Source organism: Prinia subflava, chromosome 7 (assembly GCF_021018805.1).
Source record: "Prinia subflava isolate CZ2003 ecotype Zambia chromosome 7, Cam_Psub_1.2, whole genome shotgun sequence".
In the NCBI taxonomy this organism is placed as follows: domain Eukaryota; kingdom Metazoa; phylum Chordata; class Aves; order Passeriformes; family Cisticolidae; genus Prinia; species Prinia subflava.
Window position 1 is genome coordinate 36544467 of NC_086253.1, and position 108018 is coordinate 36652484.

General features: G+C 36.7%; 2 protein-coding genes across 4 annotated transcripts; one reads left to right on the forward strand and one right to left on the reverse strand.

Annotated features, from left to right (window-relative positions):
- Nucleotides 1-9560: 9560 nt before the first annotated feature.
- Nucleotides 9561-38167, forward strand: ASB5 (ankyrin repeat and SOCS box containing 5). 3 transcript variants are annotated; one of them, XM_063402177.1, is made up of 8 exons: nucleotides 22049-22120; nucleotides 27839-27906; nucleotides 30987-31066; nucleotides 32090-32197; nucleotides 33566-33716; nucleotides 33851-33985; nucleotides 36019-36210; nucleotides 37571-38165. In XM_063402177.1, the coding sequence occupies exons 2-8, from the start codon at nucleotides 27849-27851 to the stop codon at nucleotides 37696-37698; spliced, it is 852 nt and encodes a 283-aa protein (XP_063258247.1). In that variant the 5' UTR covers nucleotides 22049-22120; nucleotides 27839-27848; the 3' UTR covers nucleotides 37699-38165. The 3 variants fall into 3 exon arrangements, with proteins under 3 accessions (XP_063258245.1, XP_063258246.1, XP_063258247.1); XM_063402175.1 differs by lacking the exons at nucleotides 22049-22120; nucleotides 27839-27906 and adding an exon at nucleotides 9561-9860 and having other exon boundaries at nucleotides 37571-38167; XM_063402176.1 differs by lacking the exon at nucleotides 27839-27906 and having other exon boundaries at nucleotides 21662-22120; nucleotides 37571-38167.
- Nucleotides 38168-41927: 3760 nt separating this feature from the next.
- WDR17 (WD repeat domain 17) lies at nucleotides 41928-98354 on the reverse strand. Its single transcript, XM_063402174.1, has 29 exons — nucleotides 98226-98354; nucleotides 80550-80678; nucleotides 79353-79536; nucleotides 77035-77265; nucleotides 73821-74072; nucleotides 72964-73086; nucleotides 72445-72632; nucleotides 71028-71196; nucleotides 68977-69068; nucleotides 64095-64177; nucleotides 63099-63185; nucleotides 62226-62390; nucleotides 61143-61345; nucleotides 60862-61011; nucleotides 60629-60759; nucleotides 58649-58774; nucleotides 56305-56460; nucleotides 55943-56007; nucleotides 55427-55559; nucleotides 54335-54426; nucleotides 53105-53204; nucleotides 51866-52005; nucleotides 48408-48519; nucleotides 47545-47686; nucleotides 47354-47456; nucleotides 46400-46501; nucleotides 45265-45360; nucleotides 44930-45098; nucleotides 41928-43324 (listed from the first exon to the last, which is right to left on the reverse strand). The coding sequence occupies exons 2-29, from the start codon at nucleotides 80670-80672 to the stop codon at nucleotides 43205-43207; spliced, it is 3837 nt and encodes a 1278-aa protein (XP_063258244.1). The 5' UTR covers nucleotides 80673-80678; nucleotides 98226-98354; the 3' UTR covers nucleotides 41928-43204.
- Nucleotides 98355-108018: the final 9664 nt, after the last annotated feature.

Below are 108018 nucleotides of genomic sequence, written 5' to 3' on the forward strand. Positions count from 1 at the left end.
TTCTTGTCAGCAGCTGATGATTAGTAGTCTTTTGACAGAGAGTAGCTTGCTTACTTCGGTTGACATGTTTCTACTGTGATGTCTAAGTTATGTAGCAATTCCTTTCATCATCTGTAAACAAAATAGCAAGTGTTGACACTGACCATCAACAGGGATTTGAGTTCTGTGTTTTCCCCCTGAAGTAAAACTGGTTCTAACATGGCACACGTAGATAGAAGCTTTGGGGTGGCTGGCCGTTTAGGGTGTGTGGTTTGTGAATTGAAGAGAAAGGGAGGTATTAAGTTCCACCCAGCACCTTTGGCCTTCTTGGGGCTTAAGTTTCTGCCTAATTTTACAGGTGAAAGTTTACGTGCCTATGGCATCTTTGGCACCTAGACAACCTTTTTATTTTTGATCTAAGGACATGTATGTTCTTCCTGATTTCTTTTACCATAAATATCTAAATAGTTTCTTGAATTTGTCCTTTATTAATTGTTGAAGCATTAATTCTCTAAGAAACAGTAGAAACACACAGCCTCTTAGGTAGCTCTGGGTAGGAAGATGGAGATTAAAATAAATGTGGCCACGATCAGCTGTCTCTTGCAACAGCCCCCTTTCATTTAGCACCTCGTCTGTATGGCTCATTTTGACAGCTGATGTGGGAAGGCTGTGACTAAGAGAAGAAGGTTTTTGGACTGAATTTGATTATAATGTTCTTCTCATCCCCCTTTTTTTTTTTAGCTTTGGGTCTACCCAGTATGCAGAATATGAACATAAGCAAGGAGAAATTTTCACTTGCCTTTGTAATATTCTTGTGAGTCCTTCAGCAAGAAAATCTGAGGGAATTTTTAATTTCTGATTTCAGAATGAAGTTGATATTTTACAACATTGTCTCATTTCTGGCATTGTCTCATTAGTGGCAAAATTAAAGCTGCATCACAGATAGAACCAAATATTCTTGGCTCCAAAGTTAATATATTTTAGAGCATTAACACTGTTAATTTTTGGATTCTGTGAGGTTTACCCCTTCCATGGCCTGTGAAGCCAAGTTAGGTAAATTCATTCAAACATTACTGATTTAGCTTAACCTTTCTCAGTTCATTGTGCTTTGCATTCTGGGCAAGAAGCCCAAGTACTACTGATCCACCTCACCCCGGTTTTAACCTCAATCACTCAGCCAGTTGCAAGTCTTCATCACAATGTATTTTTAAGTCTTTTGTAAAAGCACCAAGCAGAGACTTGTCATGCCTCAGCTTGAAGAAAAAGGTGTTTTACTGTTTCCATGAGATTCTCCTAGCTAGCTGAGCATTTCATATTAAGTAGAAGGTTCGTACCTTCTCACACTCTTTTCATGTAAACACCAGCTATGTCCTATAAACATTGCCATTGTTTTCGCATTCCATGCTGGGACAAACAACACTGTGTGACAGTCCCCTGGACCAATGTGGTGAGAGGTGGGACTGTTAACAGTCCAATCCATGGTCACCTTGTTAGAAGTATATAATAGAAAAATAAACAAAGAGCAGGGTGCTTCTGTCCTGCTGCTCTGTTGAACACAGAACTCTGTCTCGGAGTGTCCTTCTGGCTAGGCTCGTGGCGATATTTTACCACCTCTGTCATGGTGATACCATTCAGCTGATACCAATTTTTGTGGATGCAAAAAGCATTTCTGTTATGAACACTAGCCATGGGAGTCAGCATATAATGACATAAGCTTGCAGAATAAACTTAACTCTCATCCCTACTATTGACTGTGTAATTTCCTTTTATTAACAACATTCCAAAATATGCTTTACACAGAAAGAAAGAAAATTAAACCACTTAACCACTTTTACTTAGTCAAGAAGAAAACTTGCCAGTTTGAAGAAAGGGGGAATAAAAATAAACTGACGATTTCACTGTTTTTAGAAACAGAAATTATTTTAAAAGAAAAAAGTTAAACGGTTAAAGAAAAAGAAGGCTGTTGAAGACAGCCTATAACGTAGAATAAAATTAACAATTTTGGAAGGAATTCAAATTGATGACAAAAGATTTACAGCTTAAGTATTGTTTTTATTTAGAGGCATCTATTTAATAAGAACCTTTGACTTTTTCATAAAGGACAAGATTAACTATAAAAACTGCAAAAATACCGGGTTTAGTTACATGAATTTAAATTAATTAGGTGGTGGCAGTGCCTACTAGAGAGATAGCAAAGTCAGTTTGTAAAGGTACCTGAAATACTAAAAGCATGGCGCCTGTGGCACCACAGCCCTAACAAAGAGGTTGAGTTTATTGCCAAAGAGGGAATATGTGTTCTGTAGACATGGTTGGCAATGAAATAAATTGCTTGGACCTGAGAAAGGAACTCTACAAAGGGAAAGAGGTGCAAAATGAGGAGATTCTTCCCAAGATCCACTTGGCCTTATGTACTGATACACCATCAAAAATTACACCTAAATATCCTTATGAAAAGACAGGGAATATGTGCATTTTGATGTTGCTTTCCCCTCATAGTTTGCTAGGACTTTTTTCAGGGTGTCATTTGCCCTGTTGTAGAATGGGTTGTAAAGGGTTGGTGTGGGTGGATTTTTCAGTGTAAAGTCCAGCAGGTTAGTTTTAACTTATCAACAGTTTAAATTGCCTGATTTTGTACTGAGGAGTGTACCAATTCCTTCCTGTTGATTTCCAAGGAGGGAAAAAGGGGCAGGAACCTTTAGCTGAGGAATGGAATGGGCAGCTGGAGACGGTAACTTTTTAAGCTTCTGGGGAACAAGATTTGCTAGAGTTTGTCTGTCACCAGGCTGTGTATGCCTGCTGTCTGACACGTTTCTGGGTTTAGTAATGTCCCTAAGTACACACACGACTTATTTTGGAATCTTCTGTAATGCTCTTAATAGTTGAGTTATGTTAGGTATCCAAAGAGGACTGCAACAAATACTGTAAATAAACTTACTGTGTTTCTAGCAGAACTCAGATTGAATTTACTTGTAAGCTTGTTGGTCATACCTACTTCCCTTCTGGGCAGAACTTTGCTGTCAGTGATTAGATGGACTGGTTAAGCAGATCAAGCATATTCATGTGATAATGTGACAGCAGACTTTTAGCTGAAGGGGTGTCTCTCCTCATTACGAGAAGCAGCTATCCAGTGGTGCATCACAAAGAGATACATATCTAATGGTACTATGTTATTTTTTCAAGAACTGAGATAGTTAGAAAACTAGAATTTCATAATCACTTAAATATCTGAGTTACTTTTTACGCTTTTAAATACACATTATATAGAGAATGTCAGTTATGTGCAGAGATACTGATTGATATTTAATCACTGACCATTAATACCATTTGCTGGAAATCCAGACATAGGAGTCTGTATACTAGAATCATTTTCTAAGATAGGAGTAGTATTTTCAACTACTAGGAAAGGCAAAACACCTCAGTTAAATAATTTTGAACTCACTAAGAGTTAGCAGTGGAATAAACAATTTTTTATGATGTTAGAAACAGAATGTTGCATTACTCATGTACACAAATAACTTGATTTGTATAGCTCCTAAACTGTGTCAGACCAATGATTTTAATACACTGGAGAAAAAAAGTACCCCCATACCGTTCAGAGGCATAAATATGAACTTTCTAGAGCACTTCAAGAACGGATGGAAATAATGTGCTATACCAAAATACCAAATTAAATTATATATGTAACAAAACTTTCATAAAGTTTTTGTGCATTAAAGCTCTTTTAAAGGAGCTGTGTTTCATTATTAGAGAAGACAAATGAAGTCTGAATATGTAATCCAGAGCTCAACTGTGAGGAGTACTTTAAGACACTCTTATTTTTCCCTGTTGTGCCACTAAAGATGTCATTGCATTGCATTTTGAAACAGACTTTTGGTTAAAATCTTCAGTTGGGTTATTAGCCTATTAGCAGGAATTATGAGAACTGCAGAAATCTGAATGAAACATAACTTTGGTTATGAGTTGTAACTTCATGCTCCATGGTTCGTGTAGAACCTGGATAGACATGGCGTTCAGGAAGAAAAGCTGTAAAAAGGAGATAGATATGAGCCTTTCATTTGTTTGGTTTACAGTGTTGTGTCTTGCAATTGGCAGCACAACTCTCAGGTTTTTGTGCTGATAGGCTTTGTCATGATGCTTAAGTAATTCTGTAGAATTCTTAAGGATAGCAATAGGCTGCAGTAAAAAAGCAGTTCAGATCTAAACCAAGTTTCATCTTTTCTGGATGAAAAAGTTTGTGTTGTCTCATTTTTCGTCTTTTCATTCCCACACAGCAGTAGCACAAAGTCTGTACTTCATCTGCCTCTTCTCTTCATATTTTACGAAGAGTAGTATTTGGATTTTACTAATGGGCTTGGGTTCCTGTTTAGAAAAGGACGCAGCAGCTGCCTGATGTTTTCCAGTCACTCCAGCTTCTGAATTTCTTGTAGCTCTCAGGTAAATATCACTTTTTTGGGTTTATTTTCTGTGCCTAAGCATAAATGCATAATATCCTTAACTTAAGAATGATATTAATGGAAAGAACATTTAATGCTTTCTGAAGATTGTTTTATGGTGTATATATACCTTTTTTTGTCTTCAGTCTGATGTTAAGGTAACACTTTGCATAACGAGGAAATAAATTGCAAAATAGTTCCTCTGAGTCTAGATTTCTTCAGTTCAAGTGCTTTGAATATAAAATAGTGGAAAATATTGCTGAACATAGATCACAGAGGAAATGACATAACATTCAATAGCTTTAGATAAGCAGGTAAAATTTTGAGGATTAGCATCTCATACACTTATTAAAATACAAGTCAGCTGGTCACTAAGCAGGTGATTTTTCATGCTGAGTTAGACATTTCTTTTTCTGTAGCTCATGCTTTTTTTCTTCTGAGTCCTTCATGAATCATTGTATTCTTAATCAGAAACGCAATACTAAAACTTGATTTCTTACTGCTTTTATTTTAAACTCTTTGTTTCAAGGGCATTACTTCACAAATATCTCCTGGTTGGTTGCCTATAATGTAAAAAATAATAAATTCTTCAAAGCACCTAATAGTTCCTGTTCCTCTACCTGGTATCTTAAAATCTTCTAGTATACCTGAAATTAGACAGAAGTTTCAGAACCAGGATGGCTATCAACTTCTTGTGTATGTTTAGCTGTCTCTTGCTAAGACATGCAGAGGTGAGGGGCCATACAAATAATTCCTTGTACTGTATTTAATCTTTATCACATTTTTCAAATAAACATTTTCACTTTCAGACATTTGTATGCATCTCCAAAATATGAAGAAAAGTGTAAACACTAACTGTACTGGAATTCGTGCTGTGAATATAATTAGTCTTTTACATCTTTGTAAAAACATTATCATTTTGTTTAAATATATTACTTTAAAAATATACGTAGAAGGAAGTGTGTTTTTAAAAGTAACAACACAGCATGTGCTACAAAGAAATCATATATCTAATGGTTTTATAGTCCTTGGTGTTAAAAAATGCCTTCAAAGAGTAAATATTCCATCAGCTGTGTTAATTGTCTTGTGTATCTTACCTTACTGAAAATTAAACACACTAGTCTTCTGAAGCATAGAAGAAAAATTGCCAGATTGAAACAGTTTATGAATGTGATTATGTAATTAATCATAGATGATAGAGCATAGTTGTTGGGGTTTTGTTGTTGTTGTTGTGTGTGTGGTTTGTTGGTTTGTTTGGGGATTTTTTTCCTAAAAAATACTTTGTTAGGTTGAGGGTAAATAATACACTAGATTTTGGACAGTTTGAATTAGCAGAAACAGGTGCCACTGCTAAATAATTTCTTTCTGCATTTGGCTGCTACACAGTAAAGCATTAAAGGCCATGCTACTTTGTCTGAGCTCTGGAGTTTGTAACAAATCACTTTATAGTCATTATAAACAGCAGTACTGCTATCTTGATAATACAGATTATGTTCTTGAGAAATGATAGCTGACCAAGCTACATTAAAAGGGAACTCTAAGACCATAAATTCCAGCATTTGAGATTTCTTTAGTGGTTTTAGAATTAAAATAGTTAGTTGCCAGAAATGGGGAGGCATATCAGAGGAATCATTACATTATTCTTGTTTTATTTGCTGGGAATGTGCTAGTGTGTCAAGTTAGAGGGTATCCTTGTCTGCCACAGTATTACTATCTTCTTAAACAAAATAAAAATCCAAATATTGTTAATCTGCAATGTCGCTTATTGACATTTTCTTGTGTGCTATGATAAAACCCTGAATGCCATAATAATTTTACAGCCTATCTCTTCTGTTGCCATTAAGTGAATGAAAAGTCAAGATTTACTTTTATTTAGGTTTGTAATCTGAATTTTATATAAAAATAAAAATTTTTAAATGCCTAATTGGTTGTTCTTTTCACCAGGAGATTTGAGTGGTTTTTTAATGAAGTTATCTTCAGAATACTCCCCATTTTACCACGGAGGAAATGAGGCCAGGAAATATAATTCCCAAAAGTCAAAATATGCAAATATCCAGATTAAGCTGCTGCTCTTTTCCAGTGTTTTGATATCTTTGTAATGTTGTACATTTGTTACATATGGTGCATTTCCATTTGGAAGCTCTCATTATTCTGCATTGCTGCAAGATCTGACTCCAGTTATTCACATTGCCCTGAAATAGAAAACGTGGGACACTTACATCTGATTTTTTTTCCACTACTTCATGGCATCACATTGACCATCAGAGCCTTTATTTATTTACCTATGCTTCCATTGTCTGGTTTCCATTCCAAAAGCTGTAGCTTTCTGTTTCTGATTTTCCCAGTCTGCATGGGTTTCCTCTCAGTTATTCTGCATTCAGATCTCAGCATTCACGTTGCTGGCTCTCCCAAAATGCCGTGTGGGCGTTAACTTCTAAGCAGTTGCTCAGTTTTCATGACTGGGTGCCTCATAGCATGGCTTTGCCAACAAGCTGTAATGGTAATTTCTGTAGCAGTTTAGAACCCTTAGATTAGGATAGACTTGGTTCTATGCAGTTGGGAGAGTTTCCAGCTAAGCTGACACATAAGAGTTATGCAGCTCTAAAAAAAGAGGAAATACTGTGAGAATAATTTTGACAGCTTGTGATGGGAATGTGTGAACTGGAATTCTCAAAATTCATTATTTCATGTAGTTTTTCATCCTTAAGTAGCTTATTACTGATGAAGGAAATTTTTGAAAGGACACAAGGCATGTTTTCACACAGGAACAACCTTCTTGTTTAATTTTCATGTTGTTCCTAAAAGTGGTTTTACAAAACTGTGAGGTTATTTGAAACATCACTTACAAAATACTAAATGCATACATAGCCTTATTACTGTACTTTCAAATTTACTTTTTTGAACCTTAACAAAAGAATTGTACTTAAAGAGAACCATCCAACAACTGAGAAATTTATTTTGTGATATATCTACTGCAGTTGTGAGAAGCAGGAAATGGTATTCATAGGGGAAGATGAATTGTGAGTGCTGCTAACTCCTGCTGTTATTTATGGTAATTGCTATTTGGAGTTTTGCTTCTACAAAGAAAGATTATTTTGTTTGTTAGCAATATGTGGAAGAAGTCTAGATGAGAAAGCAGGTACTGGATGGCACAATATAAAAAAAAAGGAAAAAGGGTCAGGTGAAACACTGTATGGAAGAAAAAACTTTCCATAACATAATTATGTTTTTCCTTGTTCAGCATGATAAATTTTTAAAAGAGGTCCACAAGATTACTGGGGAATTCTGTGGACTGGTCAAGTTAAGCTTAACAATACTAGTACAATATGGAAGAAGTCAGAAATTCCAATATTGGGTGTGTTACTTAGGAAAATACCATTTCTATTAATGACTGAAACAGAAATTGGCAGTCGAGCTCAGAACATAATGCCTTTTATACTTGTGGAAAACATGACACCTCAATTCAGTGTCAGATAACAATGTGCCAAATATAAAAAGGGATTTTCATCTGGCATTTTAAGTGCTCGTTCCCGCTTCTAATAATGGTATGAAGAAAGCTGTTCCTATTCTGGCTGGATGAGAAGATGTCTATAAATGAAATTTAGTAAAAAAATTGCATATTTTTTCACTAACTAATATAGTTTACAGAATAATTTTCTGAATTGTCTTTTCTAGTTATGGTTGACTTTTAAGTGGATTAAATTTTTTCAAAGAAAAACACCTAATGCGTGTTTCTCTCAAGATAAACACAATTCACTTCCTGTCTGTTAAAAATCTTGATACTTGTTTCCAAGATCATTCCATTTATCATTGTATTTTCTTCATTTATATAGGTCTGTTTGAATTTAGTTTCCAGAAAACATAGCTTCCTACTCTGATAAATTGCACCAAGAGTCAGATGATAAGAGGAGTCTTACTGTTTCCTCTTTCCTTTCAGAAATACGATTTTGTATTATAGTATTTAATATCTGCTATTCTGCTCATTGAAGTCCGGGTAGTCTGTCAATGCAGTGACATTTGGATCATACCCTTTTATCCTGATGGACAACTGCCAAAATTCTAAAATGTGGGGGTTTTTTATCGCTAAACAAGAGAATCCAGGGTGGATTAGAAAGGTTTAGGATTACTTTGGGTAGAGTATTTTAAGTTATAATTCAAGACACTGTTTTCTAATTTAGAAGGAAGTACAAAAGTTTAGAGCAGGACCCTTTCTTGTGCTGCCATGATTCTTTACTTTAGGATTATAGTTCACTTAGAAATCTGGTTCTGTCATGCAGCTTCTCAGTTTGTATCATGTTACAACTCAGCAATTTACTAAGCAATTACTCACACTAATGGAACAACTTGTGAGTGACTGCTGATGACTGTGAGTATTAGCTGTATGGTATAAAAGCAAATTAATTCTTAAAAAATCAGAGGAATTTAGAGTCCCCTCTCTAAAACTGGCCAACAAATAAAGCCTGTCATTCATAGGTTTAAAATAATATGATGCAGCACAATGAAATACATATCCGAACTATTAGAAATTTTCTATGTTGCATATTTACCATTGCATTTCAATTAATTTAATTTTAGGTGCTCCAGGTATTATGCATAGAAGTATCTAGATGCTTGATTTGTATCACCTGCTCTGAATACCTTTTTTTTGTATAGTGCAAAAGTCTTTGTATACTAGACACTTTCATTCAGCCTGAGCAAAATAATGAGAGACTGTCAAAGCTGGTATATATTAAATCTCTATTTATTAATGTGTACTTCAATCATTTACAGGTATGATTCTAGTTTTTTAAGGAAAGGATATTAGTCTGACATAAAATGAAATATCAGAAACAAGCAATTGTACTTAAGCAGCAGAATATATTTTAGCAAAAACAGATTATCTGAGTTACGTGGTTATATGAATTTTAGGGGTTTATAATTATACTTTTGAAAATGTATTTTAAACATGTAAATAAAGAATTACAAATGCACAATGTGGAATGCAACAGACCTTTTAAGTGGAACAAGTACAATCCAGGATCTTGGAACCCGCTGTCCCACATGAATATCACCAGGCTACCAAGAGCAGTAGTGAACTCAGTACTATGTACAGTATAAATAATCGCCATATTTTGAGCAGCAGGCATCATGACCAGCTGATATTTTCTTTCCTCAGGACCAGTTGTTCCCAGGAGTGCATGGCTGGAGCCATATGATCTTATCAACACATTTGAGAGCCTGACCCAAACACTGACAGAGATTTTGCTGCAGCAATGACTGTCATAGAGGAAAGTCGCCCTTTTGCACAGCAGTTATCCAATGTCTACTTTACTATACTTTCACTTTTTTGTTTTAAACTTTTTGTGAAGATCAGCCTTGCTATACTTAGTCATTTCTACATCGTGAAAGGAAACCGTAAGGAAGCAGCAAGGATAGCTGCTGAATTTTATGGAGTTCCTCAAGGACAAGGTATATTTGTGCATTCTGTGTTATCACTACTGTTTGGGGATTTTGTTGTTCAGGCAATTACTTATCTGCTAGCCTCATTTACATTTAGTTTTTCGAATGTTATGTGTCAGTGGGGGTTTCTTTCTGTAGGTGTTGCTGTGTTTTGTATAACAAAAAATATCTGTAGGAGTGTTAGATTATGTGAGCTTGTTTCTTTTTTTTTAAATTTTTTTTTTAGATTAATATAAAGTTCAGAATAAAGCTGAAATATCACAGCTAGTTTTCTGTCAGGAGGGAGGCCTATATTTAAGATGGCTGTATATAAATAAGAGTGCTGAATAGTTCCCAATCTGGGACTATTTTCCCAGTTATTCCTAATGTTTCACAGCTTACCATGCTTAGGTGAAATTTTCCATGTTTGGCATATGATTTTTTTGCACCACTCTAGTGAAATTAGTCCACATATTTTGAAAATTATGTCTTGAGTAAGGTAAAATTTTCTTATAGTAATTTTTTTGAGAAGATGTGGTCCTCATGTACTTTGAATAAGTTGTCTCTTGGCAGATATCAGGAACTTTAGTAACACTCTGTCAGGGCCAGCTTTTGGGCATGTGTGTGGAAATGCTTCAGATTTTACTGGGTTGAATGCTCTTGTGAAAATTCCTTTTTCTGTTCATACATGAACTTTAGCAGAACTGCTGCCCCAATCTCATCTGTAGTAAGATACTATTTTCATTCAATTCTTTTGCATTACAGAACATGTTTCTAAATTGTAGCATGCTGGTAAATGACTGAGACCTGATTTTGCTCAACTTGGGATCCCTGCTACCTCATTTGTCTTTATTGTTGTTCCTTGTATTCTGGCATGGCATCAAGCTGAGTTAGGCAATGGAACAGGAAGACTTGTCTTGCCTCTTGCTGCCTTTACTACTCATCTCTAGGTACCAGCAATTTGACAACATAGCCCAAGTTAAACATAAAGGGAGAAACTATAGAAATGAGCTTCAAACAGTTTCAAACTCAAAAGATTTTTTCAGTCTTAAATGTTGGGACTAAAGCTAGACATTTTGTGTGAAGGTGTTAATATTTGTAATCCAGAAAGAAAGGCTTAAATCCTAAAGCAGCAATTAGCTTAACTTTGCAGAAGATTTACCTGAGATGGATTTATATCATGTGTTTTCTGCACGAGCTATGAAACCCAGGGTTTTTACATCTGAGTCTGTGAACGACACCATTTGAACTGCTATGCAGGTGTGTGTTTGTGTATGTGTATGTGTATGTGTAGATAGATATGTGTGGGAGGGTGTGGGTATGTATGTGTATATTCACTACAGTATGACAGGAAGAGCACAGGCAGGAATACTTGCAGAGAATGGGGAAATCAAGAAGTTTTTGCCAGAAACTGCTGGCTAGCTCTAAGGCAGCTCTTTATGGGAAGACACACACGAGATGGGCGCAGAAGGAAAGAGTCTTAGGGAGAACTGGAGAGAAAGGAATAACATGCATCAGGCTGGAGAGTAAAATAATGTCTGTGGTGTTACCTGTTGCTGAACCCCGGAATCTGTAATTCAGTCATTTGTCAAAAGTCTTAACTATTATACCTAAAGTAGTGTATTATTAAGCATTCTAGTAGCTGGCCAATGCAAAAGATGAAAATCTGTCCCTCTTGCAGATTACTGTTTAGGTCAGGTAGCAGAGGTTTTTTATTGATTTAAAGGATGAAACATATGATAGATTTTCTAGTTTTCTGCTTGTTTTATTAAAAGAAAATAGTTAATGCAACTATTTTGTGCTTGAATTGTACTTTTTACAGTTCAATATCAGTGCGCCTTCATTTTTCACTGTCCAGCTTGCAGTGGTTGGTTCTGGATGTGTAACAATTGTAAGCATATGTTCAGCTACTGTTACATAATCTGCTATTCATCCATCTGTTGTGACTAACAGCAACAATCCTTGCTCTTTGGCATGCAAATAATTCTCCTCAAAATTATTATTTTATCTTATCTTTTCTGTACTTTATTTCTATGTCTGTGGAAGGAGGCATGCTAGTGTCTGAACTCACATGTTGTGGGATTTGATTTGTTGGTGTTGGTGAAACACAGGGATGCTGCAGTAGTGTTTATATAATACATGTAACAAAATATCCTGTTAAAAGTTATATCTAAAAGAGGTACAATAAGTAACATGAAGCATGAAACAGCTTAAAAAATTAAATACTGAGTATCCTCCTAATTAGTGGTCCATTCTATGTTTTTTCTCAAGTACCAGAAAACCTCAGCAGAAAAAAACAACACAAAGAACCACCAAAACAGATAATTAGCCTAGCATCTATCATTAGCTAATTAAAGTTTATAATGTTTCAATAAGTAATTCAAATTAGAGGAAATGTTTCTTTTCACATTCTAGCTTTAACCTGATTACCTACTCTCAAAATTATGTTAGCACTAGTATTTTAGATGTGCTTCTAATAACAAAAATTACTTACTGCTATTACAATGGCTTGGCTAGGACAGAGCGCTATAATTTTGAAGAAAAAAGGAACCTTTGGAAATAATGTGCTACTAGGCACAGCCATAATTTCACACTTTGTTAATTGACCCCTTGAGTTAAAATAAGTCTTCCTTTTGTGCAGACTGTTTTACTGAGAGTGTTTCAGGTACAGAGTAGTAGTTTTTGGTGGAACTTGTTTTGTCAAACTGAAGGTATAGAGGTCAGTTCAGGAATTGAGACCTAGGAATCATACATTTCAAGGGTGGCTTGCTTTGTTTTGTCACTTTTTCTTGATTAAATATAAGGAAACATCTTTGTCTGTGTTATCAGCTTTGCGTGGTCTTGTCGCTAAATGTTAGTAGTGAACGTGTCATACTTTGTTCCTTAATATTTCTGGAATCTCTTCAGTTTCAATAGTCAGCAATCTACACTCCATCTATGCTTTGCATCTCAAGTGTATATGAATGGCTGGATAATGTCACAATAATAAATCAGTAATTATGATACTGTCTATTTGGTATTGAAATGCAGATCTAGATCAGTGTTCAGCATCAGCTAAGACCAAAAAAGTGCATGTAAAAGTCCTACTAATTATAAGGCACATTAATTTGTTTATGGAAATGATGTCTGAGTAAAACTTTTCTGGTGTATAGCTGAAAGGTACCTTTAGATGTAAATTGATTGCTGTAGGATCAAATATACATGAGTTACCTGGCAAGTGTTTGGCTAACCTGTTTTCAAAATGCTTAGTAATAGTGATTTCTGCAGCATCCTTATGCAACCAATTGCAGTTTTTACTGTTCTCATCACTAGACTGCTTCCCACTTTCCCCAAGACTGACCTACATCTTTATTTCTGCAAACTAAATACATTTTCATGTATTGTGATTGTTTCTCTCTGTGTATAAGAAGTAATGAATTGAAGGACTATTATCATGCATTTTCCTATTTCTGCTGGGTTTTTTTTCTTTTCTAGAATAAAGTAAAAAAGATTTAACTTGACCTGTCCTCCTAAGTCTTATTTTCTAGCACCTGGAGTTACTGCAGTTGCTCTGCAGTTACTGCCAGCTCATATATAGCTTACAGACATCTTTACTGATGTCTAATTTCCCATGTTAAACAGAGTACTCCAGCTGAGACTTTATGAGTGTAACTGAGGGAACTATTAGTTGTCTACAAGTGGAACACTTATGTCATGTGCCATGTATATGGCACCCTATGTAATACCTCCTGGAATGATACTGCCCCCTCAGCAGTAAAGTATTTTGGATAGAGTCTGTAGCTTGTAAATCACATGTTAAAACAAAGTCACTGTATTGTGCATTTGCTCTTTCCTCTCTAAGTATAGAACTTTGTACTGACCTTCAGCTAATTTCATGCTCTCCTGGTATCAGACAATTTCTCCATTTTACTTGCCTGTTTTGAATTGTTTCCCTTTGAGCAATTGTAGCATCTACAGTTTAGTATCATCTACTGCTTGCATAAAAATAAATACATTATTCTATGATTCACAGTGTTAACAGCCTAAATAGCTCCAAATGCAGGACAGAACTCTGCAGTCTTTTACATTTGCTTAAAGTGAATTGAAAACCTGTGTCCCGATAGAGTTGAATTTTTTTTTTTTTTTTTTTTTTTTTTTTTTTTTTTTTTTTTTTTTTTTGGTGAACTCAGTGGTATTAGTACTGTAAAAAAAATAAATGAAATAGGGATCCATTCTATTATAAAGGTGCTGTTTGCTGGGTTATTTTTAACTTTGGCACTAATTTTGTAAACACTTACTCATATACACTTGCCCCATTGATTTGAAAGGGACTGACTAGTTGTTTGGAGCCAAGTGCTTTGCAATAAGGGAAAAGAGCTGTGCTGGAAATAGGTTTTGGTGCCTAGTGTTTCTTTATTTATTGTGTTGAAGTGAACATTTGCATATTCCTTGCATTTGAAACTTTGCAAAAGTCAAAATTTTATTAATTTCTTTCTTAATGGATAAAGTCATAGTAAATATATATTTTTTCTGTTTTAAAATTCTGTGCCCTATGAACTGATACACAAGAATAAACTAACCTGAAAATTAACTCCTATATATATTTAGCTCCTTAGCAAACTATGTGTAATGACAGTGATCTTCTCAGTAACATTTCTTCTCTCATGATATTTCCAGATCTGTGAAGAGTTAATAACTCAGCTTTTTGTACACCTGTTGCTGGATGAACACTGGAGGGTCAAGAGCAGCTTTTAGACTCTTCCTACTATACTGACCAACTGGTCACATCATGAAAGTGCTCTGTCTATAGGAGCACTGGCTTGGAGCTTCAGATGAGTTTTATAGTTTAGTTGCTTTAGGATGAGGTAGTAGTGCTGTGATATGAGGTGATTTCAAAGTTTCTATATCAAATCAAAAGAATTAATCAATTACCGTATGTTTTGGGTCTGTAAGATATAAACTGTGCCAACAAATAGTGGTAAGATCTTGGTTTGTATGAAAGAGCCCATACTTTGTTACTGCAGATAACTTCATAGAAGGAGGCATAGTTCTCACTCATAAATGTTTTTATAAGGCAGACGGTATCTATTTTATCAAAAGTAAACCTGATACTCAGTAATTGTCGAAATGTATTTAGCTACAAGAAGAAAGTGACAGAGGGGAACCTTCTCATGAAAAAAGTAAATTTGCAGAGGCAAACGTAACATAAACAACAAACATACATGTCATGTACATATACAGATATCTGGGGTCTGATAGACAAGCTAAGTAATTCTGAGAATGTAAAATTATTTGTCCTAAATATTTTATAATGATGTCACCTCTCTTCACAAAAATTTGTATAAAATTTCACTTTATCCATAAGTCTATAAGTTAAAGTTATTTGAAAGCAGAAATTGTGTTTATAGTATGGTTCTTAAAATATGTACTGGTTTTGCAGAACAGGAAAGGTGAATATGCCCTGGTTTCTACTCTCAGATGACTGTAGCAAATTGTAAGCTACCCATCTTTGCTGTACCTGTCTTGGTCAGGCACAGTAGGAAAGCTCAGTATACTAGTTAGGCTAAATTAAGCTATCGACAGGATTGTGGTAGTTCAGTCTACTGGAGTATCCATCTTCTTCCAAAGACTGATAAATACTATGAAGTTTCCTGTTTCTGGTTTGGTTTTTTTTTTTTTTTTTTTTGTACACTGGGAACTACTCGGGTAGTCCCAAGAAACCAGTCCTTAAAATACAGCTCACAAATAGGCAATAATGCCATGTTTCACTGTCAGAGATCTACTATTTGGAAGGCTTGTAGTGAATGATTAGAGCAAAGTTTTCATATTTATTATATCCTAACAAATTGCAATTGATAAAGCCACTCAGCAACAGTTGTTAGGTAGGGAGGAGAGGCATGAGGCATTTTCTCAACTTACATTCCACAGAGATCACAGTTCTATTAATAAAAGCCACACAAGACCTCTCTTAGCTTCCTGGATACAATAGAGATTCATTTAGCAATGACAGGAATATTGTATGGCATACCTATTCACCATACCACTTGCTGTAAGGCACCACATTTAGCATTTGTTTTTCATTTGCAGCATGTAAACTAATGGTGTAAAAATGCTTAAGATAGTGTGAATATTCTTTTTTGAAAGTTTAGAACAGGAGGCTCATTTGATGGACTTCATCACTTTCTGTTGAATGCCAAATAACTTTGCCTAGTATGACAAACGACTGCCAAAAAAGAGTCATACTTCAAAGTAAAGCCAATAAGGCACTTTCTTTGAAGGAAGAAAATGACACCACATATTAGACAAGTACCAGAACATTCTTTTTCGAAGAACATATTCTACCTTAAAGGAGTTTTGCTCAGAGTTATATGATGCAACTAAATTGGCGTGGCCAGAGACCTGACTTATATACAGCAACAAAAAGCAATATCTGTTGGCAAGCATATTGCTTTTAATTCACATTTTTCATTTTTTACATCTCTCATCTTAAAGAAAATTTCTGAGGCCACAGAAACATCTAGTGAATGGGTATGTTGGAGCCTGTTTGCTTGCTTGCCTCCCTGAAAGAAACTGATGTAGCCTATGTAGATTTGTTTGTGGGGTTTTTTACTCTTCTGTGTATGTCAGAACCTCCTTGAGGTCCACCAGCTGCATTTTTTTGGTTGGTTTCATTCAGGTGTACCTCCTTGAAATGTATTTTTTTTCTGAATATGGACCTTAACTTGTCATGAACCTAAGTCCTATTCTCTTGCTTGGAATGTGCAATCTAAACTCACATGGAAATGCTCTTCATCAATTAATTTTTGTATTTTTCTCTGTGAAATGAATAGTAATCTTATGCAATAATATAAGTACAAAATGAACATTGTGAACTCTGATGTAGCTTTAAACCTGGCGTTTTAAAGGTGCATAGCAATAAGACTGAAAGGCAATCCTGGAGCAATCTGTCTGCAAGGCTTTAGAGAGAACTGGTGTTGGAGAAAATATGCAGGAAACTGCAGTATTGACTTGGGGCAATCTCAGTTGTACCATCTGCACTGGTCTTCTTGCACTGGTGGGGCATAAGGCAAGAGAGGAAGACCAAAATAGCATAGCTCTCTGAAGGTGATGTTCCTTCCTTCAGCCACTGGATTCTTATGGCCAGGGTTTTGCTATTCACATTCCTCTCTTGTAGGGGATGTTCTCAAACATTCACAACATAGGCAAACAGTGAGTGAACTTCTGCCAGTTAGATGAGGATGGCTTTGGGGGGGAATTGCATAGCATGCCTAAGTACAGAGCTCTACTCATGACTGCAGCAATGCTGGCTGCCTGGCCATAAATCCTTTGTGGCATGCTGCATCTGTTGCACTAGGGGATGCTACTCTCTGCCATGTCTGGAGTCTTTCTGGCAATAGATATTCTCTCTCTCTTTATGGTTGTTTTTTCACTATAGTTGACTGAAGATTCTCTCTGGAGTGCCCTTTACCTCTCCTGTTCTGACTACTGGTTTCATGCCTGTGTCTGTCTTTGTGTCAGTATCTGAAGCTCAGGTCTGTTTGGTAACTGATTTGCTTTGGTTCTGCCTCATGACTTCTGTGATTTAGTTTAGTTTACATATTAGCAAGTATTCTGTATTATTGCTGCCCTGTCTGCATGAAGAGTCTGAGAGGTAAACATTGCAAACAAGCTGAGAAATGTAATAAATGTGTCATTGTTCTGTATTTGACTTCTTGGAGGCCTGAGACAAAGCCTTTGTCATATCAGAAATTTAAATCTTTTTTTCAACCTTCAGTTGTGATTCCCAGCATCCAAAAACACAAGGTGTAGCAGCTGTAGAAATCTCAGGAGAAGAGGTAGGAAAATTACTAGCTAGCCACCCATGCTGTTGCAAACATCATCATCATCATCATCATCATCATCATCATCATCATCATCATCATCATCAATCATCATCATCAATCATCATCTTCTTCTATTACTACTACTACTTACTACTATTACAACTGATTTAGACTTCCAGCCAAGAGACAGTGATGCGATTGTATTGAGTATGTAACAAACTTTTTTAGTGCTTATAACAGTGTAAAGAAATGTCATTTTATGCTTAAGGAACTAGTGACCATTCAAGCATTATCTACCTACTTGCTGGTATTTGTCAAGAGGACTGGTTGGTGACCTGGATAATGCCTAAGCTTCTGGTTGCCTGCTAATGAATTGTGTCACCATCATACTTGCCATGAGGTATGGCTTGATCCAAAAGTCTGTTTGACAAACAAATAAGTTGTTCCAGGCCTTTCTTTCCCTGTTCTGCTCCTAGAGCTTTATCCCTGTACTTTTATGGTGCACTTATGATCCTTGGCATTGAGCTGGCACTGCAGAATGTAACAGGGGCACCACTGTGGCCTTGTAGGATGCTGTTTTTGTCAGTAAACACAGTTCCACAATCCTTCCTAAAATTTGCTTCATCTTGGCATCTCCTACAGGGAGGAATGTTCAGGATTTCTTCTGGTTCATTTTTGGCAATGTCAAATGACAGGCCCCTCCTGGGGTACTGGCACTGAGCCACATGGGGCCTGTCTGTCATTTCAGCTTCATGGTTGCAGGGTGTGGATCACAGTAACAGGAAGAGTCAGTTTCTAGTCCTGTTCCAGAATTTAGTGTGGCAGGTTCCACACAGTCACTGTGACCCCATAATAATCCTGGTCATGAAAACAGAGTAAACTGGAAGTACAGAACAGTTTGGGAACAAGGTGGGTCATCCATTTGCTGGTTTGAGATGATTTCACACAAAACACTGATCTATGACATTTGAAAATGGTGCAATTTTTCCTTAAGATAAATTATTGTTATAGGAGTTTGGACTGTATTGTGTTGGACTGCATCATGTGTTGAAAGGTCAAGGGAGTTTTGGGTTTTGTTGGTTTTAACACATTTTTTGTGTGTTACCACAATTGCATCTCCATTGCCTTAAAAATAGTCTTGAAAATAGAATGAGTTCCCTTCTGAAAGGGATGAGCAAAAATTTACTTCTATTTTCATTTGCACCTGTTAAGAACTGCTGCCCCTTTAAACTCAGAGCTATGTGCTGACATGGAAATGTTGAAACTTTACTGATGTTTCCTTTTACAAAAATCTGGAATAAAAAGATTTTGAAAGTTTCCTTTAACATTTCTTTGTCTGGGTTATAAATTTGAACAGAACTAATTGTTAATGAAATGTAACTTAGTGCTTTATTTAAAACTTGTATGCTAAATTCGCTCAGATTCAAACCCATCAGTAAAGTCCTCTGGTTCACTAACTCTCTGACTGTAATATCTGCCCCTTCTCGTGGCTGCTTTTTTGAAGGTAACAGCAATGCTTCCATGAGTAACTTTGATCTAAATGCTGTCCCTAATTGCTTGTTTACCAACTCAGGAAAAATAATGGTCAGCCGTGTCTTTTACATGCTTGGACACCTACTTAGACTTCTGTTAAAGGTTTTCTGGCAGATTTTGGAAGTATTTGAACATCTTCTATAGAGAAAAATCTGAAGAACAGAATCTCAGGACTAAGTTGTTTGGTAGTTTTGAATGTTAATAGTTTTATTACCTAATGAAGTTGAAGGATAGTGAGGGGTTTTTTGTAGCTAATGTAGTCCAGGGCATAGATGGTTGCTGTGAGAAAGATCACATAGCAATTCCATGTCAGAGGAGGAAATAGCATGGTCTTCAGCCTTATTCTATGTTTTTAACCATGTTCATTCCCTTATCTCAAGTATATTTTTTACATAATTTCAGATGATTTTTGATACTGTTTTAGCTTTTTTTAAAATCTTGTATTTGTGAACTCTTTTAATAGGACTTTTTAATGGTTTTTGCTTAAAAGTTGAATAGTTTGGGCAAGCAGAATTTATTGAAAAGTTCCTTCTAGAGCCCTGAAGGGCTTTGCTTTCTTTAAAGCACAAAACTGTGTATTTTCTAATGTCCTCTAGAGTATTCAAAGTAACTCAGAGAGTGGCAAGCATCTATGGAATATCTCTGTGTAATAGAGATATACTTTTCCTATAAGCTGTGCTTTGAAGTGGAGGGTTTTGGGGGTGGTTTTGGGGTTTTGCAGTACCTAAGTGCATTGGTAGCTCGTTGCTTCCTGTGCAGTTGTCTGTACAAGAGAGCAGGTGATGCTGACTCTGGTGGGGCTCTGCCTCTTTGAAGCCATGGCAGCTGTCTGTGTGCCTGCTGGTTGCCTTGCCCCTGCCAGTCAAACCTCTCAGATTAGTCAGAGAGAGCAGGGGCTGGAATAAATGTGGGAAGCATTTGTATGAAGCACTTCCAGGTTTGTACCACTCCTACAGAGAGACACAGATTCATTCTCAGCTGATAACCTCACCCACAAAACTCCTACAAAAAAATGTAGATTTTTTTTTCTTGTCAATTCCTGCTCTGCAGTCCCAGATGCTTTGCTTGATCCTGATCCTCACCACCTTCTCACAAGAGTCCTGGAATTCCATTCCAAATGGAAATTTAAAACTGAGATGAACCTCAGAGCCATGGCAAGTACAAAACTGTCAGTGTTTATTTCTCACGGGAGAATAATGCTGCTGTCTTCCTGCACAGGCACATGTCTACACATCCTTATATGCTCTCCTGTTAATTCCTCTTTCAGTATTTATTTACCTGGAAGAAAGCACTACAAAGTAACACATAAGTCTAGTATTAAGGTGATATATTTATAATGTACCTTTTATAATGAGCCCTTTTGTGAAGGAACTTTTGTGAAGGCTTGGTTTCAGATTTACATGCAGCATTTGATTGCTGGATATGTTGAAATGTTTATTTCAGTCAGGGAGATATTCTGATTCATTCAGCTAGATAAAACCTGAGGAAAACAGTTGTCTGAAATCAGCCTAATGTCTGTGAGATTGCTGTTTTGTTCAGTCTGGTGAGAAGAGCAGTAGCCCACCTTCTCTGTTCCGTAAAGGGTGTAGCACTGTTCCAAGTAAGACAGTTCTCATGTGCTGGAATTTAAAGGTGAAATTTGCAGCTGCTTCTTCTTCCCCTCACCCTGTTTAACTATAATCTTGCCTCTGATTTTCTCCTGAAGAAAACCAAGAGGGATATAGAAAATTTCATTAAATATGTGAGCATTATTTCAGAATTTTAGGGGTGAAGTTTAATCATGTATCTAAAAAGAGTAGTATTACTGAAACTCAGTAATGTTGATTTGCTTGTTAAAAATTTACAAGTGGCTAGTTTATATATCTGTAGAAGAGCGTAATGAGGAAATACTGCAAGGAAATGCCAGGGAGGTAAAGGAGACATTTTAACATGTTATTAACACAGAGAAGTCACTGTCTTTTACCATGATGGAATTTTATCATGGATTGCTTCTCTCTGCAGGTTTCTGTTGTATAGTATCAGCCTGATACATAGTAATGAACAAAAAATTCTAGCACTCTTTTTCGTTGGTTTTGTTACTATTTTTAAAAAATATTGATCTGTGCTTCTGACAAGACTACAGCCTTATTTTCATAACAGGATCAGGCTTTAAAAATAATTTTTTTTTTTAGTCAAAACATGCTTTTACTCAAGACTTAGTTTCTGTTGATATTTGCAGGATAACTTACCCCCTATTAAAAAAAAAAAAAAAAAAAAAAAAAAAAAGAAGAAGGAAAAAAACTACAGAAAACCAGGAGTGTTTCATAGCTTTGTGGATTCTCCTGAATTCTAAAATCACTCTTAACTGCACATTACATATGAGTAAAACCTGATGCAGTAATAATTGCTGTTACTATTATTAAAGGAATTTCCATTCTGATAAAATAATTTTGGTTTTCTGTTTTAGACTGCTTGGTATTCAAACAGCAAAACATTTGAATACTTATGCTTTAAGAATCTGTTTCTTTTTTGTGTTAAATGATTAAAAAATCAACACCTTCTTTCCATTTAAATCATGTAAATAGTTAAGACTCATGCTGTAGCTAAGCTGATTCTTTCTCCGTTTTAAAAATAGAAAATGCTGGAGCAGTCCTTCCCTTCCCCCACCCTATAGTCACTAGTCCAAGCTAGTAAATGTTACTGAATGGATTTCAGTGTTGTAGCCATTCTACAGTAAGTACAGCAAGATCCTTTGTGAAAAAGAGAAAGGAGGAAAAAAGGTTGTAGAAATCATTTGTGGATGTTCGTCAGACCAGAGTACCTGCACCAATGACAGACAGGCTTTCCTCGAGAAACAAATCATGACAACAAACACTGCTGCTCAGAGGAGCCAGAATCTCTCCAAAAGACGCCTAGAAAGTGTAGGGGAGTGTCCTGCAAAACGGAAAGCTAGCTGGGGTATTCTGACCAGCCAAGGTTAGTATAGCAGCCATTTCAGAAACCGGGTGCTTAAATATGCTGAGCTGACCCAATTTGTGATGGTCTAGCTATAAAACTGTTTTTTGGTTTCTGTTTCTGCTTGTTTTTTTGTTTTGTTTTTTTTTTTTTTTTTTTCTTCTAGTTGTGATGTAAATGCATGCTTTGGTTAGTGGCACTTTATTGTCTTGCATGGGTTAACAGAAGGGTACTGAGGCTATTTTTGTTCTTTCTGCTCTTATCAGCTGACCTAAAATACCATTTCTTGTTTATCTGCCCTATTTGTTTTATGCAAGTGGTTAAGGCTTGACTTACCATGACTTTTGCTGTCCTGTCACAAGGTAACTGGATACTGAAGGTTAATTGTTTACTACGGGGAACCAGGGAATGAAAGGAGGGGGAGGAGTAAACTTTACATAGAACTTTATGTGTAAGGAGTCTACAGATAGCTGAGATAGGAGGCAAAAAGGAACACAAGTGACAAAATCATTGTCCTGTACTAAGATACTCAGGACAAAGATATAATTGTAAGGCTTTGCATAGAGAAGTACTTAGGAGGTATTTAAGTTGCTGAACATTTTCAGCAATGAGAAATAAACTCTGTTAGAAGTGTTTAGGACTCTCATTGCCTGTGCCATGTTTTCCTGTATTATTTTTTACAGTCCAAGTGTGTAAAATTGAACTTTGAATAATTTCAAGAGTCTTAAGAGGATTTTTTTTTTTATGGCGTGATCATAATTCCATTTAATATTGATGATATCATAAGGTCTAGAATGAAACAAAAAAAGAAATTAAGAAAGTCAAACTTGGAATTTACAATAACATGATATTAAAAAAAACCAAACTGGAAATGTTAAAATAGTCAATGAGAGGATTAGAGAGTGAGTTCATATGTTGTGCATAAGGGACTGTGAGTTTACCAAAATATAGCTATATGTTATAGAAATCAAAGTTATTCTTAAAATAGCTTTGATGTTTTCCAGTATTGACAGTTTTAGAACTAAACAATATTCAAGGATTTAAGCAGCAGTTTCCTTATCTTCCAAGTAACCCTTTGAATGCAATGTTTGGCTGTATGGTTTTATTTATTCACCAGTTTTGATGAGCAGAGCATCTTTTGCCCTCACGTTTTTCACTGTTTGGCCTAAGATTTCCTGACCTAAAGAAACTTTTATTTATGGTCATTTTAGCTTGTTAGGTCAGTAGTTTCCAAAAATACTTGGACAATATCCCTCAGCTGAAAATAAATTTATCAAGAGTTTATCAGTGTTAGTGCTAGCCACTCCATTATATGGAGTGTTGAAGGTTAGGCTCTCTTGCTACTCTTACAAAGAAATAGCCACAATTAGTTTAGTTTTGAAATTCTCAGAATTGAAGTAAAATATGGAAACTAAAATTTTCTGAAGAATCCATCTGAACAGGGTCTAGCTACTCAGAGCCTCTTTGTGATTGCCATACTGGGAATATACATTTATTGATAGACATCCTGAAGTACTGAGAGACTTCTGTTGCACTTAAGGCTTCTGATTTTTGCAGTTCACTTGAATAACAAGTATGTCTTTTATCAAGTCTGAAGGATGGTTTTTTTCTTTCCTCTCCATTTCATCCAGAGAGGTATCCAAACCTGACTTGGCTCTACAGGCAGCCTTGTAGAGCAAAGGAAGAGAAACTCATACTGCAATGCAGTCTGTAATTAAATAGGCAGATTGGAAAATCTGCTGAAAGTGATGCAGAGGGTAGAATATATCATAAGATTGGCTAGAAGGGTGAAAGGATAGAGTCAAAATGGGAAAAGGCCTTCAGCCTGCTGGCTTGAGGGGCCACAACTCCAAAATCTTGTGGATGGGACAAAAATCACACACTGGGCCCAGCTTTGCCACACAATTTCTTGCCGTTTATAAGGCTTGGGCCCTGTACTTCATTCACTTTCAGGTAGTCTGGGAAAATACAGGGAATTCTGTACAGTTTGGGAAACATTTTTTCTGCTCTGGATTATAAGGCTGACACTGTGTTTGAGGAACAAAATTATTCCAGACTTAACTCTCTGGAGTCTGAACCCAGCTCAGACTGTCCATATGACTTTTCTGTCACCTTCTGGTTGGGAAAGGGACTGAAAAACCCTTACTTTGTTTCAGTGACTTGTCCAAGGAAATAATAGCAGCCAAAGAATATTACCAGCTGCTCCCCCTACTCAAGTCAAATCTGATGAGGATCAAATAGACTACTGAGTTTGGAGATTTATGTGATTTTACATCTTGGCATTCTAGCTAGGGCACACAGACTTTGCAAGCTACTTTGAGTTGGAAAAATATCTGGACAGTTGTTGATGCCTCCAGAAGATGTAAAAAACAACCTGTGCATGAGCAATGGCCGTGGAGCTGTGGCTGTGGTTTCATGTGACATGAGAAGGGGGCTGACACTCCTTCCCACATGTGCAAGGCCAAGCACAGAGCTGGCAGTGACTGCCACTGCTCCTACCACTGTCATTGCCATCATCTTCACACAGCATAATGTTGCTTCTGTTGGGAACCAAGCAAGCTGTGTTTGGAAATTGCTGTTGTGTTATTCTAGGCTTTTTTAACAGCGGGTCGTGTTTTGGTGTGAAAAGTATGCTAAAGCGCAATGCCAAACACCCAAAATGTTGCCTGTGCCACACTGGTTTGACCATTCAGTGCATTATACCCCAATGTTGGACAGCACAGTCATATGCTGTGCTCTCCCACAAAGCCCCAGCCTCCTTAGCTGTGCAGCATGAATGATGTTCTGAGAATGCTTTAGGTTTATGCTCAGAAAAAACATACCCTTTGTTTTTCTGTTTGATGCAAAGGTTAGGAGGCATACGGTGAATGGTAGGGAGAAAGGGTTAACATTTTTAATGTCTCTAAAAGTAAATTCAGCTCTTGTCTTTGATTTGGCACCTATGTGTTTTAACACCAGACATCTAATGTAAAAGCTTTTTGGCTGATCGTGGCTATTATTATCTAAAGCTGAAATTTCAGAAGCTCAGAGCTCTCATAACCATAATTAAACTGTGCTTTTAGTGTACACTCTAATGTTTAAGAACTCAGAAGAAAAATAAGCTGTTAGAATGATTTTATAATTCAAGCATCAAAAATCACTCTTTCACGGTCTTAGTTATAAAATAGTATAAATAGATGATGTTCTGATACTGGTTCAGCAGAGGAGTTGAAGTATTCTTTTGTTATTGGGACAATACTGTGAAAAAGGCAGTAAAAATGAACAGTGTTACAGTGAGTTTAAAGTTTGGATGACATGTCTTAAAGAGATCCCGCTGGATATGGAGATAGAAAAAATTTTGAATATTAACTTATTCACTAAATGCAACACTGGAATAGCAAAACTAATGTGTAGTCGTATGCTGCAGGTGCATTAGAGACAGAGCTGTGTGGGAAAGCAGATTTTCTTTGTATAGTTTTTAGGAGTAGGAATTTGTTAGCATTTACACTTGGAATAAAGCCCCCAAACTGTGAAAATCTACATTATGATAAACATTGTAAAGTATACTGGTTTGAAGCAATCAAGTTTTCATTGTTTGTATACATACACATATATAGATATATATACATTTAGTTATATACTTATACAATTAGAGAATTTTCAGATTATCTGAAATATTGAAATGGCATATGCAAATGCAACTTGAACTACATCTTCTTTTTCAGACTTATTTTAATAATCTCTAGCTTAAATTCTGATTCTCTTGAAGTTCTTCAATGTTGACTATTTAAATTTCATTTATTAAAGAAAAAGTGGCTTCTGTTTTTCTGGTCATATCTAATCATGGTAGTTAAGCATCACAGATGTATTTCTTAAAATTTAAATCCTTCATTGAGGATTTTTTTTCCAATAATTTTCAACATCACATATCAGTTATGTAGTTGACATGCTTCTTTATCCTACACGGTATCACCACGAGCCAAGCTAGATAAGGACACTCAGGAGACAGGTCTGGGTTCCACAGAGCAAGCAGGGCAGGAGCACTACCCTTGGTTTATTCTTCCTATTAAATACTGCTGGCAAGATGACCATGGATTGGAGAGTGGTTATTCCCACCTCTCACCCACATTGGTTAAGGAGGCTGTCATTCAACCTCCCCTTCTCTTCAGAAAGAATTCATAGCAATGGCAATATTTACAAAACACGATCTTCTGTTTACATTAAGGAGTGTGAGAAGCTGCACACTTCTACTTTAGTATGAATGCTCAGCAAACTAGGAGATCTCAGGGCAACAACACGGGATTTAGACAAATGAGTAATTTTATAGTGCCACAGTAAAAATCTGTTAGAACCTAATTAGATATACAAAATACCAGACACTTTCAACAACTGGAGTGAAGTGATTCGGTTGATCTTGGGACTCTAATGTGGCAGAGTTTTTATCTTTAGTTATGGATCCTCTCTGTTGCTTCAGTTGCCAAAAGCTGAAGTACTCAGAATGCATCTTAAGAAATAAAAGGTAACAGTGTTTGTCTTAATGCATAAAATTTGTTTGTTTTGCAGAAATAAATATTAGCAACAATGCTCCCCAAATACTCTGTGTTTCTCATCTCCCAGTAATGAGCTGTGTCAGGCTTCTATTTTCAGTTCTTTTTTGATGATAGTGCTTTTTGTGACAACTGGGACTTGATCTATCTAGTCGTAGAGCAGTAATTTTTAAAGTGCTGAGCTCTGATATAAATACTCTCCCAGTGAAGTCAGTGAGAAGAGCTTCATTCATTACAGTTCTCCTTTTGAAAATCTAAATGTATTTTTTAGAAATCTAAATCTTTAATGTACTTTTTATATTGAGTTGGAAGTTGTTGTTTTGGTTTTTTGGAGGGGTGGGGTTTGGAGACTTCACAAATTTTTAGAAATAAAAAAAGAATGACATGACTGGAAGTAAAGACTGTTGTGAAAATATTTTTATTTAGTATTTTACAACTGTGATTTTAATTGAAGGAATGACTTATAGATAATTGCAGGTGGATGTAAAGGAGGGAAGTCTGTAGGGAAATGGGAAAATAACATTAATGACTTGGAAATGAATCAAAGTCAGAACTGCAAACCCCTATTTTTGGACATTTTCACTGCTGAGAATAGCTACCAACGCCCCAAATTCACAACCAAAGAATATTTTTGAACATAAGTGAAGGAATAGTGAACTACTAAAAGAAAAACACAGTTCAGGTGCAGCTCAAACAGCATTTGAACGATGTTCAGATTATCTTTGCTTCCTTTTCTAGATGTATTATGAGTAAGTATTAAATTAACACCAGGACATTTGGCAGTACTTGCCTTATAATCTTTGTACTAATACCAATTTTTGAGGATACAAAACTATCTCTTTCCATGAGGTTTAAAAAGAAGCAGTTTATCCTGCAATTTATTCATGTCAAGGTTCTCTTGATTTCTCTGTGACTTTCTCTTGTGTTGAAATTCCAGTTAATCTGTCTTGTAAAGCCAATGCACAGATAATGGACCTTTGAGAAGTTGTTATGTTAAAGAAAGAAATGTGAAAAAAAGGACAGCAGTCCTTTACCATAAGAAACTGACAACTTGTAGACACTCATATATTCAAACTTGTGTTTGCTGAAGACTGAAAGTTCATATTAGAGGGAGCTGATCTTCCAAACATAGCCAGAGTGTTTTAACAACAGGCCCAACTAGTAAGAGCAGATTTTTTTATTGTTATTATTTTTTTTTTTTTTTATTTTCCAGATTGAAAGAAATGAGTAGGATTTATAATTGCAATTGGCTGGAAGTGCCATGGGGAGATGGAGATTTAGGTATTGTATAATAATTTGTAAATCTTTTTTTAACTTCACCCATTAATGCAGTGAATATATTTATTCTTTCTTGTTAATGCTTACAAAGCAATGATGCTTTGTAATAGTTTGCCCTTCTGGTAAACAATACACATCAGAGAACTTGAAACTAATGTGGCTTCTGTATATAGTTAGAGATACTCCATATCCAGCACCATCAGAGACAGTACCAGAAGGAAATTAATGCATTCTCAGTTTTGGAAAAGACTATATTTGCACATACTGCTGTTACAAACACAATGAATGGATGTGTTTATATTTTTGCTAATGACTTCTAAGTGAGAAACATTGTAATTTGTAGATTAGCAGAAGGCAATAATCCAGACAAAGAATTTAAGAACACTTTTGATGTCTATTTATGGTAAATATTTATGTTGAACATATTCTTGTCCCTGTGGTATTTAATGATGAATTACTATGTATATCAACAAATCAGTTGGAATGTGAATTTTCCTTTTCCAAACTTGGTCATCACAAAATAGTTCTGCAACATTTTGTTTTTAGATTTTATTTGTTAGTAGAGATGACACAACTATTTTGCACTTTATGGATTTATCAGAAACAGCTGGCTGCTGAATGTCTCTGCCTGAAGATAGGGATATAAGGTGGGTCTAGGTGCAAACCACAGCTTAGGATCTGGCATCATTTTATTATCAACTGTCACTGGAGTAATTAATAGACATTCTTCTGGTGAATCCAAGATGGTAACAGGTGAATGAAATAAAGGTGAAAAATTGTTGCTTTCAGATCCTACCTGCATCTTTGTTGTATTTATACATGGCTACAAAAAGTCTGAAATGTAAGTGTTTTTAATGGGCATAAAAGATTCAGAACTTTTATGATTTTATAAGATTTTTTCTGTATAGTCAGCTAAGTGCCTTTTTTTCTGGTTTGTTTTCCTTTTCATTTGGTAGGATAAACTGTCAAGAGAGAGACATTCTCATCTATAGAGACAGGGGGACAAAAGACCAAAAGCAACCTCTAAATACAGATTTAAATTTGAGGAATTTATGTGTGGTGTTTTTAAAGTATTTTGGTTGGTTGGTTGGTTTTTGGGTTTTGTTTTTTGTTTGTTTGGTTTGGTTTTTAATTTTGTTTTGTGGGGGTTTTGTTTGTTTTGTTGGTTTGGTGTGGGGTTTGTTGTTTGTTGTTTTTTTTTTATTCAGAATATCAATAAGAATTTCAAAGCCTTACATTAAATTAACCTGAAGTGAAAAGTATGGGGAATAATGTGTGTTCATGTGTACATACATGCACACACAGATGACCAGAGCTTAGTGCAAATAATTCTGAGGGAGTATTGGAAGCTAAATCTTGCCAGTGGTCCATTTACTGCCATAGATGAAAGAGTTCAAGGAGCTTTCCATATACAGGATACTCTGACATAATAGTAATCCCACTGCTCATTTTTAAAATTAGGTTTATTAAACCTTACTCTCATATTTTTAAACTTCTGTGATCAGCTTTACGTAGTCTTATGATAATTTATATAATCACCTTTGCTTTTGTTTTGCCAAGTTTTTGATCTCAGTAGTATTCAGCAGTGATGAGTCACAAAGTGCACTATGTTCTCCAAGACGCAGTCATATGTCTGTGGAAGTTTTAGTCTCATTCACTAACCCCAGTAGGAAAATGGAGGTTTTATGTACATTTTCTTATTGTGCACTATTTCATATGTTTTCAACTAGGCCCTGATTTCTTTTCGGGTTGAGCAGCCTTAATCTTTTCATCATTCTTGGTGTGATTTGAGGGGGCTGTTTATAGTAAACAAAAGTGTTCTTGCTGAAACAGCCTAGTGGACAGAAGGAGTCCAATAGGAAACAGAAGCAAGGTCTATTTCTGGGCTGTAGTTGCCTTAGAGCTCAGGCTGAAGACTGCCAGTGATTGAGCAACATCTCGGCGTTTCAGATTGATTGCGCTGTCAGTAAACGCAGTGGCTGGCTCTGCAGGCAGTCCCTGGCCGCGCCAGAGTCAGACCTGCACGCACAGAAGAGTCGTCTGTCCAAGTTACCAACCCATCATTCCGGGCTAAATCTCTCTACATTTCTTCAGGAATTTTGGGTAGCTTGATATAACTCACACAAATGATTGTATCGGTATTTTACAATTCTAGTGGTTTTGTTATTAGAGGAATAAATACTGATAATTCACAATGCATTTTGAAGGTGTTTCTTCCTTGCAAAGCCTCTCAAAACTGAATTTTCAAAATTCCTGACATAAATCAGTATCAGCTCTGCCTGCAGCCTTGGCTGGCTGGAAGGAACCTTTCAGTGTGCAGCCTTCTAGAGGAAGGGGCAGGTCCTTCAGCAAGAGCTTCAGGATGTCTCCGGAAGCTGGGTTGGGAGTTATGGAGGGTTATGTTTGTGAATACAGGGTTGTTGTTTGGTTTCTATTTTTTTCACTTGTCTCTTTTGGGGGCGATAAATAAATGAGAATAAAGGCCAGATATGTTTACAGTAAACATATCTAATTATTTTTAGGCCTAATAGTTTATGGAATGAGAACTTAGACTTTATATCTTATTTCTGCTATAGTAATATTTTTACTGTGATACTCATTGTGTTTCTCTCCTTTACTTGTGTAGTAGCTTCAAATTAATCTCACTATACATAAAGATTCCCACATTGCTTTTCATAAACACCAGCTTCTTTGTGACTTCTTCAGGCAGTCTTACGTCTGGTTAAAGTTCAAAAAATGCCTATATTCCAGCTACAAAGTTTTATCATGTGTATTAAAAATTAACAACACTAAAATAGAAGTGAAATATGGTAATTAGTGAACTTCTTAAATCAGATTAATGATATAAATATCTCAATATTTTGTTTTGTGGACCACATAATTATTTATTACAGATGTTTACACTTAATAATGGAGCACATTTTTATTGTTCAGAAACCGATCATTTGAGTCCCTAAAGAGGAAAAACTAATTTAATAGGACATTTTACTTCATTCTGTGCATCGTATTTTCTAGTTTGCTCTGTACATTCTAACCCCTCCCTAATTCACATGACTTATTCAATAAATGTTGTTATTATCTAGGTTCTTGGGCAGATCGCTCACCTCTGCATGAAGCAGCCAGTCAAGGACGTCTCCTTTCTCTAAAGACTTTATTGTCACAGGTGAAGGCTCTGTTTTTAGAATTGCTTTCATTTTTAATGTTCTTTAATTTCTCATCATAGATTATTGATGCAGATTTAGTGTGCTTTCTATTGCTTTTTTCACTTGAATTTTTCAGAGCAATATATATTTAGGAATTTTCTCATATTTAAGATATAAACTAGTATTTAAAAATTTTCCTCTGTATCTTTTAACTCTCTCCTCCTCCCCAAATAAAAAAAACCCACCAAAGTTGTCCCTAAATTTATGTCAGTCTTCCCCTCTTGCATAGTATAAATCAATACAGTTTCACTGCTTTAAGCCTTTGGGTAAATAGAGCTAGTCAGGAAGATCTAGTTAACAGGAAGAATCACTGAAAGATTACGGTTTTGCATTGTTTTTATTACAAAAAAAATTGCTAATATCAAAGGGAGAGACTGTAAATGCTATATTTTAATATTACAATATTGTCCTATTAGCTATTTCAATATTGAAAAATTATACTATAGAATACATTTGATGAAAGCAGGTAGATAAAATTTTTAGTTAAGAATCAAACACCATCTACTGCAAAAAATTTAGAGAGGTGATTTTATCAATCCAGTAAGTGTTTTCTTTGCTAAAATTTATGGTTTTGGAAATTTCAGACCCTAAGTCATAGGAGGATAGAATCACAGGAGAGTTAGACTCAGGTCTTTGTGGGGTTTTAAAGATCCCCCAGAATGGAGATGCACCACCCTATCCCTCATCTGTTTCAGGGTTTCACTGTCCCACAGTTAATTTTTTTTCCACATAGCTACTTGGAATTTGCCATGTTCTGACTTGGGTCTGTTGCCTTTTGTCCTGTCACTGTACATCTAAACTGTCTGCATATTTTATACCCATTTCTGATTAAATATAAATGCTCATGAGGATGAACTTACTGCAAGTTGGGTTTTAAGCCTGTTTAGAGGCTTACTGTAAACTATTCATTTGAACAGTAGTGTGAGGAAATGACTCTTCATAGGTTTTGCATGATCTTTAAATACCATTCACATCTATTTTAGGGGTACAATGTGGACACACTAACAATTGACCAAGTAACTCCACTCCATGAAGCCTGCCTGGGAGATCATGTAGGATGTGCAAGAATCCTCCTTGAAGCAGGAGCAAATGTAAAGCTTTGGTTTTGTTTTCTTTTAGATGAAGTCCAATTCTAATCTTAACTGAGAAGGATATATGCCTTTATTTTAATGTAATTAATTACCCTGTGGCTGTGTTCATTCCATGTAATTACAGCTGCCATCTGAATGCTAGCAAATGAAAGTGATGGACAGCCACTAAGACAGTAATGAGTTGGAGCGAAACTGTTAGCAGTATTCATTATGATATTTCTCTTCTAAAATATGGAATGCATTCCTCTACTGGGTTCCTCTTGCTTTGAGTGGCTTTCAGGAGACTGTTCTTTTAATCTTCATAATGTCTGCTGTCACGCTGCACCTATGTGCTCTTAAAATTCTTTGGTCTGAGTAGAAAAAAGCCCCGTCTCTGTTCTGTACTCTTGACATGGACTGTCTTATCTTTTATCCTAAAATGAAAATGGGACTTTACAGATCACTTTCAGTGCAATGTCTTCTGACATCAGAGTTCAAGTGCATAGCTTCCTAGGTCTCTGATCTTTGTAATGGAAATATTTGTTCTTAAAATTCAGTCTTTAAACCATGTGGAATATCTCTGTGTTATTATAAAAAAAAGACAAAAAGATACAGAGATATTTCCAAAACCAATTTTTCCCCACTTCAGCTAGCACAAGGATTCTAAAAATACAAAACTATAGGGGAAAAAAAAATTCACCTGGCTTGTTTTTAGTATTTTTAATTATTTTGGTGGATTTGGGGTTGCATGAAAGATATGCTAGTCCTGGAAGGAGCCTTCTCCTCCTAACTGTGTTCCTTCCCTTAGTATTATTCACCCTCACAAAGTTGCCTACTTTGTCTCCTTACTCTCTCACACTGAAAGTATTCAGTTGGAGAGTGAGGGGGTGAGGTTGGTATTAAAATAGTGAGCTTATCCTATTAGCTTTTTCTCCATCCCGTGAAGTACCCCTTGAACCTGGAGACTAAAACTACAGAAGAAAATGGCAATTAATCCTCAATACTTGCCAGCGCTGTGAAGAGAAGATCCCTTTATCCCATTAAGTACGCAAAGTGTAAATTTCCTGTATGGGTGGAACAAGCTCAGTGAAAGGGCTTCTGAAAATTATTTACTGCCTAGATGCCAATGTATGCTCTTTAGTATTCCAGGAGTATTTATCCAACATAGTTTAACAAGATAACAGTAAACTAATCCCAACTGAGAAGCATGGTAAGAGGAAGACAATTTCACAGGGACTGGTCAGCTAACTTGTTATTTTAACTAGTTTTTGGTTTTGGTTTTGGTTTTTTTTTGTTTTTTTTTTAATCTTATGCAATTTCTAACTATTTCCTGTTTACAAATCTACCTTTCCTTCAATTCTTTTTGTAAATAGATTTTATATGTCCTAGGTAAATGCTACAACAATTGATGGAGTGACACCGTTATTTAATGCCTGTTCGAGGGGCAGTGCAGCATGTGCTGAGCTCCTGTTACAGTACGGTGCCAAAGCTCAGTGGGAGTCCTGTCTGCCATCACCAACACATGAAGCAGCCAGCAGAGGTAAGAAATTGCCTCCTCAAAAAAACATGGAGCAGCTGAGCAATGTCTGAGCGAGAGCGTTAAGAAATGTGTGTGGTTTTGTCCATGAGACAGCGTACTGAAGTGGAGCCAACTGTCATGCTTTGTACTGACAGGTCACAGTGATTGTCTGGAGGTACTGATATCCTGGGGTATAGACGTTGACCAAGATCTTCCTCATTTAGGAACACCTCTGTATGTAGCTTGTGTTTCACAGCAGATCCATTGCATTCGGAAGCTTCTTTATGCAGGTATGTCATGATTAAAATAAAAATATTACTGGTCTGTAAAATAAGCATATTGTACTTGCCTTTGAAATCAGCTGTGCTCAGCCAATTGAACAGGAACCTGTGCAGGGTTCTACCTCAAAGTTTATGCTGAGTCATGTTTTCTTATAACTTACTGTATCTTTTATTTTTCGGTGCCATAGTAAGCGTAAGAGGAAAAAAGGAAGCAAGACCAGTAAGAATGAATGTTCAAAATTCTCAGTACACACAGCAGCTTTATAGATATTAATTTTCTGTAGGAAAAACAAGGGTAAAACATGAGCTTTGAGAAATTTTATGTAGTAATCACTGAGATTTCAATCAAAAATATTTTAGCAATGAAGTCCCACTCACTTTGATTCTTCAGCAAATTCTATTCAATCTTTTCATGAGGCATAGCGGCTGAGTTGTAGAGGGAAGAGGTGAGGTAAAGGGCATCTGATTCTAAATTTGAGATTATTTATTGAATCAATGGGTAGGAGATGTTGAAGGCTCACTGTGTTTCAGCACAAGTCCAGGGACACAGCTGGCAGGGCTGAAAGAAAATTTACTGTGTTTCAGGTATTTACATACAGGGCTTTTGCATCCTTCAGAACAAGGAATTAAAATGTATATATGAATAATTCAGCATTGCTATCATTGCACCAGAATATTTTTCTAGTTGATTGCATGCTATATTTAGAACTTAAACAAGCAGTTAAAGTGGTTCTCATTGAGTCCCTCTCCTCGGATGATTAATTATCCTATGTCATGATTTTTTATGTTTAAGAACAGTGAAAGTATAATTAGCACATCTTGGGATTCAAATACTACCACACAGAAAAAACAGTAACAGAAGTGTATAGTCTACATTTGTTGGTGCCCCGAAGTAGAAAAGCTTATGTAAATTGAGAATATAAGTAACCACTTATGTAAATTAAATTCTTTTCATATTTTATCACTTTGTGACAATGTATTAGAAGTTGAAAAGCAGATAGACAATGAAATAAGCAAGAGAATGGTACTGCAGAATCATGCTCAAATTGTTAGTATTAAGAACAGTGAATTATTCAGATTTCGGATCCAATTGCTAGACCTGTGACATTATTAACTTATTTTACTCAAATGGACATTTAAAATGCAAAAGAATGTTGATTCAGGGAGTAAAGTTGGTACAGGTACAGAAGGCAATTTTTGCTCTCACAAGGTCAGTAAGAAGTCTGAAGAAGGCTGGGTTTTAGATGAACCAACAGCTTCCCTGTAACAGAAATTCTTCCATAGTAACTAGTTTAGTTTAACTCTTGCATGGATTTTTTTTCTTGAATATGAATGCATTATCACAAATTATTTAATCCATTTTAATTTAAAACATGTTAACAATCACCTATTAATATAAAAGTGTAATAATTAGAACCCACGGATTGGGAGAATTAATGGTTTGGAGTTTCTTTCCCTATTAACTTTCTTGAATGTGTATATCACCTTATTTAAATTAAAAAAAATATATAGTTTAATAAATAAGGTTGGATAGGATAGGATAGGATAGGAGTCTATTTCAAAGCCTTTGCCAGCTTCATGTGAAAAATTATAAGGCATCCAAGATTCCTTCTTGAGTTAGTGTACTCACAAAAACACACATTCAAAACTTCAGTTTAGTGATTTTTTTTTTTTTTACGACTAAGTAAGAAAAGTATTTTTTATGTATTGCAAATTTTCTGAAATGTTTACAGATATGCTTTTTCATGATTAGGCAACAGTGATGCTTATGTTACCTGATTGGTACTGATACCTTTTCATCTGGTTGTACTTAGGTTACACTTAGGTAATAAAACCCGGGATAAAAAAAAAACCAAAATCCGAAGAAAACACTGATGTGATTAGTTCTAGTTCTATGCAATAAAATTAATAAAGTTGCTAAATGCACTGTGGCATTCCAGGCCAGTGGTGGGTTTTGTTTGTTTTGTAGCCTCGTCTTTCTTACTCAATGACAAATTTAATTAATCTCTTCTTATGTCTCTTTACGTGCATCTACCCACCAGGTGCCAACGTGCAGAAAGGAAAGCATTTGCAAACTCCACTCCATGCTGCTGCCCAGCATTCTAGTACAGAGATTGTAAACTTACTCCTTGAATTTGGGGCAGACATAAATGCCAAAAATTCAGATTTTGAGAGGCCTGTTGATTTAGCTGCCCCAAGCAGTTTAGTGGAGAGACTGCTGCTCTTCCACGAAGGTAAGTTTTACATGTTTATATTTGAAGCTGCAAATAACTTGTATTATTAAAAAAAACAATCCCACCTAGAAAAACCCCAACTTAACAGTCCAAACAGCCCGTTGTGGAAGGTATCTCTGTGCTGTATGAAATGAATATATGAGCATTCAGGTAATTTCTTTTCTAATTCTAAACATACTCAGCAATATTTAGCCTCAGGCCAGAGCCCATTGACCAAGCAGCATCAGAATTTATAAACACTGAAAAAGTATCATCATATGTTTATTGGGTGTTTACACAAGTAGACATATTTATTGGTTTTTACAGACCTTTTTAAAAAGAAACAGAGTATTTGAATTTCAGGTTAAAATATATATTTCATTTTTGTCAGCTGTCATAATATTTTTAAATATATATTTTATGTGCATATAAAGCAAATTATTTTGATTGTGGGCAAAAAGCATAAGAACTTTAATTTTTAGAATTTTCTTTACAAAATTATAAAAACCTGAGAAACAGGAGACTAAAGAGTTTATAGTCCCTCAAACTTCTTAAAGGTCTGTCTGCTTTGGAGAGAGAGAATATTCCAAAGGGAACTGGACTTGTTCAGACTGAACTATATAATGTAAAAATTAGCCACAAGAGAATGAAACAATTTCAATAACCATGGGCATCTTTTTAGAGGTGAACTGACAAGTAACACTGATTCATGTTTTCCTCCAAAAAACCACTCTGTAGTCTGATTGTTATTAACAAAACCCCTCTAAAACCTGTATGTTTTCACAAATTTATCAAGACTAGTAGTGTTTTTAAAAGTTAGAACAAAAACAAAAAAATGCCATGAAACAGATATAGGTTTATTGTCCAGAGAAAATAGCAATATTCATTTTGAGGCAGTTCTGGGCAGAGTGATAAAGACATTATGTTTAACTAGTAAGACCACTTAAATATGGTCCAGGATCTCGAGCTATTTTGCATGCATCTTGTTGCAGTGATGCATTGGCAATGCAGCTGGTAGTGGTGTAGCAGGCATGTAATCTGTACTTTGAGTAAAAATCCCCAAAACAACAAGCCTGCAGTTTTTAAAGTTATTGACATCAGATATTTTCCAGGAGTTGGTTTTTACTTAAAAAACCTGAACTTGTCTTGCTTTCTATAGTATTTCCCTATCTATTATTAAGGTTTAAGCAGCCCCAGTCTTTATCTTTGAGGGCAGAAAGGCAATGAAGGAAAGGGAATGAAAAAAAAGGTCAAATTTGCAAAATGGGAACTCTTTTTTTGTGTTTTTTTTTAGAAATTCCATTATTGTGCAAGCCTGTTGTAAAACAAAGTGTTGGCTTTTATAGTTGTACAATTAAACTCCTTTCTTTATTATTTGCAGCCACACCATCTTCTCTTTGTCAGCTCTGCCGACTATGTATCCGAAATTACATAGGAAGAGCTAGACTGCATCTTGTTCCACAACTCCAGTTGCCGACAATACTTAAGAATTTCTTACAGTACAGATAACATAGTAAAAATTGTTAGAAACTTAAATATAGCGAGTACATTTTCTTCTGTTTATTGTACATTTTATCTAAAGAACTGCTGGGCGGAAAAAAAGCCTTTTGCATATTGCTTAAAAAACCTGTATCTTTGACACCTGGTGTTGGTCATGTAATAGCAATTGGGAGCCATTCAGCAACTAGTGCCAAGGTGCTAATCCAGCTGAATTGAATAAGTGTGCTGATACTCGGGACATGATTGTATAACTTTATCTTAACTCTTAATAGCTTTAGTGCTGTTACCTTTAATTGTGTTTTTGTTTTAAAATCTGTTCTACACACCGGAACCACAAAGAGTTTCTTCATTATTATTTGTTAAGTTTGTCCATTCTGAGTCAATATTTTATGTATTTTTAAATTTCTGTTTTTCGTGTACCTAAAAACACTTGGTAATTGGTGCACTATATGCATTGATAAAAATAAAACAATTAGACATTAATTATTTTCCTTTTTCTTTTTCTTTATATAGACAATTCATTAATCACAGTGAGAAACTTCCTTTACTCTTCCTCATTGCCTGTGCTGTGAATTGTAATTGATGTGAACATAACCTCAGTTTTTTACATAATTCTGTTTATTGGTACAATTAGTAACTTATTTCTCAAAAGCCTTAATGCGGAGATAGTTTTGACATCCTCTTGTAAAACAGAATTATATGGGCACTTCCCTTATCTTTTTGTAACAATGCTGTGCCCCAACCATTTAATGGGTATATTAAATAATTATTTGCCTCAGAGAAAAGGCATATTTTAATGTGTAGTATCTGTGAGGTTTCTGAAGGCATGTACTGGAGATGGGAATACTGAATCCTCAAGCTTGAGTTCAGGAGGTAAATACAAAGTTTGAAAAATGTCAGTTTTTAAGAGGGGTACAGCTCATCAAAGGATATTACTTCTCTTACTACCTGTTTTGTAAACTTTTACCCAGCTCCAAAAATCCTTGCAAATTCCCAGAATACTCCAGCTTGCATTTCTGTGAAAATGTTCAGCTTTCCTTGAATATAGTTGAACTATTGTTCAACTCTAGCCAGAGGTGGAATGGTAAGACCCCCCCAAGAGACATTAGAAAACTCTAAGTCTTTGCTCATGTCCTTGAATTTTTAATTATTGTGATCTGAATATATGAAAATGCAGCATTCCTCCTTTCCCTCTTCTCATTTGGTGTTCCTTTGATGACAGATTAGTTTCTCAGGGACTGATAGTTCCTGCAAGCCAAAGCACGGGACACCTGAAAACTTGCCATTTGCCCTTGGTGATTCACCCTCTTCCATTCCTTTTCTGTGACTCCTTTCAGTATTTATATTTCTACTGGAAAGATGCTAAGTGAGGAACTAACTATAGAGGAAGCTTTCACAAAGAGGAATGCTTACTCAGTTGCTAAATTACATACACCTAATAAAAATCTAGGTGTCTTGACACCATTTTAAATAAAATTAATTTGATTCTGTTCCCTGCAAAAACTCTAGTTAGGGGTCTTTTCTGGAGTCCTTTCAAAGGAAAGTCAAATGCAAATATGAGGAGCTACTTAGGAGTCCATCATATTCTGAGTCTCTAGTGGGGTGGGTGTAGTGGTTTTTGTTTTTACTCAGAAAGTAGAAATTTGTGTTTTTAGGTACAACACCATTACTGTGTATTACATTGACAAACAAGCCAACTTTGAACTGCCAAGCCAACCACAGCACTGTTGAACTTCTCCATGTAGAATGAGCTCATTTAGAACCTCATCTTCAAGAGTACACATCGCTTTTTAAGTATGACTCAGACAAAGTGGCAAAAAAGCACTCATGTTCTATACACCTATATCAGTTTGGAACAAACATAGTTATTCTGCAAAACACCTGTTCAGAACACAACTAGATAATGTTCAAAGTTTTGCTAAGAGTCACACCAGAGTCCAAGCCATCTCATTGTGTATAGGTGTGTTCATGCTTTTGTGGCATTTGCAGTATCTATTCCCTCCATTCCCCCTATCCCTGCCACCATCCAAAGAGCAAACAAGACCATCTTTGTAGTTTACAGGTATTTGATACTACTTTTTCTGTAATTATACAGAATAGGAGACTAGTGAGAAGAAACTGGCTTGTGTAAAACCATTACTTTGATATTAGGCAAGAGGCACTTTTCAACATAAACTTCCATCTTTTGCTAACAGATGTTAAAATTCAGTTCATTTTGGCAGGCTGAGCTGAGCTGGATCGGGCATTGCTTCTGTTACTATGTGACAAGGACAAACAAAATAGAGAATGGATGTGGTTGGCCTGGCAGGACTATGCACTGGAACAGGTCTCTGGCAGATCAGCGCATGCTACTGCCACATCCCAAAAACAGAGCAATGAAATAAATACCTGGTGCTAGTGCTTGGGAAAATCCTTTCCAAAAAATGATCTCTTGTTCAGCCAGAAATGAAAGGAAACAGGTTTGTTACTGTTCTCATGCTGTGAGGGCCCTATTCCAATGTGGCTCTGATGGGCTGAATTCTTAGTATGAAATAAATGTTAAGTAATATATTAAAATACTAGGAACCAGGATCTGAAGAAAACATTGACCCAGGTCAGAGAACTGTTAAAGACTATTACAAAAAAGTAGTTTTTAAATGAATTGTTATACCAGTCAAAAAAATTTCTAAGGTATTTTGAGAAAAAAAAAAAAAGTAGTGTAACATGTCAATGAAATCCAATAGTGAAATCCTGTAGTGTGGCTGAAAGTCCTCCAGAGACCCACAGGAGGTACCACTCTGGTGGGTGAGGAAGCTTGTGGAATACAAGGCTCTCCTTGTGATTCTCCTGGGCCTGTCCTGGGGCTGCGGGGCCGCTCGGCTCTGCCCACGGCCAGTGCAGCATTACCGGCCCAGCCATGGGAGCCCCGTGCAGGGTGGAACAGACAGGGCAGCATTCCAGTCCACAACACGGCTTTGAAGTGCCAGATCTCCCATCTCACACTGCAGCTGCCAGTGAAGCTGTCCCTGAAGCTTATGAACATGTCAGTGCTGGTGGACAGATTATTATTCTCATCCATAGAACAATGGATTTGGTTTCGCAGGGATGTTGAACATAACTGAGATTTAATAGAAATTGGAAAGCACTAGCTGTGTAGCATCATATGATTTTTCATTTACATGGAAATATGACTTGTACAGAGGAGTCAAACAGTCTTTTGAAGACAAAGTATTCTTTAATATTAAGGGGGAGATATGTGTATTTGATTTGCTATACTAGACAATGAAGCTACATATTAGCAAAAAATCTGAAAGTAATTTTGAAAATGCTGAACCAGTTCACAGTTGTAACCACAGCTGTAACAGCAGACACAATTACAACCTTTTCTGCATATTCCCCTCACTCACCACTGTACAAACAACTTTAAGGAAAATGCAGCCTCATGTTATTCACAATGACTGTTACCTGATGTATCCCCAATACAAAAAAGGTCCTTTGACCTAATTTTTTGTGAGGAAAGAATCCTTAACCCTCATTCTGTAATTTAGAGGGAGTAGATTTGCCCAAGATTCCACGTTAAGGCACAATTTAAGTGTAACATATTGATGCAGTTATACATATTTAAGATAGTTTAACTGTGAAATATTAGTAACAATCATTATGATACAACAAAAGATTTTAAACATAGTTAAATAGGAGTTGAGTCAATGCTGCAGATCCCAATCATCAGTCATGGGGCTGCATGTTCAGTTCTCACCTTTGCTCTCCACCTCTGTATCAACGACTTTTACATACCAGGTTGTACAATTTATGTGCAGACAGTCTTTCATTTGACAGAAGCAAGATCTGATACTGACAGATGGAAAATTCTTTCAGAAATTGTGAATTTTAACTTCCGCAACTAAATTCTTTTTCTGCAAGCTCCACGGAGTAAACAAATGAAAAACATTTTCAAAGAATACTTGCAGAAAGTAAAAGATTTGGTTCCAGCACCCAAGTACATACAAAAATGAGGGGTTTAGGGTACAAAACAACTGTGTTCCCTCTGCCCAATATATTCTTATACCAGAAACCCTGTAATGATACTTTACAACACTGCCAAAGTGAAATTTTACCATTTTAAAAAGGGAGGGAAAAAAACAACTTGAGATTTTCTTTTATTTCTAATCTCCATCCCACCTTTCCAGCATGGTGGCATTGCTATTTCTATAGCTAAATAAGGGCAAAATTTACCTCTATATTGAGGACTGTTTGATAGGATCTGCTAAACAGAGATCTGATACTATTTCCAGTTTTATAATAGTTGCTATAGAACTAGTTCTGCCGATTTTTAATTGCAACCTCTTTCCATTTCATGTAACTATCAGGAATTTAAATAGATTTTAAATTTTATTTTAAAGCAGCAGCAAAAAATGTAAGAAGCGATAAAGTAGATTTCTGCTTATGTGCCATCAATTAAGCTAATAAAGACTATTGTAGCCAAGGATCTTTTCTACTGGTGAGAAATTCTGATTATAAGAATTTTTAATAAGACTAATAAGTATAATATTTGCCTTATAATTAAATTCCATACTATACACAGCTTTAAAGTTTAAATATTTTTAGTATTCTATTGCCATAACTGTTTTTCCATTTGAGCGCAGATTTAGTAAATAAAAATATATATGCATGAGTATTTACTTCTCATCTGTCATACTATATGCATGCTTGTAACTAATACAAAATGTTGAAAGAAAACTAGAAATTTAATGTATATAGCATAGTTAAATAACTTCAATAAATATGCTGTTTGTTCCTTACAAAGCCTTTGTTAAAAAAAAAGTTTATAAAGAGTTTTAGCCTCTGGTGAAAGTGTAACAGGGAATGTTGCCAAATATGATCCTATTAGAAAATAGAATTTTGTAATCTAGATAATATAAATAAATAGATAATAGATAATCTAAACAAAACATATGTGATCATCTATTTGTGCTGCTATAAAAGCACAGTAACAAGTGGATGAAAAAAAATTTACTCTTTAAATTTTACTTTTGCTATAAAACTGTGTAAAAATTAGTTCAAATTAAAAAGAGGGACAGTGTGAAACAGTCCAAATATTTCAGTCATTCTAAAACCAGGTTGCAGTTGCTGTCAATAAAGTAATTCCATTTTTATAAATTTAGGAGAGTATTTATGGGTTTCACAGTTTGTTATCAACATTTTGGTAATGTGTAGATAGTTGCTTACTTTACAAAGCATCTTTTCACACAGAGTTGACAAAAATAATTGTCTGACGACAATATTCTTACTAAAAAAATGACATGGCTATATATGAAATTAAGACCTTTTTCTTTGGATAAATAAATAACTTTTTTCTTTGGATTCTCAACAAACATTTATATAGAAATCCATTCTTGTTTCAGAATTTTTCAAGTTCTAGTAATTGGCCTTCAGGAGGAATCAACTACCATATTTCTGTCCTTTGACAATCAAGGTTAAATAAGTATTTATCCCCAGACTGTAATTTTAAGCACTATAAAGTAGAGGAAACACCTCATCAAAATGGGTTAAGTCGCATTCCTGTCCCTAATGGTGAAAAAGGATTCACTTTGGCCCACATCAAAGCATCATTCATTGAAATAGCAGATTTTCCATCTTCAAGGAAGAACACGGGACCCTGTGAAGCAAAAATGTTTGGGAAGGGAAAGAAAAAGAAATTATAGTGTATTGTATAAAGGCCACAACAGAAAGCACATTTTATCGCAGAAGAACATAAAAATCTTGTTTAGACCTATCTACTATGTTTATAAAGAAATGTTTCCCTATTCACTTAAAACTCTGATAACAGCTACACACTGTTAATTGGGGACAGTTATGTTCCCAAATCTGTCAACCTAAACCTTCGCAATATTTAAATTTTTAGTTTTATGAGTTTTATTGTTATTTTATATACGCTTGTCAATAATTCCAGAGTTAAATTTAGCTTGAACTAGAAACAGAGATAACAAGATTTTTTTTTCATAATACTGTCCATATTTCATCAGATCTGTCATTATTTCTGCTGATTTGCGCTTTTTCCTATCCATTAAAAAACCCTGATATAATGTCTCCATGAATTGTTTGAAAACAGAATCTACATGCAGTCTACAGAATGATTTGAAATAGTCACTATGCAAAGGACAAAGTACTCATTCATGTGATGGAAAAAAAGCTATTTGCTGATTTATTAATTTGAAAAAATCTGCTCTCAAAGCTGCAGTTCAGTTTTCAGTGCTTTCTTAAAGAGTTATGCTTTCCAAACTTGCAACGTAAAACTTGTAAACACATACAAGTAGGCTGCTCTACTTTAATATTAGGTGATTTTGATTGTTGAGCTGATCTGCAAGTCTAAAGCCATGACTCTTAATGTATGCTAATCCAGAAACAAGGATCCTGTAGATGACAAGCTGGCAACACCACATTTGCTATTTTTGTTGAATGCATTATAACAGTGGCAGATTTACATGGCTGTTAGCAAATGTTCAGCCATAGACAGAGACACTGGTCTAATCTGGAAGTGTTGAGAGCAAGTTTTTTTAGATTAATGGTGAGCAGTTCAGAATTTTGTTTACATCAAAAATCCCACAAGCATTTTGTAAACTCCAGTTTTTGTCACAAAACTATCCATCCTTCTAAGTCCCTAAACCACCCTGTTACTCTTTGGGCTGACAACTTGCACTGGACAGGGAAAACAGACTCAGCATCACCTAGGAAAGTAAATTCACACCGAGGCATTGTCTGGAGTCAGGAGTAGTGCTATCAGGATCTTTCAATTTTCTCTTTATTTTTCTTTATGCGATAAAATATGCTAAAGAGGTGTTATAAGGACTAAAGTGTATTAATCATAAACTCAATGTGAGTGATGAATATATTTGAATATTTAGTCTTCTAATATCTGGATTTAATTAGTCCTAAATTCCAAGTTTTATAGTATGCATTTCCATAATGGTAAAAAACCAAAACCAGAAAAAATGTTACTATGTGGCTGAAGACAAATATTTTCCTGGCTTTTATTCAAGCTATGGAGAGGGAGTACCCAATAAGAGATATGCACTTATTGGACAATTCTCCAGCCTTTCTTATATAGCAGATGTTACTGCCTGTCACCTTTAATTCTGCTCCTGTGATAACAGGGTAAACCTTTTACCAGCCAAATGGTGGGAGAGACCTTTGATTTATGGCAACCTCGCAAGTAGTCAATGCTATCAGCAAGAAAGAACATTTCAGCTCTCTGAAACTGTACCTGGATCTTCAGCCCTGTCAAACAGGAGGTATGAACATCTGAATGACTAGGAAGATTTGATCCAGTGACACAGTCTGGCCCAACCATTCCTTTCAGAGGCTCCTCCTGAATTCGTGATTCAAGTACTGAATACAGTGCTCTCTGTGATTCAGAGGGCGGGGTGCACGGCCTAGGAACATAAAAGAAATTTGGTTTTCAACTTTGCTTTCTAATTGTGTCACAAGTTCAGACCCGCAAAGCAGTGACATTCAGACTTTACAAAGGGAATAAATGTACAACTAAACAGTCAAATACTACTAGTTTCACTCATGGTAATTTTACATTTTTTCGCATACTTGTTTGGTTGTGTGCAAGCTCTCCATGCATCCAGTTCTTCAGAAAGCTGTTCAATTTTCAAAGGTACAGATACTTCCCGTCTTTTTAAAAGCTGACTGAAAAAGAATACAAGTAGTTAAAGTCCAAACTAGTCCTACTAATGACTAGTCCTAGAAGCAAAACATGATAGACAGTAATAAAGAAAAACTATTTCTGATTGGATATGGAATAACTATGGAAATAATCCATCACAATAAACAATATATTAAACTTTAGTAATACTGATACAAGTTATAAAAGTATAGCTTTAGATTTAAATTTTATCTTAATTATCTCTATTTAACTTTATTGAATTTGCTGTATTTTTTTGATTTGAGGCCACTCTATATTTCAAAGTCATATGTGTTTTTATCTTTTAATATTGTCAACTTTACTAAAATTAAGGATACCTTTTGCCTACATATACCACATATGGTAAAATGCAGTTAGAGAAACGTGGTTCAACACATACTTTGGGACAGCCTTGTTTCACTTGCAGAAAACAGTTTCAAAGCCTTTGCAGTGGATGCATTTTTTATTTATCAAAATTTAATATAGGGGCAGTTACTACCTGACCTAATTCAGCCATCTTTCATTTGTGTTAGGATATAATGAAATTGTCCTGCTTAAGCATGGAAATTGTCCACCTTAAGCAGGTAAGTGTCCAGTTTAAGATGTGCTAGAAATAAAAAATCTGTGAATCCTGAAGGTATTGGGCAATCCAAGAAGAAAACTTTGAGCTGTATTGTTCTGTAGTTCTTTGTATCCAAGGAAAATTGAAAGCTTTACAGCCAGAAGTATCACAAACTGAGTCTCAAAGACTGCTTGTTACTAGTCTAATAAAATCCATATCAGAATGGCCTTTCTGTAAAAGCTTGTATATCATCTTGTTATTTTTTTAGGTTCAGAAAAGAACAACAAAAAACCCCCAACAACAAACAAGTGTTCCTTTTCCCTTTTCCCAATCCTCTCACCAAGTTTCAGACATGAGGATAGCGAAGAGGAAAGACATGTTTTAATTTTTTGGGGATAGGATGTGAAGAAGTGGGGTCAAGGTATGGAATGTGTCATGATAAGGACTGAGATTACTCGGGGAAAATGAAAACACAGTATTACCTTGTATACTCATACAGTGCAGGTACAATGCTATTGTACTGTCTTCTGATAGCAAGTAAAGCACCAACGTAACCACACAAGATCAGCAATTCATTCCGAAATCTATAAATGAACAAGTATCAATCATGAAAAACAACAAGCATTTGGAAAACATTAAACAAACTCATATTCATGTTAAAATTTTAAAACCTAATTTATCCATCCATCTTTTGTGGTGAATATATGCTTGCTGATTATGTTTACTTTCTGTGTCATGGACTTGTTAAAACAGACTCCATCTGCTTCATATTGATCTCCATTATTAAATTTTAAATGGCACGTATAACACAATTTTAAGAACAAATATGTAGTTAAAAAAACAACATCACTCAGACTTTTTAATGTGACAGAACTCTAAATGTAAATGAAACTGCCCCAAATACTAATGTTGATTTCACCAAGTTTCCCCAACTTTTATCTCTTTTTCGTTCTTCACATGTGTACTACTAGGTGTAGGCACCTATGCCTAGCTTCAACTATCCATCATAAAGGTGATTTGGAGCTATCCAGCTATTTTAGAGTTAATTCTGAATGGCAGCCCAACGTTCCTTAACATTTTGACATAAAAACCCACATGATTTGTGATAACACTTCAAGAAACTGAAACTGGAGCTGATCAAAGGGAAGCTTTTCACGTAACACCAACATTGATTCACACGTTGCAAATACTCCACAGAGAAAGAAGGAGTAAAATATCTTTTTTTTTTTCTTGCTAAACATTCAAAATTTGGGTGAGTCCACATTCTATTCTCCAGACCAGAAACGAGCATGCTTGCTGGATTTTTTTTTTTTGTGCCCCTCTTCTGTTAAACAACAACAGCAACAAAGTACTAACAGTTTGCACCTATGTATAGACAATCTGAAAGATTCCTTTAAGGAAAATTCCACTTATCTAAGTCAGGAAAATATACTCACTCACTACACTTAGGCAACATTAACTGTTCAGTCCGTATGTAACTCAGAAGATCAAGATATGGAAAGACCGATTCTAAAGTCCAATCTGAGCCACAAAGTTTTTCTGTTGAAAAACAAAAAGAAAACTATCTCATGAGGCAAGTCATAGGAATGACTTCTATTTAAAAATTGTTCTTCATCCAAGTACATACCTTTCACATAGTGAATGCCAACAGGGAGAGCCTTTTCAGGTTCTGTGCTTAACAGATAGTACTTTACTGTTTCAAACACATCCCCATCTGCCTGAATTGTCTCTGCCAGTCGCATACATTCTTCCACATCAGGAAGATTACACTGGAAAACAAAAATTTTGCTAGAAAATTATTGAAATGTTCAAACACTCCTCTAAGATGCACAGAAATACTGATGTTTCCACATAGCAATAAGAAAAAAATCTCTCTGAAGGAGTCATTGAAAGAGATACCTGCATATAATGGACATTTAAAAAGTTATCTAGACCAGACCAACACTGGAAAAGGTTCTGTAACTAAGTTAAGCAGTACCAGTTTTCATTGCTAATGTTTTTGTGAAGTTTTTACTACTGTTTAATAAATGTGTAGTCTGAGTTGCACCCTAAGGGAGTACAACCAAAGCAGAGCCTTCTGCAACTGAAGAGAAAAGGGGACATTTATGGACATTACAGGCATAAGGTGTAAAACAATTCAGACTGTAGAAAGCTGATCTGCAAAAACACGATTAGGCTGCACATCTAGTAGGTTATAAATCATTACTGGCAGGTAATTCTGAAGATCATAAGCGACTTCAGAAAGTAAGATGTGTCAAGGAAAGAGTTCAAAAGGATAGAAATAAAAACTAAATTTATTGTATGATACTGAAAATAAAGTCAACAAAGATATTTAAAGTCAACAAAGACTAATAGAGACAAAAATGATATGTTACATATAAGACTGTAGAGACAAAATTAATCCTGTGGTTTTATATATTTGTTTTTGAAATTAGTAAATAAGTCAATACAAAACCTTATTAGATTCAGGTAAATTCTTTTATGTTGTACCTTTTCATGCAGGTCATTTATTTCTGCTATGCATCCAGGATAAAAAGCACACAGTTTTACTAACTGCAGTTTATTATCAGGAACCATCATAAGAAGATCAACTGCTAAATCCCTGCACAAACAAAAGATGACATGTAGTTACTCTTGATGATTTGTAATAGAAGGAAACTATTTTCTCTTTTACATTCCTTTTATAAAGAAGAATTTACTGAAAAAATGCTATTTCCAGAGAAGTGCAGAAGCAACCTCAGTCTCTAAGATTATTTTTGTGCACTAACTGAGGCTTAATTATTCAGCTTATTAGAAAAGTCATTCATTAATTTTCTGTTGCTTTAGTTGGTTGAATTAAACAGCTTTGTAATTCTTAAGCATCAGAACCATCTCAAAGTGAAATGGAAGAATATGTGAGCAGGGAAGAAAAAGGAGAGTAAGATCTCTCAAATTTGAGAGAAGAAAAGACGATAATGTGGTTCTGTGTCATGAAACCATCCTCAAAATTCCAGGCTTCTAAAGCTTCATGACATCAACACAGGACATCTCTTGGCCATCCAGAATAGATTGATGCTCATGTGACATTGAAATAGAGAGATTAAATGGGAAAAGAATGTGATACCTATTTTCATCATTCTCAAAAGAAAAATGTTTTAGCAAACTGACTTACATTTTCCTAAACTTTTTTACCACTTGTTACCCTATCCTTAGCACATCAAACAGTGAAGGGAACATGTAATATTAGGAAATTATTTGGAGATTGTTCTAGTTAAGTTTTAATAACTTGTTATTCTGTGACTCTTCTATTCATCCAGACATCATTTCTCCTGTGAACCTCATGAATTACTTGCCCCTACGTATGGCAAAAAATCCTATTAATTTCTTCTAGATTTTCAGAATGTGGTCCTTAACTTAAAAATGTTCAAGTAAGCTATTATCCAATATTTGCAACTGCTTTCTCACTTTCAAATATTAATCACAATTAAAATTTAGGACACTTAGAGAAATTTGAAAAGCTTGTGACTTTATTAAGGGAAAAATAAGCTTAAACTTTCTCCAGAAAAGCAAAATACCTGTATCCAAGCGATGGGAAGCTAAAAGGAAGACATTGAAACAGTATTGAACAAAATTTTGCATTATTTTACAGAGAAAATATCTGATAGAAAATAATTAAACTACAGCAGCAAATCTAAGGGTCAAGGCAACTGACTTCAACAACAACAACAAAAAATAGCTTTTATTTGGTCTTTTGACAACCTAAAGCAGCTCATGCCAAAAAGTCTTTAGAAAATCTGTGATATTATTACTGTGCATCAGCCACTTTTCCAAGTTACAGAAGTATTCTTTCAGAGTCTAGGATGTTTCACAAGTTCTTCAGCTATTATGAAGATCACTTACTCAATACGTACTAATCTTCTTAAGCAATTTAACCATTTTTTAAGTGAAATTGTCTTATCAAAAAAGTGAAATCCAATATTCATTTGAAAAAAATTAATTCCAAGAAGCCCTCATATAATGGCCTACAAACTGTGCTACCTGGAATGATTTTTAAGAATGATTTTTAAGAAACTGAAAACACTGTTGAATATAAAAGTCAAAATGAGGTGGCTGAGTTTGCATATGCAGAATTCAGTATCTCACGTAAAATATGACTAACTTTTTGAATAGTAGAAAGTTGATTTTTACTGTATTTATGTGTTAAATACAAATAGTGTGTCCTTAAACACTCACACGTTTTCTCAAGATCTGAGAAAGTGCATGAGTGTTTACTTTTTTGGCTTGATTTTATATTTTAGAGCATTTTATATTTTAAGCATTTCTAAAAACAACTAACCAAAACCCAAGAAACATTCCACCAGTAACTGATTTCTCTATTAACCTATCAGGGTACTTTTGGTACCTGGCATCTACAATTAAGTGCTTCACTATAGTGAAACATTTCCAACTTATAGATATCCCTAAGTATAACAACCAGTAAAAAAAAAAAAAAAGGGGAGTCCTTCAAATATCAGAGACCCATGAACTCCAGCTTCCCTACACATGATCTCATGAATGCAGTTAACCAAGGGGATTATGCTGTGTGAAAAATCTCTTAATTACAAAACAAAGAGATTCACAAAATCTCTGATCTTTTCTTACAGAATATTAAAATATGCTGTAATTTCTGAAAATCAGAATCCAGGATGGTAGGATGTTCATTATAGTGTGTGAAACCCATTGACAAATCCAGACGTATACTTGGGCAATATGCAGTACACCACTTCAAAATTTTATCATGTATACCCATGTGCACTTCAGTGTATGCATGCTGTAAGTTTACAGAAGCTTTATGGACATAAACATTATAAGTACTAATTACAGCCCTGAGATCAGAAAAAGGTTTTGTTATGGAACTGGAAAAAATATACACTGTTTCTCTTAACTCCACATCCAGTGCTTCCTATTGGAGGCTACATAAAAATCACTCTTCACAATGAAAACAGGGAGATCAAAGAAGGAGCTTCAGACACTTTAGAGGGTGCAGATGGAGTTGCCAAAACAGCACTGTTAAGACTGGTGCAATGCAGACATGTTAAACCATTGCAAAATGAAAGCAGCAAGTCACCAGTTTCTTATTTTATCTTTTCCTACAATGCTCCATTGTCTAATGAAAGCTGAATGTTCTATAGAGAGGAGTTCCACTGTGCTTCTCTCAGACTACCTCTAGATAAATTAGCAAATACTAACTGTAGAAGAAAAACTGATCCTTAACTGTTTAAGTACACATTTTCTATGAAATGTTAATTACAAACCAGTTATACAGCTGCCAAATACACCTTAGGAAGATTTTCTGCTTTTTCATTGTTAGATAAAAAACAAGATGTTCTATTCTTCAAAGTAAAACCACTACAATGAGGAAAAGAAAATTTACCACAGAAGGCATCCCCTATATGCAAGAGAGAAGTTACTTCTGCAGAATTAAATACTAATCCTGTTTTATCCTTAAATCTTTGCAGGAATCTTGTGTTCCTAACACCAATAGAAAATAATTCCTCAGACTCAGAGTTTTATATTTTTCAATCAAGTACTTAAAAATCTTTTCACACATCCTACCTGAGCTATTCTTTTTGACTTTTTAATTCAATTCCAGCCTTACTTTTTTGAAATAGTTCATTTTACTCAGTACAAACTAGGACTTCATAAGCTACCTATTGCCCAAGTAGCTAGGGTTTTTTTTTCAGTGGGTTTCATACTCTGACAATGACTCCTCTCTCATTTACAATGCATACGGAATGTATTTTGAGATTAAAGCAGAACATTTGCATGCCCTGTACTTCAAAGGTCTAATACAGCAATTCTTATTCAAGTAGAAATTTTTGCTGTCCCTCCCATGGTGGTTTGATCTCTACAGAAGTTTCACAATGACACACCTTGATTATTTCCTCAGGGAGAAAATTAAAAAAACCTTTGGATTAAGAAATTCTTACCATGTTATTACTGCCATACATTTTCTTGCTAGTAATTCTAGGGCATAATGGGTTGCTTGTGCTGCACTTTCTCCCAAGACAGTACCCACACTGATGGCCAACTCCAGTTCATTTCCACGAATCAGGTTTGCCATCGCAAGCTTGCTCAATGAAAAAATTATATCATTAAGGGACATGAGCAGTTTTGGGCATTCATCATGTTGAGCATATGACATTCGCTTATGAAGCTTTTTACAGAAGGACAATATATGCAAAAATTAAACTCAATTACATATATTTTGGGCCTCTTGAATAAGTAAATAATTATTCACCATGTGTTAATGTATTTTTAAAGAACCAAATAGATTTCCTTTAGCAGAATCTTCCTTTATTCAACTGAAGAGCTCACATAATAATGATTCCTAAGATGCATCTAATCTTAAGGACACAAGCATTCAGTGTGTATTTCTCCCTCTCTTTCAATGAAAGGAGACTCAAAACCCCAAGAAAACAGGAAGGATTGTTCTTACTCTCTGAGCAATCATAGTTACCAACAGGCATAGCAGAATGTCAAACTCTATGAGACTACACAACAATTTGAAATATGTCTATTTAGTAATATAAGCATTAACTGATTCTTAGTTTCTCTGAGAACAGCTCATTAGGATGGAATTATATTTATTTGGGGGGATAGAGGTAGAAAAACATGTTAAGTCAGCAACCACAAAATCCCGATAAAATGAGGAAGAAAAACCAATTCGTAAAACTTCAAGCAAATAAAAAAAATGTAACAAAACATTTCCTATATGTCTATTCTATTTTTGTATTGAGGGGTGAGGGGTTTTTTTTCCTATTTACTTCTTCATTTAGACTGTAAATTCTTCAAGGTGGATGACTGCATCTTCTTTAGCACAATAACTTCCAGTTGTGAACGGGTATTTTGAGTCATCATAAACAGTAATACTAATATATCTAAGGATCTTAAGTATCTTATCTTATATTGTCTAAAATAACAAAATATTGTAAATAAAATTCAACAGCAAAATGCTACCTTCTGTGCATGAGAGAAACTTTGAATTTAACAGAATCAAGGGAGTTTTGCTACTAACTTTAATACTATAACTATCTAACTCTGCATAAATATAAAAGAACTCAAATACCAAATACCATTTCAGAATGTGATACATAAATTTTAAAACGTGTGGAGATGTAAAAAGCAAGTCAATGTTGGCTTTTTTATCATTAAAGAAAAAAAAATACCTCTATATTTTCAACAGCCAGATGACAACATGCTGCAAGCACTGCACGGCCATCCTGGAAATACCAATCTGCCAGTTCTTTACTGACCTTCTGCAGCAGACTGCAAGAACAAAAAATGAATTCTGCAAAGTCACTTTAAGGGTGGAGTGCCTTGCATCTTAATTTGTGTAAAATTCACCACATTTGCTTCTGTTCCTTAAAAGTTGCTGTATTTGGCTCACAGATAATGACACTACTAGGTTGAAAAAGGCAATCTGTTGGAGCTTCATCCACTACTTATGTTGGTGCTTACTGAGGTGGGTCAGTTTCCCAAAGTTTGTATCAGTAGGGAATGTCTCTTCAGATTGACAGAAGAAAAATCAAATATCTGCATATCCAATCTGTACCTGTACACTCTGACCACTATTTCTCAAGTTGCTCAAAAACTGCTCACATAAATGAAGTAACTACAAAGCCTCCAAACTGTTTTTGTTACTACATCTATAACTTGATAATGTAATTCAGGTTTTTGAATGCTGTTCTAGATAAGAAGTGCATATTTGGAGTTTTTTTATGGGTATGGACAATGAGAATCATAGAATCATAAAATTGCTTGTGTTGGAAGGGACTTTAAAGATCATTCTGTTCCCCGACCCCTGCCATGGGCAGGGACTTCTCCCTCTCCATTGGGTTACTCAGAGCCCCATCCAACCTGACCTTGAACAGTTCCAGGGTTGGAGCATCCTCAACTTCTCTGGGCAACCTGTTCCAGTACCTCACCACTCTCACAGTAAAGACTTCTTTCCTAATATCTAATCTAAACCTAATCTCTCAGTTTGATTTTTATTTTACATTATCAGAACCTTCATTGATGACAAAGAGCAAAGACTCAGATAATGTGTAGTAACAGGGGATCATAGATACTTTTTAATGCTAAATCTTACCAAAAGTTTTCAGTTAATATGTTATATATTTTAGTACACAGGAATGCATCTGAAATAGCAAGCAAGTGAAAAGGACATTTATAATTATAATACATACATAAGAAAAATCCATTTTGTGCTAGGAAGCACAATAGGGAAATTAGTGTAGCATCAGGTAGTTACTAATTCTACTAAGTACGAGAAGATGCAGTATTTTGTTGAACTCTATATTGCTGATGCCAAGTTAAACCACTATGCTTTATCTCCCTTGATGACTTTACACTCTGCAGTAAGATGAGGTTTATAGTTGTAAACTAGAACAGCTTACTCATTATAATCATCTGTATTGTTTCCACCAGAATTTGAAGTTCCGCTTGTTGTGGAGAGTGGTAACATCTGTATATTTCCTTCACAAGCTGCCTGAATGTGAATAAAGTATAGATTAATTAATGCAGAACTCAAATGGAAGATGCAATGAAACTATTCAATAATAATAAAAATAATCTAAGATCTATAAAAAACTTTCTAAAGCCCAGTTATAACAAAGAAAATGTTTGAATGTATAAACAAATGAACTTATTCACAGCTAGATGTTAGCCTAGTTTTATCTAGCCATACAAGAATTCTACTGAAGCAAGCAACTTCTTCCTTCCTATGCATTTGTGCAAGATTTTTTAGCATTTTGATATAATGGATGGTGAAGGCTACAATCTTGATTTTTATACCCCAAGGAGAAAGCAGTTCTGAGAGAAGGATGAAGTCCATAGATACTTCTCAGCAACTATACCAACAAATCTGGAAAGCAGCATATAGTGGCATATAGTGGCTTAAGGTGAACTTTTCTTTGTATATGGCAATAATTTATTTCTAACATTAAATACAAAGAGATCAATGTAAGTTAAAATGAAATCAGTTGACAAAGTGGTGGCTGGTCTTACATGAAAAATTAAGATCTTTCTGAAGCTTTAACTGGCTTTAAAGTTCAAACATTACAGGTTGTTAAATTTAAGTATGTGTCCAAGTCACATTCTGCACATTATTCAGCTATTTAGCTAAAGCATAGAGATGATTTCTCAGTACAAATTCAAGAGAAATCAAATCCTACATGCATTTGATTAAGGGCAATACTGGCTGTTGAAAATCAGCCATTTCAATGAAATTGAACACATCAGTTTTCATTATGGTCATTTCATTGCAGTTTAGAAGAATCAGGATTTAAATCTGTAAACATGAGGTACTTCATTCTTATGATTTCTGTATAAAATCTGGTCAATACCACATGGAAGTAAAGACTAGTGCATCACTATTGAGCTGTTTTGCTAAAGTGAAAAGATCTAGCCTTTTAAATATGCACACTATATTCTGAGTTACAATCTAAGAGCTAAATACATCTCCCACACTGGTATATATGTAGTAATACCTGTGCAACAAGTAGAGCCTCTTTAAGCTGACCTCTTGAAGTAAAGAAAGAAACCAATTTCTTCACATCACCAATAGCTATACAGTATGGGATGACATCATCATTTTCTTCCTGAATTAACTGATCAGCTCTCCTAATAAAACAAATTAATAAATAAACAAGAAAGATCTACATATATGAACAATCATCAAACTTATCTATATCGTGGAGGCATTAGATGAAGTTGAATAAAGTTCACTGAGACCCATCTGCCTTTCCAGACTTACAGACTGAATACTGCACTAAAGGGTTTATAAAGTTGCAATTTATGTTCAACCCTTTGATTCTTGTACACAAAGTTATTGTTGAAGTCTTCCACAGTTCCATCCTAAAGCTTACTGAACAAAAGGTAACATTACCAGAATGCTGTAACAAAAGACTAATATATCATGTAACAGTATCTATCCTTCCTACTTGTTTGTGTCTTTTCATGGACTGAAGCTACAATTCATTATCACCATATTTAAATTAACTTACCTTTGCATTAACTTCCTCCAATATTTCATTGATACCCCAGGTGCAACTGAGAGAGCTTTGTCCCACTAGAAGAAAGCAGCAATACATTTAACTTGATAATTTCTATTTGAAAAATAGCCATATTTTAAACTAGTGTAACTTTTCTTCCATTAAAAATAATTTTTTATTGAGTCAAGAGTTAAACAGAGAATGAGTTATGCTTTAGACTGCATATGTTAAAAATAAATGGGACAAGATTACTCTTTCGGGTCTTGTGACCCATGATTTCCACCTCATCTTTGCTAGAGCAGCTGGTTTACAGAAACCTTCATATTTTTTTATTCTTCAATAAAATCAACTTTATCAGCATTCTGATGTCTTACCTCTCCAAGTTCTACCATTAGCTCACAATATCGCTGAATTTGTCCTAATCTTAAATGTATTTCGGCAGCTTCTTTGAGTCTTTCCTCTTTGCTTGGTGCACCAATACCACCTCCAAACTTGGACATCTTTACTGTTGTCAGTTCTTCTGCCTTGGACTGAGGGAGAAAAAAAAAATTAAGATTTCTGTGATGAAAACAAGTTTTTTTTAAGAATGGACTATCGCCATATATTACAGCTGAATATAAAGGTTATAATTTAAGAAAAAAATTTTTTAGAGAAAAGGCTAATTGAAAGAGATTTCAATGAGATTACAGTGAACTATGTTGATGTTGTTAAAGTAAATGTGTGTTTTATTGCACATATACATTTTCCTTGATTATCTTCCTGTAATAACTTTTTTTTATTCTCATATATAACAGTAATTCACCCAGATATCCCTCATAAAAATCTTGATATTTTGAAACTTAAAAAAAAAATATTTGTGAACATAAACCATACAGAGCTGAAAATTGCACATACACATATTATCATTATACTGATGTCCACATAAAGAAATAACAAAGACAGTAGTCTTATCTTAGTCTTAGACAACAAGCTCTGTCGTCTGATCTGTCATGTCCCATTAACCTTATGGCCAAGAAAATATTTATATTCCCAACTACTGCAATTTTTATATTAGTTGGGAAGATAAGACTAAATTTCTTCATCTGACAGAGTCTGAGAAACAAGCTGCAACAGAATTAAATGTACAGGGGAATAAAAAGCAAAGAGAGATTCCCATTTCAAGTATTCTCAGTTGAATTCTATCATCAGTGCACAATGAGGGCATTTGGCTATTCATTACTTTGCAGTACTCTATATCGAAGACAGAGAACAAATTTTGAACATTTTTCACTAAAATCAACTGCCATGTTGACCAATGGCAGCTCCCAAGGATCTGGGATTTTTTAGAAAGACCCTACATGAATTTTTTCCTCAGTACCTCTATTTTTTTTATTATTTTCATGCTAAAGTCTCCAATGCATCCTCTCTGTTTCCTAAAAACAGAAAAAACAGATTTGCTCTACACCCTTACTTCATCCTGAAATGTGTAGGTTGTGCAGTGCCATTATTTAGCTTCCTAAAAAAAAGAGAGCATTAGCAGTTCTTAAGATGTGAGCATTGCCCTACCCCATACTTTCTCTTAAAGCTTTCAAACAAGATTTTGAGTTCACAAAAAGGGGAAAAAACGTTTTTAATTGATGTGAACCCTTAATCCAGGTCCACAGATTACTGTAGTTACTCTAGGTCAACGAAGTTATAAATGGATAAAATAATGTTGCAGGGATAAACAGACTGCTGGCACTGCACAAGTCAAGATTTAATGTCTTCTTAGGCTAACTGGCTGAGAAAACTGGGGGATTTTGACACATGGACACACAAATAAAGCTTCATAGGATTAGCAGAACAGCTGCTATTATTGCTGTTAACAACACTAATAAACTTCAATCACTTGAGAGTCATAAGGTATGTAGGAAACTCTTAAAGAGCCTGTGATTTTTACAAAAGAGACAGCACATAACAGCAAACAACAGGTGATACCTGGCAAATATTAGCCCTGGGACTGGAAAGTACATTACCTGATCCATACTGTAGATCATCTTTCCTCTATTTACAATCAAGTCATTAGAGTATGGGATTCTTTAGTAGTCCTAAAAACTTCCTGAAAGAACAGTGGATCTGCATATTCTACACAAACTGTGTATCTGGTTGCATATTCATAAATGCAGCTGCTAATAAATTTATGGTCTAGCACTTGAATTTCCTATTCTAATCCAAATCACTCTTAATCTGCATATCTGTATTAATCACAGGTTCTTCCTTCTGCCACAGGCCATTCCTTCTTCCAGAGAGCTACAGAACATATTTATGCAGACTCTCCTGCATTTTCAGACATGAATTTCCATCTGTACATCTGAACATAGCTACACACTTCATGTCTGCAAACAAATAATTTTACTTCAGTGAACATAAAAGTACAGTGTATATAATAGGCAAGACAAACTCACTTCATAGCTGAAACTGTAGTATGATTGCTTTGTAATTTCTTTTAATTGTTTTGAAAAATGCTTTTCTAGTTAATAACTGTAACCTAATATTTTAACACTGAGTATGCATGAAGTCACATAGACTCAGCTAGATACTACTGTAGCAGACTAGTATTACAGTGAAGAACTGGCATTGCATAAATACCACAAAATTGGACATGAAGTGACCTTTTGTAAAGAATTCAATGTTATTTTTAAATAATGCAACACTACATGGATTAACAATCATTTCACGTATTGTTTGTGCTTCACTTACCAGTCTAAATCTAATGAGGTGTTTCATATGCATAATTCCTTTGCAGTAGTTTTGTGGAAGCAAACTGTCATCCTGTCCTTTTATTACAGCAACCAAATCCCATAAATTTTTGCTGCCTCCTGGAGGCTAAAATTGTAAGGGAAGAAGAGTTTTATTACAGTTATGTTCAAGAGAGAAACTTGAACATATAAAGACACTGGAAAACATTTTTCAGTCAACTGCAAGAAATACAATTTCAGATAATTTCAATATCAGAACCTTTATTATGAAAACATGTTATGTTAAAACATTATGAATTAGTTCATAATGATACTACAAGTCCTTCAGTGTTCTTAAAGGCTGTAAAGATACAGTGAGATCCATGAACCTGTTTCGTTGTATGTGGACATTGAGGAGGACTCAGAGTTTTCCCTTTCTGTTCTCAAAGCTATCTTGTGTCTACTGCTGGCACCAACCAGCAGTCAGCTCCTGGCATGCAGGAGCTGACCCAGGACTTGTTTACCACTTTCTCTAAAGCAAAGGCATGGGACAGGTAGAAAAGAGCTTCAAGGCTTAACTGCCACAACTTGGCTTACTATCTTCATATTAAATTTTAAAATAGACACATATAGTGTAATGGTATATGCACAAATTATTTTTTTTTAATAAATTTTAAGTGTTTCTATTGGTCTAGCCTTTGAACCAATCGTTCTGTAGAAACAGGACAACAGTTTAACACTGAATGAGTCTAGAAGAGAGTGAGTATTCAAAAGCTTAAAAAAATCATTAAACCTTTGATCTAAAGAAGCTTTTCTAAGAATAACAGGGTCACAAGTTTAGAAATCCAATTATTTCTGAGCTGGTAAAAAGTATAAAATCCTACTAGGGAAACTTCTCCCCCTCATCACCAAAAAAACCACAAACAAACAAAAAAACAAACAAACAGACGAAAAACCCTACTCTCTCTTTTCTGTCCACTAAAACTACTAGACTCTTATAGTTTAGCATAAAACCTCATTTTCTGGACTCGGAAAGCCTTGAGCATACCTGATCAAAAAAGCTTTTGTTCTTGGAAAATTCTAATATTCTTAAAACAATTTCACTCTCAAATCAACACAGGAAATCAAAATTTGTAACTTCTGTAGCACAAGGAACTCCATAAATATATTTTTAACAAAAGAGAAAATGTATTAGTTTGAAATTGAGAAAGATTGTTTCATCATTTCTATATTATACACTTTGATTTACCTAGAACTCAAATCAAATATTTTGGATGGACTAGGTCTTTTTTGATCAGTGTTTTGACTTAAATTACAACAGTGTTTGACACAAGCTCCAGCAGTAGTAGAACCTGTAGTTCCAAGTAATTTCGTCCTTATTTTACCTCAAGTAAAGCTCCTATGCAGGTAAGGAAACACAGGAACCCATATTTTTAACTCATTTGCACTGAGAGGCTGCAGCAATTTATAGAAAATATTACTGTGCAATGTAGAAAAGGCAATAGATGGATACTGAGGCACAAGTCATCTGGATCTACAGTTCCTAAAACATAAAGAGCAGTTTGGGCACAGACAGCTGGGCAGTTCAAAACTGATCAGTAATGAGAGCATTCTCTTGATTAATTAAATGATTAAAAATTTAAAAACTCTAAAGCAGTTTTATTAATCACATAATTTCATTTTCTTCAATAGAAAATTGATGTCAAATTAACCTTTCCTATGGAAAATTACATTATTTCACTAATTAACCTTTGCAAAAGCTGTTTGGTTTTTTACAAAGCCAAATGAGTGAAATTTGTTTTTCACAGCTGGCAAACAGTTCAGTCACAGACATTTTTTTTTGCCAACCTGTTAAGAAATGAACTAGTTTCTCCTATTTTCTAATCTCCCTTAGGAAAGAGGAAAAAATGGTAGAGAAAAAAGAAATCTCTAATTTGGAGATTGACTTTAGAAAAGAAAGTCATGCACACTGACAACATCCCTACGTTTGCAGAATACTTACTGAAAAAAATTCTGAAAACCACCTTAGTTTTTTTCCTCGAGGATTTCCTGGCAATTTTTCCAATTCTTGTTTAATATCCCTGGAAACTTTACCACACAGCAAAGGAGGAGCTCCAGACTCTACAGCGCGATCTAACACACACAAAGATGTATACATGAAATTAAAAAAACCCCAAAGGAATAGAAATATAAACATAAAGAGAATTAAAACATTGCTTTATACAAATCAGTTACCTGTATTGCCGATAATATCATCCCAACATCTGTCTGTAATGATATTTATTTGTAGAGGGTTTATAAGAGGTGTCAATGACCAGAGTCTCACAGTGGAATCACGAGAGCAGGATGCCATGGTAAATGGACGACTAGGATGACACGTTAATCCTAGTAGAGGGGATATTTAAAAATGTAGTCGAATAAGTTTATCTAATAACCTGTTTCATTAAATTACTTTATAAATTTCAAAACAGAATGCATTTCAGTACAGAAATAAAACAAAACTTAACAGGTATTACCATATACATCTGCGCCATGATCAAAAACTGTGTCCAAGCATGTCCCATCTCTTGTGTCCCAGACTCGAATTGTATAGTCCCAACTGCCAGATATTAGAAGGTAAGGAATTTCAGGGTTCCACATCAGTCCCCGTACTGGGGCTGTATGTCCACTTAGAACATTTATACAAGCATCTTGTGTATAATCCCATATCCGAACAGTACTGAAACAGGATAGAAGAGAACAATCTGCATCAGATCCCCTACTGAAATATAATTATCTCTGTACTTCAGCAAAATTTTAAGCTTCAAATTTATCAGAATATTTATTTGCATCACGTCAGGGCTTAAAGAGTTGTAGTGAGAGGGGCTAAATCTGGCTGGTGACTGGTCACCAGCAATGCTCCTCGGAGTTCAATTCTAGGGCCAGTGCTTTTCAATGTATTTTATTGTCAAGAAGTTTGCTATCAAGTTGTCTGCTGTCGTGAATCACTACGCTATGAACAAATAGATTTTGCTTCAAGCACAAACCTCTAATGAATGATAATGCGAAAGCAATTACTCCAAAGAACGAAGCCAATACTCCAAACTTTACAAAAATATTTTGTATACTCTTCAGGGAAGTGGCTTAGAATCATAGAAAAATTCTTCCTCCTGCTTACCACGGACTGATGTGCTCTCCCTCCAAAGTGATGGCATCAAACCAAAAACCAGAAGTATCCAATATTCATTTAAATTCATTGCCAATTCTACTCAAGTATATGTTTGAAAAATATCAAATAAGAGCAGGTCTTGCACCTTTTCTTCTGAGGTAATGTAAACATGTGGTATCCTCCTTGTGCTTTTCCTTGCAATAGCAGTATCAGGCACTGATCCTACTCTTGGGAAAGCATTTGGAAACTTGCACTACTACAGCAGTTGTAACAATTTTAGATAAAGATCCTGCTGCCCAAGTACTACACAAAGCTAAGAGCAGAGCTAAAACCTGGATCTGAACAAGGCAGAGATTTAAATTATTAAGTACTGACAACACCATTACAAGTATAAGTTTCTCCAACAGTCCTGCTTGAGGTTTAAGTTTTCTAATAGTTCAGAAATACTCACCCATCATCAGAGCCACTGCAGAGGATCCCTTCTCTGAGAGGAGACCACCGTACGTGAAACACCTTTGCAGTATGTCCAGTAAAAACTTTCAGTGGTTGATCAGAGCTGGTTGCCAAGTAGTAAACACGAACATTTTTATCCTCACAACCAGTTGCTATCATATCTCTGCAAAATAAAAACAGCAAAATCCTTGGTCACAGAGATAATAGATTTTTAAAATTTTTTTTTAAGAACAGGATGTGCAATTTGCAATTATTTTTCTTTAAGTAGCAATTTTTTGCTTCTCCTTCGTCTCTTCAAGACGTAACTATCAATAATCCAATTAAAAAACACTAAATCAGAAAAAAACCTGATAAAGATCCATTAGTTGCAAGGGGCAATATATTTGCGCTTGTCTGACTATGCATCCAATACACAACTATTATTAAATTGAATTATTACATAATTCTTTTTCTACAAAAAACTCTTGTGTCATTATTAGGAATTATCTAAAACATTTACATATAATCACAATGTATTTAGATGTTTACTACATCTTCACCTTAATAGTCATTATAAGGACACCAATCTAAACCCCTCTTTCCTGATACTGAATGTCTGCTTTTCTCTCTCCTTTATATATCAGCTAGATAATTTTTTTTCTCTCATCAATATGAAACTATCCTCCTTTGAAAACTAAGAAAGTTCATGGTGGTCAATGAAATATACTACTGAGAAGACAGAGCTGCTATAGATATATCCTACTTTGGAACAGATCATTTCACTGTTTTACGATCACAGTGAATATCACATTCTAGATAACTTTGTATTACTTTACAGGTAATCAATTTAAACAGTAAATATTGTCAATTCTTTGCGTTAATTTTTACTTACTTGTTGTTTTGACTCCAATCACAGCCAAACACTGCAGCTGGATGTTTGTACTTGTGAAGAACGTTGCCATCAATGGTTCGAATAATACTGAAACCAATTACAATGTGATATTATAAGAAAAAATACATTCTGGATTGGCTATCCAAAACTGAGTTTTATTCTGTGCAAATAACCAGACAGCAAAAAGGTATACACAAAGGATAGAAGAAACAGCCACAAACAACATCTGCCCCTCAATTACAACATTTAATTGGATACAACAACATCTAACTTGACTTCAGTATCTGTTTCTTCAGAGGGGCTTTAAAGATGTCCACTGTGGAACATCTTTCTGGGAAGGATCCTCATAGCCGAAAATCAAAATTGTAGTCATGGCTTTAGGGCACAAATAGATATTTATAAATAAAAAAGAAAGGGGATTGTTTTCTAAAATTTCTGCCCATTATGTTTGAGCTGGAAAGACACAGGTTGCAGAGGAAACAAATGAAGAAGGAGTTTTAAAATGTACTGCAACACAATATATGCAAAATTGGTTTCAATGGACATTCATGCATTTTTAGAAATTAAGTATTATACTCCTGTGATAGTGCACTTGTAATTATTTTATTTTAAAACAGTATTTTTAGTCCTTGAAACAACAAACTAAAAAAAGAATTAAAAACTAAGACAAGTAAAGTCGGATGACTTTTGAAAAGTGTCCTCTACAGCTAAGAAACCTAGAAGGATATTCTTGTCCAAATAAAAACCAGTATTTAGTTTCACTATTAGTGAAACTAGACATTATTAGACACTATTCCTTAGACATTATTACTATTGAACACATTTTGTTTCTTTTTTCTTAAAATCATGAAAAAATACCCTAAAGAGTACAGAAGACTAATATAATTTAAGTTTTTACAGTAAGAAAAGTTTTTAAATTAATTACTGAGAGTACTTTCAAAATTTATGGACTTGAGAAGTGCACTTAGCATTTTTTTTTCTTCCAATAACACTCACCAAAATCCATCACTGCTGCAGGTTGCTATTCTTTTGGAATCTTTATGACTCCAGGCAATGCAGAAGATTCCATTCTTTCCATGCTTCAAAAAATGCAAAATACCTATCAATAAGAAATAATTCACCCCTTTTTCTCTCATCTATTGACTCATCTTTTTTATTTTATTATCCTATGAGTGTCAGCCCTTTTGTCCCACTGTACAAAACTACATTATAATGAGTACCCAATATAAGCTGGATGTTTGTGAATCCAAGTCCAAAACATTGTGACTATGGAGATAGGTAGTAAAATGTCTATAGCTTCCAGAATCCAAGAAGAAAAGCTGGGTCAAGCTGAAGAATGAGCAATCCATAACTATATAAATTTAAAGCTTAAATAAAGAACACTGTAGACAATCAAGAGGGATGTTTGGGCCTCAGGATGGCTCCTCAGGGGATGCGAAGGACAAGTTGTGTTCCCTTCTGTCCTGCCAGTTGCAGGGAATGATGTGGCAAGAAAGAGGAAGGTCATGCAGATGAACAACTGGATTTGATATTGCTGTTACCAGCTCAGTTTTGGGGGTTTTGATCACGGATCAATTTATACAACACCAAGCCTGCTGGCAACAAATGGGGTCCAGCTGTCTCAAAGGAGAAAATGGATCTTAGTTCAGGAGTACGTAGGGCTCATTTTGAGAGCTTTAAATTAGTTTGGAAAGAGGCCAGGGCCAGGCTTACCAGAGAGAGTGTAGGGAAGGAGAGAACAATAGAAACCACTCTAGTAACATAAGGAGGCTTAAGAGGCAATGCCTGGAGCAAGCACAAGCAGCCAAAGACATAATCACTAGACAGCTTGCACATCCACTGGGATGTGGACACAATCAAATACTTCTGTAAGGTGCCTGTACCCCAGCACACACATAGTATGGAGAACGAACTGGATGAACTAGAGATCTGTGTGCAGTCACAAGCCTTTGATTTTGTTGTAATTACAGAGACACAGGGGGCTAGCTCTCATGACTGGAATGTTGCCACAAAAGACTACACACTGTTTAGGAAAGATAGGCCATGAAGTCACATTGGTGGAATTTCCCCCTGGTGTGGCAACATCTAGGATGTATCAAGCTCTTTCTTGGAATGCATGATGGGCAAGTTGAGGGCTTATGGTTTGGATAAAAGACATTGTTGGTGTTTGCTATAGGCTGCCTGATAGATAAAAAGAAGTGGATGAAGCCTTCTATTGCCAGCTAGAATAGCCCTAATGTCACAGGCACTGGCTCTTGTGGGGCACTTTAACTACCCTGACATCTGCTGGAGAAGCAATACAGTGAAGCCTAAACAGTCCAAGATGTTCCTGAAAAGTGTTAATGACAACTTGCTGTCACAGATAGTGGAGGATCCTGAAAGGAATGTTATGCAGCTTGAACCTCATGCTAACATGCAGGGAAAGCCTTGTGGGAGATGTGAAGGCTGGAGGCAACCTTGGCTGTTGTGGCCATGAGACTGTGGAGTTCAGTATGAGGCAAGGTGGAAGCAGGGCAGCAAGTAAGATACAATTATGGACTTCAGCAGAGCTACCTTTAGTCTCTTTAGTCTCAGGGATTTTTTCTAACAGTTCCACAGGAACACACTCTGCAGATAAAAAGGATCCAACAGAATCAGTTGATATTCAAGGATCAACTCCTCCAGGCTCAAGAACAATGCACCTTGATGAGCAAGAAATTGGGTAAAGGGGGAAAGAGATCTTCATGGATGACCAAAGAACTTCTGTCATTACTTAAGCACACGTAGGAAATGCACAGGAGATAGAAGCAGAGTCAGGCCACTTGGAATTAATATAGAGAGGTTGTCAGAATTAGTAGAAAGGAGTTAAGGAAAACAAAGGCTCATCTGGAATTAAATCTGGCCACGGATGTCAAGGACAACAAGTAGTGCTTCTTCAACTCCATTACTAACAAAAGGAAAAGAAAGGATAATAAATGGAGGGAGGACCCTGGTAATAGAGGTTGCAAACAAGGTAGTTACTGAATATGTTCTTTACAACAGTCTTCACTGACAAGAGCAGCTCTCAGTAATCTCTGACTCAAGGGACCAGCACAGAAGAATGATGGAAGGAAGAGTTTCCCTTGATCAAAAAGAACTGGGTTAGAGAACACCCCGATAAACTTGACATCTACAGGTCCACAGGCCTTTGCAGGATGCATCCAAAAATGCTGAAAGAGTTCTGGTTATCACCACAGTGTCGCTGCTCATAGACATCTTTGAAAGGTTATAGCAATCAAGATAGGTGTCTGAGAGAGGACTGTAAGAAGACAAATGTCACTCCAGTCTTCAAAAAGAAAGAGGATCCAGGGAACTACTAGCCAATTAGCCTTACATCAATTCCTGTAAAGGTGATGGAATGTCACAGCGGACACAGAAAGAACCACACGAGGACACGCTGGTGAACGAAGCAGGAAAAGGGGACGAGTTTATTTACAAAACTCAGTTTTATACATTTCCTATGGGGCCTGTGGATTGGAAGATGGAATTCCACCTCTCAATCCACATTGGTCAAGCTAACTGTCAATCAACTTTTTCCTCCCACCTAGAAATATGTAAACAATGAAAGCCATGTTAGCAAAGTATGTAAACAATGAAAGCCATGTTAGCAAAACATGGCTATTGTTTATAGTAGAAGGTGTGATAAGGTAAAATTTCTGACTCCAATATGAAGAACATTACAGAAGGCTTAGAAAAGTCTTCAAAACCAGGGTGACAATGGAGTGCTTCATTCTGGAGTTCAGCTCTATCCACATGGACGACAAGAATGTGATCAGGTGTAGTCAGCATTCGTTCACTAAAGGTGAGTCACATTTGACCAACCTGATTGTCTTCTACGATGACACAACTACCTGGATGAATGAGGGGAGAGCAGTGGATATTGCCCACCTTGACTTCAGCAAGAATTTCAACACTGTTTCTCACAAAGTCCTCATACTCAAACTCAGGAAGTGTGGACTGTATGAGTGGACAGTGAGGTGGATTGAGAACTGGCTGAACAGCAGAGCCCAGAGGTTGTAATCAGTGGCACAGTGTCTAGTTAAAGGCCCATAATAGTGATGGCCCCCAAGGTTCAACACTGGGTCCAGAATTGTTTAGCTTGTTGATCAATGACTTGGAGAAGGGGCAGATGCCTGCTCAGCCAGTTCACTGATGACACAAAGCTGGGAGGGGTGGCCGATACCCCAGAGCGCTGTGCAGCCCTTCAGAGGGACCCTGGCAGGTTGGAGAGATGGACAGAGAGTAACTAACTGAAGTTCAGCAAAGATGAAGGCATGGTCCTGCACCTGGAGAGGAATAACCCCAGATATCAGACATGCTGAGGCCAGCCTGCTGGGAAGCAGCTCTGTGAAGGTCCTGAGGGTTCTGGTGGACACCAAACTGTCCATGAGCCAGCAGTGTGATCTTGTGGCCAAGAAAGCCAATGATGTCCTGGAGTGCATGAGGAAAACCATTCCAGCAGGTGGAGGAATGTGATCCTGCTCTTCTACTCTGCCCTGGTGAGGCCACATCTGGAGTGCTGTGTCCAGTTCTGGTCTCCTCAGGACAAGAGAAACATGGAGCTTGTGGAGCGGGTCCAATAGGGGGCAACAAAAATGATTTCTCTTACAAGAAAACGAGGAGAGAGATGGGCCTATTCAGTCTTGACAAGTCACAACTGAGAGGTGATCATCAGTGTCTGTCAGTATCTGATAGGAGGGTGCCAAGAGGATGAATCCAGGCTCTGCTTGGTGGTGCTGAGCAAAACGACAAGAAGCAATGGGCAGAAATTGATGCAGAGGAAGTTCCACCTGAACATGAGGAAGAACAACTCTATTGTGTAAGTGACCAAGCACTGGAAGAGATTATCCTGAGAGGCTGGAGAGTCTCCCTCTCTGAAGATATTCTAGAACCTGGATGCAATCCTTTGAAAAGTTTTCTAGGATGACCCTGCTTGAGCAGGGAGGTTGGACCAGATGATTCCCTGTGGTCTCTTCCAACCTTAATCATACAGTGATCCTGAATAAAGTTTAGTTACTTGCTGGAATAATGAAATTAGTGGGCATGAAAAATTGTGATACGAGAAAACTTAATAGGGACATACATCAGGACCAGTACTACAGAAGTGTTATTTAGTAACACAAAGGCAAATATCAGTATTAGCATGCCAGAACTCCTGAAGGTAGGCATATTTGTCTGCTCATGTCTCTCTCCACACCCTCAGCTCTCATTTTAAAGAGCATTCCTTGTACATTGATGCAGATCCTATATTTAAATAATTATGTCTGTATAATCTGAAGATCACAGCTTTATACTAGGAATATACAAAATAGTGTAAAATACTATAGCATGTTATTACACAGCTCCTTCTGCCAATAAAAATTATGCTACTATTTCAGGACTTAAAAATGCCTGGATAAATTTTAGTAACACAAGCAAGCTGCTAAATGAGTCATACTGCTTAGTGTGCTGCAAAATGGAGCTTTATTGATCTAGACTTCAGGTACTGAGAATTTTTTCTGGCCCTTATGTTTGAAAATACAGAATACAGTTTTGATTTTGCTGCTGAGTCTGTATGTCCATATATGTTTACACAGTTAAGAAGGATTCAGCTATGCTTTTGCCATGTATACCCCTAGGACCAATTTTAAGATAATGGAGTCCATCTGGGGCTTCACTACTCTTACATCACAAATCCAGTCTGAGGAAGTAAAAATACTTCTGCCACACATGTAAACTGGCACTCACATAACTCCATAGATTTTTTATACTACAGCACCTTTCAAAAACATATGTACTTTGGCCATCCCTATTTATGGACACTACAGGGAATGACTAACAAATTTCATATAGACAAAAAAAAGTAGTAGTCTCAGCTTACCTCGTTGAATCTGGTTATCATTTTGCCTTTTCGAACATCCCAGATAAAGGCACCATTTCTGGATGTTCCACCCGCTATGCAGTTCAGATTTCCTTTAAAGAAAGATGTTTGTAAAATATTACAATAATTATAAAACCAGAATATTGTTTGACAGTGGTTCTACTTTAAATTGAGGAAATGTAATAGGAACAGAAGACATCAATGATACATGAACATGAGTTTTCCATAGTTTAAGGCCAGCATTCTCTACTAAGTCACAAACATCAATTCCCATGAAAGCCTGACCTGTTTTTCTGCATTCCTGTTTTGAGGAATGGTCAAATAAAAATTGTCTTGCTGTAAAAGGTATATTAATGCCTGCTTAAAGTCTTGCATGCAAAAAAATTAATGATCAATATCTATATGACTCAAACTGAAAAAAAGGTAACCTCAATATTTCAAGATTAAAGCTGTAGCAACTAGAGCATTTTCCTTTAAAATTCCCTACGTATAAAGACAAATCATAGAAATGAGAGAGAATATCTAACAGTATACTGTTTTCTTAATCTTGCACCACTGCTGCAACTAAGACCATCAAGAATGTACTTGAATCTCTAACCCCACTCTATAGGGTGGAAAATCTGAGTACAAAACATCACACTGAGAACCTAAAAATTCAATTCAGGTCTAATCCAAAAGCCACCAAATTCTCCTCCCCACAGTGACTCTATCCCAACACAGCTACGCTTTTCATAAATAGCAAATTTATAGGAAAGTTTTGACTCTTGTCTTACTCCAAGCTTCAGAGGCAGAAAAGACAATCTATGCAGGAGGAGTCTAGGAATGTAAACATATAAACTGGGAATAAACTCAAGTAGGATAATGAAAGGGGAGAAAAAAGAAAAAGGAGTAATATCTTTTTTCAAAGATCTTCTGAGACCAAACAAATGGTGACATGCCTTAGATTATATATTAGGAGCAAAGTACAAGGCAGATAGGAACTGTCTGGGAGTAAGGTGAAAGAAACACTGGGTGAACGAGTAAGGTGAAAGAAAAAGTTCTGGCTGGGAGTGATGGGAGGTTTTGGACAGGGTGGTAAGGAACAAAGTTGAAGCATGTGCTTCCAATTTACTTAGAAAAAAACACAAAAACCAACCAAAACAACAAAAACAAAAGCAACAACTCCACACCTCTGCAGCAGCAAACAAACTATCCATTCAGTGTGAGATACAACAACAAATTGAATTTAAAGTTGAAAACTAAATAACCAAGCACTTTATTTTATATTGCTGTGATTTCTATATAGCAAGACAAATTATTTGTGAAGATTTATAAGGTGCAAGAGACTCTCTGAAATGAAAAAGTGCAAATTTATTTCACATATGCAGACTACATTAAGCTTCCACCACAATATTTCTCCTCCTGTCAGAGTTTAAAAGTGCAGATGAGAATAGAGAGATGAATTATTTAGATTTTTTAAAAACACATCTGCTGTCCAAAGAAATAAAACACAAGGAAGTCAACCTATTGTCAACTATTGACAAGTATCAGAAGTGTATTTTCAGGTACACCAAAGAGGGTTACCAAAGAACAGTTTTAAAAAGAAAATTTCTCAGAGACTCCAGTGATTTGTCTAAGAAAAAGTAGATGTTTTGCAGAAAAGACACTTCCTATTCTAATAAGGTTAAAGCAGAATTCTTCAGTGATTAGACTCCTACACAAAGAAGGAAGAAAAAGCAATAAATACATATGTTCCTCTACTTCAGCACAAACTATAATCTGAATTCCTTTAAGTAGCTGCTTCTCATGCAAAGCAAGACATTTTGTCATCTGCATAATGCCATGTTAGAAATGTTCCAAATGTTCACCTCTCTCCGTTCAGAGTACGAAATACTCAGCATTTCTCAGAAAGGTAAGCTTCAGCAAGGTCGGAAGCATTGACCTCTGCTGGTTTCACAGATAATTAAGTTTTGTTTAAGCCTTATAAGATGCCTTTCTATATAAAACTAATTATTTTATATGACAAATTCTGCAGTCAAAGAACATCTAGACATACAGCAAAATATTCTTACCTGGAGCCCAAGAAATGGAATAAATAACCCCCTCATTACCAGGAGATGTATAAACCGCTGATAAAGTATTTATGTCCCAAACTTTTATTGTGCCATCAAATGAAGCTGTAGCAAGAAGATCAGGGTTATCAGGTTTGAATTTGCAATCAAAGATGGTCTCAACATGTCCCTTAAATGAAACAAATATTTAATCCATTTTTATTACATTTGATTTTTCATAAATCCAACTCTAGATCAAACTCTAAAAGATATTTTATTTAATTTATTTGTCAGGTCAATTAAGAGTTCCAAAACCCCTTTATATTTAGGCTTATCAGTCAAAATTAAAAGTCATAAAATAACTTAAAGTATAACATGCTTTTTCATAGATATTACTAAAACCAGAAAAATTCTTTCCTGAAACCACAGTGTATACAATGCCAGGAACTTGTTAGCATTTCTGTTGGAACTATGTTGCTAAAAATTGAATTTAAAAAAATAAGAAAAAAAATTAAAACAGGATCAGTTTTTCCCTTTTAGCAAAAAGAACCTGAATGGAAAAACAAAGCTCTGTATGTCAAACCTGTTCTACAAGTTGTCTAGAACCCCACTGATTATTCTGTGTTACTAGATACCATCTATGCCCTACTGCAGTTTAAACTTCAATCCATCAGCGATTTCATGTTTCAATTGGTTGTGTTCCAAGACATGAATTGTAGAATTTAAGTGAGTAAATATACAAAACAGAGGTATTATGTAAGATTTTTTTAAGCCTCAGTTTTGTTACAGGACCAAATCCAATAGAAATGGAAAGAGAAAACCAACCAGCAGCCTCTATACAAATGCTTATAGGAGTACAGCTGAAAATTATTTGGGTTTTGTTTGTTTGGAGCTTTTTTCAGTGAAAAGGGAATTTGGAAAGAGGAAAAAAGAAATATCCTCAAGCACCTCAACAACCAAAAGCCTGGTGAAGAAGAGGGTTATCTAATATGTGTTAAAACCATTTCTGAATTTCAGCTTCAAAGAAAATTTAATAATTCAGTCTTTGTAATGTTAAACTGAGTGCATCAACCATATAGCTCTCTGATGAAAAGACTCAAACTTTTATTCTGAATTACAGAAAACCCACAAGAGAAAATTTCTAAGAAGGCCATCAAACTAAAATTTGAGTTAAAAAACTAAACAAACAAAAAACCAAGTCCTTAAATCTTTATTTCTGGTTTAAAACAAATCGTTAGAATACTTTCAACAGAATTCAGTAATTTCCAATAAAAGGATACTTTGAACTTCAGAACTGTCATTTTGTTTCCTGGGCTCTTTTTAACAATAGAAACTGCATTACAGTACTGCAAAGACTTCATTCTCCAGGTTTTTTTCTGTTAGAAGAAAGTGCATAAACCAAATAAACTCTCTATTCAAAGACAGAGATGAACCATACCAAATCTCTAAGGAAATCCCACTTCTTGGCTCCCATGTCATAAAGCCCCACTCCACCATCCATGAAGCAACAGACGGTATGACCAGGAGGAAGAGAAAATGCTTGGTTTTGGGTTAAAGTTGGAGGTGGAACAGCCTCACTTGTTGAAGATGTATGGTGATTTTTAGTAGGATACTGTGATGAACATGCTTAACAAAATAAAGCAAAAGACAAAGAGAGAAGATTATTTCTTAATTCAATAAGTAAAATTATAAAGAGCAAAATGCTTGTATTCTAATGAGATTTAAAACAAAAGAAATGGAGAATTCCTGTATGAAGCCTGTCCTACTAAAAAAGGGACTTATAAAATACTTGATCCTTTATGCATGTGTCTAATCCACTAGCAGCAAAAGGTACTTTAACTAAGAACTAAATAGCTGACCAACCCTACAGGGATTGAGCTGAACATAACAGGACTAATAAATACAATTTTCTTAAGCTGCAGTCATTACAATTAATAACAATCAAAATTACACTTACACTTTTTCTTTGGAGGAGAACTTAACACATGCAAGCCATGGAAACCAGTTTGCTTCAATTTAAAATTATCTATAGGTGTTGTACGTGAAACATTCCACACACGTAACACACCAACCTGAGAATCTGAGGTTCAAAAAAAACAAACAAAACACAGAGGTATGTGGTTTGAGGACTGATTTATACAAAAATACAGCAGTGAATTAAACACCAAGTCCTAAGAACAATTTTATAAACAGGCACTGTCAACTCCACAGAATCACAGAATAGTTAGGGTTGGAGGAGACCTCTGGAGATCATCTAGTGTAACAGCCATGACATTTATCCTCCATTTACCACTATGGCCATATTACTACTAACAACAATCATTATTGACATTAGCTATTTAAACACATATAAATTCTCTCATTATAAAATATTCTGCCAGCCTTAGTTTCCTTTATTCATTAGTTCAACCTGAACAATAATGTCTATGGTGTAGAAAAGAGGCAGCAAATAGATTCTTTTCTTCTTTTAATTTTTTAAATCTTTGAAGTGACATGAACTAGTCACTAGTTTACTCCTATTGCCAAAGGAATTCATATATTTTTTGCTAAAGGGTGCATGAAGAAAATATTACTTAGCATAAAAAGTTGTAGGAGGTCACATATTTATGCAGCTAAAATTTTTAAAACATGTAAAAAACTCCTCAGTGTAGTTTTATTTTTTCCAGTTTTGTGTTATGGTCTTTTTTGTTTTTACAATTCATGTACGCTTCTACTTTTAAAAATATGAAACAGAAAAATCAAACTTAGGGTATCAATTTTGAAGGCTCAGTATTACTTGTTATCTTTGTATAAATCAGGAAATAAAAGCCTTACCTCCAGTTATAAACATTCCAGGTGCACTAGAAACCCAGGCTAAACACTGAACAGATGCTGCTGCACTGGGCAAACTAAAAGTTGTGATACAGGACAGAGATTCAGAATCAACTAGTCGAATACCATTATGTAAATTAGCAACAAGAAGGTAATCCGTTGACAAAGGGTCCCACTCCAGAGCTGTAACTGGATCCTCTTCATCAGTTCCTTCAAGAGACTCAGGTCTTAAGACATGTTTCTGATTTTTAGAACCTTTAAAGTGCACAAGAAAACAGGTTATTTAAAAATTAAATCAAATACATCAATAGCTACAAGGTTGGCAAACATGATTTTTGCCTCTCTCCTGAAATTTTCACTAGCCTGCTCTATTGTCTGCACCAGTGAAATTAATGAAGCTATCTTTGCAATATTTGACTTACAGTATTTCTTTTTCTATCAGATTCAATTTTATGTTTAATAAAGCAGAAAACAGAAAAAGCTGTCAGGTTTAGAAAAATAATTTTCTAGAAAAGGAATAGAACAATATATACGTTAAATCATATACATTGTTCTAAGAACTTCTGTGAGTAAAGGTCTGCAGCACAGCATAAAATACAATCCATTAGAGTGTAGGTAAGCCTACACACCACAACAAATACAGGCAAAATAAAGCAGTATTGTGACAGTAAAGGCTTTTTCTGAACAACTGCCTTTAGACTTTTTTTTCCTCTTTAAAACTGTATGTGCAGCTATGAAGTGTTTACAGATTCTGTAGCCAAAACAGACCATTAAGTATCTAGTCTGACACCTACAAAAAAGACACCATATTTCACTTTATCTGTATTATCAAAACCCACATTTTTTAATATCATATTTATCTCCCAGTTTTAATTTTACAGAGAGATTAATCTTAGTTTTATAAAACAGTGTACAGTCCAGATGAAATAATATGTATTTCTGAAGTTGTGATCTTGTACTAAAAAAAAAAAAAATTATTACTGCTTTTCTAGAAATAAGGAATTGACACCTTCTATTATTCAGCTTCAATCTAATTTTCAGTTTTGATACTGTCTCATACACATTACATCTAGTGCAATTTTATAAAATCAGGTATGAGAAATGGGAAAAATAATTTAAGACTGCACAACAATTAACAGTATAAACCAATTTCTTGATTCCATTTTTTTTCCACTCTGGAAACATTGGGAGTAACAGAAGTATGATAATTGCTTTAATTTGCCAAAAACTTGAGAACTCCTACATTTTTAAACAATGTCCCCTGCTTACATTACCACTCACCTTTTTGTTTTACTGCAAATCAACATTGAAATGAAAAACAAAAACAAACAGCAAAGCAGAATTATCATTTTTCAGTTAGCTATACAAGAACCAAAAGCAAAAAGTGCTCAAGCGACTGAAGCCATCCAGATTTAAACATTTCAGCCCCAAGAAAGCACAACCACATGGTGGGAGAGTATAAAACAGTAAGTATCTAGGAGCCATTCCATTTTACCTGTGTTGCAAAAAAAAGTCTAAAAGCAAACCTCATGAAAACTCTAACTGTTACATTTTGTTTTCCATTAAAAGAAGGCATGAACAGGATGAATCATGCAACTGTGTCACAGTTCATCTAGGTAAACTTAAGTGAGAACAATTGAAAGGGAGAATGTTTGGTTCAATATGGATACATTTAATTTCCCTAAAAACTGGGTATTAATCTTGTATTCTTGCATATATTTTATTTATGCTAAATGTTCTGATACATAAACGCATAGTCTAGAGTTAATAAAAAAGAAAATACAGCCATGGGAGAGAAAACTAAGTAGACAACAATAGTGAAAAAAACATTGTGTAGTCTGCTACTTATGCAGAAAATTTTCACCCAGCTGCATATAAACTTTCAAATTTTATTTCTCTGTTGGAAATGTATAATCTTATGTATGCTGAGAACAGGAAACAACTTCTATGTTTTTTAATTGTAAACTTATTTGAATAAAGATGTGTAATATTACAATAATAAAGAAAACTATCCCAAATACAGAGAAAGGCAGCATTCCTGTGATAATGTAATCTAAATTTTGAGTTGATGCAAATAGTTTTATCCTCAACAGTAATGGATAATTTTCCTTAAACAAATTTTTTACAGCAACTTGAATTGTGGTACATACAAAACTGTCACTGCCTAGATTTTTTTCAGCCTATATTATACTTTCATTTGCAGAACATAATTTTGATAGTTTAAATATTTTTCTTATTATTTCTGTTTTCATATTCAAATCATTCTAGACAGACCTCAGGAAAAGTCTCAGTCTGATAAATACTTAGATGTTATCATATTAAATTGATTTCCTTTTCCCAATGTCAGTGCTTACTCAGTCAGCACTACAGAAGCAGGGGAATCTATTCTCTGTGACATCCTGTATGACAACTTAGTAGAGTGAACTGAAGAAAAATAAATTTTGCATGGCTGTTGGACAACAACTCTACGTAAAATTACCACATTTTTTAAAGGATAGTTCTTCTCATGAGTTGAAAACCAATTTTTATTCAGAGAAGAAGCAGTCAGGAAAAAAATGAAATAGTCAACCAATACAGATATCTGCCTTTGAAGAAAAATATGAAAACAAATGAAATTTTACCTTCAAATGAGCTTATCAACATGACATCTTCTTAGCAGAGAACTGGACTATTTATAAACTATGAACAAATGTGTGTAGTGGATTTCAGACAAAAAAATATAAACATTTTTCCGTCTATCCTTTGGAAGAACAGAACCACTAAGATAATATTAAATGTGATGTGAGAGTCTACCTATAAAATTGCAGAGGATTCTAGAATATGAAACAGAGGACTCCAGGACAAATGGAGAAGTAGGAAAGTAAACAAAAGATACAAGTCTTTCCATTCAGAAGAATTAACTTGCAGGAAAATATAGTTCAGTAGAAGACTATGGCTGTTATTTTTCTCAAAAACAGTGTTTACTGCAGTTGTCAAAAAATTGCAGTCCTATCTTAATTACAAACAGAAGGAGCCGTAAAGAAAATGCTCTGAATTCTTTACCTAAGAAAACATACTTTTGTGATATGGAGGGAATAGGAATATTATGAATCAAGAACAAATTTTATGTACATACCTACATTATAGAATCTAATTTTTAGAAGTGCAGAATTGCATGCATATGGAGAAACAAGAGATACATATATAAAACTACATATTTTGCCAATTGAGTTTTTACCTGGTTGAAAAATAGAGAGGCTTCCATCAGTATGCCCAAATATCACCTTTCCTTTTTTCTTTGGATGCCATCTAAACAGACTGATATCTGACAAGAAACTATGTGCTTCTCTATGCACAGTTACCCCGCTGTCAGCTCCTGAGATAGTCCAAATATACAGTGGACCTCTGTGAGACACAAATGCAACTGCATCACCTTCATTCCAGCACCAGCCAAGGGATGCAGGAATTCCTGAAACATACAAAAACCTTATAAGAACCAGGATACAAAATTCAGTGTAGTATTCCTTGACCCAATATCAGCAATTGTCTTGAAAAACAGTAGAAATAATTATTCTACATAAAAATTACTAGATTGAAATTCAGAGAATTGTGTGAACATCTTATGGTGTAAAAATAAACCAAAGATTTCCATAGGCAGGAAGGAAAAGTATTTCACAAATTACTTTTATGCTACTTTGATGGGCTGTATTTCATCATATCTGTACTTCATCAGTGCCAAAGACAATCAGACATCTGAAAAAGGATAAGCCCAATTCTGCAAACAATACTTTCATTCATTCAGAATTTCATTCCCTACTATGTTTCACTGTAATGTTATTTGCTACTAAGACAGTAAAATACTGAGACTTTCAAAATGCCTATTTTAGCAAAATACAATGAAATTTATTGGTAAATCTAACAGAGGCAGATATGTGTCACAAAATTTGAAAGCTAGCTCTGTAATAAAAGGGAACTCTTGAGACCTTCCTTTTGGATACATCGAAGTTTTAATTCAGTTGTCTAATATCTAACTGTAGGCAGACCCATTTAAGAATTTTGATCTTAACATCTCCAACCCTCATCATCCTCATAGCCTAATAATGTATGCCTGAAGGAATAAATTACAACAAAACAAATTCCTCAAGATGAAAACTTAAAACCTAGACAATTTTATATGGCAGTGTAAAAGGGACTAAAAGAGAAAGCAACAGAAGGTTTTAACATATAAATCTATCTTAAATTTGAACATATTTATCACTGTAGAGGCTTAGCCAGAAAACAGACTGGGGACACAGATCTGGGTGCAACAGAGTAGCAGGGCAGAAGACCTGCCCCTTAGTTTATTTTGCCATTATATACCTGTGGCAAGGTGACCATGGATTGGAGAAGGGTATCGCCACCTCTCCTGCCACATTGGTCCAGGAGGCTGTCATTCAACCTCCCCTTCTCTTGGAGAAGGAATTCATAACATTGCTAATATTTACAAAAAATGGTCCTTTGTTTACAATTCACTAGCGTGAGAAACTGCACATTTCTCCTTTAATATGAACGCTCAGCAAACTAGGAAAATTCATGGCAACACATATTACCATAAGATTATCTCAAAATATTAAAATACTAATAATAACATTTCTTTCATGTTTAGTCATTGGCTGAGGTAGTTTTTTAAACAAGCAACGTATTGGAAAATAGGTATCAGCATTTATATTCATGCATAAAGTCATACAAATACTTCTTTTAGAATAGATTAAATCACTGTGAAGTTTTCTTTTCCTTGATACGCAAGATGTAAAAGGTTTCCAGAGGTATCCCTAAATGGTCTGGAAATAACAGAGTAGAGCGTTCAAAAATAGCTTATTAGAACCTGAGATTCTGACTGTTCTTGGGTTGCACTCACTTTCCAAGAATGAAAATGTAGGAGTCAAGGAAACCTGATGAGATTGACTGTAAGAATACTTGTTTTGACAAAATGGCATTAATCAGAACTGGGCATGAAAATGTAACTGTAACATGGCTGCTTAACCCCCTAGAGTTTTAAGACAATCTCCAGCAGTTTCAAGGCCTGAGGCAAGATTCAGGTAGACAAGCATTAGGATATTTAAATAAAAGCTGTTCAAACTCACTGATGATTTATATCTGTATCTGTTAAGGCTACCTTTTATTTTCTTTCACTTGGCTAAAGTCATCATGAGATTTGTTATTTAAAAATTTAATTATTTTATCCTTTTATACAGTAATGAAAATAATGTTCATTTGGGCTTTTATTTTCTCCCTTGCTCAACAAGAAATCACTAGAAAAGTTAATTCTTGAACTGGTCAACTTCTTTGGAGAAAAAGAATAATGTCTTTCTTTACCAAAAATGAGATGGTTGACAATTTATTCAAACACACTATCATCATTTTCTAGAATGAACTGCAGAAAATCTGACAAGAATATTGTGTCAGGCAATTGTTAAAACTCCAGCCTACCAACTACAGAGTTTACACTTTATCAAGTATTTCTCATACCCGTGGATCAAGCTGTATAGACAGAACAGATCTCCATGTCTAAAATACCTTTAGTATTTTCCAGCTTGGCCACAGTTTTCTGTTCATTCACGTTCCAAATGATCACTAAACTATCTGCACTGGCACTTGCAAACACGTCAGGGTCGTGGGGACACCAAGATATGGCTGTGATTGTCTTCTTATGCTCAGACATAATTGCATGGAGCTTGAATTCATTGTATCGGTGATCCAGCTAAACAAATAGTAAAATTCATTTTAGAAATACATTTTTTGCAAACTTACTTTAAATACCTCTGGGTTGGAGAGTACTTCTTATACCAGTATTAGACTTAAAGATGAATTTGTAGTGCATTTAACTATTGCCAGTACCTCATATTTCAATAAAATAAATTCTCATATATTTGACTTGGAAAGAAAGGTTGCCTGATATCCAACTATTGAAAAAACAGTTTTGTGTCTATCTTCCTGCCACATATAAATTAGTATATTTCATTTAGAAGTGTACTCAAGCAATCCTTGAATGTTTTATTTATAGGCATGGTAACAATCATTTAGTAGTCTCCAAGGGGTAAACAGGACAGAATATAAAAATGAGTTTGAAATCCTTCTCATTTTTAAAATTACTTAGTACAGTTAAAAATAGATTTTTTAAAAAATGCCCAAACAAAAAATGCCCAAACACAACACAGTAAATTTTGTTGATTTGATTCCTACTACCAGTATAATCCTTAAAATTAAAGTAACTTCATCCTTTATTTCCTCACATATTTCTCAATCTGAAAATTCTATGTCACAGCATATCTATTTTTTAGTTAGGTGTTGATGTACAGCAATTGCAAACTCCAGAAGACCACAGTGCTGAGGACTCCAAATTTAATAAAGGTGAGTCACTGAAACCATGACTTTGAACCACTTTCATCCACTGTGCATAAGACTATTTTATACTACAGCTTCAAATGGAATTGTGGAATTGCTTCATTTCTCCCTCAGAATCCAGTCTTCTATCACTGAACTTCACTCATCTCAAATGTTTCCTGCACTGTAAGGCTGTTTTCTAAAAATAATTCTCAACACATACAACTTCAGGGGTATCTTGAATGGAAGGAACATTGAGCTTTACATAGACATCTTCTCAACAGCAACCATACTTACAAAAGCATTGCAAAAATTTTATTGAAAGGGTTTAAAGTGAGATCAACAACAATGTAAAAGTGTAACTAATATGATAAACAAGAATAACCTTACCTGATAAATATAAACAGCAAGGGTAGCACAGTAGGCAAATCTATCCCCACTAGCAGCACATATATCCTTGTTCCATGGCTGACATCCAGCAGCTAAAAGTCCCACTTGTTTCACATGTGACATTTTTGCCTTTAAAACAAAAATTCATTAGGCTTCAAGTTGACAGATTATTAAAGAATAGAATACATTTTTTTTGTATTTATCCACGAATAATTTATCCATGTCTAGGTTAAAAATATTGCTCGCCTGAGGTACAAATGAAATAAAATTTATCTGAAATAAAGACAAGTAGATGTTCAGAAGCTTCAGTGCCATACAAGAAAGGGTGACTAATACCATTCGCAACAATCCATTTGGAAGAAAAGGAAGGGGGGGTGGTGTGCAGTCCATAAAAACTTGAATAGTTCTTGATTTGTACTAGCTGAAACTGTTCATCATGTTTATTTTCTTCTGTAGTCTGGTTCAATACTTTCTCTACTACAGTTTAATGCCTTCTCTGCTCTCCTACTCATCTCTCACTGACAGCCAGACAAAATAAACCATATACTAAGAGTTTTAAGTAAAACCAATATGTAGAAAGGTCTTCAAACCACTTGCATAGAACAACTCTTTATCATATTATCATCTTTATTATCATCTGTTCTGGAGAAGCTTTCTAAATTTTCTTTAAAATTACTGTTTAATAAAAAAAGTTTAAATGAATAATGAAAAAACAAAAGCAAAGCTTAGGGTAACACCACTGTATAGCAAACTATGCTTTCTATGTTCAAAACAAGTCTCACAGTACCAGCTGTGCTCGGAGTGAGAAAATTTAGGACTTCAACATATAAATACAAGAAATGCTTTGCTGGGCCACACCAATTATTTAGCTACTCCCATTTCATACAGGATAATGTCAACACGTTACCTAGTAACAAAATTTCTCAGCGTCATATTTAGGCTGTGGATAGATTAATGGACAGAGGGACATTAGGTGGAAAAATGTTACATGGAATATGGAGGATGACATCTTTATTTCAAAGAGCTAAGACTATAATCCTGCAAGAGAAGGAGAGCAATGTCAAATTTACCAAGTGTTAGGTACCATTTCACGCTCCACAAAAGAAAGGGAATTAACAAGAAATGAGACTTCAAAAGTAATCAAGTATTTTGAGGGAGCAACCATTGATGAAGTACAAGGGTTGGTTACTCAATGCATTGCTGTGTAACAGTTTAGCACAGATACACTGCTGTAGGTCAGTCTTGACCTACGTGATATTAAATGTATAGAGGGGGAAATATTTCTGCATGACAGTAGCATTAAGGCACATACAGAACAAACTATATACAGGTGTTTCCGTAGTGATCTACAGTACCCAAAGGAACCTATTGGTCACTATCAACTAAAAACTGGTTGCCTATATATTATCAAAATTTTATTTTAATGCATTTATACAAGGGATAGAAATAAAGTTGAATGATTAGTATTATTTTTAATTTTTCTCCTTTACTTGGTGTATCTGCTTGGCAGATAAACAGTAATGAGTAATTATAGGTAGAAAATTCGATAAAATGATGTTTCTCTCACTTTGGAAAGTGTGAAAGAAAAAGAAATAATTGAGAGCAACTTATTTTGGGGACTTCTTTAGCAGAAGATCAGGATCAGTTGAATATTTGAGACTGATCATCTCCAAGATATCACTGACCCTAGTTAAAGTGCTTAAACATTCTGAGTGAGTTCTAAATGACTGAAGGATTAAATGCTCACATGCACCTTTGAAAATTTTGCTACAAGATACTGCAACAGCAGAACAGAAATATACAGAAAAACAAGCTTCAAGATACAGCTTTGTTGCAGACTAGGGCTTTGGCTATTAGACTTTCTTTCTGTCTGTCAATAGTAACTATTCTTCAGACCTCTGCAACATATAAGAGATTCCAGAGAGAACACTTTTATAAACTGCATCAACCTGCTGCTCCTTTGCAATACATCACATGTTCCAAATGATATGAGTTCCCCCAGAGAGAAATTTATCTAATTATTCAAAGAATCAACATCAAGTGGCAAAAATAGCCTCCAAATTTCTACTTTTACTATTTAGTGTTCTTTTATTGTTCAGTAAAATTACGAATTCCAGAGGTCCCTTCTGTGCAATTAAAGTATAAATCACATATGCAGAGAAATAACTGGATTTGGGGCATTCAGAACAGACTTCTTCTAGTTCCCATGAAGAAATAACTGGCACAATTAACAATCACTTTTTCTGAAATTGAAGTCCCCCAGCTGATTAGATAACTATTTCCTGAAAGCACAGAATACCTGGAACGAGAAATTTTGGGTTCTGCTCTTGATTCCAGGTAAAACAATGGTTAAAACTCTAGGTGTGTCAGAAAACTGATAAGGAACATTTTAAAAAGCCATGATGTAATAGGAGGGAATTAGCTGTAAAATATTAGATTATCATGGGTTTAGTTTGCAGGTTTACCACTTGGGTAAGATCAACGTAAGATTGATAAAAATTGTTTCATTTTCAGTTTTCATTTACCAGTTTTATTACAGGTAAAATTAATCATAAAGCTAAGATCTCTTACAGATGTTAAAACAGAATTCCACAGATTTTTCTTTCAGAGAAACAATAGATTTGTCTTGTAGGATTCTGATTTTATAGTAATCACTATAAAAATGCTGCTAATAGATGAATTTTTTTCATTTTTAGATGTAAAATGTTGCTCTGCAATATATTGCTATTCCACTGAGTTAAGAATTCATGCTTAATAAGTATTCTTAAACTTTGACTAGATTTTCCCTATTCCCTATTTTCCCTAAAAGTTACATATATAAAATATTCTGAACTTTGTTACAGAAAAGAATTTGGATTTTATTTACTAATTTTCATTGTTTTAAACTTGTTATTATTTCCTGCTCTTTGTAATGATATTCCATTTTACAAGAGGAAACATTTGCCTTGAAACTCAGTATGACAGAATCTAGAAGAAATGATGGTTGTGTGGCATACTGACTTGCTATCTTGTAGGTACCATGTATTAAAGCAGTTTCTTGCAGATCTTTTTAAACATTATAGATTTCTGCTAAGCATACTTAACAAAGTAAGCAGAGTATAAAAGAGAAAGATGTATTCATCAGAACAGCCTAAGGAAAATGACAAAAACATAGAAATACGGCATAACTGAAAATAAGTATAATTTCACATGGTTTTAAAACAATGGAGATCTTTTATACTTTATAAAAAAAAGTATTTTATTTTGAAATAAGGGATGTACAAGTAATTATATTTGACTCTTAAGTATATGATGAAAAAAACCCTGTGCATGTAAAAAATGTATACCACATTGGGAAAGCTAGCAGTGTGTGCTCACAGTTTCCAAGGAGATGAAGGAAAGAGGGAGGACAACAAAACCCTTTCTTTTCAATTGGCAGAAGCAGCAACATTCTAGGTCCTTCCTTGTTGCTTAATATAAGAAAAAACCCAACAACCAACTACATTAAACTGAAATTTCTTATATCATAAATATTATTTAAAAATAACAACTAAATTGACTAGATATATACCATGGCTTTATATTAACAACTTAAAGATAAATGCCTAATAATCCCTACTTTAGCATAAGTATCATTTTTTGCAAAGCACTTTAGAATTTCCATGTTCATTCCAATACCTTGCTGGTCCCCAAAAAGGAAAATTTTGTTCTGATTGTAGAATGAAATCACTTTACTTGACAGATGGAGGAACTAAATTTTGATATTCACAGAATAATGCAGTCACGACAGGATGCAGGAGAAAAGACTGAGTGTTGTGTCACAGCACACACAAAACTGCAGTGTTAGTAGCCTGGCAACTGCAGCTCTTTAACAGGCATCATTTTAATTTTCATCTAACTCGTTTTTCTCTGCTTCAGCTACCCAGGGTATTTCATTGCTTGCCGTATTTCCCAACTCCAAGACAATAACACATGTATGATAATAGCTCCTTAAACCCATCACTTGACACTTTCATTATCAATACAGTGCTTGCATGTTATCAGCCGCCATAAATGTATAACCATAAGGCACAAGCCACAACAGATGCTCACAGGTGTTTTGATTGTGATCCGTGTGGTATATGACCTATCCAAATGAGTCCATAGGCAATATGACATGCATACAAAAGTGGATATACAGTAGCCTTATGTTAATCATTATGCTTCTGTGTACACAAAATGCAGCTTCTTAACAGCTACAAGCAGTAAAGTGCTAGTGTCCTCTGCTTCTGTTCACTCTATTGTCATTATCCTCTTCATTTTTGTCAGGTTTTTATCTTTTCTGATGTGGAAAGCTTGCTGTCACTCCCGTATGTTTGATATACAAAACTGTTATATCTTATCCAAACTACTGTCCCAAGGTACCAATATTTTTTGTTAGCAAATAAATGATAACATAATAGGATCTTTAATGATATAAAGACATTATACCACATTATATCTCCTTAAAGACATTGGGTATATTTACCAATCTTTGTGAGGAAATCCACTGGAGATGAAAATGTCATCTCTGAACCACAGAGTTTCAAATTCATTACCCTATCCAGTGGGACCAGTTAGAGCACCAGATAATGGACAATCATTACATCTTGCTAAAAGCATGAAGGTCTTACTTTGTGAAGAAAACTTGGCATGTTTGCAAGACAGAGCAGAAAATGCCTTCTGACTAACAATGTCTGCCTCAATAGCACTGAGACTCATGTAAAAACACAAACATAATTAGTACTGGTGTTCTTCCAATGGGGCTGAGAAACATCAAGCACATTATAACCACGTTAAGTTACATTCTCATTAATTTGTCCAGACCCATGAAATAAAGGGTAATTGGAAATACTATAGTATAAATGCAGCTTAAAAGCCAATATGAAAACTTCGACAAAACAAACAAAAGTTCTTCCTTCTTCGGAGTACCACAAAATGCTAAAGAATTTTCAGTCTTGATGTGGCTTACTAAACTGCAGTTACTAATGCAGGTCTCAGAATAGTCTGAGACAATACCCACTACTTCAGCAACTGCTTCTAGACAAAAGATAAAAAAAGTCCAACTATATTAGTAGTGACATTCACAATGTAGAAGAAAATAGAATATTTATCTAGGTTTGCACGTGTACTTCTCTACACAAGTGAAGCCCTTCATACTTTTCAGGAGAATTCTACCAAGGTAGCCTACTGCTTATTAAAGTGCCAGGCTGTTTGCTAGTTTACCACTAAGCAGTATACATAGTTTGCAAAAATTGGAAAAGGTTTTTATACTTTTGTATACAATTTATGGCACACAGGCCATGTATAGATCCTAGATAATCAGAAGGCTAACCATAGTCAGGAAGAGGGTGCCATGGACAAGGTTTTGAATTTCAACAAGATTCCTTAAAAATACTAGCAGCTTAGGCTAGACTCTTGCAACCAAAATTTGCAGATGACATTTCCTAATCTATTACAACCTAGCAAGTGATCAAAATGTGCATTCATTTATCCAGACACTAACCAGGAAAAGAATATTCTGATCTAAAAGATTATTTGAAATGAACTATCTAGTAGTGTTCACAGACATTTTAAACCTCCACAATAAACATGGACCCAAATCATTATGAGAACTGATTTAACTACAGGCTCTCTGGCTTCACAAGGGAAGAAGTTGTGGACCTTTCCTTAAAGTTTGAAATTTGAAATTACAGCCTGAGACAGTTTTACAGAAAAAGCAATCAAAATAAAACCCTAATATATTAATCCAAGATAGATAACCTGCTTAGAAAATGTAAGGTAATAACATTAAAAAAACTCGTAACATAGTAAGTCTAACAAAGTAGTATTTTTTACTATCTTAACAACACTACTTGTACATTTAACTAGAATATCCTTTATTGTGCAACTTTAACATGATAATCTAAACAGCCACACTAGCTTTAAAACCAAGCATGGAGAAATGCTGACATTTCTAACAATACATCACCAGCAACATAGGACTCCACACCTAATCAATATGAAACCATCTAGCAGTGATAAACCCATTATCTATGGAGTATTGCTTAATCATAATTTGCAGATAATGTGTGTAATATAGAGAGATATGTATACCACCATATCTGATCACAGTATGAAGCATCTAAGAGTCTGCATAAGATTCTGTTCTCATCTTCCAATCCAGAGCTACAATAATCATCAGAAGATGGCTTTTATGCTGGCAAATTGCCAAGACTGTTCTGATTTCAGATAAAGTTATTTCTTTAATACATCTTACATCTAAATCCTGATGACAGCTATTAAAAGGTAATTCTACATCTGAAACATCTATATCATGAGTGACATGTAAAATGAGAACTGTGGGACAGTCTTAATACCCTCCAGGTTTTTTTACTTATGAGCATATAGCTGGCATTACCAAGTAATACACAATAATATAATGAAAGCAGCTGCTTTCAGTAGCATCTCCCGTATTCTAATTCGTTAGCTGACCATATACTGTGAAAACAAGAAAAAGAAATCACAGAAATATAAGGTACCATAAAAGAGCTTAATACAGTGAAAAAAATGTGACTTATATTCATTTCCCACCATAAATCTTTGAAAGCAGCTGTAGATATGCTGCTAATAAATGCTAAAAAAAACCCCAAGTTATCGCAGGATAATGTTGCTATAGTAACAACTCCTCCTCAGAAAATATATTAATAAAAACATAAAGCTATCCAAGATACAACTTGGAAATGACCCTAGGTGAATTAAGTATCTCCCAAATATTTTTGTTTTACTCTATTACTAACCATAAGCTATTTTATTTTACTCTATGCATGGTATATTAATTCCTTCTAATACAATAAAATGAAATGTTTGCTTTCCATCTCATTGCATTTTTACAAATTACTACTTGTTAAATTATGCAACCTAAAAAATGTAAGTAGGTGGTTGTCACACTTCTAGTACCTTTTATCCAGCTAGCGAAATTAATTTTCAAAAAATTCATTTTGGATATGCTTTATTTTTGATTCAAGACCTCAATAAAACTACTAAAAATCTCTTCCTAGAACCACTATAGAAATACCACTTTTGATACTATCAATATAATAATAAAGAGCAGCTTAATGAAGAAAAATATAAAAGTAGTAAAAGAGAAAATATTACTTTAAGCAATTCTTACTCTTTGTTGTCCTTCATACCAATCATCTTCATCAAACCAGTGGGAAATATAAGTCATCCAAGCCATGAAAGAAGGCACAGTTGAAATAAAAAATACAAAACCTGAAAACATATAAGTAAAATAATTCCTGTGCAAAAATTTACTCAACACTACAACAAGCTACTCAAAGAGCAAATCTGAAGTCTGTGGTATGATTTGAGATTAATAGGTTTTAAATTCATAAATATATGATCTGAAATACTTTTAGCAGCAATTTAAATGTTCAACCTATTGGATATTCTAATAGAAAACAGAAATCAATGCTAAAACAATTACTAGATTATATATCCCAGTATTTAAAATTAAAGCAGGTTAGTGCTTCAAGATTGATTTTGCTGTGCTTCTGAGCTCTGAAAATGAGGTGCTGTTTGAGTCATTCTTATCTGTCTCCTAAAAAATTACTTTCCTTTTTTAAAATGTACTGTCTAAAAATGTAGTTCAGTGCACAAAAGCTTGTACTGAAATGTAAAATATCCTCAGAATCATGGGGAATGATTTGTTTTGGTTATGCAGGGAGTGGTTTCAATTGGCACAGTAGGAGGGGCCAAAATTATTGCAAATACCAAGCATCGGTTTAACCTTTTTTTTTAAGAAGGAAAAAATATAAAACTGCAACTCCATTGTTTACAGCCAGCAGAGCCTAAGGGGCTCAGCTGCAGCCACCAGCACTGGCTGAAAAATGTAAAAAGCCTAATTTAAGTAAATCATCAGAATCAATCTGCTTCTTTTCTCTTCCTCCGAATAGTTTCACGTATATGACAGCATTTATTCCTTCCGCAGGTAGTATCCTTTTCTATTATGCTTCCAAGTTTCACATTAGATTTCTCAGTACATTATGCCAGTGAAAATGAAAGGTTTAAACAAATAAAAGCTGTACTACCACATTTCTATACTGCAGCAATATACTTCCTCAGCTGTGCTGTTTAGGAGACATTATCATACAAATCTTCCTGACTGCACGGTTACAGCAACTATCAAATCCTCATCAGAGATGGTGTAGACCTAAAAATCACCCAGTTTCTTAAGAAACCTAGGATCCAGAAAATCTCTGCCTTTTTATACTGACTTAATAAGCTGTTTCACACAGTTTGTACAATAACAAATGCAAAAACTCAACACGCTAGTCCATTGTTTGATCAAGAAATAAACAAAGCAAAGTAGGGAAAGAACAGCTGGAAGTACCAGATACTAACTGGTTGACATTACTTATCATTTCCACAGAACAATTCTGTGTCATTACCTGTCCTACACCAGAATGCATAGTTTTCATTAAGGGTACTATATAGGCAGTTGACATTCTCCAGGGGAATAAAGAAAAGCAACAATACTTTTGATTTCCAACCTTTTACTCAGAAATTCTGATATTCAAGGAGAAAAAAAACCCCAAAACAAACCAAAAATACAAACCACGCGTGCAAAACCATAAACATTTAAATCAAGACACTCAGTAATAGGAAGTAGCATTCCAAGATTATCAGAATTTTTGTAGTTATGCAGTCCTCCATGTAAATAGATACAGACACAGGAATATACAGAACTTCCTATAATACTGCTGAAATTTTTCAAATTACTTGCCCTTTGAGATTTGAGCTCAAACATTAACTATGCAAAGTGCACAGAACTCCATGGGAAACATAAGACTCATAAACTGTCATAAGACTAATTCAGTCACCTCAAATCAGAGCGCTGAAGAAACCCCTAACTATGGTCTATGAGTAAACAATAAAAATGTTACTGATGTACCACTTCTGTGAAAGAAAATTTTACAAATTGTTAAAACACATCCACATTATAACTGCTCGTTACACACGAAAATCATGGTTTCAAGTAAACTGCTCATGAGATTGCAGTCACATTGGAGAAGTTCATAGAGAACTGTCTCCCACGGGAGAGACCCCATGGTGTAGTAGGGGAAGGACTCCTCTCCCCGTGCAGAGGAGGAAAACCTCAGGTGATGAACTGACTAAACCCTCCCACCCTGTCAGTGGGAAGGAGAGAGGGGCTGGGGGAAGAAAAGATGTTCTTAAGGGCTTATTTTACTTCTCATTATGCTCCTCTGATTTTGTTAGTAATAAATGCACTTTTTGCTTTTAAGTTGAGCCTGTTTTGCCCTTGGAGGTTTTTTTCTCCCAGTTCTTATCTCAACTCATGAACCCTTCATTAATTTTTCTCTCTTCTGCCCAGCTCTGGCAGGGGAGGCTGAGCAAGCGGCTTTTGTGGGCGTCTGGAGTTTGGCTAGTGTCAAACCACAACAGCCTGTAGCTGCTCCACCATCCCTGTGATCTGAGTTTTCTAGTCTCAATAACAACCTGTCAGAACTATGAGTCTCTCAAGACAGACAAACACTGTCATTCACATTTAGTTCCACTATCATCAGGGAATCATGGGCTACAATGGATACGGATACTGTATAATCCTTTCTATCAACTGGTAAATATCTTCAATTCAAAAGTACAGATGTAATTAAAATCTTCTCAGGATAGCAGATGGGAACATAAATTGCTTAAAAATATCTGTTACAATAACCTGTAAATAAATTAAGAAGTTTGGTGTAAAATTGTACATGAAAAATAAAGACAAGAAAGACTGCAAACGCATTATGAGGCAATGATATGTTTTTGTCTATTTCATCATTCATCTCCAAGTGCTAGGAAAACTCTTTTACTATAGTGGGGTGGTTTTGGCTAGGGTAGAGTTAATTTTCTTCCCAGTGGCTGGTATGGGGATGTGTTTCAGGGTTGTGTTCAACAGAATGAACAACACAGATATTATAATTAATATAGATGATACAGAGCCAAGGCATTTTCTGGGAGTGTGTGTGAGGCTGTGAGGAAATTGAAGCTAGGACAGCTGACTCCAATTGACCAAAGGGATTTCCAGACCATACTACATCATGCTAAGTACATAAAGTGTGAGGAAGAAGGAGAGGGCGAGAGACATTCAGAGTAAAGGTGTTTGTCTTCCCAAGCAATCACTGATGGGGGCTTACTCTCCTGGAGATGGCTGAGCACCTATGTGCCCATGGGAAACAGTGAAAGAATTCCTTGTTTAGCTTTGCTTGCGTGCTCATCTTTTGACTTCCCTATTAAACTGTCTTTATCTCAATACATGAGTTCTCTGGCTGTTACCCTGCAGATTCTCTCCCCGATCCTGCTGGTGGGGGAGTGAGAGAGTAGCTGAGTGGGTGAGTGGGGCTTGATTGTTGGTTGGGGTTAAACCATGACAGGTATAACAAAATGTATGTGTAGGATGAATAAAACTATGTGTACTAAATATTTTAATAAAAACAAGAAAAACCTCAAAGCGTTCCATCTGTTAAATTGTTGTAATTAATGTTAATATTAGGTAACTTAGTATGCTCTTACCCTAAAGTCCAGTTGGGACCTCCAGTTAAGTGTACTTTGATCTCAATTTAAGGACAACAAAATGTACTATAATAGATCAGACCAAAAGAGACATCTTCAAGACATATACAGTCTTGCAATATATTGCCCAATAAATTTGTTTACAATATTCTAGAAGGAATAAAAAAAGACAAAACATCCTATTCATTTGATGCAGAAACGATTGTTTAATTCTTGAGCTGACACAAGAAAGGAGCATGAAGGTCAGGTATGTTCAGGTTAGACATTATGAAAGGGTTCTTCACTGAGAGAGTGGTCAGTCACTGGGACAGATTCTCCCTGAAGCTTTCTTGTCACCAAACCATTCAGATTTCACTGAGCATCTGGACAATGCTCTTAGTCATGTGGTTTAACAAGGAGCAGGACATTGGACTCAATGATCCTTACAGACCCCATCAAACTTGAGATATACTATGATTCTATGATCAAACTTGTGCTGCAGACATTTCACAATCTTCCCTTTGGAACTACATACTCTCATTTTAGCTCATTTCAGATTGACTAGGCATAAATCTAAAAATTTAAAACAGTCAGAAGAAAAAAGTGGAAGGGATGTTGAAAATTATGATGCTTTAGCATATGAACATCACAATGTGTAATTAAAGTTCAGCACTACTATGATCAAGAATTACAAGAAACCAAATACATAATACATACAACCACCCCAACCCCCCACTCAAAAAAAAACCAAAAAAACCCCCAGCAGTTATTTGCTCTTTGTATTTCATATGAAAGTTGATCTTTTGGACATTCCATTGCAGATATTTGTTTATTATGAGAGCAAGCTACTACCTTGCTCTTCACAAAAGACATGACCTTAAGAATCTGGAAGAATATGCTAGAGACTATAGTGGCCTCAGTCTCCACACATTAATAAAACTGTATCTAAATATAACACACATGTGTAATTTACCTTAGAAAACAGAGGATAAAAGATTACATCTGAAAATAAAGTCCTATATTGCATTAGAATGAACAAAATGATGCTACTCTCCCACATTATCTGGTAACATCAGAAGTCAGAAATGCACTTCAGTTATGAATAAAGAATTTCAGAAATGGATGAGAGGTAAAAAGCCTCTATTTTAATCTTCCACTTTTAACACCAAATTTGCTGTTAATTAATAATTTGAAGTTGATATACTGTGACAAATCAACCATGCACTTTTTTTTCCTAAATACATCTTTAACCATTATTTCTGTTTCTGCTTGACTACTAGATACAGAAACATTTAGACATTTTTCTCTATAACGTCTATAAAAAGTCATGTTTGATATACTCCTGTAATAAACCAGAGGCATTACATATGTTTCAAAATTCAGAATTGTTTTCAATTAATTCAATTTTTACCTTTGAATTTTTTATTTTTGCTGTACTTAATTCTGAAAGAAAACTTCCTGCCAATCTATGTAGACATAATTTCATAATATACCCCATCATAACTCTAAAAATTATCGGCTATAACTACTGAATTACTAAAGATTAACATGCTGTGACTTTGCATGGAAAACACAAAACTCATTACAGGAATGTCTTCATAGCAAAAATGCAACACCAAATAACACAAGAACAAAATGCTTAAAAATTTCCTTAAATTACAATAGTATAGAAATTCATTACTTTCATAATTTATATGCCAATACAAATTCATTACTCCAACATTGATAGTAATAAAGTCAGTTAAATGCTCAGGTTTGATTTATTAACTAGCACTTTAAGAATCTTTACACTGAGAATACAAAGCATGTAATGATGCCAAATATTGTAAAATAAGTCCTAAAATACAATGCTTAGAGTAAAGCTGTGCAAGAACCAATCATATGATAACGACACAGCAAAGCTATACGTCAGCCATCTTATGTCATATGAGGTAGGCAAGAATTCCCCTAACTTCCTCAATTCCTATCAAGTTATTAATGGCACAAACAGCAGGGCTCTAAATAGTTGTCCTTTTGGATTTTTTCCCTCACTTGCTCTTTCCCAAGAAGCTGTATGGATTTATCAGGACAAGAAGACATACCAGAACCACCTCACAGTGATTAGAATAAGCTGTTAGCAACAGATGTACAATACTATCATCTCCACCAGAACTACACTGGGCTGAGACTTTCACACAACCTTCTCACAAGCTACTTTTAAGGTTGAGCTTTATCAGTTTATAGAAGAGATTAAGCTTTAGCTACCAACAATAGCAGCGGATTGGACTTGATCATGTATCTTCTTAAGGATGTTCCATAACTGGAATTTAAAAATAAATTCAATGAAGCTTTATAGTCTTTTTCCAAGAAAATAAATAAACATCTCTTAAAAAAATTATAAGTTGATATATATTTATAGTACCACTTCTACTATGGCTTAGCAGATGCCATGCTAATTCTGTGAAGAATAAATATAAGAAATGGCAAAGTTAACTACCTCCAATTGTGTCCTTGGTCAAAAAAGACAAAAAGGGTACAGAGTATATTTACAGAGTAAAATCACAACCTTATTCATAAAACTATGTCTATATTGAAATACTTGTCTCAGTTTCACAATCACTACTTTATAAAATTTGAATCTAGTCAACATTAAAGTTGCCCCAGTTATAATTTAACCTGGCAAGCAGCTAACTCCATGCAGCCACTTGATTTTTTGGTCTGTCAGCACACAATTCATATGCCAAGAAACATATTACATGTATTTTTTTGTATCATGATCACAAGATCTTATCTACGTCTAGCTAAGTCATTCCATTCAAACATATTCTTCAGATACATACTAGATTCTAATAAATTTAGATTATAAATCTGTCTGTAAATAAATTGCACACATTATAAAGTAAGTATTTTAATTATATCGACTTTTTATGGTGTGCTGATTTGGATGTTAAGATAAATATTAATTAAATAATAATTACTATAAAGTACATTTCTAAGGTAGATGTAAGAAATAATATAAACACTCCCTCATGTACCAAAAAACTTATCTATGAGGAAAAAAAATGATAGCATCTGTAGCCCAAAAAAGACTATAAAGAAAATAAACTGAAAGTAGGAAAAGAATTTAATTAAATAAAACAAATTCTTTCTAGCTGTGAAACTTGAGGTAATATTTAAAATCAACTATTTGTTAATAGATCTGCTGAGATAAGAAAAGTTGAACAGTCAAAATGAGGATGACATCCAGCTGTATATCAACTTATTAATTTTCCAAATTTGAACTAGTAGTTAAAGCTGGACATGGGCAAGAAAGACTTGATTTTATTAACAAAACAAGTCACCTCTTGAAAAGTTTATCTCCAATATAATGTTCTAAAACATGAGATTTTCTGCCCTAGGAATTTTTACACAGCAGTTCATTTAACAGGTTTGTTCAGACACTTCACAGCCACTTGTGCTCAAATAGCCATAAAAGAAATATCACAACCAACCCCAAAATAAGAAACTCTTTACCTGTAAAAAGAGTGCCCTTGATTCTCTGGGAAACCAGAATGGGATGCAGCTACATACCTGTTCACAGCCAGCAGTTAGGTATAAAAGATGCGCTTAGGTTAGCAACAAATTATTCACCTCACACTTGACAGAGGTCTCAATCTTTCTTTCCTGAAATCTAAACCAATGTATGAAACTGATCTCCTGGATCTGACATATCCTCTTTCTGTCCATCACTATCAGTCTTCCATCACAGATATTTTCAGACAATAGATTAACAACTTCAAAAGAAAGTGAGGAGAATGATAATAGTGGCATTAATTAGTTCTCCCAGACCTTGATTAACCTATATGGGGTAAAAAAATTAAAAATAATAAACTCTAACATGAAACTTCCAAATGATTCTTTAGCCAGATGGAAAAAGAGAATACAGAAGTTTAAAACCAAAGAATTAGGTTTTGGACTGTCAGCAGACTAGGCCATTTATGTCTCATTAAAAAAGAGCTTATAGACCATGTCATCTAATGGTACAAGTAAATGTCAACTATTATACCTGAGAGAGAAACAAACTAGTTCTTAAAACATATAACTCAAAAGGATGAGTTAAACACTGTGTGTTGTCCCCCTTCCCCCAACCCGCCCCCAAAAAAATGCGAACAGAGGTGGTAGGTTTTAACAGACCACGAAATTGAGTACATACTACAGAACTATAGTACATCAAGCAGAACAGAATCAGTCAAAAGTAGAGAAAGAGGAAAAAACCCCTTACAAAATCAGTCAAACGTTGGATGTAATAAACCATGGGAAAAGTATGGGCCACCAACAAGGATGTAGCCAGAAGAGATGTACAACATGTTAGGAAACAGAAGGAGGCCTAACACCATTATACATTCATGCATTATGTTTGGTTAGCATTCAAGAGACATGGATTTAAACATTTAAATACAGGAGTTTAAAAAATAATGAAACAAGTAGGCAGAGATATAGAAATGTTATTTGAATCAAGATGTCATACATGTTAAGCAGCTGGGTTCAAACTGGTCACGTTGGCTAGAAGGTAGGTAAAGGTTCGTAAACCTGAAGCAAATTTTTAGCCAGTAGAAGCATTAAGAAAAAAAAAAACTTCATGAAGCAGGAGAAAGGCAGTATTCATTTCATCAATTAAGACCTGTAATATAGAGCCCAAGGAAAAAAAAATTACATCAATCCTTTTCCACTGCAACAACTGCTTCTGAAAGCCTCTACCATCATTAAATAGGAAATTAGATACTGGACAACATTCCAAACCAAGACATTCACCACTGATGAAGGTGTTAAAAATCACTATTTATCAACTTGTTTGCTGACACACAGCTTCCCACATACACCTAAACAAAGTAGCCCAAGCGAAAAAACATAAGGAGGAGATTTAGCAGAGGCAACAGTGCAGTCAAGGTTATCAGCATAAATTAAAACACCAACAAAGTAAGACCCGGAAAAAGCAAGTTCCTACACTTGACACTGCCTAAAGAACTAATAAATTATATTGACAACAAATAAAGAAAGTCAGCAAAGTTCTACAGGCCTTTACTAATAACCAAATAAACTCCACACATACCAGAGCAACCAAATTCTCCAACCAGTACTAGAACAGGACACGAAATAAATGGCCCCAGTGGATACAGTCAATGTGTGCTTATAGGATGCAAGTGGGGAAAAGATTACCATAAAAGCTTCTGTCCTTTTCTGGTGCCCATAGTACAGCTCAGCTGCTACCATAAATAGCGGCTAGCCTGAGTGACAGGAGGTCACTGAATTGCCTATACCTTTACAGGGGTATTCAAAGTTCTTGTAGCCACTTTCTGTAATTCAGATGTTATATTGATATTTACTTCTTCTCTAGTGCTGCCGATATTTCGTTTTATAAAACAAACAATGTCAGTTACACAACAACACCACCAGCACTTTGTGAAGTTACTCTTACTGGCCACATCAACTTTAACTCCCAGACTGCTTTCACTAAGTTATTCCTAAGATATACGAAAGTTTCCCTTTCCTATTAACAGTGCTAGAAATAAAATAATTAAATGGACCATTAGGACTCACCAAGGACCTTCTGACATGGTTCTTGCTATGTGGGAATTTTCCTCATAGCAGATGGCCCAATGACAAGTTTATCACGTGTTATGGGTCCTTTAAACACCCAGAGTTGCTCAAAGAGTAAAAGATTTGGTATAATATAACGTAGAGAATGCTGAAACTGAGGAAGAAGACTGTAGATATCTTATCAAGCAGAATACTTAGTAAGTGGGAAAAAATCAGTAAGTAAAACAATAGTCTGATGATATTTTAAAATTTTTGCATTATCCGTATTCTTCCCTGCATACTCCATATTACCTTTGCAAGTTCCTTATACCACCATGTCTCCACATGGGTTACAACAATTTCTCAAAGATGACTACAGTCTTAACAACTGAAGCTTTTGAACAGTTTTGAAATAGAAAATATAAATAATGATAACACAAAGTCATCTAGTCTGATTTGTGCAAGGCACTTAATCTCTAACAGAAGCGTTAAAATGTACCAGTAACTTACGCAGTTGTGCCTGTAATTAGGGAAGAAATGTCACAACAGAAGTGTATTTTCCCTATTTTAGGACTACAAAAATGAGGAAGTGCAAGGATTAGAACCTTAAACTTTTTTTAAAACAGTGGGAAATATGCCTTACCAAAAATAATGCAAAATAACTGTACTGAAGTTTGAAGAACATCTTACTGTTAACCATATGTGTTTCTTATGAGAATTATTCCTCTATTACACTCTTATGAATAACATGTAGCTGCATAATGTCATGCAAAAAATTTTAAACAATGTACAAAACCAGAAGGTTCAACACTCCTATAAAAACCTTCTAGAATTAATTAGAAAGAGACACGATGAACTTTCTAACCCATTAAATTTTTGAAAGCCTAGGTGCGTGGAAATCAGAAAGATACTCTTGAAGCAACAGGGTTTAGCGCTCAAAAAGGACATTTCCAAGTATTTATTTTCTATATCATGCCATGATAAACCCATTGTTAAAAACAGTATGGTCTTTATTGATTCTAAAATCCAGGATTATGTTCTTCACTGCAGCATTAAAAGTAATAAAAGATCTTGCTCAGACTTTGATTCCATATCTGCCATCTTCAAACCTTCCAAAACAGTTTCTCAAATTGTTGAATGACAATGTCTATGTAAAGCAACATCTCTTAAGATATTAGAAGAATTTGCTCAACAGAAAAAACACCGATAAACTTATTTCTTCATGTGCAGAGTCTGCCGTCTTAAATTCTCTTTCATAAGCTTTGCTTACTTAGCTTGTAGTTTGCTTTTGTACTTGAATGTGGATTTTTTGGGGTTTTTTTTTTTGTTGTTTTTTTTTTTTATTCTCTAAGCTTGATTTTGCTTCCCTCTCCCACACTTGTCCGTAAATGCTTTTCCCACAGCTACGAAAAGCATTTATGGTATAAACAAGCCCAAAGCTCTCCCTCCCTGCGGACGGCAAGTGTTTGCCACGCAGCTTGCTTCTTTTAGAGATTACTGCCTCCGCCTTTACTCGATCTTAACCTCGTGTTTTCTCACAAGCACGTTTGGAGAGAGAGACACACACAGTAGGACAGTCCCCAAAACAGTGCAAAACCGCGACAATACCGTCAGATGGCTCCTGGATGCTTCAGACACCGCCCGCAGCCCCGACAGCTCTCCGGGGCCGCTCCGTCCCCGGAGCGCAGGTCGGTGCAGGGCAGCGCGGCCCCGCCGACCCCGCACAACCTGCCCGGCCGTGCCGCACCCCGCGGGGCAAGAAACGCCGCGCCGCGCCTCCCCTGCCCTGCCGGGCCCGGCCGCCGAGCTCCCGCCCGTTCTGAGGGGGCGGCCGCCGCCCTCCCTCGCCGCCTCCCTCGCCGCCTCCCTCGCCGCCTCCCTCGCCGCCTCCCTCGCCGCCTCCCTCGCCGCCTCCCTCGCCGCCTCCCTCGCCGCCTCCCTCGCCGCCTCCCTCCCTCACCTGTCCGCCCGCGGCGCCGGGCACGGCAGCGCCGTCTCCGGGCAACCCGCGCGCCCGCCCCCGCCGCGCTCACCGCGTTGCCGGGCAACGCTGCGGCCGCAGGCGCAGGCCGGGCCGGCCGCTGGGCGCGCAGGCCGTGTGGGCTGGGCGGCGCCGGCGGTGCTCCGCAGACACGCGTGTGCGGCGGCTGCGGCCCGCGGGCTCGGGCTTACAGCCCTGCTGCTACCCCGCCGCTTGGGCCGGGTGGCCTTGAACGTCTCTTCCAACCGTAGTGATGCTGTGACTGTGTGACTGTTCCATGCGGGTTCCGGCCGGGGCGGCGGCTGCGGAGGGGAGGTCTCAGAGGTCGCAAGCCGCATTCCCCGTTACTGTGGGGGTACCAGAAATGAGCGCCAGGCGGGAAGGGCGGATTTTGCGCTCCCCGAGTGTCGCGGTGCCTTGAAAGCCTACCGCTTTCCGCCGTGCTAGCTCGTGCACCACGGCAGCGTAAGGCAGGGTCAACTTGCAGCGGGCTGAGCAGAGTTGATCTCTTTGGGTTCTTGGCCCAACGAGAGAGATGTCCTGTTCTCTTCTAAGGCCCGTCTTAATGTGCAGAAGCAAGGAAGAGAGGATCTAGATGCGGTGGAGGCAGGAACTAGTTTATTAACACCAACAGGAACTAGGTGCTCTGGACCCCGAACAATGCTTGTGCATCAACTTTTAAGGGACTTGGATAGGGGTGGGGAAAGGGGTGTCTCCCTTTCTAGGAACAAATCACACGCTATCTCCAGAGAGCACAGGGGAGGAGTTGGGGATTCATAACTAACTAGGAGATGTTGGGAGGGGAAAACTAAAGGCGGGAAAAGGGATTGACAGCTAACTGATGTGCTCAAAATAGAACTGACTGTATGTAACTCAGCAGGGAGTCTGAATATCAATTAGGGAGGAGGGGGTAAAGAGGAGGGGGATACAGAGAACTAAAGCCCGTACAAACGCGATATAATCACACCTTAATAAAACTTTCCAACTAACATTTCCTCATGTCTATTTTCCACCCACAATAGTAAACCACTCCAGAGTCCTTCTCTACTTTTCTCTGCCTCAGTTTCTCTCTTCCTTAATCCTTCTGTCAGCGCCCTCAGCTACTGCTCCAAACAGTCCTTTCAGAGTCTTCTCCCTCGTCTGTCTGTCAGCCATCTTAGCACAATCCTTTTAATTCACTTGCTCAGTCTCTCTGAAGATCCTTGTCTCGGCTTTCATCAACCAAATACTCATAAAGGGTCTAAATGAACTCATAACTCAAAAGCACACACCGCCACATCTCCCCCTTTTCTTTTAAATAAAAATGCAGCAGTCTTATCTCCAGTGTCTGAATTGCTGAGGATCTACTCGGTACTCAGACCTTGGATAAGTCTCGGCAAACTAAGGCTGTTGAGTGGGCCATCTCTCCTTAGGCAGGCTCTGAACTTCTTCTACAGCAATTTCAAGTTCAGCTGCCAAGTCGTCTTCGTCAGCACAGTTTTCCTCAGCATCTTCAAATTTTTCTGCTACTTCAACTTGGTGGACTTCGGGTTTTTTGGGAGACATGGAGGTGGAAACTAAACTTAACAACATTTTCCTGATGATTCTGAATCTTACAACTGCGATTAAAACAACGAACATGATTAACAGAATAGTTTTAATAACAGAGGTGGTCTACCCTGATACACCCCAGCCTTTGAATAAATTGCTGATCCAATCCCCTGTCTCTTGGCGGATCTGCCCCACCATTTCTTCTAAGTGCTTAATTGCTTCCCGCGTCTCTTTGGCCCTAGATGTTAAATTAAAACAGCACAAGCCATCGAATTCCTCGCATGAGTGCCCATGTAGGAGCAAAAGGTAATCGATGGCTGCACGATTTTGAAGGGTTGCCTGCCTCGTGATTTCTTCATCTTTCAGGAGGTTTGATAGGGCCCTGGAAGTTAAACGGGATTGTTTAGCTACCCAACATTCCAAATGACCTAATTCTCCGAGGGTCTTAGCAATTGCGACCCACGGTGCAAAGACAGTGATTGCGACTCCTTTAGATCGGCTCCAATGAATAATCTCGTCGTCGCAATCTTCCGCCAATTTTTTGAGAGAGTAGTCGTCTCTCTTCTTTCTGGAGTGTGTCAATGGGTGTGCACCATTTGTATAATTTTGTTTAACCCAGTCTAAAATTTGTGTTTTGTTGGGTGAGAACAATCTGAGGGTCCCAAAGGTTGCACGGGCCTCCTGAAAAATGAGAGGGGATACCTGCCCACGCGTGGTCTCCACAAATCAAAAACGTCCCCTTGGGAAGGCGACGGGGATGGGCAAGGACTTGTGCAGATTTTGGGTAGGGAGCTGGAGGATAACTATAAGACACAGCATTGCACTAGTGTGTGTTGAAGTGGGCTTTGGAGGAAATAAAATGACGGTGGTGGCGCAGGACTTGGTCATTACGAATGTGAAAGCAAGATGCAGCTTTAGCAGAGCCTAGAAGCTCAAGCTCCTGGGGCTCATTTTCTAATCTGGGGAGACTTAAAAAATAATTGTACCACGCGATTATATAACGATCGTGCTTTAGGTTATACTCCATTTTTGCAGCTTCTTGCCTAAGCCTTTGAGCATAACCTAAGAGCATCTTGGGCATTTCACGATCTTTAAATGGGATCCCCACGAGGCAGGACGCTAAGGGATTGGAAGCACCTGTTTGACTTAAACAAATGTGATCCTGGCCGAGTGACTTGGCCAGTACAGCCCACACGTTTTCCTGGGGCTGGGGGACAATCCAGGCTTGAATCAGGACGAAGAGACTGGCAAGCATGATGGTTCTGAGGACGACTCTCATGGCTGGGGTGGTTGGGTTGACCTGAAACAGGCTTTATAAAAACAACTCATCAGTAAAGCAGAACTCAAATGGAGAAGACATTTCTTCCCACTGGGAATTGACTTTCTTGTCTGGGTCATTGGGACTCCGCCGCTTTCGGCGGAGGGCTGCGGACGTGACCTGTGGCTTCTCGTTGTCTCCTTTTCTGACCCCTTTTTCAATATAGGGTTTTACCCATTTTGAGGGAATCCACTTTGGCCCAACATCAGTGAGGACGCAGGCATACCCGCGCCCCCACGTCAAAAGCCTCCGTGGCCCTTTTACTTTTCCAGTTTCAGGTGTCTTATACATTACCCAAGGGGTGCGTTCTTCGATGGTCCAGTCCTTTCTGCTGTTGAAGTGTCTGACTACAGGCGGATTGGGGTGCTCAAATGAGCAATTTAGAAAATTTATGACATAAAGAGCTCTTGCTAATCTAACTGCCGGATTTTCCGCCTTCAGAACTGGCCTCTGCTGTGAGAGAACTCTCTTTACATTTTGATGGGTTCTCTCCACAATCGCTTGACCCGTAGGGGAGTAAGGGATACCCGTTTTATGACTTACTCCCCATCGCTGCAGGAAAGCTTCAAATTCCTTGGAGGTATACGCTGGACCATTATCTGTTTTGACCTCCTTGGGGATGCCCATGAAAGAGAAGGCCTGAACGAGGTGTTGAATTGCATGAGAGGCCTTCTCCCCTGCGTGGGCAGAGGCATAGGTCGCGCCCGAGAAAGTATTCACTGACACGTGCACATACCGGAGTTTCCCAAATTGCGCCACATGTGTTACGTCTGTTTGCCAGACTTCGCAGCTCCCCAGGCCACGAGGATTGACTCCGGCATGTAGTGTCAGCACACAGTGGGACTGGCAGGAGGGACATGCTGCCACAATTGCTTTCGCTTGTTGACGCGTGATGTGGAATCGCCGCACTAGACCTGGTGCATTTTGGTGAAAGAGGGCATGGCTGAGCTGTGCTTGATTAAATACATCTGGCAACGGGGCTTCTGTCGCTGGGGCAGCTAGAGCATCTGCTCTTCTGTTGCCTTCAGCAACGAACCCGGGCAAATCAGTATGGGACCTCGTGTGCATCACATAATAAGGTTGCTCTCGGTGGGACACTAGTTTAATCAATTTCGAGAGCTGCTCATAGAGCTTCTCGTTAGAGACCTGCTGGAGAATTGCCTGATCTGCCCTGGAGACTACCCCCGCAACGTACGCGGAGTCGGTCACGATGTTTATAGGTCCGGGGAACCTCTCGAATGCCCTGACGACAGCGGCCAACTCAGCAATTTGAGGTGATCCCTCAACGATTTCAACATCAGCGTCCCACTGCTGAGTTTCGGGGTCCTCCCAGGTCATTACTGACCTGTGGGAACCCCCGGACGCGTCCGTAAAAACGGTCAGAGCTTTGAGAGGAACTGGGCTCCGGATATTCTTTAAGGCCAATTTGAAGTCTATATCCGAATTAAATAATTTGTGGGCCGGCCTATGAATCGAAATTTGGCCCGTAAAAGAATCCAAGGCAAACTGTAATGCTTCATTTGTTTGGAGCAGGTTCTCTATCATTGGTTTGGTTAGTTGGCCCGATGTCAATTTTATAGGAATGTGAATGAACACGAAGTCACAACCGGCCAATTCGCAGACGCGAGACCGCGCCTTGTGAATTAACTCAGCCATCACCTCCTGCGGCTTCGTCAATCTCTTGGGCCGTTGATGGCTGAGAAAGACCCATTCTATGATAAGAAGTGGATCTCCTCTGCCTTGGCCCTTGGTGCGTGATGTGCCATGTGAGTCCCACTGAAAAATGACCCCGTACAAGTGTGGCAACTTACCCAGGATGATAAACCGGAAAGGTAAGTTAGGGTCATAACGATGTGCCTGGCGCGATGTCAACGCCTGTTGGACTTTCTCGAGCGCCTCCTTTGCCTCTGTGGTAAGCGCCCTAGGAGAACAGAGCTCCTCTCCCCCTTTCAATAAATTGAAAAGGGGCGCTAGGTCTTCTGTTGTGAGACCCAGCTAGGGCCTTATCCAGTTTAATTCCCCGCAGAGACGATGGGCATCCGCAAGGGTCCGGACTGATGTCCGGATTTCTAATTTTTGGGGGACAATTGTCTTTCTCCCGATCTCGAGGCCCAGGTATTTCCAAGGGGGCATCCGTTGAATCTTTTTTTCTTGAAGCTCGAACCCTGCAGCGACTAACAAATCTGTTACTTGGGTGAGCAATCGTTCAAGTTCATCGGTTGTCGGAGCGCAAATGAGGATATCATCCATATAATGGTGGATGATACCCTCCTCCGCGGCTGCGCGCACTGGGTGCAGCAAGGAAGAGACATACAACTGGCACATTACTGGGGAGTTCTTCATTCCTTGTGGAAGAACCCTCCAGTGGTATCTCTTCCTCGGTGCCTCTCTGTTGATCGTGGGAACAGAGAAGGCGAAACGCGGCGCGTCATCTGGATGAAGGAGAATTTGGAAGAAACAGTCTTTGATGTCAATGACAGCTAATTGCCAATTTCGGGGGAGCATGGAAGGGGACAGCATTCCTGGTTGAAGGGACCCCATGTCTTCAATGACTTCGTTAATTTTGCGAAGGTCGTGGAGGAGGCGCCAACGTCTTTTGTCACTCTTTTGAATGACAAAGACGGGCGAGTTCCAGGGGGAGTTTGTTTCCACCAAATTTCCCTTCTGGAGCTGCTCCGCCACGAGCTCTTCGAGCGCCTTTAATTTGTTCTTTGGTAGCGGCCACTGATCGACCCAGACTGGAGAATCAGTTTTCTAATTGAGCTTGAGGATCGGGCGCTCCTCAGTGACCGCCAGGCAAAAAACTTGTGGAGGGTCAGGTATGCTAATTGTGACCCCCCACTGTTGCATGAGGTCTCGTCCAAGCAGGGGCCGTTCATACTTGCAAACAAAAGGGCGTACATAAGCCAATTGCCCTTTTGGCCCCGTAAATTTCACCATGCTCTTAGATCTTTTTGCCGATTGAAAACCTCCAACTCCAGAAATGTTCGCGGGCGCGTCCTCCAAAGCCCAATGTGACGGCCACTCCCGTATGGGAACGATCGTCACATCTGCACCCGTGTCAAATAGTAGTCCTTTGTTCACCGACTCATTCCCTATCGACATCGTGCACTGAATAATAGGTTTCTGTGTTGTAACTCTGTGCACAGTGCACACGGTGGCACTGTCCCTTTCGCTTCGGTAACTTTCATGCAGCCTAGGGTCAGTGATTTGAATGGCTTGCGCCACTACTTGCCCTGATGGGAAAAATGTCGGGGGGTGAGTCGAGCGCAGCCAAATCCGGATTCCCCTGAGATCGGTCTCAATGGTCCTGGGGAATATCTCTATCTCATGCGGAGTCAGTTTGCAGTCTCCGACTACCATGAACTTACCTTGTAATCCCGATGGCCAGTCTCTAGAGTCAGTCAGTTCAACGTCAGTACACTGCCAGAATTCGTCTGTGAGGTGGATCGGGTGGACCAATCGGAGCCTGAAGGGATCAGAAAAGGAAACTGTTGTCACATCCGGTATGTTTTCACTCTTCTCAGAGTGAGGTACAAGCCAGTTAGTGTGTGTTACCAAGTCCCAGCGACCCCTGAAAGCGATTGCTGCCTGCTGTTCTTGACCCGCCCCGTTGGGGTCATCGCGCCGGGCGGGCCCGCACTCCCCCCCTAGTTTTTTTGATTTTGCTGTGAGGCCCCTTGTTGATTCTTTGCTTGTGCAAGCGCGTTGTGTGGACAGTCCTTAACAAAATGCCTTTTGTCGCCGCAGATGAGACACCCTGTCTCTCGAAATGATGGTCTGTGCGTCATTGGTTTTCTGACAGGTGGTCGTGGTGGCGTGCTACTCTCTGCAACATGCACTTTCTTCTGCTGTGGTTTATTCACAGTGGGTGTTTGCTGAAGGAGGAACGGAACTTTCTGCTGGCACACCTGTAACATGCTCTGAAGAGTCCTGGGTGGATCTGGGGGAAGACTCAAAATTGCCTGACGGCATACGTTATTTGAATTCACAAATACTATTTCTTCTAAAATTCGTTTTCTGGCTTCCCCATCTTTAACTTGGATTTCGAGAGCACGTGAAAGCTTATCTACAAAATCTATAAATGGCTCTTCCTCTCCTTGTTTAATGATGGTAAACGGAGGCAGAGGAGCACGCGGTTGAAGGGTAAAAAAAGCTCTGCAAGCAAGGTCTTTTATTTTTGGAAGGACTGCTCCCGGAATCAAGGCTGCCTGAATCTCTGGGGACTGGTAAGGTCCCTCTCCCCCCAGCAACTCGACGGAGAGGGGATTTCCCCCTTCATCTATTGCTGGGAGTGGCAAATGAGGCAACTCTTCCTGCAGTGCTTGTTTAAAGGCTGCAAGCCATAATTCAAATTCTGCATTAGTCATTAAACACGAAAATATTTGTTTTAGGTCTGCAGGAATAGTTGTCGCATTGGCCAAATCCGCCTGAAGGAGGCCGCGGAAATAGGGACTCTCCCTGTCAAATTCATTGTGCGCTTTGCATAGATTTCTAATTAAATTCTGGTTAAATGGCTGCCAATTCGGTTTGGTGTTACCCCTGCGAGTCCTGCGGTAGGTAACTGGCGCAGCTGTTAGGCATACTTCCGCGTTTTCCCCACTGCCGTCTTCCGGTTCTCGAGCGTGGGAACCGGAAGAGGTAGCGTGGGAAATTGTGCTAAAAGATGGCTTCTTTCCTAGGCGGGGAGAAGGGCTTAACTCCGCCCCCGGGGCGGGCCGACAGGAGGGAGTGGGAGGAGCAGTTCCGTGGGAAAGGGGAGGATCATAAGAAAATTCTGGGGGAGGAGACACGGGGTACATGGGAGGGATCTGGGGAGGAACAGTGGGTGGTACTGGAGGAGGGGCAAAGGGGTTGCCCGTGGGAGGGGCCCAAGAGAAAAAGGGGTTGGACTGGTGGGAGGGGACAGGATTAATGAAGGGGTTGAGCTTAGGAGGAGGGGGACGAGGAAGAGGGGTAGGTGAATGGCGCGAACCGCCGCCATTTTGTAAGCTGTCGGCGCCATTTTGTGGCTCCTTTGGCTCACACAAACTGAACCGAACGCGGGACTTTAAACTGGGAGAACGGGGGGTAGGACAACGTCTGCAAGGTGCTTGTCCAAGGCAGCCTGCAGAATCCTCAGCAGTCCGGACAAGACTGCTGAGGCTAGGGGTTCGGGAATTCTGAGGTGAGCCCGAGCTGGCAGGCTTAAAGTCTGCGGCTCGCCTCAGAATCCCTTTTCTGAGGGGAAAGGGACTAGGACTGGGGGGACGGGAAACTGGGGTTGAAGGGCGAGATGGCTTTTTCTGGGCTTCGAATTCTTCTGCAATATTTTTAAATTTCACAATTAAAAACATAAAATTTTGGGGGTCTTTTATATCTGAGTCTAGTGCTTTCCTTTCTACTGCGGCCCAAAACCGTGGATTTCTCACCATATCTTCAGAAGTGTTGCTATACGTGAGAAAAAGCTATCTTACCAATTGTTTTAAAACTCTTTTCTTAAACGAAACCTTATTTTCTACTAATAACTTGGCACAAAAATAATAAAATCCCTTCTGTGTGGTGGTGAGCGCGGCACCCATTGCGCTGATGTGTTTCACCACACCTTCCCAAGGTTTGATTAACGGAATATAAAGTAAGATGCAAACGACTGCGGCTCAAACACTGCCCCCCAATGCACTCTCTAGCACTACAAAATTCTGGCAGCGCGCGGCTTTCGCCCCCAAAACACGTCTTTTCCCTGCTTATCAGGGAAACTTCTGAACAAAATAGAAACTAACAGAAAAAACTAAAGAACTACCTGAGCACGACCAAGTAACTCCGTCCCTCAGCCCCCGCGCGGGTACCCAAATGAGCCTCTCCCTGTGGTCAGGGGAGAGGGCAAAATCCGTGCCCCTGATGGCGAGTGCCTACCGTAAACCTTGGGGAAAGCTTCTGCGCTCCGAAGACCTCACCAAGAGTGCGTCTGACGAGGCTGCCTCCGGATTCCACGAGGAGCGCTGCCCGAAGGCCTGCTCCAACTCGTGGCGGTGGGGCCGCCCAGGATCCAGTTCAAGGCGTCCGCGCCTGGTGCGGATGCCTCCAATCCGAACGAGGTCCAACGGGGAAGAGATTAATGGACTCCGGAGAGTCCAAAAATCTCTCTTCGATGGCCCACGTCTGGGCGCCAACCACTGTCGCGGTGCCTTGAAAGCCTACCGCTTTCCGCCGTGCTAGCTCGTGCACCACGGCAGCGTAAGGCAGGGTCAACCTGCAGCGGGCTGAGCAGAGTTGATCCCTTTGGGTTCTTGGCCCAACGAGAGAGATGTCCTGTTCTCTTCTAAGGCCCGTCTCAATGTGCAGAAGCAAGGAAGAGAGGATCCAGATGCGGTGGAGGCAGGAACTAGTTTATTAACACCAACAGGAACCAGGTGCTCTGGACCCCGAACAATGCTTGTGCATCAACTTTTAAGGGACTTGGATAGGGGTGGGGAAAGGGGTGTCTCCCTTTCTAGGAACAAATCACACGCTATCTCCAGAGAGCACAGGGGAGGAGTTGGGGATTCATAACCAACCAGGAGATGTTGGGAGGGGAAAACCAAAGGCGGGAAAGG

Bases quoted from the DNA above. Each gene is read 5' to 3' on its own strand.
- WDR17 (XM_063402174.1), bottom strand. From the start codon at position 80,672: ATGTCACATGTGAAACAAGTGGGACTTTTAGCTGCTGGATGTCAGCCA. The intron at 47,457-47,544 runs GTATGTACTTGG...GTTTTTCAACAG, and splicing joins TGGCATTCACTATGTGAAAG to AAAAACTTTGTGGCTCAGAT. The intron at 45,099-45,264 runs GTATGCGAAAAA...TTATGTTCCTAG, and splicing joins GCTTGCACACAACCAAACAA to GCCGTGCACCCCGCCCTCTG.
- ASB5 (XM_063402175.1), top strand. From the start codon at position 9,665: ATGACTGTCATAGAGGAAAGTCGCCCTTTTGCACAGCAGTTATCCAAT. The intron at 31,067-32,089 runs GTGAAGGCTCTG...CATCTATTTTAG, and splicing joins TAAAGACTTTATTGTCACAG to GGGTACAATGTGGACACACT. The intron at 36,211-37,570 runs GTAAGTTTTACA...TATTATTTGCAG, and splicing joins ACTGCTGCTCTTCCACGAAG to CCACACCATCTTCTCTTTGT.